The sequence below is a fragment of the Sarcophilus harrisii genome, chromosome 1 (genome assembly GCF_902635505.1).
Source record: "Sarcophilus harrisii chromosome 1, mSarHar1.11, whole genome shotgun sequence".
NCBI lineage: Eukaryota > Metazoa > Chordata > Mammalia > Dasyuromorphia > Dasyuridae > Sarcophilus > Sarcophilus harrisii.
Window position 1 is genome coordinate 492,171,173 of NC_045426.1, and position 144,179 is coordinate 492,315,351.

The window sequence follows — 144,179 nt, forward strand, 5'->3', positions numbered from 1 at the left end:
AATGTGTGTGTAATGTGAGTGTATATGTGTAAATACATAAATAGGTATATATAATGATAGCATTTATATATAGTACATTATTACAAAAGACACAAACCGATTAAGTAATAAAAAGGGGGTAGGGTGGTTGTCAGGAAAAATCTCTTGCTACCGTAATCTGGAGTGAATATGAGAAGAAACTAGGGATTCTATAAATTAGCGGTAAAGAGGGAATTGTTCCAGGTTTTGGGAGGGACAATTTGTAGAAATTCTGTCTTATGTGTGAGGAAGAGCAAGATGATCAATTTGTAGTGTAAAAACGATTACTAGCTAAATCAAAAAGCAGTTTGGAGCCTAATTTTACATTCTTTTTTTTTTTTTTTCCACTACGGTACACTGTTTCCTTGAACTTTAGCCCTAAAAATGTTTGAATTCTTTTAAAAAATAATCTGACTAAATTCAATATATTGCTTTACATAAATATAGAGAAAATGAGCCTAATACTAAATAGAAATTTAAGAAGAAATAATCACTATATGTTACTGGACACAATTGTCTTAATTTTGAGTTTGTTTTTTTTTTAATTTTCATTGTCTGGAACTATTACACTTAAAAATCAGAGAAGGATTAAGTTGTTTAAAAAACCAGAACCCAGTAGAATTTCAGCATCTCAAAACCTAATAAATTTTGCTAAGAACAAAATAAATAATTTGAGGAAAACTTGAGAATCTTAAGGAAATTGATATTATTTTGAAAAGCTACAAAATTTTAGCTATGGAACTATAATCCTATGCCGGGATCCAAAATATTCATTCACTTTTGGCAAAACTTAGTGATTTTAATGTTTTCCACCCACCTTGTATATGAAGAAAGTAGTTTCTGTCTTTAAGAATAACAAAACTTAAGTCAAGGAATATTGACTAAATACTATTTATTTTGTTCTTTATGGAAAACTTATTTTTTTGCTAAGCTTAAGCAAAATTGAAAAGCATCAAAACCTTAAGTGCTTTTGAAGACTGGAGTAAAATATATCCAGAAAAGAAAGTTTTTATCAATTGGGTTATACTTTTTATATAATAGAGTTGAGAGTCTTTTTCTCCTGAAGGAGAGGGAAATAATTTCTTTCTTAGCTTGGACAGCAACATAAAGCTCAAGTACATCTATGTAGCAGAAATGTTATGCATCTTCTGTAAGATGGCTTGTCATGTCATCTAACTTGGATTAAATTCTTTATGACTTTTCACAGAAAAAAAAAAGTAGTTTGAGAATTCATTGTAAGAAGAAGTTTCTTAACTTTTCAAGAATGAAAGTAGCTTACAGGTCACAGGTATAGACTCCAAAATTCCAGTGAATTTAGATGTGAATTATAATTATAGCCAGTTTAGGATATATAGATTAAATAGCCTGCCTCTTGAGCTTCTCTCAAAAGGATGAAAGCATCCTTTTAGCCTAACTACCACATAAAGTATTTGTATGAACAAAATGAAGTACTAATTAAAGAAATAAAGATAACTCTGTATGTATTCATATATATCAGTAATCTTTTTGGGGAAATAGAACAAAAGCATTAAGATACAATACAGGTAGATTAGGTAGTATGCAAATTATGGTGAATTTTCATCAAAACTCAGAACTTGAGAATGATAGCTAAAGTTCTTCAGCTTTATGAATTTTCCTTCTGTGTAATTATAACTAATTCTTGTCTTCTTTTTTACCCTCTTCTCCCCAAAAATTGAAGTATACAATATCTCCCTTTATCATTTAGGAGGTACATGTATAGGCAATTGTTCTCTTGGGGACTGAGAAGAGTTGGGAGTTATTGGTACAGTGAAAAAGCCATATTTAAGCAGTTGGATCTAATACCTGGTGTTTAAAATAAACAATACATATATTTATAAATGTGCTTATGTATGTATATATGAACATATACATATACAGAAGATACTAACTATTCTGAATTCAGATTGCACAGGGTAAATTTATATCCTTATAATAAATTAATTTTGAATTATCATTTTACTACACTGTTTTAACTTCAGTTCATGATTTTGCCCCATTCTATTCCCCACCCCAACTTTCCCCACCCTTTAAAGCAGACTGAGGCATTGAAGTAGTACAGAGGATTCAGCTTGAAGTCTAGAAGATTGAAATTCAAATATGGCCTCAGGTACCTAATATCTCTGGGATGCTGGATCCTCTATCTACCTCAGTATCTTTACCAAGAAAATCCCAAATGGGATTATAAAAAATCAGACATGACTGAATCAACTAAACTATTCAGGGTTGGTTGTGATAATTATTTATAAAAAGCTTGATAGGGTGTCTAGCATATAGTAGGAACTATATAAATACTAGTTATCATCATTATTATTGGACTGCATCCCTCTTTAACTTCATAGATGGTCTTTAAGTGTTATAGGCAAAAAAAAAAAAAAAAAAAAAATTACTACCTTCTGGCTAGTCTGGTAAAAAGTTCGCCTTCAAACTTGGCCTAGCTAGTTGATCCACCATAGATTATGGTCTGTCATCTGCCAGATTTAAAGCTTTTCCAGCTTGAAGAAATCTGCCAGAACTTGTATTCTGCTTGCATAGCCTTTGAGAACTCAGGATGCCATCCAGAACATGATGAAGCATCAGAGTAGGACTTCAGTGGAGGAGCTACTAGATTACAAGTGTTTTGTTTCATATTTTAAATCAGATATCTAGAAGACTATGACCTAAGGACAAGATAAGAGAAACTAATGAATGCTTTTATCACCTGACCAAAACTATTAGTCCTAAAGTGAGTTATACACTAGGACAATTTCACTATTGCAGACAGAATGTAAAAATTAAGACAAGAGGATAACTACTTGAGGCAGTGAGAAGAAAACTAGAAATAGTTTCTAGGATAATAACTTGAAGCTGATAGAGATCATGTAGACTAACTACTCATTTTACAGGTGAGAAAACTGAGACCCATTGTCACATAACTGTTCTATAACAAGTGAAGATTCAAATTCAGTTTTTCTGACTCCCACTTCCTATATTTTTCGCTACTATACTCATAAACACTGTCGCTCAGGATTTAATGTTATAACAGAAGCTACAGAAACAATGTTTGCAATAGTGTATAGAAGATAAGGAGTAGAATATTGAAGGATGAACTAGAGGAATAAATTGTTGACACTAGGTTCTCAGTATAGTGTGAGCTGTTCAAAAAGTTTTGCTTCAAGAAGACTTGCTTCAAGCCTCTTTAGAGGCTCCTATTAAACAGACTGGACAGTCACGTAGGAGGAGAAATAACAAATGTTTAGCTGGGGGAGTGGGTCTTCATCCTTGATTTGTTCAGAGCCTCCTGCATACCTCAGGTCTACTATTATTGGAAAATATGGCAACTCAATACGACAAATTAAGTTGGTTTCAGGGCAACTACTTGTTGGGAATGAGATAAGATTCCTTCATGTTTGGAGGTCTCTTCTAATTCTCAAATTCTATTATTAAAATTGTCAGTCACAAGAGCACATTATTTCAAGGTTCAGTTCTTTTTTAATATAGTTTTGTTTCTTTTTTTTAAAAGATGATCCTTTAAACTTTACTAACATTCTGCTTGAATTCTATTATGGCATGGAAATAACCATGCGTTCTCAAAAGCCACACCATTAAACATGAATTCTAAACAAGTTCACTAAGCTGAAAAGACTTCGAGAATTTAAATTGAGTGGTAAACTATTTTCAGAGGACTAGCGTAACTGCCTAGTTAAATGTAGATAGTTTCATCACTATCAGATCAATAATTAATTTTTAATCTACAATAACAGCTATAAAGATATAGAATAGTTGTATCTATGATGGTGGAATGAGAACAATCTCAAATATGAAATTATGAGTCCTTAAAATATTGAAGAAATAATTTTAAAAGGCAATGTTACTTGCTAATTATTATTTTTCATTGTTGACTTAGAACTTAAAAGTTTTGCGCGCGCACACACACACACACACATATACACAATTTGTATTTCATATGCATTATAGGAAATATCCACAGATTTCTTGCTCTCTCAACCCATTCTAACACAACTTAAGAAAAATTATACCCTGGTTTCAGAAATTGGTCCTTTGCTTTTTCTAATTAAATTATTCAGGCTGAAAGGTTAAGGAAACAATGTGTTATTGTCATGCCTAACATATTTTGGGATCAAAATTCAATCAAAATACTTCCTGGGTTTTATTTACTTGTTTCAATTCTTAGTTGCCATACCAGTATAATTGCTCAATACTTAATGGTGAAATTAAATCATATTCCCATTCATATTTTTTAATAAGTGTATCTTGTTCTTTGTGGACTCTTAAAAATAACATTGTTACCATGGTCTTTTAGTAGAAAACTAGACTTGAAAAACCATGAAAAAAAAATTACTACAAATCTGAAAGATCTGAGAACTCTGATTGATGCAATCATGTCAAATTATCATACCAAAGGACAGATGATTAGATAGATTATGAATTCAAGTTATGGAATGAAACATACATTTTTTGAACATGAAGAATGTGGGAATTTGGTTTTCTTGACTATGCTTATTTGTTACAAGAATTGTTTTTTTTTCTCCTATAAGAATTTTTTCTTTGTACTTGGAGAGGGGAAGAGGAGAAAATTAATGCTTGTTAATTAACAAAATTAATGATCCGTACGATGGTATCTAAATCCTCCTATCTTTCTGGAAAATATTAGACTAATAAAATAAGAAGCTATAAAACTCTTCCTTTCCTTTGTAACCTGAAATGTTTATCTCCTTAAGAGTTATGTGAATTTAGGTAACATTATCTGGATTCAGTTATCATCTCTATACAGATAATATTCATGTTCAATTATCCAGTCCTAACCTTTCTTCTGACCTCCAGTCTTGGATCTCCAACTGCCTAATGAATGAACATCTTAAATTCAACATTCTCTAAAACTGACTTCATTATTTTCCTCTAAATCTCTCCCTTCTTAGCTTGCCTATTACTGCATAAGGCTTGCAATCTAATTGTTATCTTCTCTCTCTTCCTCATACTTAAGTCTCCATATCAATCTTTTACCAAGACCTGTTGATTTCATTTCTTTTGTATACATTCTCTTCTCTCTTCTGACACCACCAACATCCTGGTGTAGACCCTTACCTAGAATACTGAAATAGTCTTCCAGTTGTTCTCCCTGCCTTATCTTTCCTCACTCCACTTCATTCTTCATTCTGCTATCAAAGTGATATTTATAAACTGTAAGTGTAAGTCACCTCCTAAATAACAGTGCCTCCCTATTATCTCCAGAATCATATATAAAATCTTCTGTTACCTTTATAATCTGATCCCTCTTGGTCTTTCAAATCTTATGTTTTACTTCCTTCCATATACTTTGTAATCCAGTACCAGTGGTTTATTTGAACTTCCTAAAACAAGACAGTCCTTTTGCCTACTATGGTAAAACTGACTTTCTCCCAGGTCTAGGATGTTTTCTTCATCTCCATCTTGTGAATTTCCTTTCAAGCCTCAGCTAAAAAGCTAAAATCCCACTTTTTGCAAGAGGCTTTGCCCCCAATTTCCCTCAATGCTAGTGCCTTCTCTCTATTGATTATCCCCAATATACCTTTGTGGTATATTGTTTATACAGAATTATTTGCATATTGTCTCTCTCATTTGACTGTGAGGTCCTTGAAACCAAAGACTATGTTTGCCTTTCTTTATAAAAAGGCAAGGTACTGAAGGCACTTGGTGGCTAGATTGTGGATAGAGCACTAAACCTGGAATCAAGAAAACCTGACTTTAAATCTAGGCTAAGGTTCTTATGTGAACAAGTCACTTTGCTTCTGTTTAGCTTCTGTTTGCCTGGTTTCCTCAACTGAGCTTTCCTCAACAATAAAAAGTTTAATAAAAGTTGCCTACCTTGTGAAGTTGGTCACAGGAGATCATAATGCCTAGCATATAATGTCCGACACATAGAAGGCACTTTAAATATTTATTTCTTTTCCTTGCCTACTAGGCACTTAGCACAATGTCAGACATGTACTAGGTTGTGACTTAAATGTGACTTAAAAATGCTTATCGACTGACTGTTACATACTACAAATGGAGACAGTGCAATAAGACATGCACTGGTTATATTCTGTGCTGCTTTATCAAGTATACCGTTTTAGTATTGCTTTAATATTAAAAACTCAGTAAATATCTGATGATTGAGCAAATATGAAATGTTTATGAAACAAAGATATTATTTCTCTAGCTTGTTCCTTGCAGACATCACTTACAGTGGAATACCCTTCATGCTTGATTTTTACAGGAGGTAGATCTTAAAAAATACACAAAGAAGCCCTTTTGCAAGCTTAATGTACCTTTTCAGTTTCTTTTTCATTTTAATAACTAGTTTGAGATGTGTCATCAGGAAGAATCTCTTAAGTAGCTGAAAAATGAATAACTGAAAGTGATTACTAACCAAATGCATGCTTATCTATGGCTTCCATTTGCTTACACACTACAGAAATGTTTACATGGTAAGACATAATTAATCAGCCCCTTGGATGTTATTCTGATTTCAGAGGCCCCGTTTTGATTAAGTACGAAACTGAAGAGTTCTCTTAGTCTGGCTGGGAGCATTTACAGAGTTCTATTGGGATGCTTTCATGGTACGGTACCTTTGTATGTAATTTGAACTCATCTTGGATGCTTACTCTACTGAGCTTGTTTATATGAAAATTTAAATTTTTATAGTTACAAATGTGTGTATACACTTATAATAATGGTAAAAAGAAAAAAAAAATGAAGCTATTTTTTCCTGAACTCCTTTTCTTTCTTTCAAAGGAATTCAAGTTACATTTGATAATTGAGTAACTAACTTACTACAAACTCTAGTGTCTCTACAATTAACAGTTCAAATCAACAAGTCCATGTTAAGTGCTTACTATGTGCCAATCATTTTGCTAAGCAATGGAGATATAAAGAAAGGCAGAAAATATCCCTGTCCTCAAAGAGGTCATATTCTAAGAGGAAAGAAACCGTGTTAGACAAACAACTTTACATACACTATATATAAAGGATAAATTGGAAAATTTTTTTGTTCAGTTATTTTAGTCATGGCCAACTCTTTATGACCCTATGACTCTTTATGACTAGTCTTGATAAAAGTTTACTATTTACTTTCCCAGCTCATTTTACAGATGAGGAAATTGAGGTAATAATGACTTGCTCAGTTATTTGCACATAGCTAGTAAGTGTGTGAAGCCAGATTTGAATGGAGGAAGAGGAGTCATCCTGACTCTAGGCTCCTTTACTCTATCCATTATGCTACCTAGATGCCCTGAAATTGGAAGAAGTCGCTAATGTTAGTGCTTTGTCCTTCTATAAGAGGTAAGGCACTAGCATTGAGGAAAAGGCTTCTGGCAAGTGGTGGTACTTTTGAAGCAGGAAATCAAGGAGGTGATGAAGAGTGGGAGTATATGGGGTTGTGGGAGGGGGAAGGGAGGAGGAGGAAAGGAACAGGCTAGTAAGTAACAGGGAAGAGGCCAGAAAGTTTAAGAAGAGTGAACTAAGTCTGCTAAGCAACATCAGTTTGTTGATTCTGCCACAATGAGTCTTGAACTCAGTAGATTGGTAGACTAGCTGGTATTATTAGAGCAGAAGCCTTCTAGGAAGTGGAGTTATGACTTGTTTTAGGCTCTAGAATTCTCAATTCTGGCTGGCTCAGCTTAGAGCCCTCTGGAATCTTCCAGTGTGGTCTACTGCCAAGAGTATTGATCTGAAAGTTAGGTAGTGTTCTTGTTTAAGTTTAAGGTTCTGTGATCTGGCTAACCCTCAGGACTTTTCAGAAAGGCTCTCTGATCTAAACCCTTCATCCTCAAGATGAGAGAAACTCATATTATATGTTCATTTGTTTCAGGTTGTTCTAAGTAGTTAAAAATCATTTATATAACTATATTCTGGAATACTTAACTCCTGGTGTGAAAGACAGGGCATATACTAGCAGAAATCTGATTTGGATTTTAAAAAGTAAAGGGGAAATTGATTAAAACTTGTGATTTTTATTTCTTTGCAAGAGTAGGTTCTAAATATCTATCACTGTATAATGGAATATGCCTTATAGGACTTACTTGCCTATGTCTTTTCCTTTATCCTTTCATAAATATTTATAAGAGATTGTCATTTTTAGAAAACTTATTTTAACATCACTTTAAATAATTGAAGAAATTATGGCTTAATATAGATTTTTCTGATCATCTTTTTAAAAGTAACATCAATTTTGTGAGTAAATATGATAAATACTTAAATAAAAACATAAAGAATAGCTATATAGGACATTTTCAATTTTTCTATTTTTTGCCTAACTATTTGTGCATGGTTTTTAATATGATCTTATTAGGCTATGTTACTCATGGTACAAATAACTTTTCTGAGATTTTAGCTAAATATCCTTAGACTGAGTCCAAGAGGTTTCAATGTAGTCAATTTATTTTCATTCAGTTGTATTTCCTTTATAAGTAGATAAAAACCACAGAGACCAGTGTTAGAAATAACTGTATTTTTAGAATATATGTTCCCTAATGTAATATGCCTATGGCTCAGCTCCTTAACAATCAGCATCAGCAAACAAGCTTAGGAGGTGATTATTTGTTGTGAATTGTAGAACACACCAGAAAAGAACTTTCTCACAGATGATCAAGTTTCAATGCCTCTCAGGTTTTGTGGGAATGGATCAAATCTAACAAGCAAAGGCAGGTTTTTATGCTTGTACACAAAAAAGACTTTTAAAAATGAGCTTTAAAATTTAAAAATTGCCTAATGTCTTAAAAAATCTGTTTTGACAATGTAGCTAATAAGTTAAAATTCAGAGATAAATTGTTGATTAAAAAATAGATCAAAGTAATTGATGATATTAATGCCATATGAGATGAAAAGAAGCTCAAGTGACTTCCAGAGTCATAGATTTAGAGTCCTTCCTAGAAACCTAAACTCTATTGTCCCTTTATCACAAAAGAAAGAAAAGAGCCCACATGTGCAAACATGTTTGTATTGAAATTGAGTGGATGTCCATCAGTTGGGGAATGGCTGAATAAATCATGGCATATGAAGGTAATGAAATATGATTGTTCTATAAGAAATGATAAGCAGGCTGATTTCAGAAAAGCTTGGAAAGAGTCACATGAACTAAGGTTGAATGAAGCTAGCAGAACCAAGAGAACATTGTGAAAAGTAACAAAAGATTATGTGAAAATCAACTGTGATGGACTTGACTCTTTTTAACAATGTTGTGATTCAAGGCAATTTCAATCGACTTGGAATGGAAAAATATCATCTGCATCCAGAGAAAGAATTATGAAAACTGTAATATGGATCAAAACATTGTATTTTCACTTTTTTTGTTTATCTGTTCCTCATGATTTTTTCTCCTTTTGGTAGGATTTTTCTTGCATAACATGACAAATATGGAAATCTGTTTAAAGGAATTACACACATTTAACCTCTCTATTGGATTACTTGTTATCTTGGGGAGGGGGAAGTAAGGGAGGGAGAGAGAAAAATTTAGAACACAAAGTATTACAAAAACAAATGTTGAAAACTATCTTTACATGGATTTGGAAAAAGAAAATACTATTGAAAATTTTAAAAAAGAAAATGGAAAATATCAAAAATTATCTCTAATATAACAAAAAGCATCAATAAAAATGACTTTCTAAAAAAGTATCTTGGGCAGCTAGGCGGTGCAGTGGATAAAGCACTAGCTCAATAGTATGCTATCATTTGTAAATAAAAATGACATTACTAATACTATCAGTTGAAATGTGTTTCCAGTTGTTTTCCACTACTGGTGATTGATTTGCTTTAGGGCACCCACAACTCTTTCTTAGTTTATTTTCTGATCAAAGGTATACCAGAGATTAAGGGGATAGCCTGTGGTTATGGGATGGATTGAAACAAGCCAAGCTACCTATAAAATAAACCTCAGTTTTAGTAATGCTGGGTTCTTAACCCAATGAAATGACATGCCACAATCAGGAGCATCTGATAAAAGGGAAATCTTCCTCTAATATCTTCTTGTCTTTTCATAGTCACTTGGCTCTTCCCCTGAGGAAATAATAGCTTTTGGTTCTAGCTCAAGTATTAAAATCTAAGTTATGATTTTAAGAAACTACTGAAAATTTTGTTAATCTTTTCCATTTAAGCTTTACTGCTAGAACTAGAACAACATGTCATTCATATAGAAGATGTAAACATCTACCACACTTCCATAAGTAAAAGTGGTGGGGGTGGGGGAGGAAAGATACTGGCATTTTTGAACAGGAACTAAGGATCTTGAACATTTGTCTATTAGTCACAATCTAGGATAGTCTTCCATGTGACATAAAATAGTCAAATGAAATGCAAATGTATTGTTTAAATAGCTCTCATATCAGAAAGTAAAATCTGGGCAATCCGAATTTGATTTGATACTGTTTGAATATTTCTTAATTTAAATATTTACTCATCTTCTGTGTTTTACCATTTCAAAAAATCCTGACTTTTCCCTTTAGTTAAATATTTTTTATTATATTAAAAGTTGTTGCACTCATGCTCATATTTTACAAGATTTTAAATATAAATGAGTATGTATTTTGTCAGACTTTTTTTCCCTTCTGAATGTATTGACATTATGTTGTTTAAGGTTGTTAGGGAATTCTTTCAACCAAGAAGGATGAACCCTCTTAGAAGGGGATGTTCAGGGTTTTTGAATCAAAGACAGGAGTTCAAACTGAAAACAAATATATTTTCATGCTAAGAAAAACAGCTGATAGCAGCTTCACTTTCCTAAGGTACAGATAATAGCTTTTATAACCTTTCAGGTTCATTTAGAGTACATAGTCAATCAGCAGAATTCTGTAGCAAACTTTCAAAGCAGAAACAATGGTATAGAAAGAGAAAATCATTTAAGGAAGAAAAGAGGGACTTCTGGGTCCCTTCATATTTACTTTGCAGCTGGCAGGATTTGTTATCATAATAAGACATTCTCTGTTCAAGGGCAAGAGATTAGATGAGGTGACCAAATATTTTTACAACTGTGAAAGAAGTTCTTTTAGACAAAACTTCAGGGTTGAGGCAAGGCTACAAGTGTCTATATTATCCAAGGACAACAACGGATAGCTTTTAGAACAAAGAATGAGACTTTTTACTTTAAAAATTTTGTTACACTTTTACTTTTCCTTACTTTCCACTATTAGGCCATCAGGTGGTTGGGGAATTTCTATGCTATTAGTCTGTCATGAAATAATTGTGGTTCTTATTCGCCTACCTCGCCCCCCAAGGTATTATTTTTGATAGATTATTTTAATTATTTTCCTAATATTGAATCTTCCTTGTTGTGTGTGTGTGTGTGTGTGTGTTCAATCATTTTCATCATGCCTGATTCTTTGTGATCCTATTTGAGGTTTTCTTGGCAAAGATAATAGAACGGTTTGCCATTTCCTTCTCCAGCTCATTTTGCAGATGAAGAAGAGACAAACATGCTTAAGCGATTTGCCCCCAGGTCATACAGCTAGTAAGTGTTTTTAAGATTAAATTTTAATTTGGGAAGTATAAGTCTTCCTATCTTTGGGTCAGGCACACAATACACTCTGCCACTTAGTTGCTCCTGAACCCTTTGTATCCCTGATGTAAATCTCACTTGGCATAGTGAACAATTGTTCTTAGATAGATCTATTTCCATAGTTTTTTTGCAAGGATTTTAATTAAGATTTTTGAATGTCTACTCATTAATAACGTTGGTCTGTAGTTCTCTTAATTTCACCTTTTCCTGATTTAGGGATTAAAACCTACAAAAAAGTGATGGGTAATGAATTTCTTTTTAATTTATGAGTATAATTTGTGTGACATCATATATTAATGGTTTTTAAAAAATGATTGAATTCTTCTCTAAATCAGGGTTAATTCTCCTGTGAATCCATCTAGAGTAGACCATGTTATTTTTCTTTGGTAGTTCCTTTATGGCTAGTTTAGTTTCCTTTTCTGAAACTGGGTGATTTAAGAACTCTAGTGTGCTTCTAATTAGGGTCCTTTTTGGGGGGGAAATAAGCTTCCCATTTTCTTTTAAATTTTGTTTTATTGGCTTAGGTCCTGATATATATATACTTAAGTGTTGTGATTTTGGCTTATTTATTTTTTCTTTTGTTAATTTAATCCTCTTTTTAATCAGACTAGCTAAAGATTTTTATCAATTCTAAAGCTTTTTTTCATTTTAGCTATTTTCCTTCTAATTTTTAAGAAGTCTTTTGTGCTTTGGGGGGGGGGTGTTGATTTTCTACTATTTAAATTGTAAATATTAAATTGTAATAATCACCCCTTTTTATTTTCTTCATGTATATAATCAGAGGCACACTTTTTCTTCTGAGGTCTACATTAGCTACATTCCCCAAATTTTGGTTTATTCTCTAATCGTTCATACTTTGTCACATAGTATTTATTTTTCTTTGATCTGTTTTTTCTGATCTAGTCACTGATTCTTATGTCACTATGAAATTTCCATTAGGTCCCTAATGTTTGATTTTGTTGCATGAATTATTATTTTATTTGTGTTAAAGCTTATAGAATGTGTTTAATGTTTTTTATTATTATTATTTATTTATCATTTCTCTGAGCCCTGTGTATGTGCTCTGTTTTTGCAAAGGTGCCATGTGTTGTGGAAAAAAAAAAGTATATTCCTTAATGTTCCTGTTTTGAATAGGAATAAATGCTGTCTTTCCACTCTAATTTTTCAGCAATCTTACCAATCCTCTATTTCCCTTTTTATTTTACTTTTTGTTTTTCTTTCTCTTATATTTTATCAACTCTGATATATATATGGGTGTTATATAATTATTGTTACTATCTGTATCTTTTAAAAATTCAATCAATTTTCCTTTTTAAATTTAGATGGTATTATATTTTATAGCTAATATTCATATAGAATTGTCAGGTTTATAAAGCATTTGCTATATAAAATCACAGAATTAGAGAATTGGAAGTACCTCAAAGGCCATCTAGTCCAAACCATGTGACATACTTGGCAAGTTATCAGCTAGATTCTACTTAAAGACTTCTAAGGAATGGAAATCCACTACCTCTGGAAGGCAGCTTGTTCCAATTTTATATAACTCTTAATATTAAATCTAATATCTAATTATTAAAATCATTAAATTTTTTCTTAACATTGTCTAATTTCCCTCTTTACAACTTCTATCTGTTGCTTCTGGTTCTGTTCTTTGAAGCCAAATAATACAAATCTAGCTCCTCTCCAAAGACAGCTCTTCAAATACATGAAAATAGCTGCTTTATCCCTCCCTGTTCTTCTCCAGTTTAAACATGTTCAGTTCTTTAACTGATTCTGTAATGACAAGAAGTCAAAGCCCTTCACCAACCTGATTGCCCTCCTCTGGACCTTCTAATTTCTTAAGGCCAGAGAATGAACACAATTTTTTAGATGAAATCTGATGAGGAAAGAATACAGTGGAATCATCACCTACCCATTCTGGAAATTTGGTCCTACTTAATGTAGCCCAATGGATTCTAGAAATGTTTCTCAATTGCTTTTTTTTTTTCTTTTTTTTTTTTTTTAAGCTGTTTTGTCATACTGTTGACTCATACTGAGCTTGTAGTCCATCAAGTGACTCTTAGGTCTTTTTCAAAATAACTACTATCTAATCCTACCTTTCTCATTTTATACTTGAGAGTTTAATATTTGATTTTTTTTTTATCTCCATGTAAGACTATATATTAATCCCCATTGAATTTCACCTAATTGTTTCAATTTAAGGTTCTAACTTGTGAAGATGATTTTGGACCTTGATTCTGTCAGCTTTGTATTAGTTGTCCTTCCTAGCTTTATGTCATCTACAAATTTGATGAGCATGTCATCTATGCCTTTGTCCAAGACAATGCTAAAAATTTTAAATGGCACAAGACTAAGCAGAGATTTCTGGAATACACCATTGGAAACCTTCTGCCACATTGTCATTGAACTATTGCAGCTATTCTTTGAGTCCAGTTAGTTATCCAACCATTTTTTAATCCATCTGATTATATCATAATCTAATGTTTGTCTCTATTTTGCACAATAATGATATGAAATATTTTATCAAAATCTTTGCCAGTACCTAGGCAAACTAAATCTACAGTTTTCTCCTTATTTACTAATTTAGTAATCAAAGAAGGAAGTGAGATTGGTCTTCTATGACTTATTCTTGACAGTTATGCTAATTCTTTTTATGCACCACTCCCCTATTTAACATTTTGCCAACTACTCCTTTTAACTGTTCTAAGTTTCCCTAGGAATTGAAGTTAGGCTTAGAATTTAGAATTAGAATTAGACCTACAACTTAGAAATGGCAGACTCCAATTTCTTTTCTTTTTGGGAAATGAGGACATTTCTCCATTGTCCATACTTCATACTACAAATACTCCCATTTTCAGTGATCTTTCATATTTCAGTAATAGTGCATTAGCAATCACTTACCTGAAAATTCTTTCAAGATCATGGCCAGATGTCTTGAATTCATCAAGGTAACCAAGTGATCACCTCCCTACCCCCAGCTATATTTCATTATTTGTCTTGATTATTAATTTCCTCTTAAACATTTTTGTTCTGTTGTCTCCAATGTAATTCTTTTTCCTTTACAGAGAAAACAAAACCAAGTAAGAAATGACCAATGACCAGTTGGCTGTCTTCTCTCTGTTGTTTATCATCATTTTTCCATTTATTCTAAACAAAATTCCTATCCTTTTTTTGATCTTCCTTTTTCTCCCACTGTAACTTAAAAAAAAAAATCTTCTCTTCTTCTTTAACTTTAGCATTCCTGGCACTATTTTTACAGGATCAGGATGTACTTATTCTGTTACGTGGCCTTATACATAATGTGTAGATCCTTGTTGTCTTCCCCTTTAGAATGTAAACTCCTTGCAAGTAGGGATTGTTGGGTTTTTTTTTTTTTTTTATATTCATGTATCTGTTGTCAGACATGCTAGCGTGTGCAGGGTTGGTTTGTTTGTTGATCACATGAATCCAAAAAAAAGCAAAGAGAAAGAGTGATCTTTAGGTTAGCAAGGATCTAGAGAGGAAGATATAGTTACAATGAACATGAAAGGAAAAAGGCCCTCCTTTCCTAGTGTTTTGAAGAGCATGACAAAAGCATACACTACTGAAGAGGATGGTCAACAATGTAATATCTTCCAGGTTTCTATAAAGGCAGTAAGAACAGAGTATGAAAGAAATAGTCTAGTATAAAGGGAAGTTTTTTTTTAATATCACAAGAACTGGAAAGACCACTGAGGTCTTTTAATACAAGAGGTATGAATTGTCTTGTTTGCATGTGTTCCCTCTCTGCTGACTACTGACATATTTCTAAATACAAAAGTTTTCTTCCCATTTTTTTCATGGACACCAAGTATATTTGTGGAAGAGGTGTATAACCTTTGTCTTTTCACAGGGAAATGAATAGGACACAGAAGCAAAACACTTTATTTGGTGTGAAAGGACCAGAATTGATTCAATCAGGGTCAAAAACAAAAAAGGGTTTGGTAAGCCCTCACACCAGAGGTGCTGTCTTCCAGATCACCCAGGCCTCAAATCTGTGGTGAGTTTGGAGATGTCTACCTCAAGCATGAGAAGACTTACTATCTGAATGAGGGGATGAGAACAATTTGTTCCACTGGCCATGAAGATAGTTCAAACAAATACTGTGAGGGACTTATTGCTTTGTCAGACACCAAAGACACCAAATCATCCTCTGCATCCTAGGCTATCGCCAGTCTTCTTGACTCTTGTCCTGCCACTAGATTTTGATGACTTAGAAAGGTGTAAAGTAAGGCTGATGACTTTGTACACCTTTGCCTTACTTAAATCCAATTCATGAGCAAGTAAAGACATCATCTCATGAGGTCACTGGTCCAAGGACAAAAATCAACACACTACCTATATGGACTTAGCCAAATCCTCTTTAGTGGGAGAATTTGGAATCAGGTAATATTTAAGATCCCTTCTAGCTCTAGGTCTTATGAGAACTCAAGATATAGGTGTTATAGCTAAATTATTGATATCATTAAATGATGTCTAGACTTGAATTCTGTTTTATCTCCCAAAAGTAGCGAGTTTAAGTAGATCTAAGTTGAGCTTAAATATTGTGGTAAGGTGTACATTAAGAAGAATGACCTTTCTGAAACTGATTTCTAGGGAAAATTTTTTTGTCAAGTCCTTTTCACTTCAAAAAACCCTTAAGGATTTCAAAATAAAAAGATTCTGACTTTAATACATGCATGCATTAAAAAAAAAGGTCAAGTGCTACTTTACTCACATGCTAGTATTAAGCTGTCTCTATATATAATGCAAAATGAAATTGAGGTTTCACAGACATGGTATTGGGTTAATTGGATGAATATTTATCTTTAATATATTGTCTTTAATACTTTAAGGATCATATTTTTCTAGGTGTTATACTCCATTTAGATACACACAAACTTTTTGATTATTGTTGTTGTCCTCCTTTGTTCTTGAAGAGGACCAGTGATATCACAAGGTGATGTTTTAACTTTCATTTGAATTAGACATGAGAGGCAAAATGTGCAAATTTTTCAATTTAACTCTTTCTTCCAGAGTCATTGAAGTCCAGTGACAAGACAAAATGCAAGATACTAATGATGCTTGGGATGTAGTGGGTAACCTTTCCCTTTCTAAATTAAGGTTTTATGAGGGCTCAGATTGTCTGAGGCAATCCCATTCAATGCCTCAGAGCTAGAAAAGCATTGAGACAAAAGATGGCCTAATTTACTTTTATAAAAAATATCAATCAAGGAGGAGAAGACACTCAAAAGTTTTTGACCAGAAAAGAAAACTGCTCTTTACACTTATTCTGAGACTTCAAAACTTAAACTGTGAACTACAAACTCTTGGATTGGGAGCTGTTTTTGGCCATTCAATCAATAAAAGCCAAGTGATTTGAGTTTAAAGAGTAGTTAAGTAGCTCAATTTGAAACAAAATGGTCCTTTTGAAAGACTGCTTTTTCATGTCTATATTTCAAGAAATCATAAATGAAAGAAGCATAGGACAAAGAATAAACTTCCAGCTTTTTAAAAAATAAATAAAATTTTAAAAACTGTTTTAAAATCTAACTCTCCCCACCACTCACCCGCCCCAAATTAGAAAAAAAAACCTACACCCTGAGAATAGTAACAGCTCTCTGGGGATCCAAATTGCCAACTGGAGCAGAAGTTGGGAAATGTTCTTTCTTCTTTTTTTTTCTTCATCTTCTGCTTCTTTTTTCCTTTTCTTCCTCCTCCTCCTCTTTGTTCTGTTTTACCTGTTCCTTTCTTCTTTTTCCCTTGTTCCTCTTCTTTTTCCCTCACCACATGTGGTACCTCTTTCCACTTGGGCACCATCTCCTTACATGTAAGTACTGCTCTTTCCATAGGACTATAAATTTTTGGTCATTTACATTATCTGTAATATGTTTGCATATGATCTTCATGAACTGCACAAGGCATTTCCTACCAAAAACTTACCCAGCAGAGAACCTTTTCAACCTTCTTGTGATAAGCCTTTTCACATTAAAACTAGATAGCTTCCTAAATAGTAGACATATAGTCTACTATAAGACCCGAATCCAAAGATTTTCCAGTCTGACAGTCAAGACCTTGTGTTTTATTGGCATACTTTTGAAAAACTAGGGTCCACATCATGCCATCTTAAGACATTAGAGTAGGGCCTTATAGACTTACAAATAATATAATTTATGCCTTAAAATCATATTCTCATTTATCCTAAATTTATATATCATTAGTACTCAAGCTGAAAGTACATATTTATTGACTGTAGAAACATAGAATATTATAGTATGGCATCTTAGAAATAATCTAGTCCAACTCCCTCTCAAAGGTACTTTCCAGTTCCAAATATATGAGTCTATGAAAGTGAGACCCAAAAAGTTGGGACTTGCCTGAATCATGTAATAAATATAAGTAAGAAACTGAGTTTTGTATTTGCTTTTTCTAGTACAATGTGAGATATACATGTGTATATATATAGCTCTACATTTAAAATAGAAAAATATTTTTAGGATAGATTATCATTGAGTTATATCTGTTTGTTTTAAAATTATTTAGCTTTATATTAAAAAGTTGCATAGTTATATCTATTATTTTGAATACATGTTTTCTCTTTAATAGGACACATCTGAGCACTTCAAAAAGGTAGTTCAAAAAGGGAATTCTTAAAAGTATTTCTGACACTTAGAATAAATTAGAAAATAGTATTTGTTTAAAATAATGATTTATAAATTGTTTGTTTCTGAATCTAAAAATTCTAACCCTTGGGTACAACCTTAGCAAGAGATTCTTTGATTTAAATTTTCTTATTTATTTATTAAATTTGGAGTGTGAAAAAGAGACTTGGATATTTTTTCTGGTTACAAATTTGTTGAAGTCAAAGATGTGTTCTATGATGAAATCTTTTAATAATTAGCTATTCATTAAGCAGTCATTCAATTTCATTACTAAATACATAATGAAGTAGTTATTTTAATACAGCTAGGTTTCAGATAAGTACAGATAATAAATCCTTTGAAATGGTCACATTATTTGAATTTATCCTGCATATTTCCATTGCACTGAAACCAATTACCACACTTGACATAATTGTTACTTCAAATAATGTGAATTGGAATACACCAACCACTTTAGGGATTGTACTTATATTTCCATAAAAAATGAAGAAATCAAAGTTTAGGTCATTTTTAGTGTTTGGCTTTTTTATTTCAAATTATTAATTGGATAGCTTTGAGGCATGATAGGAAAAACAGTGGATCAGAAGACTTTGGTACTTGTTCTATTTTCCATCAATCAATGTTACTTTGGACAAGTCTCATCATCTTTCTGGGTCCCAGTCTTCTCTTTAATAAAGTGGTGGATGATTACATGATCTTCAAGGTCTTTTCAAATTTTAAGCCCATATTTTATATAAACAAAGTGAGTCAAATCAAATAGTGTTTAATGATATTTCCAAGATAGTTTTCTTGGAATATAGTTGAAACCATCTTAACTAGACACTCATGCATATAGATCATCTAATTGGTGACCATAAGATAAGGGGGGAGCATAGGAGTTAGAAGAGAGCAGGAAGAGCCTTAGGTAAATGGGTGGCACTTGAGCCATTTTGAAGGAAAACAGAGATTCCAAGAGGTAGAGACCATAGAGTACATTCCATTTGTGAAGGACAGCCACTGCAAAGGCATGGAGACAGAAGATGGAATGTGAGAGTAATAGCAAGAGGGACAAACAAAATGTGTGGAGGGGAATAATGTGTAATAATGCTGCAAAAATAAAAGGGGGTCAAGTTTTGACTGCTTTCAATGTCAGAGGGATTTATATTATTGTTCTTCCTTTATTTTCAAAGAGAATCAATAACATCACAGGATATCATATCACAGGCAAGACAAAACTGACGATGACTTGGGATGGTCTGATAATGATGATCTTGGCATCTTTGATGTCTGACCAGGCTCTAAGCCCTCCACACTACCTGCTTCAGCTGCCTTCCTGACTGCTGGAACAAATTGTTCTCATCTACCCATTCACCAGGAGAAATCTTCACCTGCTTGGGACAGGTATCTCTTACCTCACCAGTGGGTTTGGGGCATGTCAGTGACCCTTCATGTGGTTTGGCCTGTCTGTTGAGATAGTTATACTGGGGCGTGGCCACTGCACATGCTATAGTGTTTTACTGGAATTGAGTAAGGATTGAGATGGTCAGAATTTTGCATTAGAAAAGCCACTTTGAAAAAAAAAAGAAAGAAAAGAAAACCAGTTTGGGTTGCTAGGAAGCATTGGAATAAGGAGAGATCTGATGCAGGAAGATCAATTAGAAAGAAATGGTGAGGTCCTGCACTAAAGCTGTGGGTTGGGAAAAAAGAAAAAAAAAAAGCATGTATGAAAATAATGCTGTAGAAATAGAAATGACAAGAATTGGCAACTGATTACATATGTGAGATAATTTAGAGGAAAGAGTTGAAGATGATCCTGTTGACCTGCCTTGATAAAAGGAATTTGCTCACCTTGGAGTTCTCAGTCTAATGACATCGCAGGTCCAGTCCCTCTCTTTATCCCTATTATGATGGCAAACAGTTGAATCTTCCCTTCCATTGCCCCTGATCTACACAACAGATGGTTCACTTCAAATAGCCTAAAGTCTTACAAATTATGGGGTGCTCACTTTTTTTGACTCCATTACATAAGCAAGAAAAACAATGCCAGCAGATAGACTTTGCTAGTGTAGAAAAATCTTATTTATAATAGTATTAGAAATTTAGATTATGAAAAGTAAAAAGCCCCAAGGAAGTTAACTGGAAAGATTATACAGAGGAACCAGGAGGCCAAGGAAGTAATAGTAGAAAATACCTTCAATCTAGAATGAGAAGACATGGGGTCTAGTCCAGACTCTGCTACCTCTTAACTAGTTCTGTGTCCTTAGAAAGTCTCATGATTCTCTGAGCTTCAGAGATTGTAAATTGTATATTTACAATAGAGAATCTGTTGTATATATAGTGTTCTTTTGAAGACCAGTTATACGTACTGGGGCAGCTAGGTGATATAACAGATACAGTACCAGACCTATAGTCAAGAAGACCTGAGTTCAAATTTGGCCTCAGATACTAGTATCTGTGTGACCCTGGGCAAGTCACTTAATCCTTTTCCCCTTAGTTTCTTCATATGCAAAATGATCCAAAAAAAAAAAAAAATGGCAAATTATTCCAGTATCTTTGCCAAGAAAATCCCAGGTGGGGTCAAGAAGATTTGAACATGACTGCAGAATGACTCAACAATAATACAGTTATATACATGCTATATAATTGAAAAACACTGTATTTTAAGTATAATTTTTTGCCACATCAATGGAAACAAAGTAGCAGATATAACTTAGAGCCAATAACAAATTGATCAACTATCTTACAAAGTACAATGAAGGTGATACATTTTACTCTAATGGGTAATGAAGGCAATACATTTTATTCTAATGGATATATCATAAATTACTTAAGTTGGAGTTCCATTATAACAATTTGTAAGGGGGACAAAGTGGGAAGCCCTCTAAGGGCTTGTTTGATGCTATTGAGAAACTATTGGACTGTGAATTGAAGACATGGATTCCAAGACTAATTTTACAACCCTCAGTTTCTTTATATGCAAAATGGAGATAATCATACTTGCCCATCCTACTTCACAGTGGTGTTGGGAAAGAAGTACTTTGTAAACTATGGAATACTATATAAATCAGTCATTATCATTTTCTTATCTATAAAACAAGAGTGTTGAAGTAGAAGTTAATATCTAAGGTGTCTTCCAGCATTGTGGTGCTTAAATTCTACATCCTTTTAGAAAAAAAAAATTAATAAGCTAATCATGAGTTAGGGAGAATGCAGCTTTTCAAGATAGGGAGAACTGTTGAAGAAAAATAAAATTTCCATCTGGGAAATTGTCTAGGTAGAGACATTTTGGAGAGAGAGAGAGAGAGAGAGTGTGTGTGTGTGTGTGTGTGTCTTTTTATATACATATGTCTATATATATACACAGATACATGTATATATTATACATATATATATATATATATATACAGTTATTCATATACAATGGATTCATTCAGAAATCTTATTTCTAGATTTTAAATATATATCAATTTTATTTTAAATGCTCTAAAATAATAAAAGGGACCATTAAACAAGCTATGATTAATAGATTATTTTAATAGCATAGTTTATTTGGAATATGTCACAAAAATGAAAAAAAACTATAGAGAATTTAGAGTTATGGTATTTAAGATTTGAGATTTGGGCTCTAAATTCAACCTGAGATACAATATAAACTAAATTAATTCTCAAATATTCCTTAGGCCAAAAACATGAAAAATGGAATAAAGTCCTGAATGAAGAAGGCAGTATTTATTCTCTGGGTCAGAGACCTAGGTTCAGTAGTACTCTGTTATTTACTATTTTGTATCCTTGGATAAATCACTTTACTTTCCTGGGCCTTGATTTCCCCTTATGGAAGATGATTTCTTAAGTAAAAGATTTGCAAGATCTTATTCAGTTTGAAATCTATTATATTCTAAGTTGTTTTAGATACCATGTTGCTTAGAAGAGCATATTCTAAAGAATCAAATTACTTTCTATAAAAAGTATCCAAACCAGGATACTCTGTGGTGACCCACACATATTAGAAAAATGTTACTAAAGTGAGAAATTCCATTAACTAGAGATATTCATCTACTGACCAAAATTCATCATGACCAAAGTTTCAATGAAGTGTTTTCGTTGAAGGGATTTTTTTGTTATTGTTGCTTGTTTTTGTTAATTGGATCCACCAATTTATTTGACATTTTGTAGATAAAGCATGTCTTTTGAGAAATTAGTTTCTCAAAATCATAAAGAATTAGAAGACTTAAAGGTTACCAAAGGTTTTATCTCCAGAAGTGTAAGTATCTCACACTGAAAACTATTTCATTTTTCTGATCTTAACAAATTAGATCTGTTTATGTCCCCTTAATAAGTAGAGAACATCCTTTCTATATAGGTAGAACAAGAATGGTTTTATTCGATTTGAATTAAGGTCCTGCCAAGACATACTTGGTAGGTAACTGTTTACTTCACATTTAGACATTATTTAGCTTAAATACTACATTTTGTAGAACTTCAAATTCTCAGATCACTACATAAACCATTGAAGATATTCAATCCTGTTTCATATAAGTGGCTAGAAGGGGGAAGAACTCTAACTTACTAAATCAAAATAATGTAAGGGATGGTGATTGTTAGTTTACTGAATTGTGACATCTACTAAACAAACTGGTTGCTATAAAAGGGAAGAGGGAATAGAATAAGTTTTAACTAATAGAGTTGATGGGAAGATTTTTTTTTTTAATCTAAAGTTTTTCAGACTTAACAGGCATGACAAAACCTGTCTTCATTCCTTTCTATTCAGCTCAGCAAGTGCTTTTGAGTTCTAATAGTTAATCAGTTACCAGATTCCATAGCCTTTGTTTTTCACACTCTTTAATTTTTTAAATAGGAACAACTGTTATAGGTATGCTTATGATTCGAAGTAAATCAAGATTTTTTCCCCCATTGTAAGCATTTTTTGAAGTTATTGCTGTCATAGCTTGGATTTAATAGGAACATATCTATGCATATATCATATAGACATATTTATATGTCCTTATCAGAGAAATGGGTAACTTCTTAAGGTTAAATATTAAGATGATGAATATTAATGAACTTATTCTCTCCAGAGCAATAAATGACAGTTCTGTAAGATTATAACAAAAAAACAAAAGTCTATTCTATACCAGATAACCTTACTTTAAGTAAATCAGTACATAGATACAACACCTACTATTTTTCTAATAAAAATGTTAATATTTAACCTGCATAAAGAAAACAATTAGTGCATTTTATCAAACATTATGTTTATAATTTTATAGGCTTTTATGAATACACAGAAAATAAATATAGAAAATAAATTAACTTACCCTTCAGTTTTTATTTAGAAAATTTCTGTTCTTGGTCAAGGGTAGAGAATGCTTTACTGTTGACTTTCCCTGAAGCTATAAACTTCAAACATAAAATCAGTGGAGGAAGCTACCACTCTGGACCACACTAGAGATTGCTGAGAAACTACTGCTGTGCACAGGAGGTCTCCTGCATCTAAGATATATCCAGCTTGCAATGGATAACCTAATATGCCTTTCATTTAACTGGCTGGGCAGGTTTCTACAGTCTGTGGAACATGGACTCATACCAGAATTTGTTGGCATAACAGGCCAGTCAAACTGGTTCTTCAGTAGATCAGGAACCTGTTCAACCAGTTTGCATCAAAGGCTAGCCCAACATGCTGCAGCGGCTCAGCTCAGCTCAACTTCATAGATGGTGAATTATTCACGCCTCCCAGTCCACTCCCAACAAACTCCTCAGCTAGAATGTTGTAGCCTCCAGCAAAATAATTCACAAAGAAAAGGGGGGAGTGGGATAGAGTTGTGTCAAGTACTGCAATATCCCATTGTTGTAAACTTTTATTTTTAGTTAAAGCAAGTGGTCTATAGCCTCTGGGCTAGATGACATTTTAAAATAGGCTGTAGCTCCCAGGTGATTAGGTCCACAGAAATAGGTACTCCAAAATTTATAGGGGAAAAAAAATTCAGTAAAAGGAATGACTATTAATTCCTTGCCTCCATCCATATTCCCATATGCTGTATTTGATTCTAGACCAATTTTGTAGGGAGAGATCTGGACCAGTTTTTAGGGACTCTTGAGAGATCTGGTCCAGCCCAAGAATCTTCAGTGATTCTTCCTCCTCCTCCCAGTTGGCTTCTATTTGGGCTTCCTCTGAGATAGGAACCTGAAGTTTCCAAATCAAACCAAATCCCATTCTCACTCCAATATATATGAGAAAGCTCAAACATATTTAATTCCTAGAGTCTTCAGTATCTACATGATCTAGAAGCAGGAGATGTGGGAATGGAGTTCCAAGTGATTAACCCTTTTGTGTGTGTGTGTGTGTGTGTGTGTAATATTCATTGTCTTTTGACTTGACCCATGTCATATCAGATCCATAATGGCAAAATTTTTGCATACTAGGAAAGAATTTAACACTTAAAATTGTACATAAACTTAATGGAACACCCTATGTTTACCCATATAAAACACATACAGAATGTCCCAAGAATGTCTACTACCTGGTAGCCAGCTTTCTGATGATGAGCCTTTGAAAATTTAGTTAGGCTGAAAATTACCGGGGCTATCTACTTGAACAGATCCTATTTGTCAGACTTTTACTTGAAGTTGTCCCAACTCGACAGGTCATGTTAGACCATATTCCCTGCTGGCATAGACACCCAAGAATCCATTTGAGATTCTTAAGGGAATCCTAAGTTAGTGTGGTAAACATAGAGATGTGCTAAAGCTTAATTAAACTGGAAGAGAGCAATTATTAAATTTAAATTTTTTAGTGTGAGCATTTACACCTCAAAAATTGCAACTTGATTTATTGTTTTGTTGTTTTGTTGTTTTCTAGATTCAAAGTGAAAGAGATGTTAATAAATAAAGCTGGTGAAACTTAAAAGTGCTTTTTTACATTCCCCCCTGTTCCAAGTGGTTGTTAAACATTTACCAGTATACCCCTATGTACGAATTACTCCTTAGTACAATGTTTTTAAATGCCTGAAATAAAATATATAAGATTACAAAACAAACCAATATATTGAAATATATCAAAACATTTTTTTTAAAGTTCATAGGTTCCACATTAATAACCTCTGTTCCAGGTCATCTTCATAACTTGGCAGGCATTTCATTAGTGGAGAGTTCATAAAGAGTATAACTAGAGAATACTACTTTTGGCATGTTATTTTCACCTTTTTTTTTTTAAGTAGTTTGTTTACTTGTGTGGGTTTTTTTCTTTCTCATGGATTTTCCCCCTTTGATCTGATTTTTCTTGGATAATATGACAAATATGGAAATATGTTTAAAAGAATTGTACATATTTAACTTATATCAGATTGCTTGCTGTTTTGAGGAGGGGGGACATAAGGGAGAGAGGGAAAAAATTTGGAATACAAAAGTTTTACAAAAATGAATGTTGGAAACTATCTTTTGCATGTATTTGGGAAAATAAAATATTAATCAGGAAAAAAGACTACAAAAGAAAATACTATTTCTGGAAAAGCTCAATGTATAACCATCACCTTCACTTACCAGGTCCATAGGCTTTGGGGGATTTAAAACAATAATCACTAGCAAGGGGTTTGTGGTGAAGTGACTGCCCTGCTCTGAATTAATACATGTTTCATGGGTCTTTTTTAACCTGTTAAACTCAAATTAACTGCCCTGCTGACCTCACTAATGATACATGTGGATACTGGAAAACAGTAAAATAATGGGGTGTTAAAACATTAATATAAAAGAAATGAAGAACAATGAAGTCCACTTTAAATCTAGCTTTTATCCTGGCATATTACACAGGTGTATGTGTGTGTGTGTGTGTGTATGTGTGTGTGCATGACACTATGGATAGCAAACTGACCTTGAAGCCAGAAACAACTGGGTTCAAATGGAGCTGTGGATCTAATGGCATATACCAACTGTGTGATGCTGTTAAAATTTAAGCCTTTACTACCAGAGGTTCAGACCCTCTTCTTAACAAATGTTCACATTAAATCTTCTACTTTATATTATTCCTATTCTTCTAGCAGTAGCCTTTCTAACACTTAATAAACGCAAAGTGTTAGGTTACATACAGTTCCAAAAAGGGCCAAATATCGTAGGACCCTATGATCTTCTGCAGTCATTTCCTGATGCAGTAAAACTATTCACCAAAGAACCCCTTCGCCCACTAACTTCTTCCATTTCAATATTTATCATCGCCCCTACCCTCTCCATCGCCCTAACAATTTGAACACCCCTACCCATACCTAACACACTCCTAGACCTCAACCTAGGACTTATTTTCGTTCTTTCGCTCTTTGGTCTATCAGTATACTCAATTTTAAATACTATCTCCTTTATACTAAAAACACTCCTCCTTACTATAGCTTTTCTATAAATCCGAGCCTCATACCCACATTTCCGCTATGACCAACTAATACATTTCCTATGAAAGAACTTCTTACCAATCACTCTAGCAATATGCTTATGATTTATCTCCCTATTAATTGCCCTATCATATATTCCACCACAAATATAGAAATATGTCTGACAAAAGAATTCTCTTAATAGGATAAAAAATAGGGGTGCAAGCCCCCTTATTTCTACGACAACAGTTCTCGAACCCATACCAAAGAGCTCAAAACCCTTTGTGCTCCCATTATACCACATCCTAGTAAGGTCAGCTAAATAAGCTATCGGGCCCATACCCCAAAAATGTTGATTCACACCTTCCCATACTAATGTCCCCCTTTGTACTCATTATTTTAACACTAAGCCTCTTTATCAGAACATGCCTAACCTCATTTAGTAACCACTGATTTTCAGCTTGAATAGGTCTTGAAATCAATACACTAGCTATTACTCCCATAATAACTGCCCCAAATAACCCACGTGCCACAGAAGCTGCCACAAAATATTTCCTCACTCAAGCCACTGCCTCCATAATAATATTTGCCATCATTTTCAATGCATGATCAACGAACCAATGAACACTATTTCAACTCTCCTACCAATGAGCCTCCATCTCAATAACTCTAGCCCTGTGGATCAAACTAGGCCTCACCCCCTTCCACTTCTGAGTTCCTGAAGTAACACAAGGAATCCCACTCCTTAATTGTTATGTATAACTCTGGGCAACTCTCTTAAGATTCTATAGTTATCCCCTCCACATTGCAGGAGTTTGGGGCACAGTACTCCCTGCAATCTGGAAAATCCACATAAAATTTTTTGGCCCTCTTCAAACCAGAAAAGAAGCCTGAATTTTTTCTTTTTTCTATTTTATGTATTTCTGAGTTTCTAAAACTTTTTCTGTACTTTCTTCTGACCTTTATATGTCATCTGTGGCTTCCACAAAACTCCCCCCCCCCCAAATCCCATTTAATTTCTTTAGCCAATCTGTCATATATTAAAACTGCAAGAGGGAAAGTCATTGTGTGGAAGGGATAACTATTTTGCAGAGGAGATGCAGAGAATTTGCCTTGCAAAATTCCCTTACCTGAGCATTTCCTATACCAATAGAATTACATGATCTAATTCCAACCCCTATTGTATTTATACTTACTTTTTTAATCATTTGTTTATCTATTTGATTTTCTTTCTTCTTTCTATCTTCTTCTTCTCTTCATCTCTTCCATCTTCTTCATCTCTTCATCTCTTAAAATTTCTCAAGAAATAAAATAACAAGCATCCAATAAAATGTCTACAAATTTATGTTAGGTTCTGTCTCCTTAATAATGGAAACTACGGGAGCAGGGACAATCATGTAAACATTTATTTGTAACTGGAAGAATTAGGAAACAAGCCAAGGATATAACCATTTACTTCCTCCCCCCTCATTTTATAGATAAAACTGAAGTAATTTGCCCAAGGTGACATAGATTAAACAATACACCCAGGTACCATATGTCTCCAGTATTCAATCTTAAATATTCATTAAACTAAATAGAATTGCATTTATATACAGTCCTCACAAATAAAGTTAGTCCAGTACCAAGATTTTTTAAATCTTCATAGCTATTTTTTGTTTGGAACCAAACTTAATGATAACATAATCTATAGAAACTGTCCTGTACATTGATTCATTGTTGGTGGAGTTGTGAACGAATCCAACCATTTTGGAGAGTAGTTTGGAACTATGCTCAAAAAGTTATCAAACTGTGCATACCCTTTGATCCAGCAGTGTTACTACTGGGCTTATATCCCAAAGAGATTATAAAGAAGGGAAAGGGACCTGTATGTGCACGAATGTTTGTGGCAGCCCTTTTTGTAGTGGCTAGAAACTGGAAACTGAATGGATGTCCATCAGTTGGAGAATGGCTGAATAAATTGTGGTATATGAAAATTATGGAATATTACTGTTCTGTAAGAAATGACCAACAGGATGATTTCAGAAAGGCCTGGAGAGACTTACACGAACTGATGCTGAGTGAAATGAGCAGGACCAGGAGATCATTATATACTTCAACAACAATACTATATGATGACCAGTTCTGATGGACCAGGCCATCCTCAGCAACGAGATCAACCAAATCATTTCCAATGGAGCAGTAATGAACTGAACCAGCTATGCCCAGAGAAAGAACTCTGGGAGATGACTAAAAACCATTACATTGAATTCCCAATCCCTATATTTATGCACACCTGCATTTTTGATTTCCTTCACAAGCTAATTGTACAATATTTCAGAGTCTGATTCTTTTTGTACAGCAAAATAACGTTTTGGTCATGTATACTTATTGTGTATCTAATTTATATTTTAATATATTTAACATCTACTGGTCATCCTGCCATCTAGGGGAGGGGGTGGGGGGGTAAGAGGTGAAAAATTGGAACGAGGTTTGGCAATTGTTAATGCTGTAAAGTTACCCATGTATATATCCTGTAAATTAAAGGCTATTAAATTAAAAAAAAAAAAAAAAAAAAGAAAAAAAAGAAACTGTCCTATAAAATTATCCTTAATGCTTTGGGTTCCAGGTACAGAAAGACTTGGAAAACAGGAGGTAACATGAAAAAGGCAAACCAGTCCTGTGGTAAGGCTGAGTGACTCCTCCCTTTGCCTGCAGACATCAATTCTGTATGATATCATTATCACCAGACTGATAGCATTTAGCTGGGCTGGGCTAGACTATTAGCTTGATACTAATGTTGACAGAAACAAAAGTTGCCTTTAGGAAGTAGTAATTCCAAAGCTAGGAACTATCCTCTAATTAATAGTATAGGAGGCCATTTGGGAGTACTGCTTTAATTATCTTTGAGTTAAAGAAATTAAGATTCTTCCCCATAGAGGCTACCTATCAAATTTCCATTTTGATAAACGTCTAAATTTAACCTTATATTCAATACCTAATTACTGATTACTCATAGCTTACCTTTGGAAAGAACATAGCTAAACATGTTCTGAAGGAAGGCTGTCACTTTTTCAAAGGCTTTTTGTGGAATTAACTTTCTTAAAATAGAGCCTGCGTGGAAAATCTAGGATGCATATATGATAATTTTACTTGTCCTTTGTAGAAGAAAGTAATTTAGTGGCTGCCTGGGTAACCCATTATACCCCCTGTACTTAGGCTTAGAAATGATGAAAAATAGAAATTAAATACATACAATTAAAATATCAGAATGTATAGGACTTTGGCTATGTGATTCCCTATTCAGTAAACATCCAGTGATTCCCTGTTTCTAGGATTGAACATAAACTCCTCTTTGGCATTTACAAAGCAACTTGAAACTATATTGTTGTCCAAATTAGACAATGAAGTACTTTCATTCAAACACTAAATCTATCCAAATAGGTTTTTTTTTTTTTTGCTGTTCTTTACACTAGACTATCATCTTTCACCTTCATATTATCAGTCTGTCTTCCTGGAAGGTATGCTTGCTGACTTCTGCTTCTTAGTGTTCAGCTTAAATATTATCTCCAACATTGTCTTTCATCATTCTTTTACTTGCTACTCTTTTATTAGCTCCTCTTGGAAATTACATTGTATTTAATTTTCTTTCCTTTTCCAATATGTTGACTCTCTCATGCATACTTCTCATTTCCTTTTTTCTTTTACTTCTCTTATTTGCCTTTTAAAGTCTTTTATGAGTACTTCCAAGAAGCCTCTTTGGGCTTATCATTTATATCACTCTTGGAGATTTCCTTTGTGGACATTTTGTCCTCTGAGTTGGTGTTTTGGTCTGTCCTGTCACCATAGTACCTTTCTATGGTCAAGGTTCTTTTCTGTTTCTTGATAATTTTTTGCTTTTATGATTGAGCTCTGCTCCTTTGGCAAAGGTGGCTCTGTGCAGCTCTGAGCCTTGGCTTTGAACACAGGGGCCCTCGTGTTTGCAGTGCTAGCTTTGCTCTTTTCAGGAAACAGCCTGGTTTCCCAGAGTTTGCCTTCTGAGCTGAGACTGGAGACTGCTCTCCTGGTCTGCTTCGCTACTGAGCCAGGACTGAGGTTTTAGTTGCCTCTTTGCTGTGATTAAAACCCTCTCACCAGCTTTCCCAGGGTCTGTCTGAGTTTTTTTTATCCCAGTGAGATTCACCTTTCTTGAAGTTTTTTCAGTCTATCTTGAGTAGAGAGTGATTTCATTCCATCCAACTGTGTTCAGAAGCTTGGTTTCATGTGGTTTTAGAGGGAAACTGGGAAAACTTGAGCAGCTTCCTGGCTTTACTCTGCCATCTTGGCTGTACCTCTGTAAGTTCTATTGTATTTATTTTTCATGGCATAGTGAATAAAGGACTGGTCTGGAAGCCAGAAAAACTTTGGATTCGTTCTCTCTTCTGATTTAGAGAGACTATGTGACCCTGAGCAAGTCTCCTAACCTCTGAATATTTTTTACATTGAAGAGTGTAATGTTCTGGTTAGATTTCTGGAGAGCCATCAGATGGGTCTTGGTCTTAGTGCAGGAATGCAGGAGGCAGGAGAGCCACCAGGATGATGGGAGATAGAATGTCTTTTCCAGTCCTTGTTGACTCTTATACACTCTATTATAAGTACATCACCATAGTGTCAATCTTGTAGAATAGGTGTCAACTTATAGAATTATACTAAGTACTAAGTACATGTAAACTAGAGAATCATTATATTAATTCCACTGAGTTAATATCTTGTTATTGGATTAAATCAATCATACTGAACCTTAAGTATACCTTTTCAAAGTTACTGCCCTTTACAGAAGAGGACATGCAACCTTATTCTGCTACAAAGAATTTCCTCATCCCAGAGCTCACTATGGAAATGAAATCCCAGGATTAGAATCCCTATCTGTTGAGATACCCCTCCCTCCAACACATACACAAAAACACATATATAATATATTCAGAAGCATATATGCATATATGTGCAAAGCATATATACAGGTATTTTAATACAAATTATAAACCATTTTTATACAAATTTATATAGAAGTGGGTTGTTTCATATCCCTACCTAATTTCAGAGAGTGTAGACAAGCAGAATTAAGTACAGATGAATAAAGTCCAGTTCAATCCTATTAATCAAAAACATTATGTAAGAAAAACCTAGTTAATCACAAATAGGAGGAAAATGATTGCTATTTGTTGATGTAAAATGACATATCAGAGGAGGTATACTGGAAATTATTAAAAAACTCAAAAGACATATTGAGAAACCACCTGAAGTTAGGAGTTGGCATTGTGATAGATATAGATCCAAAACTGTATAGAATCTGACCACTATGGTACTAACAGGACAAGTTTCAGATTATGTCAGATCAGATAGTTGACTGAATTGATCAAAGATCTGGAGGAATACATTTTTAAGCAGAGGTAGAAAAAAATAGGAGAAAACAGATTTCTGCTATATATAATAATTAAAGATTTTGCTAATTGCTTAAATTCCAGAATTTTTTTTTTTTTTTACAAATCAAGAGTTGAACAAGCAGTTTTTCTCAACGAAGTGCTGGGTACAAACTTTTTTTTTCCCAACAAATTGCAGCATCTAATAGCATAACCTGTTAGTAATACTTTATATATTTTTTTAATCATAAAGCTTGTATTCCTAGACTGTGCAATTTAGGTTTCAAGATATTTTATTATTATTATTTTTTTTTGGGTACATGGTAGTTTTAACTATATGACATTAAATACATATGTTAGTAAATTAAAATTCTGACTATTTTTATTTAAAATTTTGATGCATTTTTGTCATTTTTTGTAGTGGTTTAATAACAAATTGCTGTTTTTTTAAAAAATAAATATCAATTTTGTCAACTATTATTAGATTTATGTTTGTAAATTCTATTTTGGTACTTTTACTTTTTTTGGTTGCAGCAATTGGGATTAAGTGGCTTGGCCAGGGTCACACAGCTAGGAATTGCTACGTGTTTGAGATCAAATTTGAACTCAGGTCCTCCTGACTTCAGGGATGGTACTCTATCCACTGTGCCACCCAGCTGCCCCTATTTTGGAGCTTTTAAAGCAGAGGAAAAAAATGGTATTTTTAAAGCAGACAAAAAATTTGAACATTTTGTATTTAGCTGTCTGACATTCCTGTTTCCATACTTGAGAACTATACTTATGAATTTACTGTAAAAGGTCTGAAAAGGAGCTGATATTGATAATGACTATTTATACTTTTTAATAAATTAGAGTGATTTTTACATTGAAGAGGACATGCAACCTTATTTTGTTATAAAGAATTTCTTCATCCCAGAGGAATAGTGAAAACACTATTTCAATTCCACTCAAATACTAAGGACAAAGAAGAACTTCTTTAAAGATGCATTGCATTGAGGGGTGAGATAAGGGAGAGAACCTAGAATTCAGAAATTTAAAAAATTAAATTAAAAATTATGGCTTAAAATGTAACTGTGGGAAATATTAAATGAATAAATCAAATGCTAAAAAAATTACATTGAATTTACAGGTTAGAATTTTATGTGACATAGTCACACTTTAATAATTAGTTATAAAATAAAAATGCTCACTCTAAAAACTTGAGGAGGTTTTAAAACTCACTTACTTTATATATACCTGTGTGTTTTTTAAAAGCATCTATCAATTAGAAGAAAAAGCAAATTACCACTTTGAATCTTTATTCACTTCTTGCTTACTGACTGATAAATACCTTTATTTTAAGATTGGATTAAAAAAAAAGAAATATCATGGGTTTTCTTCATCTTATCTAAATGCTTACAGAGCAACACTTTCATCACAATGTATTCTCTCTGTCTTTTAATAAAGAGGTGAAGAACACAGATTGAAATTCAGATGACTGACTCATCAAATTCTTCTTGTATTAAAAAAAATTAAAATCAAGATAAAGCTGAAGGGTGATGTAGAGTTAAAGGGCCATTTTTTTCCCCCTGGAGAGGAACTTTCAAGTGAATGTTTTGTCATTGTAAGAGAAACTTTCTGTACCATCAGATAGTTTATTATATTGTTATACATGTGGACTAAAACTTTGAAATAATAATAATAATACTCAGTGATATCCTTTGGTGTATAAAACCAACAATTGAGTTCAAAATAAGACATTTTCAAGTGTCTAGAAGTAGAAGCCCTCTATACTCATTGTCTTTACTTTCTTACCTCAAAATTCTCAACCTCTTACAATCTGACTTGTGACTTTCATTCAACTGAAAAACTGCCCTCTGCAAACATGCTGCAGTTATCTTAACTGGCAAATGTCACGACATTTTATTTTCAGTCTACTTGACCTCTCTTATTTCATGCTGTTGAACACTCTTTACTCCTGACTAGTCTCTCTTTTTTGTATTTTTGTGATATACCTCCTGGTTATTCTCTTACTTCTTTATCCATTCCTTGGTCTTTCCTGGGAGTTCATCATGCTTGTTTCTTTCTGTCTCTGTGGGAATATGCCCCAGGTCTTTGTCTTGGACCCAGGTTTCTTTTCTCTCCACACTAAATCAGTGATCTCATCAGCTTCCACAGGTTCAATTATCACTTCTATGCAAATATTGCAAGATTTATATATCCATCTTGAGTTTCTCTTCTGAATTCCATCCAATACTGCATCACCAGCTACTTGTACACTTTCAGCTGACGATGATCCATCCTATAGGCATCTTAAATATATCTAAGCCAGAATTCATTATTTTTTCTCCTAGCACTTCTCTTATTTTTCCTATTATTGCTGAAAACATAACTATTCTTCCTTTTATATTGCTTTAGTGACCATCTGACCCTTCCTTCTTTATCTCTCATCTCCAGTAAGTTGCTAAGTCTTGTCACACTATGGAATAAATCTATCCCTTTTTCTTTAGTCATACTCTACCATAACTTTAGTTCAGGCTCTCATAACCTTTTCCTAAAACTATTACAATAGCTTCTTGGTCTCTCTGCCTCAATCTCCCTTCTTCAGTCCATCTTCCACAAAACTGCCACACTAATATTCCTAAACCACAAAGGCAAGTCACTGGCTCAGGAAACTCCAGTGGTTCTTTGTTGTCTCTAAGTTGGAACATAAACTCCTCTCTTATAGCTTTTAAAAACCTTCACAACCCAGCTACAGAATATATTTTCAGGTTTATGGTACTATGCTCTTTACTGCATTCTAACATTCTAGCCAAACTAGCCTTTATATGACATTCCTTCTTCTATTCCTATGCCTTTGCATAGACTTTCCTTCAGTGCCTGGTATACACTTCTTCCTCACTTCTACCTTGTAGAATCCTCATCTTTTTTCTATTTTTAGATCATGTCACCTTCTACAGGAAGTTTATTCTGATTCCCCAGTTGCAAATATACACTCCAACCCTTAAACTACCTTGCCTATATTGAAGCTGGAATAGAGTAGGAACTGAAGAAATGTTTCTCCATTCATTTGTTAAATTTAATTCTATATATGTTGTCTCCCCTTCCCCAGCACTTCCCATGACTGGGAATCCATTTTCTTAAGGGTAAGGACTTTATAAGCATATCTTTATGTAGTTAATTAATAAATACTTGTGGAATGAATAGGTGATCATTTGCTGCAAGAAAGAGATAGAAGGAATAGAAAAAGAAGCTGAAGGGAAAATTTTTTTTAAAAAATTGACCATTTATAAGGAGAAGTGATCAAGAGATTTTCACCTGAAGGAATATTCTAGTCTCATTAAATTTCTTATCTGATGGTAGCCTCCATCCCTTTCTCTGGCTAACCAAATAGCTAATGTCTCCTTCCTAGCAGCACATCTCTATATTTTGTGTACATTATATATTAAATAAACTTTTGTAGCATGGTTTGAAGACCAAATCATTGTTTCAGTGGGGACGAAGTATTATGTTTTCAACAAATTGCAGCCTCTAACAGCATAACCTGTTAGTAAATTGTTGACTTCCACTATTCATACAACCTATAATAGAAACAGAGAGAGAAGGGTCATGACTAACAATTATGAGATGCTAAGTATGTAATTGGAGCAAACTCTCATTTCAACAAGATAAATCAAGTATTAAGAAACTTGATAGGGATAAATGCATAGTTTGACACACATGATTAAAAATTATCATCACAAATAAGGCAAATATGGCTAGACAGCTTCCTATGAAAAAATTATGGGGAAAATAATGGACTGCTAGTTCAATATGAATCTGCTGACAAAAAGGATGTTATCTAGATTCGAGATACATCATTTCTAGTACAAGGGAGGTAGTAATTTGGCTTTATTGTGTTCTACTCAGGCTAGATCTTAAACTGTGGTTCACTACCCCATATGGGGTTTCATAATTGAATGTGAGGAATGTGAAATTATGATTTATTATCAGTGTTTGATTTGTATACCTATTTTCTATACCTATATACCTGGGGTCATGTAAAATTTTCTCTAGTGAAATGGGCTCATGAATGGAAATTCATGATGTTGATTCTATGATATTGACAATTTGGAAAATTCTAGAAGAGAGTAACCAGAATGATGAAAGGACAGGACAACATGCTGTATCAAGATTTTTGAAGGAATTTGGGACATTTAGCCAGATGATTTCAAGGGAATCTAATAGTTGCCTTCTAGTATTTGAAGGCTGCCAGGTGGAAAAAAGCAGAATTAGGAGCAGTAGATAAAAATGGGAGAAAGAAAAATTTCAACTTTATTTAAGGAAAATCTTCTTAACAGATGTATCTGAAAGTGGAATGAACTGATTTGGGAAGTCTCCTAGAGAAGACCTCTCCCTGGAGGTACAATCAACAGCTGGATGAAGACTTAATCAGGATACACAAAAGAATTATAAGTTCTACAAAAGAATTCTTGAACTAATAAACACTTAGTCAGCAAACTCCCTGTGGCCAGAACCAGATTAAAATGCGAGAAGTATTGCTCAAAATAAATAAAAATACAATTAAACATAGATAAACTTACATTTTAAACTGTTAATATCTTGCCAGTAGGCATCCTTGTGTGTTTGTTTATCGGCCCTGTTTACTATTTGAACTTGACGCCACAGAGCTAGATGCTTTCTGAGGGCTTTTTTAGATCTTAGATTCTGGGATTTTTATACAAGAGGAAACTAAAACCCAAAGAAACTAAATGGCTTTCTCATAGTCACATAGCTAAGAAGTGAAAACACTAAGATTAACATCTGGGACTTTAACAAAGTTGAGCCAATAAAGACAAAAGGCTGATTTCAAATAGTATATATTAAAATGATTAAAGCACAATAATAGGACCAAAATTTCATTTTATGGATGAGGAAAAGGAGGCTCATTGAGGTTGTTACTTCCCTAAGATTACTCTCAGGGAGGGTCAGAAGCAGGATTTGAATCTAGATCTTCTCAATCCAGAACTAGTGCTCTTTCTTCTGTACTCTGTATTTTTGTCTCCTGTGGCACAAAGGGCCAGGATCAATTTATTTCAGTCAATTAGTCAATAAATGTTTATTAAACATTTACCCTGAGCCAGGATTGTGCTGCATATTGGAGATACAAACAAAAGCAAAAGATAATCTCTGTGCTTCACGAATTTATCACCTAATAGGAGAGACAATAAGCGAACAAATATGTACAAAGAAGCTATGTATATCAAGTTATATATAAAATAAATAGGAAATAAGAAAGGGAAGGCACTGGGATTAAGAAAATTGGAGAAAGCTTCCTATTGAAGATGAGATTTCATTTGGGACTTGGGACCAGGAAGGAGAACATTTTCAGCAAGGGATATATCAAAGAAAATGCCCAGAAAGATGGAGTATTCATGGGACATCCAAAGTCACTGTATGGAAGAATACATAATGGAGAATAAGGTGTAAGAAGACTGGAAAGATGGGGGGGGGGGATTAATTAAATTATAAAGGACTTGGAATATCAATCAGAGTCTTTTGAGCTTGAAATTGGAGGGGTTAGGGAATCACTGTTGTTTCCCGAGTATGGGAGTGACATGGTCAGACATGTGCTTTAGGAAAATCATTTTGACAGTTGAATGGAAAATGGATTGGAGAGGAGATTTTCCTCTGGTGTAGTCTGGTGGGTAGGCAGACCCATCAGCAGTATACTTCTATAAGGAGATGATAAGGATCTCCCTTAGAGTGGTGGCAGAAGACAGAAGGGGGCATATTTGAGAGATGTGGCCAAAGTGATCAATAAGTCAATTTAAGAATCATCAAAACAGAGATAATAAGATGCATGGGAGCTGAAGAGATCAGTATTATAGAAGGAGAAGATGGCTGAGATCAGAGACTTGTTGGACTGTGACACATAATTCTGAGAAAATTACAAAATATTTGGATCCTTAAAGAAGATTTTCTTAATCACATCTATAATTTCTGGAAACATCAGGTATTTTCAAATCTAGCTGCTTCTAGTCTCATATTGCCTCTGCTCTTATGTAATCTTATTTTTAGCAACTGCTTCTGTACCTCATTGTAGTGCTACAGTTAGTCCATCAAGCAGTAAAAACCAGAGAGAATTGACATTGTTAATACCATGCTATCGCTCTTGAAGTCTACAAATAACTACATTCCACAGAACTTGGCAAAAATAGAGATTGTTGCTGAGAGAGGCAGAAAGAAAAACATGGTTTAAGGAAACCATGAGCTTGAAAAAAGAATTTACAATGTGTCTTCTATACTATAATTTATATAATTTTCAAGCTAATTTGGAGGAAACGTAATAAATATTTTATTTTATTTTTTAATTAAGATTTTATTTTTAAAATATATGCATGGATATATGAATCAACATTCGTCCTTACAAAACCTCTTGCTCTAATTTTTCCTCCTCTTCTCCTCCTCAGACAGCAAGTGATCCAATATATTATGTTAAACATGTGCAAATCTTTTGTACATATTTCCACAAATATCATCCTGCACAAGAAAAATCAGATCAAAAAGGAAAAAAAATGAGAAATGAGAAAGAAAACTGTGTAGTAAATATTTTTAAAGTATTCAATATATTTAAAGACATTTTCTTATTTTTAAGTGGTCCATATTGTATTTATTTCTCTTTATTATTAGCCTGTCCTCAAACACATTTATTAATATATCTTTTTCACTTTACAAATTTACTTTGATTGTGATAATTTAAAAAGTTCAAAACTTATCTGATGACTTTTTAGGCTTTTGAGAGGCAATGTGACCAAATGGATCAGTCTGATCCCTCTTGGCAGGAAGATCAGGGTTCAAATCCTGCCCTTCTTATATGTTGGCATGTGATTATGGTGTAATTATACTCAGTGCCCCAAATAGGATCTGCTTTGGCAATAGGAGTCCACTTCTCTGGAGTTTTATACACAATTGAAATCAAGGGTTTGATGAAAAATAAAAGTTTTACTTAATGTGTAAACTAGAATCAATTAATTTAACAAGCATTATTGAAAACCTACTATATTATAAGTTATTATGCTAGGAACAAATATTTTAAAAACCCCACCCAATTCTTGTCCTCTAGGAGTTTATATTCTCCTTTAGGGCTGCCTACTGTAATACTTCTGGTTCCATAGCTTAACCAAAAGAGCTAATTTTGGTTAATTTTTCAGAATCTGATTGAAGTAAACTGCTAGTGTATAGTTAGAAATCACTGCCAATTTAGTCAACATTAGCAGACAATTCCCATCAGGAAGAAACATCAGAAAGAAGCATTGAGCACATGTAGAAAGCAATCCATTTGGTGCAAGTACAGGCTTGCTTTTGCAGAAAAACTGAACAAACATTCCTATCTACAAGTATTCATAGCAGAGGGTTTGCAACATACCTCTCTAGGGCCATTAAAAGCTGATCAGCATTCTAACTAATAAATTAAGATAATAAGATAAATTCTTTAAAAATATCTCACCCTGAAGATAAAATGGACAAAAAAAGAATGTTGCAAAGTAGGATACAAAATGATCACCAAGGGGAACTAGCTTTATGTAAAGGAAATATCTGAAGTATAAATCCTCAAAACACAACTTTCAGGATATTATCAGAATATCGTATCAATAAACATTTATTAAATGCCTACTACATACCAGGCACTGTGCTAAATAGAAGGGATACAAAAAGAGACAAAAGGTAGTCATTACCTTCAAGGAGCTAATAGTTTAATGGGGCAGACAACAAGCAAACAAATATATACAATGCAAGCTATATATGTGATAAAAAGGAAATAATTAACAGAGGGATCAATTAGGTAATTAATTAATAATCAATAAAATTAAGAGGGACTGATAAAAGCTTCCTGTAAAAGCTGAAATTTTAGTTGGGATTTGCAGAAAGCTGAGAAACCTAAGTGATGTAGTTAGAGTTGAGGCTAGAAAGCAGTATGATAGGCACCAATGAACATCTGAATTGAAGACAGATGCTGTAAATATCGACCAGATGTTTATAGCCTCGTTGAACTTCTTAGAAAACCTTGATGCAAGACAGTCTTTCAATGTTGGCATGTTTTGGAATACTATATATTTGGGAATTAAAGGGTTAATTCCTCCAGTTAATTGTTCTTAAAATTGAAAGCATTACTACTTGTAACTTTATTTTTAGTCATGTTTGAGGGCTAGGGAAGTAGCAAATTGAAAAATCTGATCTTTTTTTTTTTTTTTTACCTGAAAAATGTTATATCAATTGTCATTTTATATGAATTTATGTTCTTTTTATAGTTTAAAATGGTTGCTTTGGAAAATAGCTGGCATTCCCAAGGACTTCACAAAAGTCTGTCAAATATCCTTAATTTGGTTATGTCCTATTTGTATGGTTTTCAAAAAATTGCAAATTACGAATAATAGATTATGAAAAAATAGGGATGTCCTGAGTACAATGCCATTTTTGTGATTACAAGAGCTCAAGTGTCTTGCCTTGACCAGCCTAATGAATTGATTAACTGGGACTTATACTTATCCTAAATATAAATTTAAGCAAATTTAAATAAAAAATTTTCATTTTCTGTGTAAAAAAAAAAAAAAAAAAGGAAGAAGAAAGGGGGCAGCTCCATCAGGAGAGGATAGCGTTCTGGCCCTGGAGTTAGGAGGATCTGAGTTCAAATAAAGCCTCAGACACTCACTAGTTATGTGACTTTGGGCAAATTATTTAACTCTGGTTAGAAGACAGAGAAGGAGAAAGAAGGAAAGGAAGAGGAAGAGGAGAAGGAGGAAAAGGAGAAGGAATAATCTCTGGGGCCGAAAGATAGATCTCTGTTTCATGGGACAGCAAGGAGGCCAAACGTCATTGGATGAAAGAGTACTTGGAAAGGAATAAGATGTAAGAAGACTGGAAAAATAGAAAGGACCTGAATTATGAGGGACTTTTAATGTCAAATTTAATCCTGCAAGAAACTGAAAGTCAGTGGAAGTCATTAAGTAGGAGGATGACATAGCAGACCTGTGGATTAGGACTTTATACAGGACTTTCTGGTGGTAATCATAATAGTTAAGAAAGCAAGTTAGGAAAACTTAGTTCTTCCTCTGATCCATACTGTCTGTGGGATCCTGGCCAAATCATTTAATTTCTCCAAGACTGTAGTTTGTAGAGGGACAGCTAAGTAGCACAATGGATGAACCACCAGACCCAGAGTCAGAAAAACAGTTCAAACCTGGCCTCAGACACTTACTAGTTATGTGACCCTGGGCAACTCACTTAAACCTGTTTGCCTCAGTTTCCTTATCTGTAAAAATGACCTGGAGAAAGTGATGACAAACCACTACATTATTTTTGCCAAGAAAACTTCAAATGAGTCATGTAGAGTTGAATACAATGAATGACTGAGCAACATAACGGTTAAAAATAAATTGTAGAACAGTGAGTTTACACATTGAGAATTTCCTACACTGATGAAATCTGACCTCATTGTAAAAACAACAACTTCCATCTAGATAGCATTTAAAAGATTGCAAAGCACTTTCCACACAAATAACTTAGTGAGATGTTTAGGGAATCAAGGGATTCTCCCCATTGTCACAAGTATTCTCAAAATGAGTTTAGGTTTCTGCCAGAGGCAGCATAAGTATAATGAATGCTTATAGTATAGTGATATTTCTATTATGCATCTTAACCCATGCTATCCTATTTATTGGTGAGCATGTCTTATTCCCACCCTACTAGATTGTTTTCTGGTAGATAGAACGAAAACTTGTTCATTATCAAAATCAGTCTTACAAATAAAAATATATACAGGATGAATTGGTGATAATAAACAAAGGGAAGGTTCTAGAATTAAGGGGGATTCACAAAGTTTTTTTTAGAAGGTGTAATATTACCTGGGACTTGAAAGAAACCAGCGAAGTCAGGGGGTTAGAGATGAAATGAGAGAGAGAATTTTAGGCATAGATGACAACCAGTGAAAATGTCCCAAATTGGGAGATTAAAGTGGCACAATTCCTTCTATATCAATAGTAATAATATTAAATTAATTAATTGATATTGATGATATTGTGCTTGAAGGTTTGCAAAATACATATATGTTCTCACAAAAGCCATTATTATTAGCAACCACATTTTACAAATGAGAAAACTGAGGCTGAGAGAGCTTAGGTGACTCAGTAAAAGGTCACAGAGCTAGTAAGTGCTTGAGGCCACAAAAGTTGTATCATTGTAAGTGTGTGGGCCAATATTTCAATTTAATTTTCCTGACTTCTAGTATAGTATATTATCTATTATCTCAAGAGTATGTTCTCAGTAATTTTTTTTGTTTTAAAAATCTTTTATTAAGAAAAATGTATTTCTATATGAGAATCAACTCTGATGGAAGTGGTTACCTTTAGCAATAAGAGAATCCAATTCAATTCCAATTGATCAGTGATGAACAGAACCAGCTGCACCCAGTGAAAGAACACTGGGAAATGAATGGGGACCACAATGTAGCATTTATACTCTTTCTGTTATTGTTTGCTTGCATTTTTGTTTTTCTTCCCAGGTTATTTTTACCTTCTTTCTAAATTCGATTTTTCTTGTATAACAAGATAACTGTATAAATATGTACACATATATTGTATTTAAGATATACTTTAACATGTTTAACATGTATGGGACTACCTGCCATCTAGGAGGGGGAGTAGAGGGAAGGAGAGAAGAAGTTGGAACAGAAGTGTTTGCAGGGGTCAATGTTGAAAAATTACCCATGCATATGTTTTGTCAATAAAAAGCTATAATAATGATTAAATAAATAAAAAGAAAAATGTATTTTCTCCCTCCTTTCTTCCCTCTCCCTTTGAAAAAGAAAAACAAATGTTTTTAAAATGCTCTTTAAATGTTTATTCCCTGCTCCTCTATGCAGATTACATGAAAATCATGGTTTGTGTTGTATTTTTTTTCTACATTGCTTATTTTTTCATGACTACTTCCCTATTAATTATGGAAATGAACTGAAACTAGAGCAGTTTATCTCACAAGTATGCATAAGAAATATTAACATTAATAGGAAATTAAATTGTATTGAATAAATGCTAATTTATTTGTTTTCATTTTTTATGTCCCATAAAGGGACATGTTATGTTAACATTCCCAGAGTTCTTTCACTGGGTATAGCTGGTTCAATTCATTACAGCTCTATTTTTCCCTTATTTTTGAAGAGAACCAATGACATTATAGGTAGTAACTTGGGTTGTGCATGAATTGGATTTAAGTGAGGCAGTTATACATCATCAACCTCATTCTCCCTTTCAGAATTATTTAAATCTAGTGGTAAGACAAAAATCTTAAAATAATAGAACTACTTATGGCTCTATACAATGACCTTCTTTTGCTGAAATTTGACAGTTTCCAAGCTTGAAAAAAGATTTGCTGATAATACCATTGCAAGTAGGTGTCCCAGTAAATAGAGCACAGCGTCTGGAGTCAGAAAGACGTGTAGAGGGCTGGAAATCTAGAGAAGTAAACTTGAAACAAGGTGTTAACTCAGTGGAATTGATGAGATGATGGTTCTCTAGTTCACACATATTCATTATGCTGTAATGATGTAATTGTACTAGGGTATATAAAGGCTGAGAAGGACTAAAATTGAGACATTCCATCTTTGACCAGCCTCATGGTGGCTCTCCTGCCTTCATCACTTCTCCACTAAGATCAAGGACTCGGGCTGATCCCGAGGTCCTCCAGAAAACTAGCCAGGGACATTGCAAAAACCTGAATTCAAATGTGGATTTCAGACACTTACTAGCTGTGGGACCCCCAGGCAAGTCACTCTCTTTGCCTTAGTTTCTTCATCTGTTAAATGGGAATAATAATACCTACTCAGGATCCAATGAGTTAATAATTGCAAAGCAATTTGCATAGTGCCTGGAACATACTAAAGGCTACATAAATGCTAGCTATTATTGTAAGTCCTAAATGTTGCTGTGAATAATTATTTTTAATGGGCATTCTTTTTTTTTCCTCTTTTTTTTTTCATTTCTCTTTTTTTAATTTTTTTTTTTATTATTTAATAGCCTTTTATTTACAGGTTATATGTATGGGTAACTTTACAGCATTAACAATTGCCAAACCTCTTGTTCCAATTTTTCACCTCTTACCCCTCACCCCCTCCCCCAGATGGCAGGATGACCAGTAGATGTTAAATATATTAAAATATAAATTAGATACACAATAAGTATACATGACCAAACTGTTATTTTGCTGTACAAAAAGAATCAGACTCTGAAATATTGTACAATTAGCCTGTGAAGGAAATCAAAAATGCAGGTGGACAAAAATATGGGGATTGGGAATTCAATGTAATGGTTTTTAGTCATCTCCCAGAGTTCTTTCTCTGGGCGTAGCTGGTTCAGTTCATTACTGCTCCATTGGAAATGATTTGATTGATCTCATTGCTGAGGATGGCCAAGTCCATCAGAATTGGTCATCATATAGTATTGTTGTTGAAGTATATAATGATCTCTTGGCCCTGCTTGTTTCACTCTGCATCAGTTCATGTAAGTCTCTCCAGGCCTTTCTGAAATCTTCTTCTTGGTCATTTCTTACAGAACAATAATATTCCATAATATTCATATACCACAATTTATTCAGCCATTCTCCAACTGATGAGCATCCACTCATTTTCCAGTTTCTAGCCACTACAAAGAGGGCTGCCACAGACATTCGTGCACATACAGGTCCCTTTCCCTTCTTTAGTATCTCTTTGGGATATAAGCCCAGTAGTAACACTGCTGGATCAAAGGATATGCACAGTTTGATAACTTGAACATAGTTCCAAACTGCTCTCCAGAATGGTTGGATTTGTTCACAACTCCACCAACAATGTATCAGTGTCCCAGTTTTCCCGCATCCCCTCCAACAATCATCATTATTTTTTCCTGTCATCTTAGCCAATCTGACAGGTGTGTAGTGGTATCTCAGAGTTGTCTTAATTTGCATTTCTCTGATTAATAATGACTTGGAGCATCTTTTCATATGACTAGAAATAGTTTCAATTTCTTCATCTGAGAATTGTCTGTTCATATCCTTTGACCATTTAATGGGCATTCTTGAAAACTCATTTTCCTCATCTCTAAACTGAAGAATTTGAATTAAATTATCTCTGAGACCCCGTGTATGATTAGATCGGTGAACTTAGGTCTTTCTTACGTTTTATGTCATTTTTCCCATGCCATTTATCTCTACATTCATTACAGTCTATTTACATGTCCCATGCAGGTCTTTATTGTCCTTTGGCTAACCCAGCAGTTTTATTTCCTCGGGGATTGTGGTATTTCATTAGCACCACTGGAAGAATGTCAACATTAAAGAAATCATGACAGGGACAAGCTTGGGGCCATTGAAAGGCAGTGAGACTCAGGGTAAAGAATAAGCTGGATGTGAAATCAAAGAGACTGGTTTCTATTTTGCTATTTCTGACCTATGAGACCTTGAACAAGTCACTGATATTTGAGGCAGCTAGGTGGCTCCACAGTGGATAAGAATGCTGGGCCTGGGACCACAAAGATTCATCTTGAAGTCAAATCTAGCCTCAGATACTATTAGCTCTGTGACCCTGTCTGTTTCCTCATCTGTTAAATGGAGATAATAATTGTACCTACCTCCTAGGATTGTTGTAAAGCACAGACCAGTGTCAGGCACATAGTAGGCACTATATAAATACTAACCATTGTTGTTATTATTAGCTTCTATTTCTTCATCCTTGTTAAATTATGGAGCTTAGACAAGATGACCTCTTTTCTGCTTCTCAGAGACTTACACCAAAATCAGTATATCATTGCAGAGAATTACAGGTTTACTTTAATAATTTTTGTGACAAAGACTTCAAAGAGAAGACCTAGAATTCAAGTGCTTATGATACAATTACTAGCTATGTGACCTTTTCAAGTTCTTTTCAGTTCTAATTCTGTAATCCTATGAAAGCACTATTCCATTCCCCAGATATAATTGCTCCTTTTCTCTTCTGACCATTAGCAGTATCTGTCCCAAATGTATGTAATAAAGGACCAGCTACCCAATTGCATATCATAGTCTGGATAACAGGTATTTTCCAACCTTAGTGGGAAAGTTTTTCATATGTGGATAGTTAGGCTCATATTAACTATTATTAATCATAAATCTGGTTGAGGAAACTGAAATATTTTGTGGCTAGACACAATCAACATCATGTCATCCATAAATAAGACTCTTCCATGACAATGAAATACTTTTGGCAAGTATACATATTTCCCTTTTTTACTTCATTTGATTTCTAAAAACAATTGTCAGATTTTTGAATAATGATTTCTCTAGTTGTATTTATCAAGGAATCTTGTATTATCATAACATAAACATTGCAAACTTCAAAATTAAAAAAATGTTAAAATTGTTTTTGCATGTAATTGGGAAAATAAAAAAAAATCTAAGCTGGAAAACATAAAAAACAAGCAACCCTCCTCCCCATACATATTTATTCTTCCTCTGGTTTGCTGAATAGATCTGGGGATTTGGCTAATTAGATATTGAAATGAAATAAGTGCACCTCTCAAAATCTCAAATATCCAAATGGAGATCTTATTTGATCAATTTGGAAAATCCCTCCAAAAATCGACTAGTCAATCAATAAGCATTAATTATTAAGTGTCTACTATGTGCCATGCACTGTTAGGCTATGAAGATGAAAAGAACTAAATGAAAACAATTCCTATCATCAAGGAAGTTATATTCTTTTTTTGGGATAGGGGAGACAATATATACATAAATAAGCATATGTAAAACATATACTAAATAAATATATCACCAGGAACCAAAGACAGGTGGTGGATAATCAATGTAGGCTTCATATAGAAGGTAGGGGTTGAGCTGAGTCTTGAAGGAAACAAGCAATTTCAGGAGGTAGAGGAGGAGAGAGTGTATTCTAGTTATGGCAATGGGGATGGGAAATGGAATGGAGAAATAAGATCACCTATTTGACTAGACTGTGCAGTGCAAAAAAGGGAGTAATGTATAGTAAAACTGAAAAGTGATCTAGGGTCAGGTTTTGAGAAATTTTTAAAGGTCAGACAAATGAATTCATATTTAGTACTTAGAGTTAATAGATAGTTATTGAAGCGTATAGAGTGGGGAGTAACATGTCAGGTTTGCACTTTAGGAAAACCATCTTGGTGGCTGTGTGGAGGATGGACTAGAGAAGGGAGATATTTGAGAGAGGGAAATAATTTAGGAAGTAATTGCAATAGTTCAAACAAGAGACCTATAGCCTGAACTAGGGTGACACATGTATGTGTAGAGAGGAAAGAATAAGTTTGAAAAATAGTGTACATGTAGAAAAAAGGTTGAATATACGGGGTTAGTGAGAGTAAGAAGTTGAGGATGACACCAAAATTTAAAACATAATTAAGTGGAAGGTTAGTGCTACTCTTTACAGAAAATAGGGAAGTTCAGAAGAGTAACTGATTTGGGGGAAAAGATAATGGGATCTTTGATGAAAATCTCAATCCATTCATGCCTGCTTTCCTGGACTTTACTTCCACCAAAATTGCAAGGCAAGAAAGGACTCTTACTTATCAGTTGTTGCCCTAGGAGTCTAGAATCTGTTGTAGTTTACCTGCCATAACCATGAGGTAATGGAGAGCAGAGAATGAGATTTTCTAAATGACATATGAGCCACTGATACAGTTGCCTGCATCACAAGTTGATTATGGCCTGACATTTAATATAGAAGGGGACAGATTGGGAGGTTATACAGTAGCAGAAGGAGGAATAGGGGAGTAGTATAAGGTTGTATTAGAAATAAGCTGTCAAAATATTTATCATAAAGAGGGTACCCACTCTATCATTGATTATTCACATAACACTGTGGATCATACCATATCAAGAATGTAGAAACTTCACTTTAGAAATACTTTGACAAATAATTTTTAGGCAGTTGTCTCAGAAAGGACTTATAATCACAGAATTAATGACTTAATGAATAGCAGAGGCAGCAGTTAAAATCATGCCTTTCTGATTCCAAGACCAACATTCTATCCTGCTACCAAATCTTGAAAACATTAATAAATGTTTAATTTGAATTATATTGATCTTCCATGTCCTCCACAGTAAATGACCTAGAGCTAGTACACAATCATTCAAAGATTTTTGGTTGATTTATTGCTATGTAAAATGCACATAGGGACTGACCTTTGTAATTTAGAAAATATACTGTGATCTCTGTTAATAGTTAATGCTGAATGTCCTCATTTCAGTTTTATTCTACAACTACAAATATAGCTAGCTAGCTGTGAAATAAGAGGTACTTGGTCAGTAAAGTCTATTCTCCTACAATGCAAATCACCTTCAATTTGCTTTTGATGATTTGTATAAAGCACTGTATAGTTTGTACTATATAATGTGAAATTTTAAGATGATAAAGTGTGCTAAAATTGTTACAAAGGCTTTTTCATAAATATAAGTTCACTTTAGTAAACAAATAATTTATCAGCCCATGTCAGCATATGAGGATAGCAAAAACAAAATAAATACATTTAAATTTATTGGGTTGAGAGGCAACTTGGCATTGCATAAAGAGCTAACCTTGGATTAAGAAATAGCTTGGCTCAAGTCCTGTCTTGGACTTGCCGTTTTACTCTGGGCAAGTCACTTAACAATGCTCTAGGTAATTTTCTAAGGTTATCAGTTGTGGAAAACATGACTTACATTGACAGAGGGAGTTTTCTAACAAGAGAGTTACCTATACCATTGAAATCACAGGATTGTACTCTTTACTTTAAAAATTCCTTTAGGCCATCAGTTTGAATAAAATGGAAGTAAAAGGGAAATAACCTCAAAAATTGAAAAATCAATAAATATTTGTTAAATGCCTACAATATGCTAGATTGCCTCAGGAGTGCAAATTATAAAGTCATGTGGTCTTTTGTAATGTCCGGACTAGATCCCTGGAGGGCCTCAGGATCAGTCAGAGTCAGGATTAATCAAAGTCCTTGGTCTTTAGGGGGAAAAGTGAAGGAGACAGACAAACTGCCACACATCTTGCCAAAAATGTATCCTCGATTCTAGACTCCAGAGTCTCCAGCTTCTTTCCTCCTCATCCTGCAGCCAAGTCTCTCTTGACTTCTTTTACCCTACCCTCCAATCCTTGCCTACAATTATCTCACCATCAAACATTCAGCAAGCACCAACGGTGAGGAGAGCCATCACATCACCATCTCATCTAAATATGTATATAGAGCCAATATCTCTCATTGAATAGGTAATTAGCCTTAAGTGTTCTGCTGTCTGACTCAAGCATAACTTTTCAGTTTCAGCCCTTTACATCTTCCCCCCTTTTTTTTTTTTTTTTGTTTGTTTGTTTTAGAACACAGATGGTCATGCCCTCTCTGACTGTTCAGGAAGAGAGATGAAAAACAGCAAAGGGAAGTGGGGAATCAAGCCAGATATTGTTAGCGGGTTTCTGGGCTGAAGGGTCTTACTAGAAACAGGTATACACAAACCCATCAGCATGGGAGGTATTACACAAGCACATAGCAATAAAGCACTGGCTATTATCTCCCCACAGCCGGTGCAGGCTCAATATGGTATAACAAACATGAATTGTACATGCAAGTAGTGATATAACAAACAATATGAATCAACATGGTGTTGTGAAAGATTTCCAGAAGTCCTAGAAGGAGGTTATGTAAATAATAATCACACATACATCTCCTTCAGCAGCCAAGAGATAGTCCAAAACCAATCTATTGTCCATTGCTTCATGTGTCAGGGAATCCAATGATCCCTGCAAGTTTTTGAAGTCCTGTAACAGTCTTATTATGTGTTAGGGAATCCAATGATTCCTGAAGGTTTTGAAGTCCTGTATCAGTCTCATTAACAATTTTTGATGTCCATGAGTCAATTTCCATAACTTCCATGCTCTTCCAGTGGTAGGCACAGTCAGTGATGGAAACCAATGTTTCTTGGGTCTTCTCCATCTCTCTCTGATGGACAAGGCGAATATGGCTCATTGGCACCCATCTGATTCCTTCTCCATCTGTAGAGATAAAAGCAAACCTCTCCCCCAAGCAGTTAACCTATCTGGTCCCTTCCATTCACCACTTTCTGGATCTCTCCACATCACCTGGCGATTATCTAAAAATAGTGGAGCTGCTCGCACTGGACACTGCTCTTCCAGTGTGTTATAAAATCTGTTTCCTGGAGCCAGTGCATCTTTGTCAAAAATCAAGAAGTTAATGGTATAAAGAGCTAAATTTAGAAATTCTCTAGGGTTGCCTGTGGCACCTCCTTTCTTTTGTTTTTGGAGGAGAATCTTGATGTCTCTGTTTCTCCTCTCTATTATTGCCTGTCCTTGAGGATTGAAAGGTATGCCAGTGGTGTGTAAAATCTGATACCATGCACAAAAGTGTGCAAAATATTTAGAAGAATATGCAAGTCCATTATCTATTTTGTTTGCACACATAATTGCAAATGCTTGTATAAGGAATTCAGTGACTACTTGGGCTGTCTCTTTTGCTGCTGGTATTGCAAAAGTGAACCCTGAAAAGGTGTCTACTACAACATGGATAAAAGACAAACAACCAAAAGATTGGGTCACATCCATTTGCCAAATTTCATTGGATCTCAAACTATGGGGGTTCTTCTCTGGAGGGAGCATAGGAGCATGGAGAGGAAGGCAAGCTGTACATGTTTTTACTATGCTCCTAGCTTCCTCTTTTGTTATCCCAAACTAAACATAGAGCTCAAGCAGCCTGATGATATTTAGAATGAGATTCTTGGGTTGCCTGAAATAAAGGAGTATTGGCTAACATGGTTAGAAGGCTATCTCCCTTTGAATTACTATCAAAAATAGGACCTGGAAATCCACTATGAGAGTGGACATGCATGATATAAATCTTACCTGTTTGCTTTCTCACTTGCTCTTGAAGTTCCTTAAAGAGCTGATATATATTAGAAGCTACAAATTTTATTTGGGCTGTGGCAATTCTTTGTACCACACCTACTGAATAAGCCAAATCAGATATTATATTTATATCTCTTGGACAATAAGTAAAAGCTAGGAGTTCTGACTACTCTCTTTAGAGTTGTCATGAGAGTATACAGCACAAATATTATGTTTGGATGCATCTATAAAGATAATTGGTCCTTTAAGAGGAACTTTAGAAACCTTTTCTTCAAAAATCCATTGCCAATTATGTAATAGTCGGGTTATCTTTAATGGAGATCCGTGTGTAAAATTTGGAGCTATGACCAATGAAATTTGCCACTCTGGGATGGTTTCACAGCATACATTAATTTGTGCACTGGTATAAAAGGTGTATATCTTTTCAGGTCTTATCCCAGATAATTGTACTGCTTGCTTAATGGCCTTTAATAAAATTCTAGCCACAAGCACTGGGTAGGGAGTAAGGCTTTGTTCTGGTTGTGCTGGGAAGTTCACCCACTCTATCACACTGTCTCCTTGATGAAGGACTGCTGTGGGTGCCTCTTGTGTGGCAAAAACTGATATTTCCAAGGGTTTTTGAGTGATTCTTTCACCCCCATTGGATAAAGCCAGTTCATCTTCTCTCAAAGCCTCCTGAGCTTCTTTTGTAAGCTGGCATGGTGAGTTTAAAGCACTGTCTCCCCTTAAAATGTCATACAATGGTTGCAATTGATAGGTAGTCAAGCCTAACACTGGATGCATCCATTGGATATCGCCTATCAGTTTCTGAAAGTCATTTAAGGTGTTTAGCTTCTCTGTTCTTAAGGAAAGTTTTTGTACTGTAAGCATCTTAGGGTATACTTCATATCCTAAATATTGAAAAGGAGTATGTCTTTGAATTTTTCCTGGAGTTATATGCAATTTGTAGTTTCTTAGTATTTCTATGATCTTTTGTAGACATGCTTCTAACATTTGCTCCTCAAATGCACATCCCAATATATCATCCATGTAATGTGATAACATAACATTTAGAAATGCTTTTCTTACTGGAGTAAGAGCAGCAGCAACATACATTCGACACACAGTAGGGCTGTTTTTCATTCCCTGTGGCAAAACTGTCCATTCATATCTTTTATAAGATTCAGCTAAGTTAATGCTAGGCACTGAAAAGGCAAATCTTTTCATATCCTCCTTATCCAGAGGGATAGAATAGAAACAATCCTTAATGTCTATGACCCAAAGAGGCCATTCTCTAGGTAATTGAGTAGGACATGGAAGTCCAGGCTGAAGAGTTCCCATAGTTTCCATCTGTTCATTCACCTTTCTTAAATCAGTCAACATCCTCCATTTTCCAGATTTCTTTTTTACAACAAACATGGGGAATTCCAAGGACTTAGAGAAGGTTATAAGTGTCCTTGGTCAAGTTGCTACTGTACTATATCTGGAATTTTATCACTAGCTAAAGGCCACTGTTCTATCCACACTGGTGTATCAGTTTTTCATTGAATAGGAACAGGTGAGAGTATTGGCAGACCTTCAACAACAGCCCTGCCTAAAAAACCAAAATACTCATTTGTAATTCTAATTGTTGTAAAATGTCTCTTCCCCACATATTGATGGGGATTTTTTTCAGCTATAAAAGGAGTAAAAACTCCTGTTTTGCCTTCAAATATCCACCTCAAAGGGATAGCACTAACTTCAGTTGCTATTGATCCTCCTACGCCAGACATGTAGGTGTCTGCCTTAATCTTTGGCCAGTGACTGGGCCAGTTGGCACCTCTAATGACTGTATGATTTGCACCTGTGTCTACCAACCCTTCTAATGGTATGCCATTCATATAGATAGTGAGCTTAGGATGGTCAGCTGTCACAGTTGCTGTCCAGAATATTCCTGGATTCTGTTGCTTGGAGTCAGAATCTGGGCAACTATCACCAGATTGCTTATTAGGAGTCTGTATCAGTAAACCTGATGCTACTACTTCTCCTGGGTGATAAGTCACACATTGTCTACCTGTATTAGTGACTGGAATATTTTCTACACATTCCCCAGTTTCCCACATGAGTGTATGGATGAACACTATTTTGTAAGTACTCTCAGGAGGTGAGATGGTCAAGCCTATTGTGCCTGGAGGTAAGGGATCCATAGTCTGGAGAGGAACAGATATCACCTCTCCAGGGGATATCTCAGTAGTTCCAGCTGCATACAACTCTGTTCTCCCCAAATGTAATCCCATTGTCCCATCAGATTGCTTCTTGGTTGATTGGTCATGTCTGAGTACTGAACTTCTAAAGACTCTCTGGGTGTAGCATCAATTGCCATCATGCCCCAAGTGTTTTTTGCCTTGGGCCCTGGGGCTGAACTCCCCCATCCCATTTCCCTGAATTAATCTACATTCTGATGCTCTGTGTATTTTGGACATGGGGTTTTGGGTCTTGTTCTCCCACCTGTTTTCTCACTCTGTCTTTATGCCAACATTAAGCTTTCAAATGCTCTACTTTACCGCATTGAAAGCATTGATGAGTCTCTCTGGAAGCCCCTTGCCAAAAGGGACTCTGTCTTCCCATGTTGGGATCTTGGGAAGTCTGCATCATAGCCTGGCTAAAAAAGGTATTTGTGCCCACTGTGGCATAATGTCTTATGATCTCTTCTAAAGGAGCATCCTTGTGTAGTCATAGTATAATTCTTCTGTAAACCTCATTAGCATTTTCTTTAGCAAGTTGTCTTATAATTTCTGTTGCTGAATTTTCACCAATAGTTCTATGACAGCTGTCTGCATCTGCAGATCTGTGGGATTTTGTCCCACAAAATCAGCAAAAGGTTCATTTGGACCTTGCTCTATTTTCATGAAGGCTTCCCCTCTATCTTGCCTTCCTAGGAGGATGCCCCATGCTTAGATAGTAGCAGAAGCAATTTGCTCAAATGCTGCTATGGGGTAATTAATCTGTGCTGAAATGTCTGTGTAAGAACCTACACCTGTTAGTTGGTCACAGGTGATTACTGTATTAACTCCAGGTTTCCTATTTCATTGGGCTTGTATTCTACAGAATTCACTATATTCAGAAAGCCGCAAGTTTTGTCCAGGTTCTAAGCTATAGATTTCCAGTCACTTACAGTTAAAATTTCATAAGCCAAATTCTATAATAACATCTTAACATAAGATGATGTAGACCTGTAAAGAGTGCAAGCCTTTTTCAGATCTTTGATAATTTCTAGATTAAAAGGAGTATATCTTCTCCTTTCTTGACTTGAAGAGTTAAACTGTTTAAATCACAGGATAAATTTCTATTCTCAAATCAGCTGTATTCTGCCCTTCCTCTTTGGCTTTAAGTAGCGCCTTTTGCAATTGAGTCATGGGAGGGGGGGTGGTTGCTGGGGGAGGAGATGCTGGTGATATCACTGCCCTTACACTTCTCCTTCTCCCTCCACACAGGAAGGTGAAGTTGATGGGGAGGGTCAAGAGCCTGCTTGGGGATAGGTGGAGGTGAATCTGGGCTTAGAGAGTGAGAATCACTACATTCTTTAAGTTCACTTAACTCCCCATGGATTTTTGTGATATTTTCGTTACCCCTCTCCATTCTCTTCATCTTTCTCCTCATGCTTCCTTGTCTGGCTGTTCTGCTTAAAACTTTTCTTTTTTCTGGAATCTGTGGGATTCTTTAAGGCCAATTGTATTATGTTGTGTATATAGAATGTTTCCTTAGAAATTGAATCAGGACCATTATCATTGTAATATTCACATAGTTGTTCTGCTACTAGTTTCCAATTATCTGCCTCTATTTTTTTCTGCCTTGGGGAATCAAGGAACTGTGCATTCTAATGTTTCCAAGAGTCCAATCTGCTCCCAAGTTACAAACAAACTTTGCTTCTTTATTAGTCTAAGTATGCTTTCTATAGACCTCCCTTGGGGTGAGGGTGGGGGTGGGGATGGGAGAGAATCTTTTCCTAATATCTGCCCCATTTCAGCTAGAAAATGAAAGTTACTAATTTAGCCCTTAACAAAGTTTCCTTTGTCTATTTTAATACTCACCCTATTTCCTGGTCACAGGGACTTCTTCATTGAAATTATGGTCCTTAGTCCATGTTGGGGTGCAAATGTAATGACCGGACTAGCTCCCTGGAGGGCCTCAGGATCAGTGAGAGTTAGGATTAATCAAAGTTGTTGGTTTTTAGGGGGAGAAGTGAAGGAGGCAGCCAAGCTGCCATACATCTTGTCAAAGATGTATCCTTGATTCTGGAGTCCAGAGTCTCCAGCCTATCTCCTTCTTATCCTGCAGCCAAGTCTCTCTGATTTCTCTCACCCCACCCTCCAATCCTTGCCTACAATTATCTCACCACCAAACATTCAGCAAGCACCAATGGTAAGGAGAGTCATCACATCACCATCTCATCTAAATATGTATATAGAGCCATTATCTCACATCAAATAGGTAATTAGTCTTAAGTGTTCTGCTGTCTGATTCAAGCATACCTTTTTGGAGTTTTAGCCATCTACAATCTTTGGTGTCAAGAACATGTCAGATAGTTAGATGTTATTTAACAGTTAAAAAATGTGTTATGTTTTACCTATATTGGATTACTTGCTGTTTAGGGAAGGGGGATGAAAAGAAGGAAGGGATAAATATTTGGAACACGAAGGTTTTGCAAGGGTGAATATTGAAAACTATTGTGGCATGTATTTTGAAAATAAAAAGCTATTATTTAAATTTTTTTTTTAAAGAATAATCATGTTGAGGGGTAGAATCAAGATGTGGAGTGAAGGCTTACAACTACCAAACCTTCCTCAAAATCTTTCCTATAAAATGACCATAGAAAATACCAAATCTAATTCTGAGCAAGAAAAGCCAACACAAAGTCAGAGTGAGTCATTATTCTAGTTAAGGGAAACTTAGATATATAGAAAGAGAGGTTTATGGACACTGGATTAGTGGCTGAGCTGGGGTACAGTTTGCAGGTAGCAATAGAAGAAGCATGAGTTGTGGTCTTGGAGGCTCTGGTCAGAAAGAGATGCTAGGAGACTTCAATGGGCCTTCGTTGGGTGTAGGAGCAGGAACATTTGGCAGCTCTGTAGCCAATTACCCAATTCAAGGTGTCACTTCTAGGGTAGAGGAAGGAGTTGTTGTGGGACTAAGAAAATTAAGGAGGTGTTAAGAGGGAGGAAAGATTTAGGGAGATAATGATCAAAAGCTAAACAGATTTTTAAGGGGGGGAGACATAAAAAAAAAGAGAAGTGTAATAGAAGAGAATTGGACAGGGAGAAAATTCATAGTTCAGTCATAACTGTGAATGTGAATGTGATTCACTCACCCATAAAATGGAAGTAGATAGTAGAAAGGACTAGAAACAATAATCCAATAATATATTAATTATAAGAGACCCACTTGAAAAAGAAAAACACATATAGAATCAAAATAAGGGAATGAAGAAGAATCTATTATGTTTCAGTTGAAGTAAAAAAAGAGAGAGGTTCCTAATCATGTACTATATAGCGTGAAATTTTAAGGTGATAAAGTGTGCTAAAACTGTTACAAAGACTTTTTCATAAATATAAGTTCATTTTAGCAAACATAATTTATCAGTCCATGTCATATATGAGGATAGCAAAAACAAAATAAATACATTTAAATTGGAAAAATTAGACATAGAAAAAGCAAAATAGATTAAATAAAAGAGATAAGAAAACATCATTTCATTAAAATATAATATAATATATATAATATAATATAATAATATAAAATTATATTAAAATAACAATGAAGTGTTATTAATATGGGACATGCACATACACACACGCATGTACATGCATACATATATAAACACACATACATATATGTGTATGTTTATATTTATACCAAATGGCAGAGGATTCAAGTTTTTGAAAGAAAAGATAAATGAGTTATAGGAAGAAGTATACAGTAAAACTGTACTGGTGAACAACCTCCATATACCCCTTTTAGACTTAGACAAATTTAGATCACAAAATAATAAGTTAAGGAATGAATATAATTTTAGAAATTTATCTTGAGAATATTGAATAGGAATAGAAAGGAGTATATATTTTTCTCTCACAAAAACTTAACATGTAAAGGTCACAAACATGTAAAGAACAAACAAAGACATTATATATAGAAACAGGAAAGCAGAAATAGTAAATGTATCATTTTTGGATCATAATGCAATAGAAATTAAATTCACTAAAGGTTATAGCAAGTACAGACTAAGAATTAATGGGAACTTAATCTTATCCTAAGGAATAAGTAGATCAAAGAACAAATTATAGAAACAATAATTTCATAAAAAATAAGACAATATATCAGAATTTGTGAGATGTAGTCAAAGCAGTATTTAAAGGGAAATTTATATCACTAAACAGTTATATCAATAAAAGAGAGAATGCACAGATCAATGAACTAAATAAGGACCTAAAAGAACTAGAAAAAGAATAAATTAAAAATCTCCAATTAAACACTGAAGTTGAAATCCTGAAAAGTAAAGGAGAGATTTATAAAACTGAAAGTTTAAAAAAAGCTATGAAACTAATAAAAAAAAAAGTAGGTACTGGATTTATGCCAGTTAATAGATAACTTATTAGCTAATTTAACTTAATAAAAGAAAGGGGAAAATTAAATTACCAGGCTCTAAAGTGAAAAGAATGAATTTACACCAATGAAGATGACATTAAAGCTATTATTAGGAACTATTTTACCTGATTACATGCTAATACAACTGACAGATGAATATTTACAAAAATATAAATTCCTGAAGCATTTTGGAGATGGTGGAAAAAAGTTAGGATCTTGCCTGAGCTCTTCAAGTTCCTCCAAATAACTTTAAATAATGATATTAAATAAATTTTAGAATGTTACAACTCACACAAAGATAGAGTGAAACAATTTTCCAGCCAAAGATAACTTAGGTCAGCAGGAAAGATCTATTTCATAGACAATGGAGCTAGTATTACAACTAAGAATCATCTCTCCAGCAAAACTGAGTATAATTCTTCCAAAGAAAAGGTGGATATTCAATGAAATAGAGGACTTTCAAGTATTTGTGATGAAAAGATCAGAACTGAATAGAAAACCTGACTTTCAAATACAGGACTCAGGAGAAACATAAGGGGATAATCAGGAAAGGATAATCATAAGACACTTAATATAAGTTAATCTGTTTATATCCCTATGTGGGAAGATGATATTTGTAACTCATAAGAATTTTCTTATTATTAGGGCAATCATAAGAAATATATATATATATATATATATATATATATAGAGAGAGAGAGAGAGAGAGAGAGAGAGAGAGAGAGAGACAGAGAGAGACAGAGAGACAGAGGATACAAGTAATACAATATATATTAAACATGTGGAATTCTATTTCCACAATATTCATATTTCCACAATTATCATGCTAAACAAGAAAAATCATATCAAAAAGGAAAAAAAAATGGGGAAAAAAACAAAATTCAAGGAAACAACAAAAAAGTGAAAATGCTATGAGTATACTCAGTCCCCATAGTCCTTTCTTTGGGTGCAGATGGCTCTCTCCATCACAAGACCATTGCAACTGGCCTGAATCATCTAGCTGATGAAAAGAATGATACTCATCAGAATTAATCATTGAATAATCTTGCTGTTGCTATGTCCAATGATCTCCTGGATCTGCTCATTTCACTTAGCATCAGTTCATGTAAGTCTCTCCAAGCCTCTCTGAAATCATCTCTGCTGATTGTTTCTTATAGGATAATAATATTCCATAACATTCATATACCATGATGCATTCAGCCATTCTCCAACTAATGGGCATCCATTGGTTTCCAGTTCCTTGCCACTACAAAAAGAACTGTTACAAACATTTTTGCACATGTGGATTCTTTCCCCTTTTTTGTGATCTCTTTGAGATACAGATTTGATAGAGATACAAGCAAAACATTTTTGAGGAAGGACAGAGAGTTAAAGCAGAGAAAGAATAAAATAAATGGGTGTGGTGGTAGGGAATACAGTTAGCAATAGTAATTATGAAAAAAATTAGAAGCAAATTTTTCTGATGAAGGCCTCATTTTTCAAATAAAGAGAGAACTGTGTCAAATTTACATATAAAAAAGAGCTATTCCCCAATTGATAAATGATTGACAAATATGATCTATGCCTAAAGTACTATAAAACCTTTTGAGTTAGCAATACCACTGCTGGGCATGTATTCCAAAAGAGATTTTTTTTTTTTAAAGGAAAGAGACCTATATTTATAAAAATATTTATAGTAGATCTTTTTTCAAGGTAAAGGAATTGGAAATTGAGGGAATACCAATTAAACGAGGAATAGCTGACCAAATTGTAGTATATGATTATGATGGAATATTGTTTTTATGTAAGAAATGATGAGCAGGTTGCTTTCAGAAAAACCTGGAAAGTCCTCTATGGGCTCATGCAAAGTGAAATGTACAGTGTGCAGAGTAATAGCAATGTTGTAGGATGATTAGCTGTGAATAACTTTGGTATTTTTAGCAATGCAATGATCCAGGATTACTCTGAAGGACTTATGATGAAAAAATGCTATCCATACCCAGAGGACAAACTGATTATGTCTGCATGTAGATTGAAGATACTTAAAAAAAAAAAAAAAAACTTTATTTTTCCTGAGTATTTTTTTGAGGGCAGGAGATCTTTGTTTTATTTATTTCATAACACAATGGAAATATCTTGCATGACTTCACAGATGCTTTCTTAATGGGGGTGGGGTGAGGAGGAAGGAAGTGAGAGAATCTGGAACTCAAAGTTTTAAAATGTAAAAAGAATTATTTTACATGTAACTGGGAAAAATAAAGTGTTAAAAAAATTACTCAAGTTAACAGATGAAGATATACAATATTTAAATAATCCTATCTAGAAAAAAATTGAATAAGCCATAAATGAGCTCTCTAATAAAAGAACCATTTATATTTTAGATCAGATTTAGGAAAGAGCATAGTTGCCCTACATTTCTACAGGATTGAACTTGATGAAAAATCCAGGGGTTGCCTTAACAATGTCAAACTAAGAAAACATTTTTTACTTTTTGTGTTCAAGGAGAGGTCCATTTCTTTTTATTTGGCATACAACACAAATTTTCTAAAACCACATTCATTTGGATATTTTTTCCTCCTATAATTTTCATGATTTTTCCATTTTAAGAAGCAGGGAAATGCTAATCTTCTTTGCAGTAACAACTAAAATTTTTAAGAAAATGTTTCATAGTTCAAGATGAGCTATCTTTCTAGAAATTCAATTAATCTTGTTAAAGAATTTTTCTTGGGCTATAACTCATTTTTTCCATTAGTACTACTTGTTGGGGATATCTTATCAGGAAATTCTGATTAAATGTATTGAATTGGATGAAACATGGGTTGAACTTGTTAAGTTCTAAAGCCCTTTCAAATCTGAGATTCTGTAATATTGTAAGATCTATATACATATATATATATATATATGCATATATGAAAGTATTTTGAGACTTCCATGCTAGACAAGGGATTAACTGGAAGGAATAGTGGACAGCATCTATTTTTTACCAACGATTCAGATGAAGGATGGGGGAGAAGATCTAGTTCAGATTTCTTTCTAGCATCCTTTCTCCCCTTGACCATTTTTTTTCTTTATCTGCCATTTACCTCTTCATGGCTTTCTGTGAAAGACCTTGGCCTAAAGTGAATTGTGGAAATTGCTAATGAATTAGTACTCTTGTTCAGAAGGCATAGTATGTGGCACATTTGTGTTTTTATTTGACATTCCAGTGCTTCTTTATTCTTGAAGAAAGACAATAGATGAATAATCTAGAACTAGGCAAGCTGTCAGGGCCATTTTGCCTAAAAAACCTCAAACCTAAAACAGAAGAAAAAAGGAAACATAATGATCCTACAAATACTTTTGTGATCAGTTTGTTCCTCCCTAGCCTACTTCCTCACAAACAAAAAGGTATGCAAAACCCAATATATTTACGTAGAGACCCCATAGTAATTTCTTATCAAAAGATTTTTTTTTCATTTTTTATGGCATTTTGAGAAACAAAAAATTGTTGAGGTAAATGTTTATTTAGGAAATCTCTACTGCAATGGATTTAATCAATGATTTGTAATTTTAGACTAGAAGTTTTAAGAGTGTGATGCAGGGACACCTGAGAGTTCCCAAGACCCTTTTAGAAGATTGGTCTGTAAGACTGAAAGTATTTTCATAATATTACTAAGATGATTTACATATAATGTTGATGGTTATAACCAACACAAATGAAAAATTTTGGAGGGGGTCCTCAATAATTTTCAAGAAATTTGCAAATCATTGACCTAGATATGTAACTTCCAAGAATCTCAAAAGGAATATTGCAGAGGATAGAAAAAGAAAAGGCCCTGTGTGAACATTGTCATTGTTATGGGGAACTCTTCTAAAGAATGAAACTTCCTGTCTCAAAGCAGGTCAGCATTTCTTTGCAATTTATAGACTTAAAGAGTTGCCTAGGGCATTGAGCCATTAAGTTACTTAACTGAGGGTCACACAGCCGGTATGTCTCATAGGCAATATTTGAATCCAGGTGTTCTGGTTTTGAATCTGACTATTAATTATGCCAAGCTACTTTTACAGTGAAAATATAAGAAATGGGGAAGATTCTGGGAAGATTGTGGAGTAGATTGGTAAATTTCAAACTCTCCCAATTTTCCCCACAAATAGAACAAATTTACACCTCAGTGCCAACATAAACTGGTAAAAAATCAAGAAGACTTGGAACGGAACTGGTATCCTCCGGATACAGCCAAGAAGATCTGAAGAAAGACCCAGGCTAGGGATTAACCAGTTTGAAATGCAAATACCTCCAGGCTGACTCCACAGAAACACCAAGTAGGGACCCCTTGGGCTAGCTAGGTGTGGCTGGAACCTCCACAGGAACCATAGAGACTCTCACCTCCCAGATTATTTGTCTAGTTGGGGTGTGAGTCTGGGAGGATTGAGTGAACCTAAGAATACCAGGCCCAGGCGTGTTGCTGAGACATGGTCCTGGGTAAGAAAGAATCAGCACCCAATGAGTGTAGAGGCAATGGGGCAGGGACTCTGCTGGTTGTAGGTATTTGCAGGAAGGGGAAGCTCTTGGTTTGGGGTTACTGGTCAGAGGGGAGAGCTGAATGGAAGCTTGAGGCACCATTCTCCCATCCTATGATTAGGATTGATAAATCTTGTACAATTCTAATTGTAACTCCCATGTATTTGAATTGTTTGTTTGTTTGTTTGTTTTCTTCTAAATTTTCTCTTTGATCTGAGGGCTTCAAACTTTACCAATAATATTCCTATGTATTTTCCTTTTATTTTAAAAATACTTCTTATTTAAAAAAAATAATTAACTGGCAAATGTAGAGGGCCACAGGTAGTGGGGAATTATGAAACTCTGCTTACATGTCTGCTTTGGTTCCCCATCTTCCCTAGGGGCCTTCCTAAGAAGCAATAACTTGTGTTGTACTTGAAGCAGTTATGCTGACATGGCAAAGAAGCATCTGCACCCAATAGCAAGTTGTTTATGTGGCCCACATATGCAGTATCTTATAGTTAGGGCATTTATAGTTATGTGTGTTACAAAGGTATAGGGTATGTTAGGCTGAGCATTTTTTGAATAAATGGATTCCTGTTTGACCATCCTCATGAATTCTGCTTTATCACTCTTCACCCAAGATCAGTACTTGAGCTGGTACCAGTCTTCCCGTGAGCAGGTCCAGATGGGCAAAGAAGAAAGAATCCCGCCATTGAAATTATTATAGGAACAGGGAAGACTGAGGTTCATCTTCAGAGGAAGACACTTTAATAAACCAGAGTTATGTGGAATGGCATAGAGAGAGTTTTTAGAAGAACTCAAAAAAAAGAATTTAAAAATCAAATGAGAAACACTGAGGAAAAACTATCAAAAATAAATAAATAAATAAAAACCATCCAAGAAAAACAAGATTATTGAAAAAAAAGTTAATCAAGTAGAAAGGGAGGTACAGAGTTTCAAAGATGAAAATAATGCTTTGAATATTAGAATCAGGCAAGGGGAAGTTAGTGAAACTATTGGAGACCAAGAAATAACAAAATAGATTATAAATAATAAGAAAATAAAACAGAATGTGAAACATAAGAAAAATGACAGATCTGGAGAACAGATCAAGAAGAGAAAAATATAAGAATAATTGAACTTCCAGAAAATTGTGACCAAAAAGAGAACCTTGACACAATAATGCAGGAAATAATCCAAGAAAATTGTCCTCGAATGATAAAATATGAAGTGAAAGTAGAAATAGAAAAAAGCCACTGATCACTAACTCAAAGAGATTCTTTGTGGAAAACACACAGGAATATATTATTGGTAAATTTTGAAGCCCCCGATCAAAGAGAAAATTTGGAAGAAACAAGAAAAATTCAAATATATTGGAGCTACAATTAGACTTGTACAAGACTTATCAGCAGCCACAATAAAGGGCTGACTATCAAAAGAACTAGGCTTGCAGCCAAAAGTATCATATCCAGTAAAATTATTTATAATTTTAAATGAGAAAAAAATAGATATTCAATGAATTTGAAGATTTTTAGGACTTTCTATCAGCCAAACTTGAACTTAACAGAAAAAGTAAACATGTAAGAGCCAATATCAAAGATCAATTTTAAGGAACTCAACATGGACAAACTGGTTAAACATGGACAAATTGATTATTTTTTTAATATAGGAAATGTATATTATATGTTTAAGATTCACATCAACAATAGGATAACTCAAAAAAATGAGTATTGGAGTTAAGGTAAAAATAATAATCATGTTATACAAATGATGTGCAGAGGAACAATAGACACAGAGGCCTTAAAGGGGGGAGAAGAGTTTGTAGTTCTGAAAACTTACATTGGGAATGAATTCAATAGGCAACAATACATATACATCACGAAGGGTATAGCACCCTCCAAAATTTATAAAAAACATAAAGGGGAAGGAATGAGTGGATGAGGAAGCAAAAGGTAAATGAAGAAGACAAGGGAAAGATTCTTTAATTGGGGGAAGTTAAGTATAAGCAAGGTAAATTATGTAGCAGAATTTAATTAAAGAATAACTAGGAATAGTAAAGCCATATGTGTGTATATGGTGTGTGTGTGTGGTGTGTGCGTGTGTGTGTGTGTGTGTGTGTGTATCACATAGGTATGCATAAATGTATTTTTTCTTAATTGTAGCTTGCTTGGGAGGGGGGGGGGGGAATAAAAGGGAAGGGAAAAAGAATAAAATAATTAGGGTGTACAACAAAGAACCAAGGAACAATTTATAAGAAAGTAAAGAAAAAAATGGACATTCATGAATATAATTTCTTCTACCAACATATATATATATATATATATATATATATATATATTCTTCTTGATCTGGTAATTTGTTGTTACATACTTTGAATCTTTCCTGATGTTCTGCTGTGCACATGACAATATTCTTTTTTCTTTTGTTTTATATTCCATTTCTGTTTTTCTGTTTTTCTTACTCTATTTTTCAAGTAAAAGAAAGAAAGAAAAGAAAATGTAAGAGATAATAAAAAGATTTTGACACTAAATATGCTGTATATTCAATTAACAGAAAAGACTGAGGAACTCTCCCTGACATAAGAGCATAGATTTAAAGCAAGAAGAGACCAAAGGGCTCATCTATTTCAATACCCTTTCGTTTTGCAGATGAAGAAATTGCCAGAAAGGTGACATGATTTATATGAGGTGACACATATAGTAAGTTTCAGAGTTAGGATTTGAACCCAAGTGCTGCTTTGCCCACTGGGCATTTTATCTTGCCAGAAGGAATAAAACTAATCTTACAAAGCCAAACTGTTTTCTCTCATAATAAAAATCTGCAACAAGAGAAATTATGACATAAAGTTCTAAGCATTATTAATTTACTAACGTAGCTGGAAAATATCAATAAATGAGGTACAAGACCATTCAGTAGACAAGGATCCATCTGAATCAAAGCAACCTTTTTGTAGCATTTACATAATGATTATACTGATGAATTTTACTCCTGATTAGTCGGTTCTGTTTACATTATCTCACATTACATTATTTTACAATTCCTCATCAGGTGGACTAACATGCCATGGCAGACATATTTTGGAAAGTCCCATGATGAGTAAACATCCTTTTACCAGATCAACTCATCTCTTCCCATGGTCAGCAAAAACTCCCATATTAGAATTTTTGTGTTTGGACTTTAGACCATAGGAATAGGGAAATTATACTTCGATTTGCATTCAGAATCCATCAGTTCTTTCTCTGGATGTGGATAATATTTTCCATAATGAGTGTTTTGAAATTGTCTTTGATCATTGTGTTTTTCAGAAGAGCTAAGTCTATCATAACTGGTCATCAAAAAGTATTACTGTTACCATGTACAATATTCTTCTGGTTCTTCTCACTTCATTTAGTTCAGTTGATGTAAATTTTTCCAGGTTTTTCTGAAATCTGCCTGTTCATTATTTCTTAAGCACAATCGTATTCCATTACATTCATATATCACAATTTGTTCAGCCATTCCCCAATTGATGGGTATCCCCTCAAATCCAATTCTTTGTCACCACACAAAGGACTGCTATAAATATTTTTGTATATATGGGCCATTTTCCCTTTTGTAATGATCTCTTTGAAATACAGTTTCATTACTGGATCAAAGAGTATGCACAGTTTGATTGCCTTTGGGCATAATTCCAAATTGTTCTCTAAAATGGTTTGATCGTTTCATAACTCCACCATCAATCCATTAGGGATCCAATTTTCCCACATCTTCTCCAACATTTATCATTTTCATTTTCTACCATATTAGCCAATCTGTTAGATGTGAGGTGGTACCTCAGAGTTATTTCAATTTACCATTACCTAATCAATAGTGACTTAGCATATGGCAAGAAGAAGAATAGAATTCCTTGAGCACAGGACAAGCTTTTGACTTGGGGCACAACTTTTAGATAGAGCTCATCTTTTCTATTCTGTTACTCTTTACTGCTCTGTTATTCAAATAAAATGCTGCTCCCTAAAAACAGGACATGCACTTCAGTTTATTCTTAATTTTTACAATTTTCTCCATCACTTTCTTGTCTATACAATCAACAACATGATAAATAATCAAGTCCTAATTTGTAGAGTTTGCTGGTTTCTGAGGTATAAATGTTCACAATGAAAATGTAACAATTGCTCTTCCTGAGCTGATTCAAATTGATTCTAATATATCTTGACAGGTCAGGCAGGTGTAGAAGAAAGAGCATTAGATCACAAGGAAAAACCCATGGATTCTAATTTTGGTGCTGCTACTAATTTTTTGTATGAATATGGATGATGGAAGGGAATGGAAAAGTATTTATCAAACACTTACTATGTGTTAAGTACAAAGGTAAACACTTGGAATACAGATAGAAAAGTGAGACTGTACCTACTCTCTAAGAGTTCATGTGAGAAGATAACACACATGAGATAGTTCAGCTGCAGGGCAGATTGAAAAGCTTGGTGGACCTTAGGTTACAACAGAAAGGCAAATGACAGGGTCTAGCAATTCTTGGGCACAGCAGCAGGATAGACAATAAGATCTATTGGTTCTTAAAATCTGATGGAAGAATAGATTGTAAAATTTAGTGACCTTCACCTCATTGAAAGGATTATATTTGATTTCTTCCTGCTCATTAAAAGAACTGGCATAAAAATAGCTATGTCAATCCAATAGCAAAGAAACCCAGACTCAGACCCTTAGGAATGAGAAATCCAGGTAGTCTGAAGTTGGTTTGGCACTTGAGAGAAAGAGGTCCTGTTCTGGTCTGATGCACTCCATTATCTGGTGGTGAGCTGTGGACATGTGAAGGTCAGATTGGGTAATTAGGAGAAAAGAGACTCCCACTGGTTTGATGGGTTTTTGTTGAACAAACTGTTCTCCAAACAATCATTTGAATACTGCCACTAACAGGAAAATGAACACAGGAGTCCTGGGAATGACAACATTTCTCAGACCACCGGTCCTATTACCAACACATCCCTTAAACTTATTATCCAGAGAACCAACACTTGTGGAGAAGAGAAAATTTATCACTACCAATAGCCATTTAATTGTCACTCACAGCAAAGGTAAACCAGTCTAACTGAAGGAGCAGGGCACCCCGAGGGAGAGAGAGGAAATAGTCTGTCAAACCAAACCACCATCTTGACTACCTACTGAAGACTATCTATTGAAGGCACCATCTTGACTATCCCTGTTGAAGACAGCCCAGGACCCTGAATCCAATGGTCTTGAGAATGTCTCCAAGCTAGTGCTTAGAAATTCTTTAGTTGCAACTAATGATGAATTACAAAGAAAATCTTCATTACCAGAGTCCTTAATACTGACAAATGATTCAATCATATTATCATATGAAACATCATATTATCAGTGGAAATGACATTAAAGAAGGGGCATCTGTTTTGCCGCTATAGTCTAAGAAACATGGGATCTTTCCATATGACCTGCAGCTGAAACCTTCCATGTGTGTTTATTGTCTGTCTCGTTAGGATGTGAGCACCTTGAAAGCAGATACAGTTTTACTTTTCCATTTGTATCCCCTAGTGCTTAGCACAGTGCCTTGCATATAGTAAGTGTTTAATAAATGCTTTTTTATATTCATTCATTTATTAGATTTTTGTTTGATGATTATAGATTACAGGATACAATACCTTTAGACTTCATTTCGAGACTGTTACTCCTGGTAATTTGGCTCTAAACTCCACAGAAAATTTCTGCCATTAGCAATTTGTTTTATTTCAACAGTGCAATAAAAAACAATAGCTAATATTTACATATGGCTTTAAGATTTGCAAAATAGTTTACATTTATTATCTCATTTGAGTGCAAACAATGATGACTAGAATGCCTCAGATATCCCTTTTTATCTTGCAATTCCAGAATTCAGTTATCTGATTTGTGAGAGTGAATTCTTATCTTTCAATCTCATAACATATTGGATGACAGAATGAGGAGCCCCAAATATCTTTCTCAATAATAGACTGAAGCTAATAAGGTGAAATTGAACAGGGGTTCATTTAAAAATCATTTACATAATTTTTACTTTTTACTGGGGCAATTGGGGTTAAGTGACTTGGCTGGGCCATATAGCCAGGAAGTGTTAAGTGTCTGAGGTCATATTTGAACTCAGGTCCTTCTGACTTCAGGGCTGATGCTCTACCCATTACACCAACTGCCCCCACATAGGTTTTTTTTTTTTAATTCAAACATACAAATAGTTGGGGAGAATGATGTGAAAAATAATTTGGGATTTTAGTTGATTATAAACTAAAAATTTGTCAGTAGGAGCAGACTATGATAATCCAAAACCTAATGTACTTTCATACTGTTAAATTAAAAAAAAATAACATCAAGGTTGAATGAAATAATAATCCAGCTGTATTCTCTCCTGGTCATATCATAAATAGAGTATCCAGTCCAGTTTTGGTTGTTTTTCAAAAGAGACATTGCCAAACTGGGAGATAATGAACTCCCTTAAAAAGAACTGTTTCATTTTTGTCTATTTGCAGAGCTTAGGATGGGGGCTGGTTCCATGATTTTAATGATATGAGAAACTTCTCTGGTAAGGAAACTCCCTCTATTAATTCAAGGTAGCACCTTATCTGTAATTTATAATCTTAAATAAATTTCTAGGACACTCTCACTAAGAAGTTAAGTGACCTGCCAAGGATCACACAGCCAGTGTGCATCAAAGATGAGACTTGAACTTAGATTTTCCTGATTTCAGAACCAGTTTTCTATTCGCTAGAACATGCTGCCTCTTTCCTGGTACATTATATGCATGGAATATAATTTTTATTGGCTGATCACTGGAGTTAATGAGGTAGAGGCTTGTCAATGATGTGGTAGATAGTATGGAAATTTATTTGGGGGGGTCAGGCAAAATGATCTTCTAGGTCTCAATTCAATTCATAATTCCAAAAGTCTCTTTTCTGATTTTCTTTTGAGAGTAAGATTTTTAACCCTAGCTTCATGTGTTACCCTGTGACTAGTACATTGTTTACAGACAAGCAGGGTTCTTTGACAAGTGGTGGCTTTTCCCAAATCTATTTGACCAAGCCTCTGGAAAAACTAATTGTTGATTGCATCTTATAAGCTAGTTACAGATTTCTTCTCATTCACCAAATATTTACTGAGGCCAATAATTGACTAAACTTATGGTAGGTTCTGCGATAAACAAGAAGATAGTAACTAAGACAGTCTTAATTTAGTTTAGAATTTAGTAGGCGATGGAAGACACACAGTCAATATTTACAATACAAAGAAATATGTGATGAATGACATTTAATTGGTTCATCTGAGCAGCAAAAATGAAAGAGAGAAAAGCCATTTTCATTTAAGGTAATTAGAGAGATTTCCATGCACAAATTAAGATTTATACATAAATCTTGAAGCTGAGCCTAGATAGATTTTTTAATAGATGTAGTTCATGAGAATCCAGATGAAAAGCACCATTCCACAAATAGTCAGCCTTAACAAACTTTTTTGCTACTCCTAAGAAAAGAAAATAACTTTTTACTAGGACGGTTTCAATGTATGACCTCCATGCCCACAGTGGGAGGGAAAAGGTACTTATCCATGCTCCAGGATAAGTTTCAGAGATTGTCAGGACTTGTGATTGTATATATCATTTGAGACAAAGAGCCAATAGAATAATAATGGTAGAGAACTCTGTTTTCCATAAGGCCAGTAAGATGAAAGTATTTTCTAAATTACCTAATAAGGAGGGAGGAATGGAGAGCAGGGAAATAAAAATGAAGAATAGGGAAATAAGAAACTTAACACTAGTAAAACCATTCCAATGCTTGGCTGAAATTGGAAGAGGAGGGAATATTAGGACTGCACTACTCAAATTTGCTTTCAATAGTCAACTATAGGCAAAACATGTATCTTACTAAACCAAACAGTACTGACTGCATAAGTCAGTGGAAAGATGACAAGGTACCCTGGTTAGAATCTTAAAAGAGAATGGGATATGCTTTGTCAGGCTACATGAAATCCCTTCCACTTAAGAGTATATATGTCAATTCTATCATTTGTTTGCAATGAAAAAAAAAAAAAAACAAATAGTGACAATTTATAAACCCATATTCACAGTTTTGGTCTGGCAGGATTAGTGGTACTCAAAAAGATTGTGCTATGGAAACATAATTAATTCTTTGCAATCTTAGAACCATGGAGAGCTGCCAGTGCCTCATTTGTTACAATTGGCTTGGGGCAATTAAGTAGTGCAGATGGGAAGTGTGGTCTGAATGTAGGAAGACCTGAGTTCGAATTCAGTCTCAAGAGACTTACTGGCTTTGTGCAAGCTCTGGGCAAGTATCTTAACCCCATCTGCCTTAGTTTCCTCAACTATAAAATGGAGATCATAATAGCACTGATCTCTCAGGATGGTTATGAGGGTCAAATGAGAAAATATCTGTTAAGCACTTAGCACAGTAACTGGAACATAGTAGCTACTTTAAACATTTATTAATGCTTTTTCAGGGCATCTAAGTGGCATAGTACATAGTGGGCCAGCCTGGAGTTACAAAGACCTTAGCTTCAGATACTTACTAATTGTGAGATCCTGAGCAAGTCATTTAACCCTATTTGCATCAGTTTCTTCATCTGCAAAATGAGCTTGACAAGAAAATAGCAAACCACTTTAGTATCTTTGCCAAGAAAACTGCAGATGAGTCACAGAAACTGAAAAACAACTGGATAGCAGTGCTTTTACTCTTCCCTTCCTCCTCCTTTTGGCTCCAAATTGTGCCATGAGAGTGTTATGTTTGTTTGTGAAAAGCATCTTAACAGAAATTCACAGATTACCAAATGATATCATATAGATTCTGATGCACTGATCCTATATTCTCCTCTTTATGTAATTTAGGCTATTTACCCTTTCGAATAGCTGTAGCCTCATGGTTGATACTTTGGAATTAGATAAAGTGATTCTCTTCCCTATGACATCATATTACCATAGAAGATGAATGGAATACAATGCTGAATATTTTCTTTCTTAAAACTCATAATCCACAGCATATTCGAAAACAATGATTCTTTTTTAAATTTTTATTTTCCCCAGTTACATGTAAAATAACATTTTTTGGTTATACATGTGCATTCTTTTTTTAAATCGATTTTTATTTATAAGATATATGCATAGGTAATTTTTTTAGCATTGACAGTTGCAAATCCTTTTGTTCCAACTTTTTCCCTCCTTCCCCCCACCCCTTCCCCCAGATGCCAGGTTGACTAATACATGTTAAATATGTTAAAGTATAAGTTAAATACAATATATGTATACATGTCCAAACAGTTAATTTGCTGTATAAAAAGACTTGGACTTTGAAATAGTGTACAATTAGCCTGTGAAGGAAATAAAAAATGCAGGCAGACAAAAATAGAGATTGGGAATTCTATGTAGTGGTTCACAGTCATCTCCCAGAGTTCTTTCCCTGGGTGTAGCTGGTTAAGTTCATTACTGCTCTATTGGAACTGATTTGGTTCATCTTCATTGTTGAAGAGGGCCACGTCCAACAGAATTGATCATTATATAGTATTGCTGTTGAAGTATATAATGATCTCCTGGTCTTGCTCATTTCATTCAGCATCAGTTCATGCAAGTCTCTCCAGGCCTTTCTGAAATCCTCCTGCTGGTCATTTCTTACAGAATAATAATATTTCATAATATTCATATACCACAATTTATTCAGCCATTCTCCAATTGATGGGCATCCATTCAATTTCCAGTTTCTGGCCACTACAAAGAGGGCTGCCACAAACATTCTTGCACATACAGACCTCTTTTCCTTCTTTAAAACCTCTTTGGGATATAAGCCCAGTAGTAACACTGCTGGGTCAAAGGGTATGCACAGTTTGATAGCTTTTTGAGCATAATTCCAAATTGCTCTCCAGAATGGTTAGATGTATTCACAATTCTACCAACAATGTATTAGTGTCCCAGTTTTCCCACATCCCCTCCAGCATTCCACATTATCTTTCCTTGTCATTCTACCCAATCTGACAGGTGTGTAGTGGTATCTCAGAGTTGTCTTAATTTGCATTTCTCTGATTAATAATGACTGGAGCATCTTTTCATATGGCTAGAAATAGTTTCAATTTCTTCATCTGAGAATTGTCTATTCATATCCTTTGACCATTTATCAATTAGAGAATGGCTTAATTTCTTATAAATTAGAGTCAATTCTCTGCACATTTTGGAGATGAGGCCTTTATCAGAATCTTTGATTGTAAAAATGTTTTCTCAGTTTATTGCTTCCCTTCTTATCTTGTCTGCATTAGTTTTGTTTGTACAAAACCTTTTCAATTTGATATAATCAAATTTTTCTGTTTTGTGACAAATAATGATCTCTAGTTCTTCTTTGGTCATAAATTCCTTCCTCTTCCACAGGTCTGAGAGGTAAACTATTCTATGCTCTTCCAATTTATTTATAATCTCATTTTTTATGCCTAGGTCATGAACCCATTTTGACCTTATCTTGGTGTACAATGTTAAGTGTGGGTCAATGCCTAGTTTCCGCCATACTCATTTCCAATTTCCCCAGCAATTTTTGTCAGACAGTGAGTTCTTATCCCAAAAGCTGGGGTCTTTGGGTTTGTGAAACACTAGATTATTAAAGTTGTTGGCTGTTTTGTCCTTTGAACCTAACCTATTCCACTGATCAACTAGTCTATTTCTTAGCCAATACCAAATGGTTTTGGTAATCACTGCTTTATAATATAATTTTAGATCTGGTACAGCTAGGCCACCTTCATTTAATTTTTTTTTTCATTAATTCCCTTGAAATTCTTGACCTTTTGTTTTTCCATATGAACTTTGTTGTTGTTTTTTTCTAGGTCATTAAAATAGTTTTTTGGGAGTCTGACTGGTATAGAGCTAAATAAATAGATTAGTTTAGGTAGTATTATCCTCTTTATTATATTTGCTCACCCAATCCAAGAGCATTTAATATTTTTCCAATTGATTAGATCTGACTTTATTTGTGTGGAAAGAGTTTTGTAGTTTTGCTCATATAGTTTCTGATTTTCCCTTGGCAGATAGATTCCTAAATATTTTATACTATCAGTAGTTACTTTAAATGGAATTTCTCTTTGTAATTCTAACTGTTGGATTTTGTTAGTGATATATAAGAATGCTGATAACTTATGTGGGTTTATTTTATATCCTGCAACTTTGCTAAAGGTGTGGATTATTTCTAATAGCTTTTTAGTAGAATCTCTGGGGTTCTCTAAGTATACCATCATATCATCAGCAAAGAGTGATAATTTGGTTTCCTCATTACCTACTCTAATTCCTTTAATTTCTTTCTCAGCTCTTATTGCCAAAGTTAGCATTTCTAATACAATATTGAATAGTAATGGTGATAGAGGGCAACCTTGTTTCACTCCTGATCTTATTGGGAATGGAGTTTATCCCCATTACATTACATTCATTTTTTACACGTTTTCATAGGAATCATGTTGAGAGAGAAAAATCAGAACAAAAGGGAAAAAACATGTGAGAATAAACAGAAGAAAAAAAGTGAATATAGCATGTGTTGATTTACATTCACTCTCCATAGTTCTCTCTCTGGATGCAGATGACATTTTCCATACAAAGTTTGTTGGAGTTGCCTTGCATCATTCAACTGCTGAGAAGAATCAAGTGTATCATTGCTGATCATTGCACAATCTTGCTGTTGCTGTGTACAATGTTTTCTTGGTTCTGATTGTTTCAGTCAGCATCAGTTCATATAAATCTTTCCAGGCTTTTCTAAAATCAGTCTAAAATTAGAACAAGGATTCTTAACCTTTTTTGTGCATGAATCCTTTGGCAATCTGGAGAAGTTGATAATAATAATAGCCAGCATTTATATGGTTTGCAAAGTGTTTTACAAATATTATCTCATTTGATCCTTAAAACAACCTTAGGACATAGTTGCTATTACAACCCCCACTTTATATATGAAGAAACTGAAGGAAATAGAGGTTGGTACTAGTACAAGGTCACATAGCCAATAAGTGTCTAAAGCAGAATTTGAACTCAGGTTTTGATAATTTTTCTCTCCACTGTGCTATATAGCTGTCTAATACTACTGTAGTTTGTTTCATATGTTCAGGTTTGAATGAAATGTTAAATTCTAGTTAGAAGCTAGTGAAAATTAATGCATTTTCCCTCTCCATGTTCATAGTCCTTCAACATCTATTCATAGACCCTTTTAAGGGCATTTGTATCAAGTTATTTTCAATTTAAAAACTCATATGAGAGAAAATTGGACAATGACGTTTTTTGTATGTGTGGCAATTGGAGTTAAGTGACTTTGCCTAGAATTACACACTAATAAATGTCAAGTGTCTGAGACCATATTTGAATTCAGGACCCCGGGCTCAGTATTCTATCCACTCTGCTATCTAGCTGCCCCAGTAATGACTTTCTAATTTTGCAGTTTGAAAGAGTCTCCATGTCACAAACTAGGGTCATGCATTGGCAAAATACCTGGATTAACTTGTTTTCTTTTGCTTTATTATGATCCTTCTATCCATTAGCAGTTTCCTACTTCCTTGAGACTCTATTACTTTGGGCTATCACACTTAACCTATAAAAGACCTGCTTACTCTAAATCTAACCATATTAGATCTTCCTATAGGAGGTAATGTGTGACATTGTACATTGTGGACAGCCACAGGGACAGCAAAGTCCTGGTGGTCTCACTCCTTCACATGATATGTATCTTGACTTCATAGAACAGGAACACAAGTAGTTGCTATAAAAAGCCAAAGATTTGGTTGTCAAGTTGAGTAAACCACACTGTCCCTGTACTTTGCCTTTTAACTGAACTCTCAGCCTGAATTTTTTTCTAAACAGTTTTTTTTTCCATTTCAGCCCCCCTTTTTTGTACTTTGATGAAACAAGGTTCCTAACTTGACTTGATCTTTTGGTTTATAAAAGATTGGATATTAATTTGAATTGTGCTCTTCTCTCCCAGAGAGATTAGCCTATCCTCTGGAATTTGATTTAATCACTGACAAAGATAGTCTTAGTCCTTTTCATAGGTGAGATGTGACACAGCATAACCCATATGACCATTTGGCCTGCTATACAAATCTGTGTTTTCACATTAGACAATTCTGCTATTGTAAGTATGCTTAAGATAGATGTAATTTTTAAATATCGTCTCACTTGTTTAATTTATTTATTCCTTTTAATCTTCCTAAATATGCAACAACCCTCATACGACTAGTATTGAAAGTGAATGAAGTCCAAGATCCAATGACTAGAGAACATCTTAGGAGAAATATTTGCTGGTAACATATGACTGAACTGTACCTCTTTTCTGCTTTTTTTGTTAACTGGATTATTTGCAACATAGAAATCAAACATCCATATGCTCCCATTACAAAGAGAAAAAAAGAAACATTTTAACTCTAATTAACTGAGACAGAAATAGTAGCACATTTTCCCCTCCCCCCCCCACAAACCTCTACAATGATCTCTGTTTAGTAATGACACAAAGACCCAACTAACAATACCAGAAATTTAGTATCATATCAAGACAGAAATTCTTTTGTAGGAGTTAAAACTCCTGATTAAAGTGCTACAACTTCACCTTGGTGGATCTGACACTAACTTCTGCCTTCCTCTTCCCCCCAAACCCCAAAACTACTATTCCCATCTATCTCCAAATACAAAATCTAAATCATTTAATTTTATTTCATATACTAATTTATGATCACATAGTTCATGGTGGGGGGGAAGCAGATGACTATCATGAGCTTTTAGAGGGTAAAGGAAAAATTCTTTTACCTCCTACACTTCAAACGAAGAAAAGTAGGTGGACATAAGCTAATGGGAAATTACTCTTGTGCGGGGGTAGATGTTTTAGGTAATTAGTGTGATTACCTTCAACTTTCAGAATTGTCCTGACCTTGTGAGAAAATGAACTGCTCTATGTGGTCTCTGTGAAATTAAATGGAGCCAGGTTTTTTTTTTTTTTTTTTTTTTTTACAATCTCTCTTCATTCTCAGAACTTAGATTTTTGTCCCTCTTGGAAGAAAGGGAAAATGACAACAGTTAGAGCTCCGATTTTGAAAAGATCACCTGATTTGTTCTTTAATGAGAATTGCAAGCTACAATGTAATCTTTTAAAATTATAGGTAATTACCAAAAAAGGCACATTAAGCTCCAGTTAATCACAGTTGTCTCAAAAATATGTCCCTTCTCACAACAAAGCAGCCAAGGCTTGGATAAACTGGCATTTCCCTAGATCACATGTTTCATTCCTGAGCACAATGCCCTTTGTGTTTCTTACAGGTGTCCATATTTTCTCTGAAAAACAGACTTCCCCTCCCACAGCTTGAGCTTTATCTGTTCTTTGTTTGAAAATAAATGCATGGTACATGTGAATACTGGAGAGCTTAGGGTGTGTGTGTGTGTGTGTGTGTGTGTGTGTGTGTGTTCCTCTGCTGTCCCCAACCCAGAATCATCTTTGAGCCTTTCATGAGACAGTTTCAGCATGGGTGAGTCCCTGTTATGTAGTCACCATTACTGCCCCCCCCCCTTACTGGCAAGTTATTTGATTCCCAGAGCAACTGTATCACCTTTCACTAACTTTTGCTTACACATTTACATCCATAACTTTGGAATGGCTGACCCATAATCGAATAACCTATACTTTGGTAGCACTGCTCCATTCCACAATCGAGGCCACCTTCAGGTCAAGGTCAGATTTTTTTTCCTTCCCGCCATTGGGCAGCCTGTGTTTTTGTTTTGTTTTGAATATCTTTCTGGGCCAATTTGCCTTTCTCCGAAGTGCGACCCCTGATCCAGGGGATGCTTGATTCCTACCTCTCACTGGAAAGCACAGAAACACTCAGGTGGATTCGAGTCCCTGAGCTGTAACAAAACTGACTGAAGCCACAGAAAGAACGTACAGCAGGATAATTCTTTCCTGAGTGGGGCTGTGGGGGAGGGGGAGAATGGGAAACACTGGCATTCCTAAAGCATGAAGGCTTGATATTGAGGGACAGGTGACTGTTCTGCTTTACCAAGTGCAAGGTCATGAACCCTCATTTTATGTTCCAAACTATCACTTTCTTTCTATTCTCTGGAGAGAGCTAAGAGTATATGGAGCAAACTATAACCTGAGAAGGAAAAACAAAAAGGGTGCATTTGCTTAAAGTTTTCATCTCTTCAGTTCATAAAAGAGTAATTGATGTAACTTTGCATCAAAGTATCTCCTTTCTAGAGTTGTATGTTAATGAAGTTTCAGACATTCTATGTTTTATACTCAGATTCTCTAGGTTTCTTGTTTAATCCCCATTTTCTTTAGTTTATTGTGGTTGGAATTCACTTAAGTAAAAGATCAGGTAAAATGCAGAAGTCATTTCAATGGTTCATTAGTCTAATGGCTTTTATGACAAGCAATGTGGACATTCTCGTTTTGGTCTCCTGGAGGATTGTTATCCACTCTATGGGAAAAATCACCAATAAAAAAAAGTATCTTCATCGCATGATATGAGTCGGCATTCTCCATTTTCTCTAGTGACAGCAGTTTAAAAAAATGCAGCGATCTGCTTAATGCTTTGCTGATGTAAAAAAAAAAAAATACATCACATTCACAATGTGTGCATTGTTGCTTCTTCCTGTAAGAAATAACCTGTTCAAACAATTTATCATATGGAACTGTTTGAACTTAATTATGAAATATGAAACAGTAATGCTCTGTATATTTTTCCATGTAGCCTTGCAATTTCACTTTGAAAAAAAAAAGAACATGCTTCTTCAGCATTTCTGCTTATATTTTTATAGGTCTTTGTAAATGATACAGAGGCTATCCTTGATACTTAGGGTTGGAAGAGAAATGCCCCTTCAAAACAGATTTCTGGTTTTTCACTCTAGATTCTTAATATAATATTAAGGACTCATACTTCAACAGATCTGTGATTTCATTACTGTGGTTATTTCCCAAAAGTGCATATTATAATCTATCCAAAATGCCAACATCTGTGATTCTTGTTAAGGATTTTTCTATAAATTGTGGAGATTTCTATAGATTGCAGAGATTCAACCCATTATGCTGAAGGTCTTTCTTTAGGACTTTTTACAATTTGTGAGTACCAGTACAACCCTTGAGTAGTCCATGGATGATCTTCTCTTGCTATAGAATCATTCCACTTCTTTTTCGGAGCATAAATCTCCTTAGCTCCTCCTTCCTGCCCCACAAACTAGTCTTTGATCCAGGGATACAGGACTTCTTGCTATTTCTTGAAAAAGACAATCCATCTCTAGACTCTGGACACTTTCATTGACTTCCTAAGCCTGGAATACTCTCGCTCCCCATTTCTGCTCCCTGGTTTCCCTGCTTTCCTTCAAGTCTTAACAGCTTATCTTCTACAAAATGCTTTTCTTGATTTCTAATGCTTGTACCTTCTCTATATTGATTGTCTCTAATTTATTCTATCTGTAACTTGTTTTCACATAGCTGTTTGCTTGTTGTTTTCCCCAATAGACTGTAAGTACCTTGAAAGCAGGGACTTCTTTTGTCCTTCTTTGTATTCCCAGAACTTAGCACAATGCTTGACACAGAGGTACCACTTAATAAAGGCTTATTGACTGACTACCTGAGTCAGAGATATCCTTTATGCAACTTCTTGCAGATAGGTCATTGTGAGAAGCATGCTATGACTTTTTGGGACTACCGGCATCACTTTCTCCATTGTCTTTTGGGGTACTAGCAGGTTTGACTCATCAGAAATTATAGGACAATAAGACTTCCATTCTTACAATTTCAGTGGGAGAGTGGATATCTTCAAGAAATTGATTATTTCATTGAGCAGCAGATAAGAATTGCTATAAGCACAACACAATTTTGAAATGCAGTGAATTTAATCTATTCTCTTCCTTCTGTGTCTTTCTAACCTTAACATCATTTCTCCTTTTTAGTGTCTGTGAATTGCCCTCCAAAATGCATATCATGGTGGGAACAACAGATATTTTTCAATCTTTTGTTTTTTCCTGTACAAATAGTTTATGCTGGTTTCTTTTGATAATTCATACCTCTCAATAAAATTTTGTTATATTCTGGTCATAATATCATCTGCATAATATTATCAACAAACAGGAATACCAGGAGGTTGTCTCTGCTCACTTCCATTTGTATCTTGTTTGCACAGAACATAGTCTTTGCCATAGCAGTTTGGTGAGCATGTATCTCTCTTTTATATGCCTTAATTGAGAGTGTAGTCATTTTTAAAAATTTTCCAAACTTATTTTATTTGAAGAAACAGAATAATAAAAAAAGAAAAACAGAAAATCAATACAAAACAAAATGAAACAAAATAAAAGAGAATATTATCATGTACCCAGCAGAACATCAGGGAGAATTCAAAATATATAACAACAAATGCCAATTTAAGAAAGTATATATTAGTAGTAGAAATTACATTCATAAGTGTTTGTCTTTTCCTTATTTTCTTGTAAATTGTTCTTTTCTTCTCTGCTGTGCACCTTTTTTACTTTATTCCCCCCCCCATTTATCTCTCCCCCCAACCCCAAGCAGGCTACAGTAAACAAAAATTATATTTATGTATACATATATATGTATATATATATATATATATACATAAACACACATATACCCCACATATGCATCTTTCCTATCTGATGGTATATTTATCAAGTAATATTCTATGATTTTTGCGTGCATAAGAGATTCTTTGTGGGAGAAAGGTTGTAAAATTGCATTTTGCTCTACCAAATTAAGTGGCTATTTTTTTAATTAAAAAAAAATTATTGTGCTTTTTAAAAAAAAAACGGCTTTTTATTTCCTAAATACATGAAAAGATATTTCAACATTCACACTTGTAAAACCTTGTGTTCCAAATTTTTCTTCCTCCCTTCCCACCATCACCTCCTATATATAGACAGCAGGTAATCCAATATAAATTAAACACGTGTAATTCTTCTAAACATATTTCCACATTTATCATGCTGCATACGAAAAGTCAGATCAAAAAGGAAAAAAAAGAGAAATTAAAAAAGCAATCAAAAAACAACAAAAAGGTAAAAATATTATGTTGTCATCCATATTCAGTCCTTGTAGTCCTCTTTGTGGATGTAGATGGCTCTCTCCATTGCAAGTCTATTGGAATTGCTCTGAAGCATATCATTGTTGAAATGAGCCATGTCCATTGGAATTAATCATCACATGATCTTGTTGTTGCTATAGACAATGTTCTCTTGGTTCTATTCACTTCACTAAGCACAGGTTCATATAAGTCTCTCCAGACTTTCTGAAATTATCTTGCTGATCATTTCTTATAGAACAATAATATTCCATTACATTCATGTACCATAACTTGTTCAGCTATTCTTCAACTGATGGGCATCCACTCAGTTTCCAGTTCCTTGTAAGTGTATTTTTTGGTAACTATTTTGTAACTAATAAATGTAGTGCAATCTCTTATTCTTTTAATTGTATGACTATAAAAATATAGTCAAGTACTGAAATTTTTTTTACAAAAATATGCCTATTTCCTTTACATATTTTTATAGGCATATGCTCGATGCATGTAAAGATCATGTATATAAAGAGTTTATAAACCTGAAAAATAGGCATAAGAATTGACAATTGTTATCAATGGCAAGAGAGTATCAATCTCTCATTCACCTTTTCTAGGTAATAATTTCATCCGTGGCTTTTTTAATTCCTTTGATATTTTTCTCTTGTAGACTTATTTCCCCAAGTTTTTAAGGTTGTATTGCTTCTGTCATGGACTTGGTCCATGGACATGGTCTGCTCCATCTATTTCATTTATATTTGAATAGCTTTCTAGAGGATTAGGGTATAGATCTGGTATCTTCACTAAATTAAATCATTATAGAAATGCAGGTAAATTATTTTTATTTTCCATCTCCTTCTTATCCTCCTTCCAGTTACATCTAATAATGCTCTTGTGATTATATAGCTTGGTAGAGTCTCAGATCAAGCTTTCTGTAGACTTTTCCAGTCTTTTAACATATTATTCTACTCCACATACTTTACAATCCAGTGACCCTGCCCTCTTGCTGTTCCTCACAGAAAATACTCCATCTTCATGAAAGAGCAGACATAGCCTTCATCTCTGCATCTTAGCCTTCATCTCTGCATCTTCTGATTGATTTGATTAATGCTTGACAATTAAATTGTTTAGCTTTTTAGTGGGAGTTTTGCCCAACCAAGCAAAGCCCTATATCATACCATAATCCTGATTATGTCATTTTAAAAAATGTGTCAAAACATTTGGAATGTTTTGTGTCAAAACACAAGGGATATTGAAAGTGAGAATCTTCCTTTCCTTCCTCAGGAAGTGTTGAGATATCCCATATGTCATTACAACAAATAGCCTGCCTTCGATTGGGAGCATTCAGTGGTGTATTCATTGAAGCATTCAATGTTCCATTTGGTCCAAGGGAAGATTCCAATTTCAGAATCCCCAAACCACTTAGCTTTGTTATTTTCATAATTTGGCAATTGCAGAACATATTATAAAGTTCACATTTATCAATGATCATTTGATTGGCTAACAGATTGGCAGTTAAGAGAAGCTGACAGAGACTGGTACTCTTCTGGGTGGTATGATGTTTTGTTTTCATTCTTAAATTTTTATTTGGTGCAGAGATGCTATGGTGATTGTAACCTTAGAAATATGCCTATAAACAAATAAATCAATGGAAACTAGTCCAGGGTAACAGCACTTTTGCATATAGAAAGTCAGCACTAGGTTGATTATTTGAATAACTTTGATTTCAACTTATTATCTTTTTTTTGCCATCTCATCAGAATTTGCCTAAATAAAGTAGGGAATATGGACACACCTTCCAGATTTTTTTTGTTTTTCTTTTGGAATGTTTGTACATTGAAATGACAACTAAAACCTTGTGTCAAGCACCTGAGGGGCTAAATGAGATGATTATGGCTTGGCATGGCTCTTAAGAAGTTTTCCTTTTTTCATATAAGTTAGATGTTCTGAGATCTTTGCCAGGAAATAGATACAACCTTTCCTACTATATCAAACACAGATTAAACTCTTCTCTACAAGTTTTTCCAAGTAGGCCATCCATTATTCTGACACTGTATATCTGTTTTCTTATATGAAACAAACAGAAATGCAATCATTAAAATTTTTATTTTATTCTATACAATGGATATTTCCATTATCTTCAATTAGATTTCATTGCTGGTCTTTCTTGAAAACATTATAAGGACCAATGGTAATAAAATCAAGGATAGATAGTCTGGTTAAACATTGAATCTCAGTTTGCTATTACTTCTGTTTGATGAGCCCACCCACTAAGAACTTAACATTCTTGCCAGGAAACTTGTGGAACATCTGCCTAACATTTACTGCTGAGCCACAAGCTTTCTGAGTTTTCCTAGGCAGAGAAAGAAACCTATGGCAGAGGATCACCGGAGGCTGTTTTTGAGTTAAAGACAGTGATGTTGTCAAGGTTTCCTTACTGTAATCCCTGTCAACACCTTCTTCCTTGCAGGCACCACTTCTAGATGGTGAGATACTATTTAGAATAGTCTCTATCAAGGGTTTTTTTTCAGTGTTGAGAAGGCATTATAATAATTTTATTAATAACAAGTTTCTCTTTGTTAAATCTAAGGGGATAAAACAAATTTTAGTTGTAGTGATGAAGAATGCAGTTGTCAGAAGAAGTTGGTTTTTTGCTAATAAATGGGGCTGTCAATAAATAAAACTCCATCATCCAGCAAATTAAACCCCGTCATCTAATTCTCTAGTCTCCAATACTTTAAAGGTTTGGAAATTTATTCAGATGCCCCACTGATTCTTGTGAATGCTGACCACTATCTCCTTTTCATGAGAATTTTACCAAAACTAGTCAGGAGATTCCAATATACTTACTCCTCAATCTCAAGCTCTGGCTTCAGTGCCAACTAAATTTAGGCTTGAACTCAGCAAATATTGTTTAAGGGCTTGTTAGAATTTTGAAAAAAGTAAATAGACTAATAAATTAGTCTAATTTAGATTCCTTATAATATTTAGGGACAATGTAGTATGGCATAAAGAGCACTGAGTTTAGAAAGAGAAAATTAGACCTATGTCATAACTCCAAACTAATTAAACCATTTTGTCAATGAGACAGTAATTCAACCTCTTTGAGCCTCAGAATCCTCATCTACAAAATGGAGATAATAAAATCAGCATTATAAAATACTTTATAAACATTGAAAAATTACATAAATGTTGGTTATTTATATTGAAACCTATGTTATATTCTAATTAATTTCTAAACTCAGTAGTAAACTTAAGCAACTGTGTTTTGTCAAAGGAATGATTGTCATTTAATGTATTAGATTATAGAAGCGATTGAATTTTTCCACTTTAATGGTTAATTTAATGAGGAATGTGTTCATTTCTTAAAGAAATTTTAAATGTCTAACATGCACAAAACACCATACTAGATGATGGAGAAATTACAAATAAAATTAAGAGAGTCCTTATCCTCATACACTTTAGAGTACAGAGGAGGGGATCATTGTGAAGATAATATGACAATTCACAAACATACAATTTACTTGGTTGGATTTATGATTCAATTCATATGGCTATTCCCATCATCAAAACAAATAAAAATTATTGCAGATATATTTTCTGGTGATTCAAAGCCATATCTTTCCATAGAACTTCATATATAATGTACCCAACACTTTGGAGGTTTTTTCTTCTTTATATCTTGGAATTATCAATTCACTATTTTGTTGTTGCCTCTCTTACTACATAGTAATAATACAATATCAACATATTACTTAATATTTACAAAATGTTTTCCTTACAAAAATCCTTTGAGCTATTCATCTCAAATACTACATAATTGTCTTCAATGAGGTCTAAAGAGGTCAGGTAATTTGTCTATGATTGCATCAATTGTAAATGTCAAACCCAGATTTTGAACCTAGATTTCTTAATTCCAAGGACAGTGCTCTTTCCACTATTCATAACCAGCACTCTCCTCTTCCAATCACATGTAACCCAAATTATATCACTTCTGGAATATAAATCATTGCTGGCAGAACTCTGTAATCTACTTACTTTCAACACAAATCTTTCACTTGTCCTTTGGGTGACTTGAAATTTCGATTCTTATTTTATCATTTTTTAACTAAGATATTACAGAGAGAATATGAATGGTAAAGAGATGCCCTTTTATAGCCATAAACAGCTTGATATAATTGGAAGTGCTGTATAATGTCCCAAATGTGAGACTACCTCATGCCATCCTACTTCATTCTGGATCTAGTTAATTATCCAATTTATCAACTGTCCTAGATAGAGCTCTATGGGTAGATTAACGCAACAAGCCTTCTGGATAGGCATATCATAGTTTAGGCAGTAGGAATTTTTTATCTCCTTAATTTTTCCAGTTTGGCTAATCAGAATAAACATTACTATGGATTTCATCAAGATGATTTTTGTGACGTTTTAGGGTTTGATGTAACAAGTACAATTATCTTTGAGTAACCGCTCACTCTCAATATGGGAAGCCTTGCTTGTACTCTGCAGAGGGCATTTTATATAGCAAATTTCATAAAGTTTAATTATAATTTTAAGTAAGGGAATGATATGACTACTCTCTCCCCTTTGAGGAGAACCTTTAAGGCTGCTTTTTTGCTGTACTGATTCATGTGTAGTTTGAAAATTAAAACGGCAAAGAAATCTATCTTATAGGGTTGATATAAAGATGAAATGAGATAGAATACAATGTGATTTATAAATCTTAAACACTACATAAATTTAATATAATTATTTTTTTACCTCTCAGCCATTTGTTTTATGTGAGTTGTTATGGACAATTTTATATTATTTCTTCATTGTTTCATTGATGGCATCCTTTTAATGTCCCTTGTTAATATATTGTGTCACTGGCCTACAACCCTCCCCATCAATATTTTAAGTTAAAAAATGAAAATACTGTTCATTATCCATTATCTTCTTAGCTGATGGTTTACTTCCCCAAGTTGCCTTTCTATTCAATAATAGTGTTGAATATACCATTTGTGTGGTGTATGTTCATTTTGAACTTTGTAATCCTTAGCAATTTATCAATTTACTTTTTAAGGAATAGAAAGAGTTCAATTTTATTGAGTCCCTCATGGATTCTCTGTTATGCCTGCTTTTTTATGCTTCTTTTGAGTCTTGTGTTTAAATGTCAAATTTTCAATTCAGCTCTGTTTCTTTTTGCATCAGGAATGCTTACCAATCATCTATTTCATTAAATATCCATTTCCTACCCTGTAGGATTATACTCAATTTTTCTGAGGATAGGTTATTTCTGAGTAGATTATTTTTAGCTGTAATCATAGCTTCTTTACCTTCTGAAATATCATAAGCTAAACTTTTGACTCCTTTATGGTTGAAACTGCTAAATATTGTGTGATCCTAACTGTGGTTCCACAATATTTGAATTGTTTTTTTCTGGATGCTTGCAATATTTTCTCTGTGACCTGGAAGCTCTGGAATGTGGCTATAATATTCTTCTCAAACTGATTAAGAACTTTTCTATAACCAATTTATACTTTGGATTGATTCAATTAAGCTGTCTAAACATATCTGTTTCAAGGTTGCTGCTTAGACACCACCTGACTCCTGTGGCTATTGTTTCTCATTTTGATGGACTTAACTACATACTGGTCACTATTAGGACCTTTAGGACACACTCTCTCTCTCTCTCTCTCTCTCTCTCTCTCTCTCTCTCTATATATATATATATATATATATATGTGTGTGTGTGTGTGTGTGTGTGTGGGTGTGTGTGTGTGTGTGTATTTGTACCTGCTGTTTTTCTTGATAAACTGTTAATTCCTTGAACTCAGGAATTGTTTCATTTTTGTTTTTATATTCCCAGTGCATAACACTATGTCTGGCACATAATAGACATTTAATAAATGCTTGTTGATTAATAAATTGTTTAAAATTTGCTGCATTACTATCCCTAAACAATGAATCAACAACTGATGCCATTTATCTTTTTTTTTTCCTTTCTCCATTAATGGATGACCTTTCACCTGAAAATACTTTTGGATCTGCCTCATCATGCCTTGGAGAACAATAAACTGCTTCCTCTAAAGATGATAAGATTTCTTCCATTATTTCTTTTCACCACAATTTTTTATGCCACAAATTTTTATGCTTTTTTATAGCCCTAGATTTTCATTGGATTGAATTCTCTTCTTTTTCTGGCTTACCTTATTTTGCCCTCCCATCTCTAGACAGATGGGAATTCTGCTCTGTTCACTTAAATCCATTTTCTTCTTTGTTTTTTCCTTTCATTCTTTCATGGAACACTTCATTCTCCCTGATGATCTGGAAAGTAGACATTATTACTTCAACCCTTTCACATATATCTCTATAAATAGGCTAGTTTGAACACTGAACATGTATAGGTGTTATATATTAGCAGAAAAAAACAAACAGCAATGCTCTTTGACAATAAATGAGAAATTCTCTTTGTTTTCCATGTTTACTTGAAACAAAATGTCTCTTTCTATTACCTAATTTGCTTATCCTTGTTCTTTATTGCTAGAGCAAACTTCTTAAAGAAAATGTGAATCCACAATATGCTTATTTTGTTTCATCATACTAGAGAGATGTATTTGCTTCTTTGGCCACTAGGCTCTATATTCTTATATAAAGGCCAGGGCTTAGTTTAAGCATCAGGTAAGGCGAATTGCTCAAAACACTAGACAGAAGATTAAACCCCATGTTTTAATGAGATCCATCTACTTTGTTTCACGTTGCTGCCATTCTCCCAATATTTCCCTTTATTTTCTTAGAAGACAGATTTTATTCTTCCTCGTGTGTGAGGCTTAATCTATTTTGAGAACAAAAACAGACAAATCAGAGTACACAAAAGACCAGATGAAATACTATCACTTGTTGAGATGTAATTATTTGATGAAGTCCATTTATCCATTAAGATCTATTTATTTCAATCACTTTGTTGCTCTTGTCCATATTCTTTTATTTTCTCTGAAACTAGGCTTCCTATATATAGGGCTCAGGGGGAGAAGAGAGGAGAGAAGAAGCCTTAATTTATTTATCTGATAGAAGCAAATAAAAAAGAAACAAAACTGGACAACAAGCACACAAGCTAGAAACATTTAAGACACAAGGATATAAAGCACTAGCTAATTGTCCGTCTTATATCTCTACATACCTTATTTCTCCTTACGGTTACTATCTGGATACTTTCTCTGAATTCAAGAGCTAGGTTCTCCACTGCCCTGGACACTGGCTATGGTGGAGAAAACAGGGCAACTCACTTATTGACCTATTAGGGGAACAACTAAGAAACATCCCTCCCCAGCTGCATCTTCTTTATGTTTTCTGTTTGTTTTCATAATGAGAATGTCATTAAGGGTGTGCTTCCTCCAGTAGTGTAAAAACTCACTGTTATAGGATAAAGATGATACCTTAAAGTAATAAGTTAAAGGAATCTTTGTAGTCTAAGAGCAGTGTGATTCTTCACTTATATTTCCCTTTCTTGATACTTTACTATTTTCACTCTGGAAGGAATAGTGCTCATTTTGTGCCTGAAGAATAGAAAGGAACCTTATTTGCTAGATATTCTTGCTCCTTTGGAACTATGGCTTCAAAGTCACATATCCTTTGATGTAGCATTACCATTATTAAATCTATACCTCCAAAGAAATTTTAAAAAGAGGAAAAAGACTAATATATAACAAAAATTTGTATAACAGCTCTTTTTTTCTCAGAAGCATGATCAGTAATTGGGACATGGTTGAACAAATTAAAGTATAATAGAATGCTATTATGGAAAAATTTATGGAAAGAACATTTCCAGAAAAACCTGGTTAAACTTGCATGAACTGATACAAAGTGAAGGAAAGAGCATCAAAATAGCAATTTATACAATATCAATATTTTAAAAACAATTTTGAAAGACTTAAGAACTTTGATCAATGCAATGACTATAGTTCCCAATAACTGATGAAGCATGTTTTCCACCTTTGATGGAAAGGTAATAAACTAAAAATACAGAATGAGGCACAATTTTAGACATAGCTAATGTGTAAATTTGTTTTGCTTGATGATGCAATTTGTTAAAACATTTTCTTTGTTTTTTTACAATAGAGATGGCAGGGAGTGGTGAAAGAAATTAAATGCTTATTAATTAAAAAATAAATAAATATTATTAAAAATTCTTGCTAATAGGAGGCAAGCGAAATGACAAATAACTTGTAGAGATTCTTGGTGTCTCTAAAATGATAAAGGGAATTTTGTGATTTTTGTAAATTTCACTAATCACTGTGACCAAAATATTGTCCTGATGCCTAGTCATTCTCCAAACTGGTCCTCAGAGAGCAGAGACATAATAATAATAATTGGCATTTATAAGGTTCTTTAAGGATAGTAGAATCATAAATTTAAACTGAGAGGGACCTCAGAAGCTATCTAACTTACTTTTTCATTTTGAGAGCCAAGTCAGTGTTTTTCCCAGAGTCACTGTGCCAATAAATATCATTCACGTTCTTACTGAAGAATTTTGAAATCAACTGTGAGACATGGGAGACATTGGTATAAGACCATCCAGCATGGTGTGCCCACATCAAAAAAGACTCTGTCCTCTGTAAAAAAAAAAAAAAAAAAAAAAAAAAAAAAAAAAAAAAAAAAAAAAAAGCAGAATTGCAGTAGTTCCAAAGAAACAAGAGGTACATATATTTAGAGACATCTCCACACCAAATGTTCATATAGACTATTTGTGAGTGACCTGTGGGAAAGACGTCTGAGCTCTTATTGAACTGATCACCCATAATTGGATGCACTATACAGTTGAGGTCAGGAACCAAATGTTGAGGTGTAGACCACATGTTGAGGTCTACATTTGGGGTACCTAAATGAAATTAGGGTTTAGTTAGGTCTAGTGGCAGGTTTGGGGTACAGGGAGTCAAGCAAAGCTCCCCTGCAATCCCCTTGGATTCGGCGCAAGGATATGGCGGTATATGAGGTCTAGTAGCGGCGCGGAATTCCCAATAAAAGCATTTATTGGCCCAGAGAGCTAGATTAATAAAAGAGGTTTATTACTGAGTTTAGAAGTAGGAGATGGGTGAAGGTAGAGATAAGGAGGGCATTGGACAGAGGGTCCAGTGGACAGAGGGTCCTCACATGGCTGGCATGTTTGGAATCTCTGCATAGAGGGGTTCCCAGTGTGGTCCTTTTAAGTTGTAGACTTAGCTCGAGGGGCTTTGGGGTGTAGCCCCAAAGTTGGCTCAGATCCAGGTGGGGCTGGGACAGGTCCAGATCTTCTATTGGAATTCAAAGGGACCAGGATTTGTGAGTCAAAGGGTAATTTACATTAGCTAGGGGGGTTGGGAATCAAAGATTGGAATCTTTCCCGCATCAATACCTTGATCCTAATATATTGATGTCATTCGGTCCTTTTTGAACTTGAAGGGATAGCAATCATCATCATAATTAGATTTTGAACTGAGTTCTCCCTAATTCTGAGTATGGCAGGGATATCATGCTGGATAGCTAATATCAAACCAGGAGTTCTTTGTTTTTTTTTTGCGTCATGCAAGTCTAGTGAGGTCTAATTACATTGTGGTGCATTACCTACATTCATGCAAAATTTCATTTAGTAGTTAGTGAAAATAAAATCGATATCTTCTCCTTCCCCATCCCCTGGGGATGGATTTGATGGATTCACTAATATCTATGAATTGCTGTGTTCCATGAACCTTAGGTTAAGAACTGTGGCACTAGACCAAAGTGTTTTCTTCACATAACCCCATATAGGGAGTAAAAATATTCTTACTTCCATTTACTTATGAGGAAATTGAGACAATAACTAGGTTAAAGATTTGCATATACTACTAGAGCAAGTTTGGAAATCAAATGCAGGAAGATGCAGGTATCCTGAGACAAACACTAACACTTTATCCAATGTTCCAGGTGGACTCTCAATAGTTTTTTTCCTGAGGCCAAATTCAAAGCCTTCCCAGTTTTGTTGAATTTGCCTGAGCTGGCTGTCTTTTGACATAACTATTGAAAACCCAGGGTCGCCCTGGTGAATTTTGTGGAGGAAGTTTTCTATATTATCTACAATAATTGCACGAGTTTTAGTACACAGGATGAGACCACAAGAGAGGTACAAAATGTTATAGGAGGGCAGAGGAAAGCAATATCATTAGTGACTAATGGGATCGTGGAAGAGGTAATATTTGAAAAATGGAGGAGAAGGCATCCTAAGCTCAGGAAATGGCATCAGAAAAGTACAGAAATTGGAACACAAGAGCCATGTACAAGGGATGGTGAAAAGAATCAAAGAAAAGGAAATCATCAGTCATGTAGTCCAACCTATATCCTAAAAAAGATCACCACACAACTGACTAGTGATCATGAAGCTTCTGCTTGAAGCTGAATGAATGCATGAATGAATGAATATCACTGAATGAATATCACCAGATTCTAAAGTAGCCCATTTTACTTTTGAAAAGTTTTAATTCTTAAGATTTCCCTTACATCAAATCTAAATTTGTCTCTTCGAAATTTACCACCTGCTGCTAGGGGCAAAACAGAACAAAACTAATTGCAAAACTAGTTCCTCTTTCATATGACAACCTTTCAAGTAAATGAAGAAAGATTTACCATCTCCTGCTTACCTCTCCAATTTTTTTCTCTAGGCTAAATATTTCCAGGTTTCTCAACTGTTCCAAGTGCGGAATGAATAAACTAAAAGCTCTTAACCATCCAAGTTACTTTTCTCTATTTATTCTCTCTCTTAGAGAACATTTTGATAGAAGTGGGCTATAGTATTGTTAGAGTATGTGGAACAGTGGACAAGGTACTGAATCTGGAATTAGGAAGAACTGAGTTCAAATCCTGCTTCAAAGATTTAATTAGGTGTGTGACCCTGGGCAAATCATTCAAACTCCATCTCAGATTCTTTATTTGTAAAATAGGAATAAGTAGCACCCACTTCTGAGGATTGTTATAAAAATAAAATGAGATAATATGCTGAAAGCACTTTTCTAGTTTTAAAATGCTATCTGAATATTATATGATAGCAATATATAATAATATAATAATAATCTTGTTATTGAACAAGGTTGGAAAGTTAGAAAGTTATAATTGTCAGAACAGTGACCACAATGATGTAACATGGCTACATCATGAAGAGACCACACCAGAATAAAGTCACTTTCTTTTTATTGATAAGGTTACTACTATATAAAGCAAACTCTGTAGATGTAGTTTACTTAGATTTTATCTGAGTATTGGTAAAGTTTTTCATACTATTGCTATGAAGAGACATGGACTATAAATGATGATGTAAGTTGGATACATTTAGAACTGGTTGAAAAGCAAGATATAAGGAAAAGTCACTAGTAGGTCTTGTGGCTACATAGACCATAAAATATTGAAAGTAGGTCTTCAGTGGCATAATCCCAGTAATACGTGTACTTGTCCCTCTATTGTCTAATATTTTAATAAATGATTTAGATAAAGGACTACATGGCATGGCTATCAAATTTGTAGATGACACAAAACTGAATAGAATAGCCACCCACTGTGATGAAAGCCTAGTGCAAATAGATTTTTGTCAGTCTAGAATACAGTAAAATAAAATTTTAGAGAGTAAAATGTAAAGTCTTGTACTTTGTTTAAAAAAAATCAACTTTACAAAATACAAGATCATGGAGGTGTGACTAAATGACAGTTTATTTGAAAAATGGCCTGAATTCTTTAATAAATACATTTATATTTAGTTGTTTTTCATTTGTGTCCAACAATTTCTGAGCCTATTTGGGATTTTCTTCTTCAGCTTATTTTGTAAATGAGGTACTAAGAGAAATAGGGTTATGTGCCTTGTTCATGATCACACAACTGGAAAGTGTTTGAGGATTTGAGGTCAAGAAGATGAATCTTCCTGATTTGAAGCTCAGTGCTCTATCCTCTGCACCACTTACCTGCCCCTATAGTAGACTACAAAATCAGTTTGAGGCAAAATTGTGATTTGGCAGGCAAGAACAACAATGTGATAATAGCTACATTAAGAGAGCTATGGCATCTTGAACTAGGGGGATCATCATCCTGATGTAGTCTACCCAAGTATAATAATATCTGGAATATTTTTTTTTAATTCTGGGTATCAGAGCTGGAAAACATCCAGAGAAAGGAAACCAGAGGCTACTAGGATCTTGAGGTCATTCCATATGAATACTGTTTGAAGGAACTGGAAATGTTTAACTTTGGAAAAATGAAATGGTTATATGACCTCTGATTTCTGAAGTCCTACTCAGATTCTATAAATTAGAGTTATCCAAAAATGGAAGGGACTCCCCAAGAGAGAATGATTTCCCCTTCCTGGAATTTTTCTTGGATAACCATTGGTCAGATATTGAAATGGTTTCTCATTGTGGTTTTTGTTCAGGTATGGATTGAACTAGATAGCCTCATACTGAGATTCTGTGATTAGAGCTGCCTATTGGTTAGAGGACTGTTGAAATAATGAATGTGGGTGGTAATGAAGGTTTGTATTGGATGGGTAGCTGCTCTTAGTGGATCAGAATTATCCTGGCACAATCGTAAATATAATGTTCTTTTTCTTCATTGCTACTGAGGCACTATAAACAAAGATATATAATAGTGGAACAAGATAAAAAGATCATTCCTGAGGTGGCAAAGTGGATAGAGATCCAGGCCTGGGATCAAGAAGACATCTTCCTAAGTTCAAATTCAGCCTAACACTTACTAGGTATGTGACTCTGAGCAAGTCATTTAACCCCTTTGCCTCAGTTTCCTCTTCTATAAAATGAACTGGAGAAGGAAATGGGCAAACTACTCTATTATTTCTACCATGAAAGCTCTAAAAGGGGGGGAAGGGGTCAGGAAGAGTTGAATAATACTGAAATGATCAATAAACAACAGTGAGATGAAAAAATAAAAAGAATTAGTGGGGAGGGTGGATTGTAATAGAAACTTTTGCCTCGACAATGTCATTGTCATAGTCTTATTCATTAAGATTGACTAAGTAAATGCTGATATGATTAGGCTGCTTAAAAGTGCTCTATCCTCTGCACCACTTACCTGCCCCTATAGTAGACTACAAAATCAGTTTGAGGCAAAATTGTGATTTGGCAGGCAAGAACAACAATGTGATAATAGCTACATTAAGAGAGCTATGGCATCTTGAACTAGGGGGAATCATCATCCTGATGTAGTCTACCCAAGTAGGCAAGCATTTTGTGAGTTCTATTCCGAAAAACAAATATATCATTTTTGTATTGGGCCTTAGATAAAAACATGCACAAATTCTATTTGTCCCACATTACATATTTATGTCAACTCCAAATGATCTATCAGATGAGTCAGTCAATAAACATTAAGTGACTACCATGTGCCAGTAGTGTGCTAAGTGCTGGGAATACAAGTAGGAAGCTGAAGGTGGGGGGGAGGAAAAAGAAGGTACCTGGTGCAAGGGTATGATGGTAAATCAAAAGTGCATCTAGGTGGGAAATAAAGAGATGCCTGTACTGTGCCTTCTTTCCAATGGAAGATTTGGAGCTCATGCCCTACCCTACAATCAAGAGTGGCAGAAGGTATTGATAAGGTGTGAGCCTTAATAGGCTGGAAAAGTCACTTAAACCTGTTTGACTCTATTTCCTCATCTATAAAATGATCTGGAGAGGGAATAGGCAAACCACTCCAGTATCTTAGCCAAGAAAACCCAAAATGCAGTTATAAAGAATCAGATATGACTGAAGACAACTCTACAACAGTTCCTTCATCTCCATCTTCCAGTCCCTCTTTATTGCCACTTCTTGGAATCTCTAGCTTTCTTCAAAGCTAAAATAAAGTTCCTTTCCTTCAGAAAATGTTATCTAGATCTCTCCTCACAACTCTTAATTGCTAATTGCCATACCCCTACTGTATATAATACAACTTTCTGAAACATTATATATACAATATACATATGTAGTATGTATATGTTACATTGCATACAATGTATACATTAATATTGAGGCTTTCTTCCAAAGGAAAAATGGGATCACATAAGGAAATCTTTTCAGCTCAGTCACAGGTAATCTCATCAAAATAACAGTAACAAAAAGGCATAAAGAAACACCTTCCCCTTCCTATATAGTCAGCTACTTCAAAAATATTGAAGGAAATGAAAATAAGTAGGATTTAGGCATTACTTTCCTAATAGATTTCTACTTTCTGGAAATGGAAGTTACCTGTAGTTAAAAATGTGATTGTTAGTCACCCCATCTACTCCCCCAAGGAAGCGGATATTCCAAACAATTGATGCCAGTGTGATTCTGACAATGTTATTCTTTCAGTTTTAGTCCCTGGGGCACCTTCTTCAAGAAGGACTTGAGAAGACCTCTTGTGTGAAGGCTGATGAATCTGATTTCGCTGCCAAATTACCCCAAGCAATCTAGCCAAATAGAGTGTGCACCATGGGCTCTGTCACCACCATATGTCCCCTGAACAACTCCAGTGGGATGTGGGACAAGATGTACAATCAGCTCCTTTCAAACCTAGCTCCTCCACTGCGAATTTCAGGATGCATTGATTCACGCCTAGGCAAATCCAGCCATCAATCTGACCTGCCCAAGACAGCTGTAGGCTAAAGGAATGTAAGGGCTTGCAGCAACAGAAACATTGGAAAGCTGGGGAAGTGTGGGCAGAATGCTTGTGGTGCCGTTCTCCTGCCAGTGTTCTGCTGCACAGTAATGTCATCTTGTCTGGCAGGGGGTACCCTGAAGGCTCTGGCTCTGCCACTCGCCCTTGCTCCAAATCTCTAGTTCTCTATTTGATGTGTTACTTGGCTGGACAAAGTTACAGGAAATGTCATCTTCCTTCTCCTGTGGTCATGAAATAAATGAATAAATTACTCAACAAATATATTTATTATTATTATTATAGCTTTTTATTTACAAAAGATATGCATGTAGGTATTCCTAGATGGCAGGTATTCCAATACATGTTAAAATATATGTTAAATCCAATATATGTATACATATCCATACAGTGATCTTGCTGCACAAGAAAAATCGGATCTTGAAAGAAAAAAAAAAAAAACCAGAGAAGGAAAACAAAAATGTAAGCAAACATCAACAAGAAAGCATGAAAATGGTATCTTGTGGTCCACACTCGGTTCCCACAGTCCTCTCTCTGGGTGTAGATGGCTCTCTTCATTACTGAACAATTGGTCTGAATCAATTCATTGCTCAACAAATATTTCATTAAAAAAACAACAAATGAATGATTCGAAAAAGTGATTTTATTATCCCCCTTTTATTGATACAGCTGATAATCATCAGAAGCTGGATTTGAACTGAAGTCTTTTTGACTCCAAAACTAGCTTTTTAGCCACTGCACTACCCAGCTAGGTCTGGTATGCATATATGCAACTCGGTACAAGCTGACTCTCTTTCCCCTCATTCTCTCAACTTTCTTCTCCTTCCCTTTTTTCTCTCTTTAATGCTTTCTTCCCCTCTTCCTCTCCTCTTTTCCCCTCTATCTCTGTCTGTTTCTGGGTCTCTTTTTCCCTTCCCTGCTCCAGTTGTGGAACCACAATCAAATCAATTAGTTCTATCAGTCCTGGAAAGGATGACACATTACACACACACACACGACTTATTTATACATGTACATAAACACTATAACTCACATATTTACTTATATAACCTGTACCCTAAGATAGATAGATTGACCTCTCTCTTTCTCTCTTTCTCACCCTCTCCTCTCTCATTCTCTTTCTTGTCTTTTTCATCTTCATTTGCTCTTTCTCTTTATTTCTCTCCCTCTTTCCTTTTCTCTCTTTCTTCCCTTCTCCACCATCTGTCCTTCCCTCTCTCCTCTCCTTCCCTCAACCTCTGTCTCTGTCTCTGTGTTTTTGTCTCTCTGTCTCGTGCTCTTTCTCATTCATTCTTTCTGCCTTTCTTGCCCCTTATTCTTTCTATCTTTGTCCCTCTCTTCTTTTCTCTGTCTCTTCCCCTCTTCTTCCCCCTCCCTCCATGTCTTTCTCTGGTTCTATTTCTCTTTCTTTTTCTTTCCCCCTCTTTCCTTTCCCTCTCCCTCTCTATCTCAATTTGCCAAATAGATGTAGATGTATTTTCATTTCCCAGCCATCTTTTTGCCAGTAATTTTACCTACTAGATCACATACTATTTCCTGGAGTAATCCTTTTATCATTTCTGCCATGGAACTCTGACCCAGGGGCATCCCATTGTTCTGATTTATGACTGTCTCACTTTAACTACTGATATCTAAGCTTGGCTCCAGATATATTTCCTTTTGTTTCCTGGCCATTTTGCCACAATATCCCTACTCCCACACTTTTCTTCCTTTCCTTGCCCCAGTTCTGGAACCACAATCAAATCAATTAGTTCTATCATTCCTGAAAAGAATGTCACAAACTAATCACTGTAGCTTTGCTCATCATTCCTGTACATTCCCCAAATATCTCTTCCTGTCTAAGATGTCTTGTCTTCTCTATGAGAATGAAAGCACCTTTAAAGGAAGCATTTTTCATTTTCTTATTTGTATCCTTATTTCTAAGCACACAGCTTGGAACATTCTAAATTAATAAATCCTTCTTTATTCACGCATCTGGACATATGATTTCATCAGTACTTATGTAGAAGCTCCTTCCATTGATGCAAATAGGCAACTAATCTATTATTTATCACTAAAATTTAGGGCTAGAGTTGGAATACAACTTAGAGGCCATGGAATTCAGACCCCTTATTTGATAGAAAAGGAAACTGAGAACCAGGAAGGATGGCTTACACAGAATTACCCATTAATGAGCTATCAGAAGCAGAATTTGAACCCAGATTCTCTTATACCCAGTACTCTATGCCTTTGTACTTTACTAAGAGAGTTATCTAAGAATACAGAGAAACTAAATGACTGAGTCATGGCCACCAAGCTAGTATGTATCAGGACTAGAACAGAGATGTTTCTAATCCAAGCTGGTTTTTTAATCCTCTATATTATTATTATTATTTTAATTATAGTTTTTTATTTACAAGATATATGCATGGGTAATTTTACAGCATTGATAACTGCCAAATCTTTTGTTCCAATTTTTCCCCTCCTTCCCCTCATCCCCTCCCCCAGATGGCAGGTTGACTAATACATGTTAAATATGTTAAAGTATAAATTAAATACAATATAAGTATACATTCCTCTACATCATTTTGTCTCATGCTGGATTTTTACAAACAGGCAGATTACAGGCATCTTGTATAATGATTTTATTCTATGAACTCAGTTTAATATAAAATTCAGGCTTTTAAAGGTGGTTCTACTCCTTATTTAACTTTTTAGTTCCATTTTTTATTCTATTCAAATAAAACTCTTTTTTTCCTTGTTGCCTTTTATCTTCAAAGTTAAATCTTCAAATTTAGGGTCTACTCTAGACAGGCCTCACCCAACTCCATGGTTTTACTGGACAAAAAAATTTTACTATTGCTGGGCAATTCTTATCCACTCAGATAAATTTTCAACAATTGATCTTACTTCTCCCCTCTATTATTCACAACTTGCTATATTTCTTTCTAAAATACAACAATAAATATCTTTTTTTTTCTTCACCTCCTCACCCTGCCTGGAGATGGCTAACATTAGACACAAATATCTATCTATCTATCTATTTTCTCTCTCTCGTTTTATATGGATGAATATAAAATTGTTCTACACATACTTCTATTTATCATTTCTCTGGATACAGATAGTCTTTCTTTGTATGAACTTTATAGTTAGTTTGGGTATTTATAATAGCCAAAATAACTTATTTGGTCAAAGTAGTTCTTAAAACAATATTGTTACTATATACAATGTTGTCTTGGTTCCTTTCATTTTGCTCTTCATTATTTCATGCATGTTTTTCTAAAATAATTGAGAACTGATCTTACTTTTAAAGCTTATCTACCTGACTTGCCTCTGCTCAGCTAATGTACTGCTTTCTGATTGCTGGTGCTACTCCATCCTGAGTCAAATCTCTTGCTTTCTGATATGGTAGCTAGTGCCATACCTTTTACTTAGGCAAATTGGATCTTGTTCCCAATTCAGCAAGTAGTATTAGTATTTTAAATTTCATCTATATGATTGATAATTTTATCTAAATAGAGAAACCATTTCTAATCTATATAATCAATAATCAGTAAGCTGGTCATTTAAGCAACTTTATTTGCATAATTCCAAATACTTTCCAGAATAGCTGTATTAATTGACTGTAGAAAATAATTTGTAATTATGTAAATAAAGTGGTTAAAATGCCCAGATTCCTTGACTTAGAAATTCAATTGATAGACATATGTCTGAAGAATATTAATGACAAAAGAAAGGCTCCATATATGCCAATATATTTATGTCAGTACTTTTGATAGTGGTAAGGAAATGGAGGCAGAGTATGTTCTTATTAATGGGAAATGACTAAACAAGCTAGTACATATGAATTATTAACAAACTGAAAGAGATATCAAATATGATGAATATAGAAAAGCGTGGAAAAACTCACATGAGCTGATGCAAAGTGGAACCAAAAAACAAATACACAATAACTATAACATTGCAAATAAAAAAAAAAAACCTATGAAACTATTGAAATAAATATTGCAAATTTTCAAAGTGATTACCAACATGAAGGAGGTTTTTATTAGGGTAGAAATACTGGGAAGCCTGGTGGAGAGTGACCACTTCAATTTAGATTTTGTGATAAAAGGGGAGGGGAAAGCTGAGCATAATCATACATACCCTAGATTTGGGGAAAAACATGTTTAAAGTATTCAGAGGAAGGGCATATAAGGTCTCACGGACTAAATTTCTTCAGAGAAAGTCAGTGTTAAGTTATATAAATCTCTAAAGAATGAAATTCTTGACAAAAGGAGTCACAAAGAGAAATAATTTTGTTGAAGAGAAATATTTTTTGTTTGGGGATTTAGTGTACAATGGATACAGTGCTAGGTCTGAAGTCAAGACGATTCATCTTCCTGAGTTCAAATCTGGTCTCAGATACTTACCAGATAAGTGACTTATCTGGATAAGTCACTTCATCCTATTTGCCTCAGTTTCCTTATCTGTTAAATGAATTGGAGAAGGAAATGGTAAACCACTCCAGTATCTTTGTCAAGAAAACACAAAATGGGATCATGAAGAGATGGAAATGACTATCAACAATAAGAAAGATTTTGTTTAAAGAGATTGATATAATTATATAGGGAAATTATCAACCACATTTTTAAAAATTAGGTATAAAAGTGGGAAGCAAAAGCAAATAATGGACAGGAATGCAACAGTACAATCAAGATGCTGTGGGAAATTATTATTTGCATTGTAGGAATAGCATTAGGAGTCATAAAGATCATAATGAACAAATACTGTTAAGAAAGCTAATGATAACAAAAAGGGGTGAGATTTTAAAAGCTATATTGGGGAAAGGGAGGATGGAAGAAATGATAGGACTATGAGCTGGTGTGCTTAGGGAGAGAGAGAAGGGAAGACAATAAGCACCAACTATGTGCTATGCATTGTGCTAAACATTTTACCATTATCTCTTTTGATCCTTACAAGGACCTTAGAAGATAGGTGCTTTATAATCCCCATTTTGACATTTGAGGAAAATGAGGTAGATAGAAATTATGACTTGCTTACTAGTTGTCCAAGACTAGATTTGAGCTCGGCTCTCTCCAACTGCAGATCCAGAAATTTATCCATAGCATAATCCAGTTGCCTCCTTGGGAGGAATAGGATGCGTTTTCTTTGCAGGGAGAATTATCTTTGATCTGGAAAGGGTAGAACAAAAAATGGCTAATGTAGAGAGTTGGTGCCCAACATGACTTGAGATATCTTTTAAAAAAAAAAAACTGCCTATCTGTCCTGGATTTCATCAGGAAAAGATACACATATTTTAGATACTGGAAGATCCTGGCAGATGTGACTGAAGAACTAATCTTTGATTGGTTATTGGAAGTGAGCTATTGGAAGTGGTTATTGGAAGCTAAAATTTAGCTATCATTTTTAAAGAACAGAAAAGAATTGAATTTGCAAACTATAGAATAGTAACTTTTATTTATGTTCCTGGCAAAATTCTTTAAGATATTCTTAAAGGAACATTTAGAAATTATAATAATGGACACAAAAAACCAGCCTGGTTTTATCAACAGTAAGTTATACTAGGCTATTCTCATTTCCTTTTTTGGAGGGGAGGGAGGAGGAGGAACTGGATCACTAAGTTGATAAAAATAACATATTCCAGATATGGTTTTCCCAAAATTAAACAAATTATTTGGCAAAATTGTGCTTTTCTTATGAAAAATATGGAGATGTGGACTATATTATGGTAGAGTATAGGAGATTCAAAACAGGTTGAGTTGTGAGACCAATGGAATAGTCATGAATATCAGGCAGCCATGTCTAGCATATAGAGTACCTTTAAGATTCCTCCATTAGACATGATCAAAGCAGCACTTCACAATTATATAATTTAAAGATTTTGAAACGTAGTTAACTGCTTGAATTCTATCTTACTCTCTTTCAAAAGATATATAAGATAATTTCCATACATGTGTGTGAACAGATGTGGGACAAATAATTCATATATCCTGTTGTAGGATTTTAAAATTGTCCCTCTTATGTGTTGTATCCACAAAAGATTTAGGGTCTTTAACATATAAATTTTTAGGCATTAATAATATGGACACTTGAGAAATTGGAGACACTAGTCAAGATGGTGGAGTGAAGCCAGGAAGCTGTTTGAGCTTTTCCAGTTTCCCTTGAAAACCATATGAAATGAAGCCTCTGAACAAAGTCTGGAATGACAGAGCCTGTAAGGATGGGATGAAATTATTCTCCAGCTCAAGATTGGAAGAACTTTAAGAAAGGTCAGTAAAGGGGTGAAAGGGGTGCTCAATCCAACTCAAATGGTATTCGGGAATTAATTGATATCAAGCCCAAGAGCCTTCTTAGAAGTGATCATAAAGGATTTTAAAAACTCAAATAAGAGAGGTAGAAGAAAATTGGGGAAAGAAATGAGATGTATGCAAGACAGAGTTAATAGCTGGGAAAGGAAAGGCAAAAATTGATTAAAGAAAATAATTCCCCCCCCAAAATACAATTGGCTAAATGCAACCCCCCCCAAAAAAAATAAGCTGAAGAAAGCAATACTTTTAAAAGTAGAATTAATCAAATGAAAAAAGAAATACAAAAGCTAACTGAAGAAAATCATACATAAAACTAGAACCAGGCAAATAAAAGCTAATGATTCTATGAGACATCAAGAATCAGTCAAACAAACTAAAAAGAATGAAAAAAATGGAATAAAATACCTCAATGGAAAAACAGTTGATATGGAAAATAGATTTTATTTATGATAAGATAATTTAAAAATTATTGGTTCACCTAAAGGCCATACAAAAAAACCCCCCAAACCTGGATAGCATTCTTCAAGAGATCGTCAAGGAAAACTGCCTTGGTATACTAGAACCAGAGGGCAAAATAGTCATTGAAAGAATTCATTACCTAAGGAAAGAGATCCCACAAGGAAAACCCCCAGAAACATTGTTGCAAAACTCCAGAACTATAATTTCAAGGAAAAAAATACTGCAGGCTGCCAGAAAAAAACAATTTAAGTTTCTAGGAGCCACAGTTAGGATTACCCAGGATTTGGCAGCTTGTACAATAAAGAATCAGAAGACCTGGAATACCATATTCTGGAAGACAAAGGACCTGGGATTAAAACCAAGAATTTACTACCAATGAGACTGAGCATCATCTTTCAGGGGAGGAGGTGGCTCTTCAATGAACTAAGGGATTTTCAATCATTTCTATTGAAAAGACAAGAAAATGAGAAAATTTGATCTATAAACACTGCACTCAAGAGAAATGTAGAAAGATAAACAGGAAAGAAAATTTAAAAAAAATTAAACTATTTGCATCCTCAGATGGAAAAATGATACTTGTAACTCTTGAGAATTGTATCTTTTATTAGGCAATTAGAGAAAGCATATGTAGAGAGAGGGTGTGGGTATAAATTGATTCTCTCTATATAAAAAGACATTAAGGGATTAAAAAAAAAAAGGATTGTACTGGGAAAAGAGGAAAGGGGAGGTTAAATGGATAAATTAGATCACATAAGAGTCACAGAAGACCTATTATAATAAAGAGAAAGAAGAGAGGGGGGGAAATGAGCATTGTCTGAAGGGAGGGGGGGATGAACGTTGTCTGAAGCTTAATTTCATCAGTTTTGGTTCAGAGGTAATAACATTAACTCAGTTGGGTATAGAAATTTATCTTACCATATAGGAAAATAGGAGAAGAAAGGGAAAAAAAAGGGAGGGGTTAGATAGAAGGGAGGGCAGAAACACTAGGAGAAACACTAGGGTAAGAGAAGAGAGGAGGGTTGATAGAAAGGAGGGCAGGTTGAGGGCAGGGTTGGTCAAAAACAAAACACTACTAAAGAGGTACAGAGTGGAAAGAAAAAAAAATTATATACAGGAGAGAAAATAGGATAGAGGGAAATACACCACTGGTAATCATTACTATGAATGGGAATGGGATGAACTCTCCAATAAAATGGAAGTGGATAGCAGAACGAGATTAAAACCAAGAATCCTAAATAATAATAATGATATGGACACTTATAAAGCACTAATATTAAAAAGCATCCCAAGTAATACTCCTTGTATAGTGTCTTTCTGGATAGGTGCCTCTTGTCAGCCTTTATTCCTGGCTCAGGGGTTGGGACAGAAAGCAGGGTGGAAGAAAGATGGCTAACACCAGGACATTGGTATGATATGTGTATATGGCCAGAAAAGTTTTGCTATATGTTAATGAGAATCCAAGTTTCTCTCTTCAAGATGTCATAGCAAAAGTTCTGAACTTTGTCTCAGGTTCAAATCCTGAATTTTGTCTCAGATACTTTTCAGGGAATTCACTTAATTTCACCAAGTGTCGGTTTTCTCATCTGTAAAATAGGTATAATAATATTGATAATCAGGGCAGCAAGGTGACACAATGGATAGACATCTTCCCTGAGTTCAAATCTGGCCTGAAATACTTACTAGCTATGTGACCCTGACCAAGTCACTGTTTGCCTCAGTTTTCTCATCTGTAAAACAAACTGGAGAAGGAAATGGAAAACCACTCCAGTATATGTGCAAGAAAATCCCAAATGGGGGTCACAAAGAATTAGAAATGATTGAACAACAATGGCATAATGAGATAAAGTTAGATAGATTCACAGATATGTAGATACATACTCTATATGTATACATTATATATTTATAGTACACATTATATGTAGTTAGGAATGTCCCATGACTGTTGGTCTTATTTTCTAATGCATTCAATTTTTTTAGACATTTATCTTTAGAATTCCTGTCCCTCTGAATCCCCTAGAATCTCTTTTTGTTATTTTTCCAGAGTGAAAAAGAACTCTCTGGGGCATCTGACTACAGTCGAGAAAATATTCTGACTTCTTAAAAAGTGAGGCATGGAGCTGGAGCAGGATTTTAATCGAACTCTTGCACATGAATGTTTTTGACTTGGTGCCCAATAGCCTGAAGGCAACAGACTCATTAAAATTAAGGCAGTAACAAAATAACAACAATAATAAATGAATCAGATTTTTTTTTTATAGATTGATAGATTCAAAATGAACAAACTACTCGTCTGTTTCAGAGAATATTTCTTTTCTTCTTACTTATTGCAGTCCAGCAGTTTTAGTGGGGAAAAATACACATTTAGTTACCAGTTTTAACAACTATTTACACAAGCATTTAAAACAATTTGAACTTGTTTGTGGTTCAGTAAACCCTAATATTTGGATTCACTTCAGTTTAGGGTTTAGCAAAATAATGCAATTCATTCCATCATTTCTTGTGGTCAAGACCTCTGGATTGATACTGGAGGAAAGCCCAATGTCCAGATTCCAAAAATCAAAGTAATAGAAAAGATCATCATAGAAAGTTACTTGGTTTATTCTCCCACCTTCAGGTCAGTCAGGTTCCATCCCTAAACTTTCTTAGACTATCAGAAGAAAGCTTCCATTTTATTGACACCAATCTCTTTGAACACTGCTCCTCTGAGAAATCTGAGGCTTTCAATCTACTTTTCAGGAGAGCCACTCAATTTGGTTTAATGTGCCAGATTGGTTCCATTTCTGGAAATACTGATTTCAACTCCACCTCAGCAAAAGTTCAGTTACATTAAGAAGTCTTTTTGCTTGGATGAGACAATAAATTAAAAAAAAATTAAATAACAGCAACACCAATGGGAATTTGTTAACTAGTGACATGTCTTATCCTTTTTTCCAGGTCTTCAGAATTCCCAAAAGAGAGAAAAAGTCAGTTAAATTATATTTACATGACACTTCATATAATCAAAGTATAATTGGTGTTTTCCTCAGTACCCTGGCTAAATTCCAAGTCTGATAAATGTGCTTTGCCTCTCTCTATCCCCTTTTCAAATTCAACTAGATATGCTATTTTTTGCTTCCTGTTTCAACCTGTTGCTTGGTGCTGGAGTTCACCTATTAAACAGCTACTGCTTCTTCCCCCAAAGGCTTCTGTTTTTTGGAAATGAAGCAAGTGACCCCTGTCTAGACTTGGTAAACCAGTTTTTAGATTGTGAATGATTTGGGGGGGGGAGTCTGGGACCTGATAATCTTCACAATGGGAAACCATGTATCTTAAGAACAAAAACTCTTGTGTTATAGTTATTAGCAACTTGGGGGGGTTGGGGTTGCTCACCATATTAGGCAGTGACACAAATTTCTTTAAAAAAAATCTCATCCTTTTAAATGTGCCATCATATGTTAAGTACTTGTATCAGAAAATGCTGGTGTTGAATAAATGTGTAGTTGTTGGTATCTAAATTCTTTAAGGTTACAGAACCCTGGAGGAGGTAGTTTACTCCACCCAGGCAATCAGGGAACCTCTCCAAATCCAAGTGACTAAAGACTTTACATCTTCCATTTAACCTTCAATAGATACTTGCATTTGATATGTTCACAGCATACTATGTTTAATGCTGGGAGGGCTACACATGGAGACAAGACAGGGTCTTCACTCTCATGGAGTTCATAGCCTCGTAACGGAATAAAATGAAGACACACGTAGTCTTGAAATGTCAGATGACATCTAAGGGGGAAAGCTTTCTGTCAACTCCCATGAACTTCATCTTGAAGATCCATGCTGGAGATCATGAAGAAGAATGGAGAAAGAATGGAGACTCTCCTGTTTGCTCTCCATTATCTAAATTAAAATACTCTATGAGGCAGGGGACAAGGATTTGGAAATCCAAACCTCCCAAATGTTTGCTGCAAGAGAAAAACTTCACTGTTTGATATTGGCACATCATCCAAAGTCCCTCCCTGTTTAATGAGCTTTAAGCTTTCATTCGAGACAGAAGACACTTAAGGAAAAAAAACATTGCCACAAGGCTAATGATGACCACAGCTGCCAGCATGCCTTCCTCTGCAAGCAAGTAAAGACTTGAAATGAAGTCAAGCTCTGGTTTGTTTTAGGAGCATCACTGTGACATGCCCGTGCCGGCAGAGGCTCAAAGTGCATTCCTTAACACTAGGACTCCGAGGTGCTCCTTGCCAAGAGCCCAGTAGAAATAAGAAAAGGTGGGGGGTAGGGTGGGGAAAAGGGGGGGTTGTACAGTTCTGAAGCCCTATACAGCCAATGTTATTTGAGGCTGTCATGTAGGTGCTGGTTCTGATATTCTGGAAAAGAAGAGTGGAAAGTATGAGTTCAAGCAAAGGGTCAGGTAGCCTCTGCTTTTTTGATAGAACTGATGTTCTAGCTGGATCACCAATTCATAAACAAAATACCCCAAATGTCTGCCATATAGTTTCTAGCAGAGTAATTTTAACAGGTGAAATTTTATATGTAGGGCAAAAAGCAGACTGAAAGTCCTATAGCCTAGTTTCTAGAAGCTTTGGGATAGGGTTATGGAGTATTACAAATCAAATTAAATACATATGCTATGTCTATAAAGTGTTGGGGCAATAGGTGGCACAGTGGATAGGAATACTGGGCCTGAAGTGAGGAAGACTCATCTTTCTGAGTTCTGAGTAGCTGTGTAACTCTGACCAAGAGATTGAACTGTTTGCCTCAGTTTTGTCAGCTGTAAAATCATGTGGAGAAGGAAATGCATTTCCATTTCAGTATTTTTGCCAAGAAAACCCCAAATGGGGCCATGAAGAATCAGTCAATACTGAAAAATAACTGAACAACAACAAAATAAAGTGTTGAAGATAATTTATTGAATCTTATGACTTGGTACATTGAATCCCCCACCTAGTATATTGAGCACTTATTCTATGCAAAGCATGGTGCTAGGTTTTAAGAGTAGTGGAGAGATCCTTTCTTTAAAGGAACCATTAGTGTAGCTGAAGAAATTTATATATCCATTCTGGGTGAGAGAAATGACTTCTGGTTATGCTTGATAAACCAGTTTTGGTTTTGTGAATTACCTTGCAGACATGGGAATTTTTAATCCTCATAGAACCTGGAAAACTAGGCACTTTATGAATGAAAACCGTGTGTTGCAGTCATTTATAGATGCAAGGACTTTCATACAGGAAGGAAATTTACAATTATTTATTTCTTTCTTAACAAGTTCTTCTAAATGCTCTTTCAGATATTTCCTTTTTTTTTTCTCTTATTTTTTTTTTTTTTACCATTTACATGTAAAGACAAATTTAGAATTCTTTCCCCCCAAATTTTAAGTTCCAAATTATCTCTATCTCCTCCTCTCTTCCCCATTGAAGAAGCAAGCAATTTGACATAGGTTATATGTGTGTAGTCATGCAAAAGTATATGAACTACATTCAGGCTTTATCATTTTCTTCTCTGGAGACAGACAGCACCTTTCAGCATAAGTTCTTCAGAATTGTATTGAATCATTATATTGCTGAGAATACCCAAGTTATTCAGAGTAGATCACCATATAGTACTGCTTTTATGTGTACAATGTTCTCCTGGTTCTGATCATTTCCCTTTATTTCAGTTTATCTAAGTCTTTCCATGTTTTTTTGAGAGCATCCTGCTCATTATTTCTTAGAGCATTTCTTAGTATTCCATCACAATCATAAATAACAACTTGTTCAATCATTCTTCCAATGATGAATATCCCCTCAATTTCTAATTCATTGACACTACTAAAAGAATTGCTATAAATATTTTTGTAAACAGGTCCTTTTCCTTTTTTATTTTTTATCTCTTTGGGATACAGACCTGGTAGAGGTATTGCTTGGTCACAGGGTATGCATTGTTTTGTAGCCCTTTGGGCATGGTTCCAAATTGCTCTTCAGAATGCCTGAATCACTATACAACTTTAACAAAAGTATATTAGCTGTTGACTCTTTTTTAAAAAATAATTCTTTTGTGTCATTCTCATTTCTCTTTCCAGTTTCCTCCTCTACCTCTCTTACTTGATTTAAAAATTTTTTTTTTGAGTTCTTCCATGGCCTGAGACAAATTCATATTTTTCTTTGAGCCTTTGGATATAGGAATTTTTACTTTGTTGTCTTCTTCTGAGTATATGTTTTGTCACCATAGTAACTTTCTATGATTAAAATTTTATTCTGGTGTTTGCTCATTTTCCAGCCCATTTCTTGACTTTTATCTCTACACTAAAGTAGGGCTCTGCTTCTCAAATGGAAGGGGCACTGTCCCAAGATTCAGGGTTTTTTGGGTACAGTTATTTTCAGGGATAATTCTGAGGACTTGTATATTTTTGGTTTTCCAAGGTAGTATGATAGGGAGAGGTGTGTTTATTGCTCTCCTGTGCTGTGCAAAGGTTTGTGAGTGACCAACTCCACACTTTTCAACCCTGAAACTGAGACCATGGTCTCTGCTCCCTGTGGCCACAAACTCTGCTGTGCTAGTAGCCCGCAGATAACTCTGATGAGAGTAAGATTCACACAATGTTCCTTCTCCTCTCTAAGTTCCCTCAGATATGATAGTTCCTTTGCATCTTCGTGGGATGTGGTTTCCCTCTTTTTATCTTCCCTTTTTTCCTTTTTCTGACACTATCCCCTTTCCATTTCTACTTCCCTTTTTTTTAATGTTATATCAGTAAAATCAAATTATACATGTGGTCTTTATGTATATCCACAACAGAAATACAGTTCTCAAGAGTTCCTTTTACCTTTTTTTGTTTCTTTTGAGTCCAATGGTTGGAGATCAAATTTTTTGTTTAGATCTGGTTTTTTTCCTTAGAAACAAATGGAATTCCTCTGTTTCATTAAATGTCCATCTTCTTCCCTGGAAGAAAATGCTCAACTTAACTGGGTAAGCCCGCAGATAACTCTGTATAGAAAAGTTCCTTTTCTTATCTTTTTCAATCAAGTCTTCCTTAAATGTTTAATATCAGTGTTGGTCTCTAGGTTGATATCCAGGGCTCTGATATTAGTAAATCTACCATAGCTCTTAGCAGGGGGTGTTTTACCCCTACCAATCAGAAAATTCTATGCAAAGCTCATCATAACAGTGACTTCCCATAGAAGGCGTTATTGTTGTTGCTTGAACCTCATTCTCAAAGAGGACTAATGACATCATAGAAGTAATGTCTTGGCTTGCAAGTGAATTGGATTTAAGTGAGGCAGAACTGTGCAAAGTCACCAGCTTGACTCTCTCCTCCAGAGTCATTTAAGTTCAATGGCAAGACAAGAGTCAAGAGGACTGGGTGATGGTCCAGGATGCAATTGGGTGACCTTGGCCTTTTTAAACTAAAGTTTTCCCCAGATCTTAGTTTGTCTGAGGCAATACTCATCCAACGATTAAGAGTGAGATAAGAACTGAGACACAAAATGGCCTAGACTGCCATCACAAAATAATCAGTCTAGGAGGGGAAGACTCTCAAGAGTTACTGGCCAGAACAGAAAACAATTGCTTTTTATGCTCACTCTGAGCCATCAAAACCCAAATAGTGAGTAAGAGAGGCTTGGGCTAGGAATACTAGTCATTCAATGAAAGCCAGAGTAATTTGGGTTTAAAGGGATAGTCAAGTAAGGTCCATTTGAATCAATGGGCATTTCAAAGCCTATTTTTTAGAGCTATATTTCAAGAAATCACAAGGGAAAACTGTGCAAGACAATGTCCCAGTTTTCTGTATGGACATGTATACATATATTGTATTTAACATATACTTTAACATATTTAACATGTATTGGTCAACTTGCCATCTGGAGAAGGGGGTAGGGGGAAGGAGGGGAAAAATTGGAACAAAAGGTTTTGCAATTGTCAATGCTGAAAAATTACCCATGCATATATCTTGTAAATAAAAAGCTATATAAAAAAAGACAATATCCCAGTTTTCTTTGTGTGTGTGTATGTGTGTTTGTTTGAGAAATAGTGATAAAATGAATGAATAGGATATTGGGGGGGAAAAAACTAGCCCCCATAATCCAAAATATTTTACAACATATAAGTCACGAAAAATTTTTCTATGGACAGAGCACACACATAGGAGTGTGATTCTCTATTGAATAGAGAGACTACATGTGGTGAAAAAAGAAAAGAAAGGAGTAAGAGAAGGAGGAAAAAGAGGAAGAAGAGAAGGAGGAGGAGGGGGAGGAGGAGGAGAAGGAGGAGGAGGAGGAGGGGGAGGAGAAGGAAGAGGAGGGGGAGGAGGAGGAGGAGGAGGAGGAGGGGGAGGAGGAGGAGGAGGAGGAGGAGGAGGAGGAGGAGGAGGAGGAGAAGAAGAAATAATAGCAGTACTACCCAACTTAAAGTGACAGTACTACTCACAGATTATTGTTCATCTTTCATTCTTGAAGAGGGTCAATGAATTAAGTCTGCCTGTTCTTCAGGATCATGGACAATAGCAAGACAACACTTAAGACTACTGATGATGATGCAGTTGAGAAGATGAGATTCATCAGCTTTACCCATTTGTAGATGACAATGGGCTGATTGGTTCAAGCCCCAAGACTTCCTATAGAAGCTGAGATCTACATCCACCCAAAAAAGTTTGGCCTGGGGCAGCTAGGTGGTGCAGTGGATAGAGCACCAGCCCTGAAGTCAGGAAGATCTGAGTTTAAATCTTATCTCAGACACTTAACACTTCTTAATTGTGTGACCCTGGGCAGGTCACTGAACCCCAGTTGCCTCAGGGGAAAAAAGGTTTGGCCTAACAATCTATACAGGAAAAATAAATGGACAATGGATCCAAACTATAACATGCAGTTATATGGGCAGATAACTGAATTAGCGTATTGATATATTGAATTAACCAATACATATTTATTGCCTACTATATGCTAAGCATTGTGTACAAGATTGGATCAGAAGAAGAGATCATTTTTTTTTAAAGCGTAACATTCTTTGTGAATGGCCATGCATTATGGACCATCACAATCTCTGAAGGATCAGAATCACTGGTGACCCAAAGGGCAATAGAGAGGTATGATGAGTAAAGATAAACTGCAGCATGTGTACAATGGTGGTAGATGTGATGGAGATGGCAGAATACTGGTCTTGGAATCAGGAAGGTCTGAGTTCAAATCTGGCCTCAGGTGCTTAACTATGTGATTGTTGGAAGATCATTTAACTTTAATTTCCTCATATGGAAAACAAGGATAATAATAGCATCTATCTCCCAGGTTGTTATGAGGAATTCATTGAGATAATTGTAAAGTGCTCACTCAGTACAGTATCTGGCACATAGTAGGCACTATGTAAATGTTTATTTTTTCTTCTTCTCTTCCTATATAATAATTTCAGTGTTACAAATGATGTTGATGCTTAAAGAGTTAAAGCTCTAGTCTAGAATCCACAAGCTGGCAAGTGTTAGAACTTATACACAAACTCCTCTGAAATGAAATTCTGGCCTTCACCCACTTTTTAACACTGGCTATCTAAATTAGGTCTTTCCCAATGTTTGTCACTTCATAATTTCTTCTTCTTCATAATCCCTAAGACACTGAACTTACATTTATAAAAATATAGGTACAAAAACTCAGATCTAAATATAAGCCATTTATTTGTTATCTGTTATTTTGGATGCTTAGAGACTGACCTCTTTTTTTTTTTTTTTTTATTACATTAAACATGGAATGTACTAAAATGTTTTTGTGGGCAATTAGGAGTATTTACAAATAGAGAACACCAATATTGATGAAGTGTGCGAATGAGTGTGATTTCTTTTGCTCAGAGATGGCAAATTCAGAAAGAATTTGCTAATCCCAGAAGCTATGACAAAAAGTAGAAGATTTTATTTATTATACACCAAGAGACATTCTCTTAGTAGGTCTATTTCTCAGTGGAGAAATCTGCAAAGAATTGTTTAAGAAAAGACCTATTTTATGGATAAGTCTAGGATTTCTCAATGGAATCTGAAATTTTTTCTGAGAATGTGATTTCCTAAAAGATCAATAGGAGTTTTATTTGTCTTTGAATGGTTTTCTTTATCACACTCTAAAAGGATATGAAAGCATTTGGAGTCTGGGTGTTTTGCAGATCAAAGGGGACATGGATTTTGTGATTTTACATAATTTTACAGAGTTCACTCACATCACTATGAGTTGAATATGAAGGGATAATATCTAAAAAAATAAAATTAAGGGATGAAGGAGGAATAGAATGTACGAGGAAAAAGGGAAAGGGAGAGGTGGAATGGCATAATTTATCTGTCATAAAAAGATGCAAGAAAAAGCTTTTACAGTGAAGGGGAAGAGGAGGAAGGGAGAGAGAGTGAATAAATCTTACTCTCATCGGAATTGGCTTAAAAAAGAAATTACACACACACACACAATATGGAGCTTATGATGAAAAATGCTATCTATGCCTAGTGAAAGAACTGATTGGTTCTGAATACAGGTTGAAACATACTGACGAGAGGAGCCTGAAACTGAAGGGGGGACCCCGAAACTCTCTGAAAACTCCTTTAAGGAAAAATTTTCCTTGAACCCTCTGTGAGACCTACCCCAAAGAACCAAGATAAAGTGGTTTATCTTAGTGGGACTAGTTGAAGTAATCTCATTTAGCTGGAGATCTACATTTTTATTGACCCTTATTGTTGGCTCAAAACCATTCCCAGTAAGTGGTCTCATCTAGGCCTGGGGGCAGTGACAGCATTGAGGGAATCTCATTTGGTTGAAACTTCTGTCTCAGATTTCCTTATAAAAATGGCAATTTTAAGCTCAGTCCTTGCAAAGGACCTAACATACTATGCCATGCCATGCTATGCTATGCCAAGGAAAGCTCTGCCCGCTAAAATAATATTCTCTTTCAGTGTTACCCTCTCTTTATCTCCCTCACCTATTTACCTAACAAGACTTTATATCTCTCTGTCCAGACCTTGCCACTAAGGAATTCAGCCTTTCATTTCATGCATAACAAAGGCTGACTTCCCAATGCCAATAATAAACTTCTTTTTATTAAGTCTAACTTTTCAGGTTCGTAGATTCCTTTACGAAGGACCTCTGAGTCGCCAGAAGAGTGGTTCCCACAAATACCTACCTTGTGCGAATCCCAAGGGGATTTAGGGGAGCCATACCTCTTTATTTGGTTCCCTAAACCCCCAAACTGTCACTAACCTCATCATTTAATTCCCTGACTACCAGGAACTCTAATCTTATCATTTTGGCTCTCTGAATCTAATCTCATCATTTGGTTCCCTGACTGGGAATCCTGAAATCTAGATCTCATCAATACTTTTTTTAAAGTTTATTTTTCTTGAGGTTTTTTTCTTTCTTTCTTTCTTTCTTTTTTCTTTTCTTTTCTTTTTTTTTTTTTTTTTTTTTTTTTTTTTTTTTTTTTTTTTTTTTTTTTTTTTTTTTTTTGGTGGTGGTGGGAGGAGATCCATGTTGCAATAAATGTCTCTTTTGTGTGTTGTTGGATTAATTAATTAAGAGGTTACTGACAACAATATGAAGATAAGGTAACAAGCAAGGCCTTACTGAATTATAAAAAATTATGTAAAACACAACAGGGAGAGTCAGGGAAGTCTATTTCCTAGTCAAAAGAGGGAATGACCTCAATATCTATCTATTCTCTATTCTCTATCATCTATATCTATTATCCTATGTCTTTCCTTCTTATTCTAGTAAAACTCCTTGAAAAAGCTCTCTAGACTCAATGCATCTTCATCATATATTAATCAATTTTTGAGTGATAAGGGTAAAGAGACTTCTGACCCTACCACTAAAATAAAACCCTCTAGACAAGAAGTTTCTGACAATCTCATAAATAAATTAAATGTAAATAAATAAATGTGATAGCATTGCTGTAGCTTTTGAAACTATTAACCATCACCTCGATATAACTAGATCCTGATGAGTAAGAGTAATTAATCCCATGAAGTGGTCATATGTATTTGGATTCACACTATTCAAAGTTATAGTTTAGATAAAATAATGGTGAATGGTTCTAGACCAATGGAAATATAAAGAACAAATTCAAAGAATGTGATCTCTTGAGATTTGTTATTTACACTAATTCCAACTTAGAGATAGTCTCCCTTTCCTCAGTTTTCATGAAACTTCTCTTTCCTGGTCCTCCTGATTAATTTTTATTTTTGATCTCTTTTACTGGAGATTAACCATGGGAGTCCCCCTAAACTCGGTCCTAGGCCCCCTGCTCTTTTATCTCTCCTGTCTCCCTGTTGATGATCCTTTAAGGTCCAATGGATTCAATGATCATCTCTGTGTTTTCATATCTACATATAAAGACAAACCTTGAAATTAGGACTTGAGTTTCAATTTTGTCTTAGTCACTTACAAGCTGTATAATTCTGTGTAATCACTTAACCTCTGTGGTTAACAACTGTGGTTGTCCTGGGCCACTTTGAAAAGTTAAATTCTGGGAGGCATCAGTCAATCCAAGGGAGAGATGGTAGAAACAGAAAGTTTTTCCCCAATGTTTACTGTCCAGGAGTGGGGACAGTGTCTAGAGTGAAGAGGTTTCTGAGGCATGTTAGACAAAATCTGGGGGATTCAGGAGTGCAGCCAAGAGAGGGATGAATCAGTTGTCAAGTTTTGTTAATTCCATCTCCCTAACATTTTTTGTATCTATCCCCTTCTCTCTACTTCAATGATTAATTTCCCAATTTGGGCTCTAATTGCTTCTTATTTGTACTATGTGCACTTTCTACTCATTATTATTAGTTCTATGCTCTGGAGCCAAGAAAAACAAATGTAACATGTATTCCATGATAATCCTTCCTATAGTTCAAGAAAGATGTTTTTCCTCCCCAGTCCTCATTTCTTTCAACCGATCTTCATGTGGCATAATTTGGAGTATGGTTTCCTGTCCTTAGATTCATTTGAATCCCATCTTACTCCAACCAATGTCTAGAGGAAGGCTGATGATTTTTCACAGTTCTGCCTCACTTAAATCCAATTCACTTGCAAGTAAAGACATCAACTTCCTGATATCATTGATCCCCTTAAAGAACAAAGCATGAAAAAAACCCAACAATAACCTTTTCTGTTTGTCAATTCTAGACTCGGTTACTTAATAGCTGTGTGAGCCTGAGCAAATAACTTAACCTTTGCCTGCCTCAGTTTCTTCAAATCTAAAATGGGGAAAAGAATAGCACTTATTGCCCAGGATTTTTATGAGAAAAAAAGTGATAAGATTGGTAAAATACTTAAGCAGACTGCTAAGGCACATGTTGTTCAGCTATTTCAGTAGGGTCCAACTCTTTGTGACCCCCCAGTTGGGTTTTTTTTTTTTTGGGCAAAGATACTGAAGTAGTTTGCCATTTCCTTCTCCAGCTTATCCAGCCTACTACAAAGCAAAAACTTAATAAGTATTTGTTTGCTTGGTTTTTCCCCTTTCCTCTTCCCTTCACAGATTCTTTGATAAAAGAGATGAGAAGATCTTGGTAAAGCTTAATAACTTCTCAGGAAAAAATGTTTTTTTATACATAGAATTACAAAGGAAATCAAACAACTATCAAAATATATGTTGAAACCTCAAGTTCATGGACCAGGTAAGAATCCCAGTTCCATAAGTGGTCCGCAGCTATTTTTTGGAGATCTTCCATGAGGAAGAACCTGTCCAACAACACTTTTCACTTTGGATAGCTCCAGCACTGAAAAAGTTTTTCCTGACATCATGCCTAAATTTACATCTACCACCCATGACTCCTCATTCAGTCCTCCATTCAGTCAGGGCTAAGTGAAACAATTCTATTCCCTTTTCCAAACCCTTGAAGGCAGGTATTGTGTCCCCTCAAGGCCTTCTCTTTTCCAGAATAAGGATTTCTTAATTTCCTTTAACTGATAGTCAGATAACATGATTATGAGTCATTTCACTATCTTGGTTGCTTTCCTTTAGATCATCTACAGATTATCAATCTTAGTAAAGTCTGGCAGCTAGAACTGAACTTAATACTACAAATAGGATCTGACCAGGGCAGAATTTAGCAGGGCTGCCACCCACCTTATTTTGGAAATTTTGTCTCTTAATGCAGTCTGAGATGGTATTTGAGAAGAACTGGCATCTTTGGGATGAGGGCTTATGGAGCCCTATTCAGGGCTGCCATTCTACGTTTGGTGTCCATATTCACCCAAATCTCACCTGTAGGTTTCTAGAAGTTGTAACATATGTAATACCATCGCCCTGGGCAAAACCCACTTGGCAGATGGGCTAAACCAGATTGAGGGACTGGGTTAGTGGAGAATATTGAAGTGGGGAGGAAAAGGGTTAGGGAGGATGATCCTAGGATGGAAAGCTATAAAATAAGTACTTTGTTACTATTCCATAAAATGAAGAAAGATTCACTCCTTGTGTTAAGGTTCCTGGTTTATCTCATTTACTACTCATACTTTTCACTTTTGTGGATAAGCATTTAAGGCTATAGCTTTTATACTGTCTCTTTTTCAGGATATTGACTCCTATTAATGAATGGTCTTCACCACTGGTCTTTTTCCTCTGATGTGAAAAAAATCCTGCTCACACTTTGCTAGACAGATCAGCATACATTTTATTGAAGAGGGCAAAAAAACACACTTCTTATAGAAAGAGACCCCGTTGGAGAGTTCCTACATTTTCTTTTTTTGAGATAGCCTTTAAGGAGGGGGAAATCTATTTTCATTTCAGCTTTGAAATGAATGATTTTTTAAAAAATCATTATTTACCTCACAATGAAACTGTCACCCTAGTAACCTCTGAAGTATACAAATTCTAGGACACCAATCAATTCTCAAACCCTTGTTTGTAGCACATTACATGCCAATTTGTGACATTCTTCCATACAATTGTTTTAAAATCTGTCCTTGTTTATCTCTCATCTTGTTTTTAGATGTCTTTTCTTTTTTAATGAAATCCCTTATCAGGATTATTTTAGACTGTGCTATCAAAAACGTAAGTGTAGGAGATTAATTTGTCCTTGTTGGAATAATTTCCTCTTTTATTTCACTGGAGAGAAGGGATGAGTAAGGGACAATATGCCCTCTGGGCACCCAACCTGCCTGTGTTACTGAGAGTTGGGAAAGGGCCCCGGAGGGCTGTTACATCGGTATATGTATGTATGTTCATGTATATGAACTGAATACATTGTATGTTTTTGGCCAAATGACATTGAGATCATTGTAAGGAAGTGTGGGTGATTAGCAGTGAAATAGCATTGCAAAAATAGGCCAAATGTTTTTGGAAAATGATTTGCAAAATTGCTCATTGGGGAAAAGACCAGACTACTATTTTTCTATAACTAAATCTGAGTCTCAGTTATACCAAAGTGATAGAATCAGGAAGGGGCACAGTGGACCTGCTCTATGCCCCTGTGACATGTTGGAACAAGTTAGACCCATGGTTTATATGGTGTTGATATAAATAATTGTCCTGATAATTATAATGATGATAGCTAGCATTTGCATATCACTTAGAGGTTTGCAAAGAATTTTACATATATTGTCTCATTTGTTTCTCACAACCATCTTGGGAGATAGGAATTATTATATTCCCATTTTAAGAATTAGGAAACTGGGGGCAGCTAGATGGCACAGTGGATAGAGCACCAGCCCTAAAATCAGAAGAATCTGAGTTCAAATCTGTGTAATCCTGGGCAAGTCACTTAACCCCAATTGCCTCAGCAAAAATACATAAATAAGTAGAATAAAATAAAAATAATTGGGAAACTGAGGTACAGATAGTTTAAATGATCTGTTCTGGGTCAGACTAAGAGGCCCAAAGAAACTTGAATTCAGGTCTTCCTGACTCCAATACTAGCATTTTTTGCACTAGCTGCTTAAAAATTCCTAATTGTAAGGAAGTGATTATATAAGGCAAGTGACTATTTTCATGCATACCACTTTGACTTTAAGTTTATTGGACTCTTTGCTTTTTTCCCCAGTAGGTCCTCTTGTAAGGAATAAAGTCACCAGACATTATTTAGGCTTATACGTGATACTTTTCAGATAAAGCAAATACAGGTCAATTATGATCAAGGTAATGAGAAGAAAGAAAATCCATTTTCAACTTTAATGGTAGCAGTGACAAAGTTTTAATTTAAGCTATTTGGGAGTTGACTACCAATTTATGCAAATTATATATAAATGCATCTGAGGTATAATCAAGGTATTATTTTTTTCCTTCTCATTTCTCTCCCTATATATCTTCTTTCATTTCCAACTCTTTCTTGGCTAGAGACCAAACACAATTTCAGGAATTCTGATGAGACCCCAAAGTGCCAAGGGCCACAGGCTAAATCATCTGATATATTTTTTCCATAGTTTTTACTTCCAATTAGTTGAATGCTGACAATATATGCCTGGAAGAAGACACAATCCTTCCCCTAAAGACTTACATATAAATTAGCTCAGACTTCTGAATCATGTAGTCTTTCCTTCAGAAAATGTGAGGAAAGACTGACTAGATAGGACTGGCTTCTACACATCTTTTCTACATATGTACCTGCAAAGAAAGCTGTATTCTTTAGTTTCAAAAAAATAACAGCCTCTTATGGCTACAAAGCATTGCACATAGTAAATTATCTCATTTTATTCTAACATTTCTCTGAAGTTGGTAATGCAAAAGGAATCATAGATTGAGAAATAAAAGGATTATCTGTTGTTCAGTTGTGTCCTACTCTTCATGACCCCATTTGAGGTATTTTTGGCAAAGGTACTGGAGTAGTTTGTCATTTCCTTCTCAAGCTCATTTTACAGATGAGGAAACTGAGGCAATCAGGATAAAGTGATTTGTCTAGGATCACATAGCTAGGAAGTGTTTGGGGATGGATTTGAACTCAGAATGATGATTCTTTGTGACTCTAGGATTGATATTCTATCCACCTACCTACTTTGGAAGAATTATAGCATCTTTGATTTAGAGTTTTCATTTAAAAGATGAGAAAATTAAAATTTTCCTAAGTTTAGTGCCTTTTCCAAGCCTGTTTAGAAAATAAGGGTCAGAACCAGGATTTGCTTACTTCATTCTGCTTACTTCAAATCTAGCACCATTTTCACTCTCCAATACTGCTTCTATCCTTTTTATTTGAAAGATTAGGAAATTGAGGCTGAGAAGCTTGCTTATGGTCATCAGGCCAATAAATAGCAGTACAATGATCCAAGACAATTCCAAAGGACTCATGATGAGAAATGCTATCCACATCCAGAGGGTAGAACTGATGCAATTTGAATGTAGATTGAAGCACACTATTTTCACTCTTATTTTTCATGTTTTTTTCCCCCCTTTTGGTCTTTTTTTTCTTTCACAGCATAGCTAATACAGAAATATGCTTTATATGATTAAAAAATAATTCCTTTAAAAACTGTTAGCTATCTGAGAAGTAAAATTGGATTATTAGTGATGAAAACAGTGATTAAAATTATATATCTGGTAACTGGAAATTCAGAATTAATTGACATTAATTATCTTCTAATGAGTTATGAAATTTGATAATACTACATAACAGATTTTTAATAACAAGTTAGTTTCTAAACATCATTCTATTCATGGATGTGAATAAAAATAAGTTGGACAATTTAGCTGAAAGGAAACCTAATTAAGAAGGTGAAACTATTACTCTACCCCAATATGGATTTTGGTGATCAGACATTCAATTTTAGCCATTAAGGAAAACTATCAATTGATGGTATGAAGTATTTTGGGAGGTGAGGGGTTCAGACCTGTGAGTTCATTGGTACAGTGACTATTTGTTAAGGATCTCACAGTGCAGATAGACTACTGCTCTGTGTCTCACATACCTATAAAGCATTTCTTCCTCAGCTTTTGCCTGTCTTTTCCTTCAAGGCTTAGGTCAGTTTCTATCTTGGTCCTCTTCTTGACCTTTTAAACTTAAAAATCACACTTCTACTATTGTCTCAGTCTGGAACTTTTCTCAGCACCTCCACCCTGTTCCATCAATGGAACATGTATCTCTTTACAAAGCCTGCTCTTTGCTTCTATTGGTTAAGTCTTTCTGGAATATCCATTTTGTAAAAGGTACTAGGCTAGCTTGCCTTCTTCATTCCCCTTCTAGCTCTGTTCATTTCCTTCTAAACTTCAAAATCCTCCAATACCAGGTGCCTTCATCCCTCAGATCCCCTTTAGATCCCTTTTTATGTTGTCTTTCCCACCTTGAAATATAAGTTACTTGAAGGAAGGAACTGACTTTATTTTTTTCATGTATTTGTGTAGTCAGCATTTTAACATAGCACCTCTTTTCCTCCCTGCCTCTCTCTCTTCTTTCCTTCCTTTTCACCTTTTTTCCACCTTTCCATTTCTTTCCTCTCCTCTTCTCTCTTCTCTTTCCTTCCTTCCTTTCTTCCTTCCTTCCTTCCTTCCTTCCTCCCTCACTCCCTCCCTTCTTCCCTCCCTCTCTCCCTTCCTTCCTTCCTTTTCCCTTAAGAGCCATCTTATACATGGAATCTTTCCTGATCCTACAACTGCTAATACTTTTCCCCAAAACTATGTCATACCATTTTGTATATGCTTTTATTGGTACATGTTGTTTTCCCTGAAGTAGACTACAATCTCCTCATAGATAAGGAAGAATTCACTTTTGTCTTTATATCTTCAGCACCTAGCACAGAGCATGACATATAACAGCAGATTAATAAATAATTATTGATTAATTACAAGATGGGTTGCTGGAGAGCTGAGAGGTTGAGTGCTGAGGGACTTGCCCAGTCGTTGCCACTTGGGCCAGGGGCATGACTTGAAGCCACACTTTTCTGGCTCCACAGTTGACTTTCTACCTGCTTCAGGATGTTTCTTCAAGCAAATCATATGCTACTTAAAAAGAACTCAAAGCAGGTAATTATGCCTTGATAACTTTCTTTCTCTCAGATGGATGATAAGGTTCTTTTTTTCCTTGCTCCTACAAAGAATGTTATTAAAGAGGTAGCACAGTATAGGAGGCTTGGAATCAGGACACTCAAAGTCAAATCTGCTTCTGAAAGTTAATGAATTTTTATGACTTTAGTTTTTATGAGCCTCAGTTTCCTCAAATGTAAAAGAGGAATTATAACATTACCTACCTGGATTATTGTGCCGATCAAATGAGTTAACAATTGTAAAGTGCTTAGCACGATGGCAGGCACACAGTAAGTGCTACAAAAAGGTTAGCTGTTTTTATGACTCTAATCTTCTGTCATTGTCAAATTGATGGGTATGGGGTAAGAAGCTCCGAATTCTTTTGATTTTAAGTCAGTAAGTGAACAAGCATTTATTAATAGCTTATCATGTTCTAGGCCTAGTATTAAATGTCATGAGGACAAAATGAGATGATATTGGTATAGTGTTTTGCAAAGTGCCATATAAATGCTAGCTACTATTGTAATTTGTAATAATAATAAAATAATAACACATAATAGATATGACAAGTGCCTTAGAGGTATCTGAATAGTGGTAAAAAGTGACCTTAATAAAGTGCTTTAAGATTTATGTTATGAAAATTATTTATTTGACTCATGTCAGTTATGAAGGAGAAAATGCAAATATTATTATCTCCATATTACAGAAGAGGAAACTGAGGTTCAAAGAAACTGAATAGCTTGCCCATAGTCACACATATTAAATGTCGGAAGCAGAATCTTAACTTGGATCTCTTCTGATTCTGAAACTGATTTATCATGATGCCTTCTTAGTAAAGCTCTTTGTAAGGTCCAAGGAAAGATGGAGGTGAAATGACTTGCATAAGGTCACATAGTTAGCAAATATCTGGCCTAGGGTTTGAAATCAGATCTTCTTGACTCTAGGCCCAGCGCTCTATCCATTGTGCCACCTGGATGACCCTAAATGTGTTTAAAACTTTCACTAAATCCAATCCGATTCATCATTGAAGTTTGGATATAACCATGGAGTGTTGAAAGCTATGACATTGGAATCCCAAGTTTTAGCAGTTCTGATCAATGTAGAAAGGCTCTGCATATGGACATGGTGAGATCAAAGAGATTTGTCTCTAAAGATTTGGGTACCAGCTAGCTTAACTTTTGTTTCTGACTAGAAAAAATAGTAATTCTTGAATTCTTGAATGAAAAGAGCAGAGTTCTTGCTTATCTGTGAGCAAGAGGAAAACAGAGAAGGAATAGGATCACAGTTCAGGATGAATGTGATAACAGAGAGAAAGAACTTTTCAATTTCTAAAGAGAGCTATCATTGGACTAGGAAGAATAGAAGTAACATGATGAAAAGTGACTTAGAACACAGATGAGGAGATAATAGGACAGCACCCAAGTACCTTCAGAGAATTCAAAAAATCAGATAAACTACCCAATAGTAGAATAAGTAGATGTGATCATTGAATCACTATTAGTGATTGTAAAAAACAGGAGAGGTGTTATAAAACTAGAAGAATATAAACAAATGGTTTTCAGAAAAGAAAAGAATAGGGTCTGCATCCTATTGGTTCATATAGGACCTTACAATTCAATTTTAAAAATAATTGATTTTTAACAAGACTATAAAATATATCATTAAGAGTGTAACCCCTGTCCCAAAGTCCCTCGATGTGGGACTCTCTCCTCATTGGTGGAGATAAATCCTCTGCCCTGCAAGAGGAGTGGGATAGAATTGTCAAGAGTGTGAAAACTGGAAAGATTTTCAGTTCTCATCCAATCTCCAAGAATCCAGCACTTTTGGCTTCTAGCTTCAAAAAGGAAGATGAAAGAGGCCAAACCCACATTTGGTTGCTGAAGGAAAATACTCTGGGAAGACATGACAAACACTGACAGTCCCTCTCATGTCCCTATTTTAGTTAGCTACAGTACAGATTTTGGGAAGTTTCCCCTAGGCTGAGCTGTAGAACTCTTTCTCTTGGCTGGGCCAAATTGTCTTACTCTCAGTAAGAGCTCCTTCATTTTGTGTTGTCTAAAATGAGGCTTCTTAAATTATGAATCAAGACTGAATGTGGAAGTCTTGAAAAATTTGGCAATTGCAAAAAGGCATCAAATATTCCAGCAAAATTTGGTTCTTTATGTAAAAATAAACAAGTACATCAATTTTATTAATATGAAAATTTGCTTTCATCTTTAACAAAGTGATAAAATTACATGTATACCAAAGAATTATTTTAAAATAAATTTCTTTATGGCTTATTGTCAGTGACTGTTTGATTTATGTACCTATTTTATATACCTATATACCTGGGGTCACATAAAAATATTCTTAGGTTTAAAAGCATCATGAGTGGAACATGTTTAAGAAGCCTTGGTCTAGTATATATTCTCCTCTGTAAACCTTCTCTGATTTTTATTTTGCTACCAACTTAGATAAATGGTTTTCTTTGCTACTTACTCATGTATTCATTTTGTAACTGGTGATTGCCTTGGATAGAAAGCTTCCCCTCTCGAATGACAAAGCTATCAGAAGTGAGCTGATATATTTCCTAGATTAAGAATATTTAGGAACAAAGTAGATAAAGCACCAGCTCCGGAGTCAGGAATACTGATCTTCCTGAGTTTAAATCCAGTCTCAGTGTTTCCTAGCTTGTGACCCTGGTTAAGTCACTTAACACTGTTTCCCTCAATTTGTTTTTTTTGTAAGATGAGCTGGAGAAGAAATGGCAAGCTACGCTAGTATCTTTGCCCAGAAAACCCCAATGAGGGTCAAAGAAGAGTTGGACATAACTGAAATGAATGAACAATAATAGTTAAGGGAGTAAATAGATATGCTTCTAGCCTAATGCTTTCTCTATTTGAGAAGACCAGAGTTATAGTCTCCAGTCCCAAACTCCTGCTTTCCTTCTGACAAGAACAAATTTCTCCTGGATAAGTAGGGAGAGGGACTAAGAAGGGAAGAGACTGAGGATGTTTTTCTGTCTTTCTCAAGTCATACAATGACACTTCTATATTACAGAAGAGGGATAGACCATATTACATGGGGAACTCCTTTCTACATGAATAGCCTCTCTCTTACATGCAGGGTCATATTACAAATGGATGTTAAGTGAACACTTAGAAAGGTAAGCAGTGATTACTTTTCAGGACAGCATTTTTGTTGAACTAGTGATCTCAGATGTTCCTTCTAACTTTGAAATTCTATGAGTCTGTCATTTTACTGTTTACTAAGCCATAGATGGGTTATGATCTGCCCTGGTAAGAGTATCCTCAGGGATAAAATCATGAAGTTTTGAAATACACTCAGAAAAATATGCAAAGGTGCATTCATATAGTATTTCAAGATTGATGGTTTTTCAAGGCATCATATTATTCCAATCTAGAGAAAAATACATTGAAAAAAATTATACACACATATGTATAATATAGTAAAATTTTACTAGTTATAATGTATAAACTATTTAAAAGGAATTCTCTTTTGATTCTAAAATTATAATTATATTTTTATTGTCAAATATTATCAAAGCACTTTACATGGCTTTATTTCATAGCTTTTTTTAATATAGTTTTTTAAAATAATTTGTCTTGTCCCATATTTTATAATGTTATGCTATTTAAGATCATTTGTTAAAAAGAAGAAATACACAGACATGATCTTGCAGCTCTTAGATTCAAGGCACATCAGAGATAGGAAGGGCATTTACAGATTATTTAATTTAACTTCTCCAATTTATAGGTGAGGAAAATGAGGCTTGAAGAGATAGCGAGACTTACCACAAACCACATAGGTAGCAAGTATCAGGGATACAAATTTATATTTTTGAATCAAAGGAGATAACACATCTGTCAATCAATCAATCAATCACTCTATAAACATTTATTAAGTACTTACTGTATGCAGGCATTATGCTAAACACTGGAGAAACAAATTTAAAAAAAAGATAATCCTTGATCTCAAGGAGTTTAATGGGGAAAGACAAAATATGAAAAAAAATCTGTAAAAGGGAGGGGGGAGGGGAATACAAGAGTAGGTAACTGATGTTGGGCATGATAGAAAAGACAGATAATTCATAAAATTCCCAGAGTTGTGCAACTAAGAAATGAGGAGAAATATATAAAGTGCTTGTTATATAACTATTATTGTTATCATTATCATCATTATCATCATCATCATCATCTGATAGCCAAATCTATCCCTATTTCTGTTACATCACAATGTAATAGCTTCTTCTGTGTCATAAGTCCTTGATTAAATAGTTAGTCAATGATATTTATTGAACACTTACTAAATGTGGAAAGGGGAAGCTAGATGGCACAGTGGATAGAGTGCCAGGTCTTGCTCAGGAAAACTTGAGTTCAGATCTGGGCTTAGAATCAGGAAGTTTCATCTTCATGAGTTCAGATCTAGTTTTGACACCAGCTGTATGGCCTTGGGCAAATCACTTAACCCTGTTTCCTTCAGTTTCCTCATTTGTAAAATGAACTGGAGAAGGAAGTGGCCAAACCACTCCAGCATCTTTGTCTAGAAAGCCTCAAAAAGTCCCCTGTTACTGAAAAGACTACAATAACAAAGTATCAGCCATTTCCTAGTTGTATGACCCTTGCAAGCTACTTAACCCTGTTTGCCTCAGTTTCCTCATCTGTAAAATGAGCTGGAGAGGGAAATGTCAAATCACTGCAGTATCTTTGCCAATAAAACTTCAAATAAGGTCACAGAGGTTTAGATGTGACTGATCACCAACAACACCTGTGGTTGTTAAACTACTGAAGGCTGGAGTTAGAAAGCAAATTAAAAACAAATATTGACCTCAAGAAGTTATGGGGGAATGGAGATGTATAAATAAATAAATATCAAATACATACAGATTTAATGGGGTAGAACAGCAGGGAAAACTGGATAAGAACTATAGCAGAAAGAAGCTTTGAGCTTGATTCTTGAATAAAGTCCAGGATGCTAAAATTCAAAGATGAGGAAGGAGAACATACCAGAAACTGGGATTATCAAATTTATCTTTCAGTCAATGTGCTATGCAAAAACTCACTTTGCAATTTTTCTATGACAACTGAAAAAATAATTGATTCAATTTTACTCAAGAAGCTTTAAGGTTTGCACAGCATTTTATAAATATCTCATTTGAACCTCACAACAAACCTGGGAAAGTGTGCTTTATTATTATTATCATCACCATTTTACAGATAAGAAAACTGAGGCAAAGAGAAGTTAAGAAACTTACTAGAATCACTTAGCTAGTGAGGCAAAATTTGAATTGAGATGTTTTGTATGGTTATTTCAATGCTCTATCTACTGTGCTACCTAGCATGAAACTGAATATGGAATCAAGAGGAAGACCAAAGTCCAAGAACTGGACTACTTATTCTGTACCTGACTTGATCCAGACTCTTTGGGAAGAGGTCCAAACTAGATTAGCCCTTCAGAGTAGCAGAAGCACCTAGAGGAACAAATGTCTTTTACTTGACTTACTCCCAATTGCCCAAATCAGTACTGATGGCACCATCTTGTGGCCATCTTTAATTTTAGTTTTTCAATTTGCATAGAGATGAATTGAAGGAATCATAGAATTTCGATCTGAAAGAGACCTAAGTCATAGGACCTAATATTCTCATAGATTAGGAGACTGAGCGCCTACCCGAAAAGGTTTCATAGCAATTTAGTGGGTGTAAGACTCTAAATCAGGTTTTCTCACTCATACTATACTGTCTTAGGAATTTTTTTTCTGATTAAACATTAATGCTTATTTTAGAGAAGTATTAAATTAAAAAGAGAAAATATTTCTCCTTAAAAATGTTTACATATTTCCTTAGAAAAAAGTGATATGATTTCAGCAATATAAAGAATAGCAGTTTTCCCATTTTATCATGTTTTTGTTTGTTTTGTAAGAGTTGGAAGGAACCTCAGAGATTAGCAGGACTGCTAGCTAAGAAGGTTGAGTTCCAATGAGATGAAGAGGTTTGGTAAGGCTTGCCCAACAAGATTGTTGTTTGTCTTTGTTCTGGACAGGACCATGACCCTGGGGAGGTGAAGCTATGACAAACAAGGGAACTGGATTTAAATGAGGGTAGACTGTGCAAAGTCACCTTAATTTCTTTTCCACAGCCATCTAGATCCAGTAGCAGGAAATAGATTAAGATAACTGGAGATGGCCCTGGATACAATGGAAAACCTTGGTCTTTTTAAGCTAAGGTCTTTCCCCAGGTCTCAATTTGTCTGGGGCAATGGACATTCAGGTATTAAGACCAGATAAGAAATGAGGTAAAAAGGGCCTCTTTTACCCAGTCAAAAATATCAGTTTGGGATAGGAACTCACTCAGGGTTTCTGTCCAAAATTGAAACAAATGCTACTTAATCGATCTGAACCCAAACCATAACCAATTGGAGCTTGGCCTAGGACCTATTGTTGGTCAGTCAATGAAAACTAAGTCATTTGAGTTTAAGAGCAAAGAACTAAGACTAGAACTCTGCTCTCCTGCTTCTCTGTCCAATGCGCTTGTTATTATGTTCTCAATCAGTATTGGAAAAAAATTTGACTTTAATTTGAAAGGATAGTATATAAGGATGGGATCAAACAAAACCAATGATGACAACTTACTTCCTTGATACAGGCAAGGATCTTTTAAAAATTGTTGATATATTTTGGTTTTCTAACAATCTATATTTACTGATGTATCCTGATTCCCATCTGCTCTCAGAGAACCATTCCCTCAAAACTAAGAACAAAAGAAATAAAAAAAAAAGCAGTTCAAAGATGTTAAATCAAGTGATGCTAAATGAAGCCATCAGAACCAAGAGGACATTATATATAATGAGATTATTCAATGATCAACTCTGAAGGACTTGGCTCTTTTTAACAATGAGATGATTCAAATTCTAATAGACTTAGGATGGAAAATGTCATTTGAATCTAGAGAGAGAACTGTGGATCAAAACAGTATTTTCATGTTTGTTGTTGTTCATTTTTTTTCTTGTCTTTTTTTCTCCTTGTGATCTGATTTTTCTTGTGCAGCATGATGAATATGGAAACATATTTAGAATAATTACATGTTTAACAAATATCAGATTGCTTCCTGTTTTGGGGAGTTGGGAGGAGGGGAGAGAGGGAGAAAAATCTGGAACACAAGGTTTTGCAAAGATGAATATTGAAAATGATCTTTGCATGTATTTGGAAAAATAAAATACTATTTTTTAAAAAGAAAAAAAATCAGGTCAGAAAAACTAACCCAAAAGATCTAATATTATCTGTACTATTCTTCACCTCTAATTCCCTACTTCTGAAAAAAAAAAAAAGTAGGAAAAGTGTCTTTTCATATATCTTGTTTAGGGCCAACATAGGTCATTATAGGTCAGCTAGGTTGCACAGTGGATAGTCCTAGCCTGGAGTTAGGAAGACTCATCTTCCAGAGTTTAAGCTTGACCTCCAACACTTACTGGCTATGGGACTCTGGGCAAATCACTTAATTCTGTTTGCCTCAGTTTCCTCATCTGTAAAAAGAGCTGGAAAAGGAAATGGAAAACGATGCTAATATCTCTGCCAAGAAAACCCCAAATATGATCATTAAATCAGATGTAACTGAATAACAAAAATAACAAAGGTCATTATAATTTCAGAGTATTCAGTTTTAATTGTCTTCTTGTCATTTTTCTTTCCATTTCCATTGTCATCGTTGTATATATTCAATTCTCATGCTTCTCTATCAGCCTCATATTCATCATATCTTACAAAACATAAGTTTTCCTTCAAATCCATGTACCATGACTTGTTTAACCATTCTCCAGTTAATGGACATCTATTTTGTTTCATGTTCTTTGATTCTACAAAAAGTGCTGCTATAACTATTTTGTTATATATACAGAGCCTTTCTTTTTGTGATTGATCTCTTAGGGCTCTCTGCAGAGCAACATAATCTCATGTCAAATCATGGACTATGTTTTTCACTTTCTTTAAATAATTACAAATTACTTTCTAGAATGATTGAACTCATCCATAACTCTACCCACTCTCCATTAATGTGCCTATCTTTCCATAATCTTTCCAATAGTGACTGATCTTTTCTAATTCAGTCAAGACTCTTCAATCAATAATAGCCTATAGCACTTAACTCACAGAAGTCTTATGAGGATGAAATGAGATAATAGTTGTAAAAGGTATTTAGCAGCAAGTTCCTGGTATATAGTGGATATTATATAAATATTTTCTCCCCTTAATTTGACAATAAACCTACATCTTCACTGACAAAGGCTCTTATACATAGTCAAAGAAGGGACAAATAAGAAATTTTCAAAGATCCATGATTCTATCATTATAGGTTTTCAACTCCTTCCTTGGTAGGTAATCACCTCCTCCTCGCCTTTCTAGAGAGTCTGTGGATAGTTATGGCTAAAATAATTCACCACCTGGTAGCAAAATTCATTATCTACTAGCCAACCTTTGGTTAACAACATTTTCTGAACTTAGCAAGACTCATTTCTATATAATAAACAAAGAGTCTATTATCTATACTTGCACACTTTCTCTTTTATTGGATTTGCAAAATCTTCCATTCTGCTGACCTAGACTTCAGAAACCTAAGTTCATCTCCACATTGGGAGAAGATATTGGAGAACTCCAAGAGAAGGATTTTAATATCTCCTGAAAAATGGAGTCCTGAAGACATTAACTAGCTGTCCATGAGTCACCAGCAGTCAAGAATAGAACTTAAGGATTCCTACTTTTGGGGTGATTCCTAGTATACCATAGCCCTTTTGTAACGGGCTAACTTTGGGCTACTTCTGAAATCTTTCACATTTCATTATAGTCTATTTTGGGCTAAGCCAACTTGGATAGTAGAGACTACTAGTACAGAGTTCACCAACACAGGGATTTTCACCTGGATTTACCCCACCAGAATTGGGGAGTATTTTATTCTCCAGATAAAGCTACACCTACAACTAAATGAACAGCATATGAATGGAAACCACAAAATTAAAGGTATTGCTGGCACTGGTGCTTAAACCAAAAATGCTGATCCAAGAATGAAGAACTCTGAACAATTTCAGACAAGTCAAATACACAAGTTAGACCAGCTTTAGGCAGCTATCCTTTATGTGACTGGCACATACACAGAAGATACTGTACTGTTCCTACTCATTTATTTTGGCACAAGGTAGAGTCAAACCTCTTGTACCTGGCTCTGTCTTATGCAGACTATTATTTACAAAGTCATCTTTGTTCAGGGCTTGTTTTCGCCATCACCTTGAGCCTCTGTTCTCCTTAGAAGGATACCTTTGTTAGGATGTTGGGGAGAGGATATTTCCCCTCAGGGGTCTAGAGAACCCTCAGGGTTTAAAGTGGTATTTTTTTCTTCTGCTGCTATTGGCTCAAGCTCTTACCAGCTGTGTTTCTTTCATTGTTAACAACCACTAGAGTTCCAGTTCCATTTAACCTATTAATATCAAGGAGCTTTTACAAAGGGATAGCTATTTCAAAGATATATCAAGAAGAATCCTCCAGCATCATTTTGATGATGTCGTTGAAGGTGATGGTGTTCAGCCCTTCAGCTGTGTCCCACTCTTCATGGCTTGGTAAACCAATAACGTCTGTAGGATTTTTTAGACAAGGATGCTACGGTGCTTTGCCACTTCCTTTTCTAGGGTATTGATATTGGAGTAAAATGAATTAGGCTCACAATTTATCTCAATCTTAGTTCTACCATCTTTGGATTACAAAATTTGGATTGCTGAAAAAAACTAGCCTGGATTAATTGATAAATAGTCAAACAGACAATTTTCAGTTGAAGAAATTGAAACCATTTTTAGTCATATGAAAAAATGCTCTAAATCACTATTGATTAAAGAAATGCAAATTAAGACAACTGTGAGGTACTCCTACACACCTCTCAGATTGACTAGGATGACAAAAAATGATAAATGTTGGAGGAGATATGGAAAAACTGGAACACTAATACATTGTTAGTGGAGTTGTGAACTGATTCAGCTCTTCTGGAGAGCATTTTGGAACTATTCCCAAAGAGCTATCAAACTATGCATATCCTTTGATCCAGCAATTTTTCTTTTCCTTCCTTCCTTTCTTCCTTCCTTCCTTCCTTCCTTCCTTCCTTCCTTCCTTCCTTCCTTCCTTCCTTCCTTCCTTCCTTTCTTCCTTCCTTCCTTCCTTCCTTCCTTTCTTCTTTCCTTCATTTCTTTGTTTCTTTCTTTTCTCTTCTTTTATTAAAGCTTTTTATTTATAAAACATGCATGAATAATTTTTTATTGACAGAACCCATGCCAGGGTAATTTTTTACAACATTATCCCTTGCACTCACTTCTGTTCCGATTTTTCCCCTCCCTCCCTCCACCCCCTCCCCTAGATGGCAAGCAGTCCTATATATGTTAAATATGTCACAGTATATCCTAGATACAATGTATGTGTGCAGAACTGAACAGTTCTCTTGTTGCACAGGGAGAATTGGATTCAGAAGGTAGAAATAACCCGGGAAGAAAAACAAAAATGCAAACAGTTTACATTCATTTTCCAGGGTTCTTTCTTTGGGTGTAGCTGCTTCTGTCCATCATTGATCAATTGAAACTGAGTTAGATCTTCTCTTTGTCCAAGAAATCCATTTCCATCAGAATACATCCTCATACAGTATCATTGTTGAAGTATATCATGATCTCCTGGTTCTGCTCATTTCACTTAGCATCAGTTCATGTAAGTCTCTCTAAGCCTCTCTGTATTCATCCTGCTGGTCATTTCATGAGTAATTTTTTTTAACATTGACCGTTGTAAAACTTTCTGTTCCAAATTTTTCCCTTCTTCCCCCTCCCCCCTCCCCTAGATGGCAGGTAGTCCAATATGTGTTAAATATGTTAACATATATGTTAAATTCAATATATGTATACATATCTATACATTTATCTTGCTGCACAAGAAAAATCATATCTGGAAAGAAAAAACCTGAGAAGGAAAACAAAAATGCAAACAAACAACAGAAAGCATGCAAATGCTATGTTGTATTCCACACTCAGTTCCCATGGTTCTTTTTCTGGGTGTATATGACTTTCTTCATCATTGAACAAGTGGAACTGGTTTGAATCCTTTCATTGTTGAAGAGAGCCATGACCGTCAGAATTGATCATTGTATAGTCTTATTGTTGCTATATATAATGATTTCCTGATTCTGCTCACTTCACTCAGCATCCTGCTGGTTGTTTCTTACAGAACAATAATGTTCCATAACATTCATATACCACAATTGTGACAACCGCGCTAGCACCCAGGATACTTCAGAATCAGCCAGAATCAAGATAAGCAAAAGTCCTTAGTCTTTATTCTTGATCTTTAGGGGTAGAAGTGAACAGGATGGAAGCAGAATCTCTGCAATCTTTCTTCTTCCTCATCTACCACCAAAGTGACCCTGGCTAGTCTTATTCCACACCCTAGTCCCTCCTACAATCCTCTGTATACATCAATCATTGAGCCAGCACAGGATAGTGGGAAGGACCATTTTCCAAGCATATGCCCATAGAGCATTGTCCAATCGTTAGCCTCAAGTATGTCAGTGCAACAACTCAAGAGTTTCAGCTCTCTACAATAATTTATTCAGCCATTCTCTAACTTATGAGCACCCACTCAGGTTCCAGTTTCTAGTCACTATGAAAAGGCTGCCACAAACATTCTTGCACATACAGGTCCCTTTCCCTTCTTTAAGATCTCTTTGGGATATAAGCCCAGTAGAAACATTTCCCAAAAGAGATGCCATGATAATGGAAATGAAGGATATTCTCCTATATGATACCTCAAGTTTCTGGGGGCTATACAGTTTTTAATACTTTAAAATTTTACCAGTAGTATGCATGTTAAAAGCTGGGTGGCGAAATGGATAGAATGCCTTGTCTGAAGTCAAGAAGACTCATCTTTGAGAGTTCAAATCTGGCCTCAGACACTAGCTGTGTGATCCTGTGCAAATCATTCAACCCTGATTGCCTCATTTTCCTCATCTGTCAAATGAGCTGGAGAAGAAAATGGCAAACTATACTAGTATCTTTATCAAAAAAAAAAAAAAACCCTCATATGTGATCATAGACATGATTTAAAAATAATTCAACAACTGAACATCAATATGCATTTTGAAATGGTGTATAGGGCTTGGAAATGTTATATTAGACACATAGAGAGCAAGGCTTCTTGGAAACAGGAGAATAACAAGTCACTTAAAGAAGGTAACAGTGTCATTTAACTCTCTGGGAATCCATATCCTGAAAGGTGGTCCAAAATTTTGAACTATGGGAAAAAAACCAAACCAAACCAGAACAAAGTCAAAATCCCAAATAAAGAAGAAAACCTATGAGTTTTATGCACAAAGGACACAGTACAGTGGGGTGAAAGGGTGAATTCAATTCATGCAGATAGGCTAAGTATTTTAGGCCAAATTCCTTAAGCTTCCACAGTGGATTCCTAGAACAGATTTATTTGGAATGGGTGCAAGTGGACAAGCAGTTCATGGTTGAACTTTTTTGTACAACTGTAATCCATCTCCATGTCACTCATTTAGCTGGGAAATACCAGACTGACTGAATGGATGGAATGGTGAGAAAAGCTAAGCTTTCAAGCTTTAACTGAATGAACCACTTGACTCCAGATCGTTTGTTTCAGATGAAGTAATGTGTAGACACAGATATTCAGATTTTACATGTTATATGATACAAAAAACTTTTATTTTTCCTAAAGAGTAAATAGAGAAAACAATATGACTTTTTTTTTTTGAGGTAATCATAGCTAATATTTCTTTGAGGCTGGATTTGAATTTACAAAGATGAATCTTTCTCCAGAAGCAGTCCTCTATCCACTGGAGTCATATAGCTTCCTCTAATATATTTTTAATAGAAATAAATTGAAAAGTTTTAAATAGGTCCAAAAAAATCAAACACACAAATAAATGATAGACAAGACAAGACTTTGTTGTTGCTCAGTAGTTTTCCAATTGTGTCTAACTCTCTGTGATCCCATTTGGTGTTTTCTTGGCAGAGATACAGAAGTGATTTGACATTTACTTTCCCAGCTCATTTTATAAATGAGGAAGCTGAGACAAATAGGCTTAAATGACTTGCCTAGGGTCACATAGCTACTAAGTGTTCAAGATAAGATTTAAACTTAGAAAGATGAATCTTCCTGATTTCAGGCCAGGTACTCTATCTACTGTCCCTCCTAGCTGTCCCAAAGGCAAGACTAGATAATATATATGAAAAACATCAGGGGGGTTTAATTTACTGTAAGCTCAATTTGAGTCAACAGTGTGAGATGACTTCCTCAAAAGAGAATATGTTCTTGGGCCAAATTGATAGAAATATAGTGAACAAAATGGTAATAGCAAAGGAAAACTGGCCAGATTGCTTCTAGAATATTGTGTTTGATTTGGGAATGCAACATTTTAGAAAGGGAATTCATAAATTCAAGTGTGTCTAAAAGAGAGTTACTCAAAACTTGGCCACAGGAAGATCATTTGAAGGAATTGGAAATGTTCATCAGGGAGAAGAGTAGATTTTAGAGGCACATAATGACCTATATTAAATTATTTTATGAGCTATCATGTCAAAGAAAGATTAGACTTATTCTACTTGGCTGGACATAAAGAAAAACTTGTTACTGTTTAGAACTGCTAAAGAATAAAATATAATTTATTTTAAGGTAGAGAGTTCCCTACCAGAGGAATTATAAAAAAAAAAGTGGAATATGTTTCCCTGTGAGATTAGAACTCTCTGACCCTGAAAGGGTCAGATAAAGGCTATAGGATCAAAACATTAGGGATGGGGAGAGAAGAAGCAAACATTTATTATGTACTCGCTATGTGGCTGACACTGTGTTAAATGCTTTATAGATATGATTTCATTTGATCTGCACAATAATTCTGTAAAGAAAGTGAGGCAGAGATAGACTAAATGACTTGCTTAAAGGATGCAAGACCATACAAATTATTAAAAAGCTGAAGTCAGATTTGAATTCTTATTTTCCTGACTATTCTCAACTCTCTATTGACTGTACCATTAAAGTTGAATAGATGAACTCTGAAATCATCCCTTCCAGCTCTAAGTTTCCACATTTCTATGTATGATATTAATATTTATTTAATTTCTTCACATCCCCAATTACCTCAAGTGAGCTTCTTCTGGCATGGTTTTGAGTCACTCTGTTTTAAAGACACTTTCCCTTTCTAAAAAGTGGCTACCTCCAAATCAAACACAACATTCCAGAGCAATCTGACTAGTTTTCCTTTGCTATTACTATTTTAGACTCTACATTTATATCAGTATGGTCCAAGAACACTTTTACTTTAAAGTGATCTTAGGGTATAAGATCTCAAAACCAGCCCAAATAGGTACTTCATGAATAACCCAGGATAGTGGTGATATTTTATAATGATGCTGACACTTGACCTTTAAAAAATCTTGGGGATTTCCTTGGCTCAAGCTGGAAATCTTCAACTAGATACCTATTAAGGCAAATTGTCATAATGTTGGATTGTGTGGTTATTTTCAGGTTCCTTGGTGACTCACTGTTCTTTTAATGACATTCCTAAGCCATTCATTAACCTGGATTAATGTCTCTGTTTGATGTCTACTTTGTTGCTAAGGAATTGTGATGTTTATTCAAGAAAAATAAAAAAGAGGGGAGAAGAGAATAACTTCTGTATATACAGGTGTACTATATGCATCAATGCTTCAGCCAATCAAATTTTATACTCACATCATCAAGACTTTATAACCAAATTCTACTTTAACATTCCTAACACCATTGTAAGGCTAAACATTCCAACCTAGTCACAGTTCTTAATTTTTCCCACCCAAAACAGCTTTGTTTCTTCTTTGATGGATTCTTCTATCCTTGCCTCACTTCCAGCACTAAGAGAATGACTCCTAACTATGAAGGAGCTAATAGTCTACTGGTAATGTTATTTTGGTTAATATGTTTTCCAGCCACCTTGACAATATTAAACCATGTATGTCTTTAGTGTGAGGTTCCCCAACCACATTTATTACTATTTTTAAAAAGAAATTTTATGATGAACAAGTTGGTTATAGAAAGGCGTGGAAAGATTTACATGAACTGATGCTGAGTGAAACAAGCAGAACCAGGAATATGTTGTACACAATAATATCAAGAATGTGTAATGATAAATTATGAAAGGCTTGGTTCTTCTCAGTAATTCAGTGATCTGAAGCAATCCCAATACATTTTGGACAGAAAATACCATCTGTATCCAGGAAAAGATTTAAGGAGACTGAATATAAACCAATACTTTTCATTTTTTTCTGTTTTTTTTTTTAAATCTCTTTTTTCCCTTTTGCTCTGATTTTTCTCTCCCAACATGACTCACAAAGCAATATATATTAAAAATACATAAACTTACTACAATAAAAAAGACATTTTATCAATGCCTTTCATCTTTCAGACATAGCCAATTCTAGGACTCTTCCCATATGGAATCATCCTTTGTGATAAAAAACAAAAACAATTAAGCAAAAATATTCCACACAGCGACCACATCTATCAATGTATAAAACATTCTGTTTTGTCTCTGTCTCTCTACTATGAGGAGGGGAATATATGTTATAATCTCCTCTAGAAAACTTTCTTTGACTTTTTAATTATTCAGAGTTCAACTTTCTTTTAATAAACTCTTCATTTCCTTCATATCACATAAAATTGTATCCAGTTTGAGGTGTCACATTTTAGGAAAGACATTGTCAAATTGGAGAGTATTTAGAAGAAAGCAACCAGGATGGTGGGGAGACTAGAGCCCATACCATGTGAGAATTAACTGAGGGGATGTTTAGCGTAGAGGAGGAAGGATATTATAGTTGTTTTCAAGAATTCCAAGGACAGTGTGGTATAGTAGTTAGAACACTAGATTTAGAGTCAGGAAGACCCAGGTTCACCTAAGACACTAGCTATATGATGGGAAAACCACTTACCATACTTGGGTCTCAAGCTCATGGAGTTGTTTTTTTCACTTGTGTACAACTCTTTGTGAATCCATTTGGGGTTTTCTTGGCAAAGATATTGGACTGCTTTGCCATTTCCTTCCTGAGCTCATTTTACAGATAAGGAAAGTTGAAGCAAACAGGGTTAAATGACTTGTCCAGGGTCACACAGCTAGTCAGTATCTCTGAGGCTGGATATGAACTCAGGAAGATGAATTTTCCGGATTCCTATCCCAGTACTCTAAGCTGCCCTGGTCCTCAGTTTCCTTAGAAGTAAAATAAGAGACTTGGTCTTAATGAGCTTCTTGGTCCCTTTTAGTTTTAAAATCTATGATAATAGGAAACCCAGACAGAAGTTTATGTATTGTTTATGTATTTTTATGTATTGCTTTATGAGTTATGTTGGGAGAGAAAAATCAGAGCAAACAGGAAAAAAGACATTAAAAAAAAAGATGAGGAGGGACAGCCACATCACTGGAATTCTTCAAGTAGGGTCTGCATTGCCACATGTTAAGTCTGCAGTGGAGAGGATTACTGTGTAGGTATAAGCTAGATAAAATGATTTCTGAGATTCTTTTTAACTCAGATTCTGTGATTCTTTATTAAATTATCTCTTCCAGGTACCTAGGTGACCAAACTGAGTCAGAGCTGTATGGTAACCCCAGACAAGTACTATATCCCTTCCTATATTCACTGAATACCTTGTCTATGCAATTACAATGAAACAGAGGAAAAAGAAGATTTTGTGATCAGTCTAGGGAGAGATATGGCAATTGTTATAAGTAAGAGAGTGGTGTGGTTAAGGATTCATGGAAAATAACTATGATTTTGAATCAAAATTGGAATATAGAGGTGATGGGGAATATAGTCATAAATACTGTCAAATTTGGGGACCCCATCTCATGTATAACTTTGACTTTTTCTCTTTGTATGTGTGCATGTATTAGATATAAAATTGTATTTATATTTTCATATATGTTATACATTGCAACCCTATCTTTACATATAAATGTGTATGCATATATAAAACACACCATATATATATATATGTATGTAAATAAATAGATATCTGTTTATCTACTTACCTATCTACAGTGGTTTATATGAAATATTCATCTTCTTCCTGACATGCTCATGTTCTCTTTACTTTTCCCATGATTTCAGACCATCTCCTGAAGGCTTTACAGTGAACTTTCCCTTTTCTTTTTTTCTTCTTCATGATCATTCATTCTTAGTGGCAAAAAGAAGGGAAACAAGTCATGTAGAAGTCTGAGTTAAAGTGACAAAGCAGAAGGAGAGAGAAAGAAGAAATCATGTTCTATGAGCCCTGGTCCTCAGACTCATTTATATCTTAGGAGTCTCCATATCTCACCTGCCAAAAAATATTATTTAAGAATGGGAAAGATTTCATATGGGATTATGAAGAAGGAAGAGCAAGAATGTGTTTTCCTTCTTGCTCCCAATGGGGAGTAGTAGATAAGAGATGGTAAAAAGGAAGGGCAAAGGTAGGAGAAGAGGATATTGGTGACAGTTTTGGGAATCAGGTAGAAGTTGTCCTTCAACCATTCACTCACTCTCATTCATTCTCTCAAGCAACAAACATTTGTTCAGAGTCTAATGGTACTGATTCAATAGGTCAATAAACATTAAGTATCCACTTTGTGCCAGGTTTTGTGTTAAGCCCTGGAAATACAAAGGAGCTTAAAGTCGAACAGGGGAGACACTATGCATACAAGTATGTGCAAACTAGCTAGATAGAGCATATGTTGGAAATAATAAGCAAAGGGAAGGCACCAGAATTAAAGGATTTAGGGAAAAGTTTCCTGTAGAAAGTGGGATTTTAGTTGGAATGTGAAGGCAATAAAGAAACCAGAAGAGGGAGATGAGGAGAGACAGCATTCCAGTCAGATTAGATAGCCAGTGAAAATACTCAAAGCTGGAGTGAATTGTTGGAGAACTAGCAAGAAGGCCAGTGACAGTGGATAGTAGAGTATGGGAGAGTTGGAGGATGTAAAGTATAATATTATTAGTAAATGAAAGACTCTTCTTTTTTTTTTTTATTTAATAGCCTTTTATTTACAGGTTATACGTATGAGTAACTTTACAGCATTAACAATTGCCAAACCTCTTGTTCCAATTTTTCACCTCTTACCCCCCATCCCCTCCCCCAGATGGCAGGAATACCAGTAGATGTTAAATATATTAAAATATAAATTAGATACACAATAAGTATACATGACCAAACTGTTATTTTGCTGTACAAAAAGAATCAGACTCTGAAATATTGTACAATTAGCTTGTGAAGGAAATCAAAAATGCAGGTGGGCATAAATATAGGGATTGGGAATTCAATGTAATGGTTTTTAGTCATCACCCAGAGTTCTTTCTCTGGGCGTAGCTGGTTCAGTTCATTACTGCTCCATTGGAAATGATTTGGTTGATCTCATTGCTGAGGATGGCCAGTCCATCAGAACTGGTCATCATATAGTATTGTTGTTGAAGTATATAATGATCTCCTGGTCCTGCTAAATGAAAGACTCTTCATACCAAACAGAAGATTTTATATATGGAAGTGATTGAGGGATATTGGAGTTTACTGAGTTAGGGAAGTAACAGGGTCAGGGCTTTAGGAAGATCACTTTGACAGCTGAATAGAGGGTAGATTGAAGCGGAGAGAGATTTATAGCAGGGAGGTCATCCAGTAGGCTATGAAAATAATTCAGATATGAGATGATGGAAGGTTTGCACCAGGATGGTGGCAAGGTCAGAAGCATATGTGCAGGATACAAAGGTAAAACTGACAGGCCTTGACAACAGACTGGATCTGAGGAGTGAGAAAGAGTAGAGTTAAAGATGACATAATTTATAAATTGGACATGGATAATGGTATATTCAACCAGGAAATTGAGTTAGAAACGAAGGAAGGAATTGGGGGAAAGGTAATGAATTTTTTTTTTTGGACATGTTGAGTTTAAGATGTCCATGGGACATCAGTTTGAGTTGTCAAATAGCTGGAGATGAGTGAAGGAAGGCCCATAATGAGGTCAGAGTTGGATGTGTAGATCTGAGAATCATCAGAATAGAAGTAATACTTGTATCTATGGAATCCAAAGAGATTTTACCAAGTGAAATAATATTGAGGGTACAAACTATAAACAATTACATGAAAAAGGGTCAATTACCCAACTGATAAAAATGGTCAAAGGATATGGAAAAGCAATTTTCTAATAAAGAAATCAAAACAATGTATAGTCAATCAAAAGAATGACCAAATAACTAACAATAAGAAAAATGTAGATGAGAATTTTGCATATCAGCAAAGATAGCAAAAGATGGAAATTCTCAGTGTTGAAGGGGTTGTCAGAATTTAGGCATACTGGTGCATAGCTGGTAAAGCTACAAATTGGTACAACCCATTTTTTAAAGCATTTTGGAATTATGCAAATAAAGTGACTAAAATATCCATAATGTTTGACCCAGAGATTCCATTACTGGACTTTTACTCCAGGGAGGCCATTGACAAGAAGAAAGTCCCCATATACGTCAAAATATTTATAGCAACTTTTTTTATGATAGCAAAGAATTGAAAACAAAGTAGAATGGCTAAACAAATTGTGGCATATGAATGTGATGAAATATTACTGTGGCATAAAAAAATCATGAAAGTGATGAATACATATTTATAGACCAGTCATGGAAAGATCTGCATGAAATGATACAGATTAAAATAAGCAAAGCCAAGAAAATCATAAAATGATTACAACAATGTAAACAGAAAAAACAACCCCCTATACACATACAAATCAAAAGTGAATCAAGATTATAAGGAACAAGTATTGTTTGTAAGAAGAGATATGAAAAAAATCCCTTATCCCTTTGCAAAGATGGGAGGTCCATAATCTTGCACATATTTTCAAACTTTTTTGATATATTGATCTCGTATGCTGATTTCTTCTTTTTTTAATCTTAAAAGTATAGTTAATAATATAGGATAGCTGTCTAGGAAGAGGAGGAAGAGGGATACTGGGGGAAACTATGGTGATATAAAAACAAAAGATTTCAATAATATAAAGGGAAAAGTAAAGAGAGCCCAAGACAGAGCCTATGAGATATTCATGGCTAGAAGTTCTGAATGAAGCCTCAATAAAAGAGAAAGAAAGAATGGTCAGATAGGTTAGAGAAGTACCAGAAAACAGTAGTGCCACAAAAATCTAAAGCGGAGAATAAGTATCAAGGAGAAGAGACTGATCAATAGTGTTACATCTATAGAGAGATTAAAAATGAATTATTGAGAAAAGGTCATTCTTTTTGGCAATTAAAAAATTTTGGAGATAACAATTTCAGTTGAAAATGAAGTTGGAAGCCAGGTTGTGTTAAGGATTCAAAGACAAAAACTTAACAGTCCCTGTCCTCAGGGAGCTAACATTTTAATAGGGCAGATAATATCTACACATATAAAATGTATACCAAATATGTGAAAATTAATAGAAGGGGGTTTAAATGAGGTATATTAGTGTCACTAAGGGCATGGGATGAATCCAGGCATGTAATAAGTTACCTCTGGGCATGTAAGGTATGTAATAAGTTATCTCTGGGCTCACTTGCACCTATCAACTTCTATGGCCTTAATATATATTTCTTTACTCTGTGGGGATATTGATCCCTGTGTACTGAGGAGTGGTTATTGAGGGTCTAGTCTTTAAGGATCACATTTATACTCTTTGCCTGTTTCAATCCAACTAGGTTGAAATTTTGATGAACCTACTTCTGGTTGGAGGACTAGAGAGTAAAGTATAAAACTTCTACCGGAGTCTTTCTTTATGGAGGGTAGAAATTCTACTTCCTATCTCCAGCTCTGCTAGGTTTCAATGCCAGGAAACAGGATCCTCATCTCCTCTGTTCACTCCCTTTTTAGCTTCCTTTTGTGTATTGTCTTCCTCTATTAGACTGTCATCTCCTTGAGATCAGTGATTGTTCTTTTTTCTTTTTTAAATTTGTATCCCTCTATCCTTACCAGCTAGGTGACTCAGGGGACAGAGTGCTAGACCTATAGTCACCTATCAGTCACTTTGTGAACAAGAGCAAGTCATTTAATCTTGCCTCACTTTCCCCATCTGTAAAATGATCTGAAAAAGGATATGGCAAATCATTCCAATATCTTGGCCAATAGTACCTCAAATAGGATCAGAAAGAGTTGGACACAACTAAAAATAATTTAACAAACGATAACAACCTTTAGCACAGTGCCTGACAATTAATAGGTGCTTAATAAATATCTACTGAATATTGAATGAGTGACTTAAGTGTTGATACTGTGGGATAACAAAAACATTTCTGACTGTGGGGTCAGAAGAACTGATGTTTCAAGAGTTTCTTGGACCTAGAATGGATTGGGTATGCAAAAAATGGGACCTACCTATTTCTGTCTTTTTCCTTTGTGGTTTTGAGCTGTTGGGCACTGGGAAAGAAAGTTGCCATATCTCCCACCTGAGGGATGTGTACATGAGTAGAAACTCTGTTCCCCAGTTTTGGTAAACAATTATTCTGAGATGGGAGGACCCAGATTACCTGGTTTTGGTGATCCAGAGATTCCATCAAAAGTCTCATGACAACTTGAGGTGGTAACTATGGCTCCCAGAACATTAGTGGAAGATGACAGAGGACTTTAGAAGTGAAAAAGATAGTCTTGAAGATGGAGAAGCTTCAGGAATTGAGACCTCTTCTACCAAAGAGAAGTATCTATTGTGGATTCAACATAGCAAAAGTGTGCTGGAGCCATTTCAAACTGGCTTCTAAGTGCCTATGCTAAAATTGCAGTTTAAGCATTAATTCCTTGGAAATTGGCAAAAATTACAAATAAGGTTTGATTTAGTTTTTTGTTGATTAACTTAAGAAGTGATGGAGAAAATGTTATCAATGCTGATAACCCTTAAAATGTGTCCTGTGTTTTAAGAGAGCCATTTTAAAAACTTTTATCAGGGTACCACTGCAACAGAAGCACTGATTCTTGGAACCCAGCATAAGGCTATTTATTATGAGGATTTCATAAGAGTTCACGATGAACTTCATGAAAACTTCATGAACTTCAAATAGAAAAAAAGGATTTCCAAGGTTGGGAATCAAAAGGTATTTCTCTGCCACATGTTCTCTCTACATAAAAGCCTCACTAGCTAATGCTAGCATAATTGCTTTAAATCTGAGGAACTCTCTTTAGGGAATTTGTTCGTACAAGAGGAGCATGTGCCCCCAGTTTGGAAATAAGATTTTTGTAACCATTATTCTTATTATTCGTTCTTAATAAATCCTTTCTTTCTAAAAACTAATGAGATTCACCTGATTCTGATTGAAGATGGGGATTTTGTCAAAGGGATCTCAGGAATAACAGGATTAAGGTCACAATCCTTAAGGATTATGCTTAAAAACCTTTAGTCATTGTCCTCTGAGGACCCCAGCCTACCAGTATGGGTGCATCTTGGGAGAGTGAGCCCAGAGGGAGAACTTTGCTAATTTTACGACACTCTCAAAGCAAGAGTTTTCTCACAGAAACAGGCTGGACCAGCCTTACTTCTTCAATTGGAAGCTGTTCAGCCTCTAATAGAAGCTTTGGACAGGAGACATTATTTTATGCTTTCTTGTCACTTCTCCATCAGAGAAGAGTTCCATGAGCATGGGAACAATAAAGAAAAAAAATATGTGTCAGAGGAACACAGAGCCAAAAACAGGACAAAAAAGGAGGCTGGCATTAGAGCTGTACACAGAAAGGACTGGATGGGTGAGGTGCCCAGTTAAAAAGTCATGCCTTCCAGCAGTGTTCTAGCAATGTCCAGCCAAGGTGCAAAAATGCTTTGAAGGCGAAAAAGCCAAATCTCCTAACAGGCGGAGGCAAGGTTCTTCCCTGGGGTTATGCAATGGAAAAAAGAATCAGACAGTGACTCAGAGTCTTAACTGTGTGTGGGAGCCATTGAAATAAATTGTCAAAGGGGAAAAGTGGATTGCAACAACTTCCACCTATGGCATCAGGGCACTATATAAATTAGGTATGGGGTGGAGGCAGATGTCTTAGCCAAAAGGATTGTCAGTGAGCTAAGGAAGCGCCTGTAGGTTTCCAATCAGCCTGTCCTTCTACATGCCTGTGATGGGGTGGGGGAAGAGAGCTTCCTTTGCTCCAAGTTTGTGAATTGGCTGGGTGACAGGAAGAGAGATTTATTTCCCAGGCATTTGTTAGAGGAAGCAGGACAGAGCACTCTCCACTTTAGCCTTGGACATGGCAAGCCTTTTCTTGGGTTTGTGCCATGGAGTCCAGGAGAGAAGCATCAGACCTGACACTGATAGTGGTAGGTAAGATGAGGGATGAATAACTTGCTTGCAATATTCCTCCTTGGGGAAGAAAGAGATCAAACCAATTTTTCTAGGAATCTGATGACTAGGAGAAGCCATGGATAACCAGACCAGGGCCACCTGCCTGGCTGGAAGCATCTGTCTGGGAAGAGAACAGAGGTAGAATTCAGTGTGGAGCCAGAGAGAGAAGCCAGAGCATCCATAAAATCCCTCTTTTCCCACTGCCCATGCCAAAGAGAGAAATGGTCACACCAGAAAGACCTTTGATGTCAAATTCCTCAGTGAGGCTGTGAATTCTCCTTAGTGGATTTTGGGTAACACTCAGTATTTCTTGCAAGTTCCCAGAACACAGACCTGATCTTCTGGGGCTAGTCATCTGGCCAACTCTTTGAGGTAACAGCTGCCTCTATCACTTGAATTTTGTTAATATAGCTCCAAACTCAGTTTAATGGAAAAAGAAATGAGATAAAATGCTTGTTGGACTGGATTAATCAGGTAATTTAGCCAAAATTGCAGAATTGACATCCGCAAGTAGTCCTAATCTTGCTCTTATGGAAGAATCATTTCCCCAGTGGCTTGATTTTAAATTCTGTTCCTTATTAAGCTTTTTTTGCCCCTAATTACTTGAAATTTGGTAGACCCCTTAGTAGTGCCAGGGAGAGGTAATTAGGTTTATAGATGACTTCTTGGATCTTTTCAACCCATAGGCATGGAACACAGACCATA

At 35.1% G+C, this 144,179-nt stretch overlaps 1 long non-coding RNA gene across 1 annotated transcript; it reads left to right on the forward strand.

Annotated features, from left to right (window-relative positions):
- Nucleotides 1-7,223: 7,223 nt before the first annotated feature.
- On the forward strand, nucleotides 7,224-94,783 carry LOC116420600. The gene is made up of 3 exons (XR_004230966.1): nucleotides 7,224-7,338; nucleotides 19,374-19,584; nucleotides 94,227-94,783. It is a non-coding gene; the product is annotated as an uncharacterized LOC116420600 (long non-coding RNA).
- Nucleotides 94,784-144,179: the final 49,396 nt, after the last annotated feature.